The following is a 119,924-nucleotide window of genomic DNA, read 5'->3' as shown; positions in this document are numbered from 1 at the left end:
ATTTGGGGAAAAAAAAATGTCAAGTAGACTTGCATTGGAAAAATCCCAGTCCTTTGGTGACTATTATTATATTGAGCTCGAGTGCTACACAGTTCTAGCAGCCTGACTCAGTGTAATGGAGGATTAAAACCATGTACCCAGATGCTTTTTGCTTATGTGGAACTGTCGACACTGGGTCCACACGCAGTTTTGATTTTGATTTTGACTGACAAATGTTAGAAGGAGTAGGCGCATGATTAATTGTTTTTGGGGTATATAAGCCTGTGGTCCTGCTGCTGAAGTTCAGACTCTCCGAGGGGTGGGAACACCCCTTGTCAAGAAGGAAGAACAGCCAGAGTCCGAGCAACGTCCCGGTCGGGGGAGGTGGAGAAGCTGCTACCAGCGCCCTGACAACCTACTACAAGTGTGCAGTCGTTGCCTCGCTTCGGCAGTTGGGAGCAGTCCAAGCATTGATAAGTATAGTTGGGAAGGGCTTGCATATTGTAGTGTGAAATCAGCTTTTGAATTAGTAATAAACATTTGTATAAACTGAACTGCTCTCAGTGTGTGTGTCTATTTTCTTTCGGTAGCTCAAACACTGTGACCAATCTAAAATGAACAAAATGAGAGGTATAAGTTTACCCAAGACACTCAGGAGAAAATGATTTTGTGGGACAGTGGAAGACATGTTTTTATTCTAGGCTACTGCAAAAAATTACCAATGACTGCAACCATTTCACTTCATGAATATAGTTTATTAATTTCCCCCATCATTCAATATATTTTTTGTAAATGAATAGAAACAAAGCAACTGAGAAAACTTAATTTCAAAATGTACATTTTCTTTTCATCTGTACATACAAATAGATCAAAATGTCTTGAAAGGTTACAATTGAGTAATAAATCATGAAGCTTTTAATTGATTCAAATTTTTTGCTGCCACTCTTCTTTCCAGGTTTCTTCCCCTATCCAAGATATTCTCCCATCTTAATTATAAAGTGACTTGTTGCTTTATTTGGCAGGTACTACCACATTTGGATGCTGGAGAAGCAAATTTTTAAAAAAAGTAAGTGAAGTTTCTCTTTCAGTACATTTTGAAATCAAAACTACTTGCCTGGTTCTTCATGCAAATAGCTTCCAACTCAAGGGTAGAACTGAAGGGTAGGTGGTTCTAAAAGGGGATATGGGAGATTTTTTTCCTGGGCAAACATCAACAAGCTGACCAGGACATTAAAGTGTTGATCATTCAAAATATTACAAGATCTTGGAATCAGTAATACAGAACTCTTGAAATCTGCTACTTCTGTTAAAATCCAGGTGACAAAACTATTTCATACTACTTTGGAGGGCAAACAGACTATGTCCACCAAATAATTAAAATGTGGAATAGGCCAGTTGATTTGGATAATCCATATTGACACAATCTCCATGCAAGGAAATGGATTATTGCCACTTACCCATCCTATCCCCTTCATTCCCCTTAATTTTTCTGTCTAACATAATTTGACAACTGATGGGTGTCCAATGACTAAGCCTGGAAGTAAATTCCATAGGCTCTTCTAATGGTTTTGCATTTAATCTTCTGTCTGTAACTCTTGACTTCTCAACCATATTTATCTGTTCTGTTCCTTGGAAATCTTTAGACTTGCCGTAATCTGCATTGTTCTAACAAGATATAATTAATTTGAAAAGCTGTCTCTTTATTTGTGATTATTCACACAATACACTCTGTTAAATTGTTCCTTCTCTAACACTTTAATATCCCTTTGTGTTTATTCTTAATTGGACAGATTACATCAGAACATTATCATTTTCTATACAGCATATTCCAAAAGGGTTTGTTTTTTTTTTACAATTTATCATTTAATTTGTACTCCTAATCTATTTCAAGTATTAGTGTTTAACAAAAATAATGTTTTTGTGCTTCCTAACATGGCAATTAAAAATCCATTATAGCTGCCATTTGTCTTCAAATAAAGTACTTTTTTTTTGGAAATTCCATAACATTGTGACACTATTCTCCCTTGATTTGGGTCCAAAGCATTATGTTTGGGTTGAAGACCTTTCCAGCAAGGAATTTCTACAATTGGCCTTCCTAACTCAGTCTAGTTCACAAGAATGGAATGGATGATGGAAAAAGTCAGAAGAGAATGGAATCACACCAATTTCCATTAAACAGAAATGCCCGCACTTTCTACTTTTAATTATCGATGTTTTATCGTAAAGGTCAAATGCTTTGTGCACAAACAAACATCTAAAAGGAAAAATTTTGCTTTCTTACTGCAGCTTTTAGAGCTTGATGTATATCTTCAATGATATCTGTGATATCCTCCAAACCAACAGATAATCGGATTAGGGTATCACTTATCCCTAGTACCTTGCGTTCCTCCAGAGGGACAGAAGTGTGTGTCATAATTCCTCTAGGAGAAAATACAGTTAATTCATGTTGTGCTATTTTGTTAAGGATAAATTCAATCAAACAGAAGATAAAAGTAAAATTAACATTTAAAACAGCCAATTAAAATCTAATTGGAACCAGAGTACTTCTATGTACAACAATCATTGCTCTGTTTTCTTATGTGATCCAAGCTCAAGCAAGTTCTTGATCTGATTGGGATGAAACACCAAATACTGACCAAGAGTAGTTGTTAATGCTATCCATATCATAGCTGCACTGCTTGTACCTACCTAACTTGGGTCTGGTAACCAGGCTCTACCAAAAACTGATGTTCATTGTTATTATTATTCCGTCCTTTACCTACAACAGGCAATTTGATTTTGTTTTACTTTGGGAGGGAAGGAAAGCAAGACTGGGGGGGGGGGGGGGGGGGAGTGTGGAGAAGATTTTTCATAATCTATCATTTCCATAATTCTGATATTTGGAACACAAAATAAGCACTTACAACAAATTAAACATTGGGTAATGTAATTTGGTGATATCACTAGGTGGCTAGGACATGTCCTTACCAAATGAGTTATTTTCTTGAACTCCACAAGCAAGATCAGTTGTTATAAAGTAATTTGGAAAAGTGTAGTTATGCACAATTAAATGAGTCGTGGTGATTTTTAACAATATTTCTAATTGGCACAAGTGCACAGTATAAAACCACTGCCCGCTTAGCACCAAAAAGACAATTTCATGTGGCAAAAAGGGCGATTTGGGGAATATAAAAGCACTTTCAGCAGTTTTATAATGTCATGGAATGAAATGGGACAAAGAGAGGGGTGTCATGCTTGCCAAAATGGATTTATTTAGATGATTCCTCTTTCCCAGTTTGTTGGTCATAGCGATTAAGGCTGTGCACAAACTCATTTAATATCTTTCATATAATTTAACATTTTTAAAGCAGTTGATTTCTGACCTACAAGCTTTTGTTGATTATCCTCCAACTCTTCTATCAATTATTTAAAAAATTTAAATTACAACTAGTTATCAATGTCACTACCAAATAAATTCTTCCCATTCAATTTGTATAATGAAAGATCTGACTACACATCTAAATATCCTATCTCTACTAACAAAGGTCATGTAAACATAGAGGAAGGAGTACATGAGTTCAGTAACTGGCTACATCAGCAAGTGCTTTAAGGATGTCACCAAGATCAACTCCTTCACAACCAGAGCTAACCAGAAACCATGGTTGGATGCAGAGAACCGGGTACTTCTCAGAGCTCATGATGTTGCCTTCAGGACAGGAGACAAGGTGACACTAAGATCAGCCAGGGAAGAACTATCCCGTGCAATACAGAAGGGAAAGCATGGATATGTACAGAAGATCCATAGACAGCTATGTGATGCTGGCAACGCAAGGCACATGTGGGCAAGGGATCAAGATTATAACAGATCACAAAAAAATGCTTGAGTCAAAGACAATCTCCCTTCTAGACAGATTCACAGCTTCTATGCATGGATCAACAAGAACAGGCTGATGCCGAAGGAAGCTCCGTGTGCCCCAGATGAACGGGCCCACTGCAGAGCTGTGGCTGAGAGGAGATGAAACCTATCCAAGGTGAACCCACAGAAGGCAGCGGGACCAGACTCCTGATCAGGTACTGGGTGAGGTCCTTAGGGACATCTTCAACATATCACTGCAGCAATCCCCACAAATTTCAAGACGGTCACCATCAACCCGGTACCAAAGAGGGCAAAAGTAACAGGACTCGATGACTACTGCCCCTTGGTACTGACCTCCACCATTATGAAAAGTTATGATGAAAATTATTTGTCACTTGGATTCACCTCAGCAACGAATAAAGAGTCACCAGATTATCGTGTTATGCAGCAATGAAAACAAAATACAGAAACAAACTGGCATAAGGATACATCTAGCTAATATTGTAGCCAACATTAACATCTGTGAGGACAAGAAACAATTTCATTCATCTTGTAAATTAAAGGCAACAAATGATTTTAATGTGGAGAATGGTAGTTTATTTACTTTCTTGCTCTGCTTGAGTATATACCAAGTCTTTTGAACTGTAATTGACGATTGGGCTTCCTCGATTTCCAAGTGCTCCCCAAAAGAGTTCCGTGAGCTAAAAAGTTTGGGAACCTCTGCTGTAGAGCATTCGATTGGAGGTCAATCCACAGGATCATAAGAACAGCAAATCCACATGGTCTACCGGGATTGTTGCTTGAAGAGACCTCACAAAATGGTTGTGCACTCCTACCACCCTGCACATATTTCTCAGCTACTCCCATCGGGAAAGAGATACAACAGAGCCAGAACCACCAGATTGAGAAACGGCTTCTTCCCGCAGGCAGTGAGGCTACTGAACGACTGAATGAACTGCTCTTACAAACCCTCCGAGATTATCGAACAATATTTATTTAATTTTATATGCATACACTTATTGCACATGTATCTGTCCGAAGGCAGGGTTATGATGTGAAATATCACTTGCTGTTGCCTGGCCTGCTGAGTTTCTCAGTTTGTTTTTTTTCTTCCTCTAGTTTCCAGCATCTGTAGTCTCTTAAATCACCACCCCATCCTGCTTGGACTTGTTACATAGTCTTGAGAGCAGTTGTAAAATAACTTCATCTCTTTTATTCTACTACTGTCCCAGTTTTTGGCTCCCTCACTCTTAACTAAGAGCCTAGAATGTCATGCTGTCATTCTTGCCATTTTCAACCCTAATTTCAGTAATGGCCTCAAATGTTGACTCCTACAAGTTCGTTCATTGAACATTTCTTTAGCTTACTAGCAATAAAAAATTTGAAAAGTAAAATGTTTCTGATCTACCATCTCTCTCCCTCTGCAGATTTAATTTTAAATTTAGACATACAGCAACACAAGGCCCTTCGTACCACCCAAATACACCAATTGGATAACCCCATATGTTTTGAAGGGTGGGAAGAAACCAGAACACCCAAAAGAAACCCAAACAGAAATGGGTTACAGACAGCACTGGATCAAACCTGAGTTGCTGGCATTATAATAGTGTGGCGCTAACTGTGCACCCAAGCTGGTGAATATTTCTACTATTTTCTACTTCTTTTAAGATTTATAATGTTTTTAAATGATTTTTTAAACAATAATTTACTACATTCAATTCTGCCTAACCTTGCCTAAAGCTCTACCAGAATCCCAAGTTGTTGCAGACAACTTAGCATGGACAAGTGTGGCCGAAGAGCCTGGTTTTTTGATGTAAAACAACTAATCAGGGTATCAACCCAAAGCAACAACAGTCCATTTTGCTCTATGGATGCTGCTCAATCTGTTGCATTCCTTCAGCTGTTTGTTTTTGCTCTAGATTATCATCTCCCTTCCTAACCACTTTAAAAAAAAACTTCCTATCAAATATCAGGAATCTAAAAACCAATGCTGGAGCAACTCAGCGGGTGAAAGTGTCTTTTATACAGTATAGCAAAGATAAAAAATACATAATGGATTTTTTGTGCTTGATCAAGGTATGTACAAATGTTTTCAGGCATCCGAATAAAAAGACAAGGGGGGGAGGGTTCATGTTACCAAAGGCAGAATGTAATAGGTGAAGAAGGGAGAGAGGGGACAGCAGTAAGCAAGGGGAGGAGGGATGACTAGGTGAATAGAGAGGGAAAGGAGTGAAGAGCTGAAGGAAAGAAGTCAGGGGGGCGGAAGGGAGGAGAGAGGAAGGGAGAGCAGGTTTGCAGAAACCAGCAAAGTCAATGTTAATGCCATCCAGGTGGAGAGGGCCCTGACAGAAAATTAGGTGGTGTTCCTCCAATTTATGGGTGGTCTTGGTGGGATAGTATGTGAGGCCATGGATAGACATGTATGGGAGTAGGATGCAGAAGTGAAACAGTCAGCCACTGGAAGGTCCCTGTCACTGGAGAGAAGACTGCGCACAGGGCACTGGATGCAATAAATTAATCCTGTGGATACACAAGTGTTGCTTCACTTGAAAGGCCTGATTTGGGACTCGGACTGTAGTGAGGGGGGTGGCATCTTCTGCGGCCACAGGGGAAGGTACTGGGGGGCGATTTGGTAGGGAAGGATATGTGCATGAGGGAATGGCCAATGTGGAAGGCGGAGAGGGGAAGATGTGTCTGGTAATGGGATCCTAATGCAAATGCTGGAAATTGTTGGACACGGAAGATGATGGTGTGGTAGGTATGGACAAGGGGAATCTTGTGTTTGTTTCGTCTGGGGGAAGAGGGGGCCAGGGCAGATGACTGGGAAATGGAGAAGATGCAGATGAGGGCTGAGTTGATGATTTTCCATCTGGGTACTCTCCACTGAATAACATTAACATTGATTTTTTTTCCCCCAGTTTCTGCTAACTTGCTCTCTATTTCTCCCTCCCTTCCCCCTGTCTTCTTTCCCTCAGCTCTCCACACTTTCCCTCGCTATTCACCTAGCCATCTCTCCTCCTCTTGCTTACTGCTGTGCCTGCTCTCCATTCTCCACCGATTACCTCCTGCCTTTACTACCATGCTTCTCCCCCCATGCCTTCCCCTTACCTTTTCATTCAAATTCCTACTGATACTTTTCCATACCTTGATGAAGGGCTCAAGCCTGAAACGTCAGTTACAAACTTGTATCTTTGCTATATAAAAGACACTTTGACCTCCTGAGTTTCCCCTGCATTGTGTTTTTTACTTCAACCAGACTTTTGTGTTTTACTTCCAATCTATTTTATATATTTCTCCCCAATTTCCCTCTGCATATTTAAATTCCAATATTTGTTTATTGCATTAAAAGCTTTTTAAAATCATGCAAATTGAATTAAATGTACCTTTCCTAGCTCTATTGATTAAACTAAGGCTTGTTAGCTGTAGATACCTTAAGAATTGTAAGAAGAAAAACTTACGGATGCTCAGCAAGGCTTTCGTATCCTCCCAAACTCTCAGCAAGACAAAACAGCTAAAAAGAAAAATACAAGTTTTAAAAACTGAAATATGATTATTCTGCTCCAACATCTTGCACATCATATCTACTGTGAACAAAAAGCATCTAGATTTGACAAAGACTGCAGATGCTGGAACCTGAAGTTAAACACACTCTTACTAGAGGAACTCAGCAAGTCGAGCGGGGTGAAAAAGAAGTCAATGAGGAGCTGAAGCCCTTTATTGACAAGGGAGAAACCATGGGGGGAAGGGTTGAACACGGGCCGCATGAGGGATTGGTAAACTAGGCAGAGGTGAATCGAGACAGACTCAGGCAGCAGATTGACAGATTTCAGACTAAGGGAGAGACCAGCAAGGGGTTGTGGAAATGGTGATTAGAAGACACTGGGTTGTAGTGTTGGAATCTTAATGAAAGAGAAAGTTAAAATGGTGGCATAATGAGGCCTGATGGAACAGGTTTTTAGGGGGGGTTGGAACCCAAGAAAGGGACACTAGAATGGGTAGAGGAAAGGTGACCAAAAAATAAGGTGATGGGGAGAGCAGAGGGAGTACAGACCAAGCTGGAACTTACTACATGAAATTAGAAAATTCTACGTATACTGCGAAGGCAGAGTATGAAGTGCTGTTCCTCTAGTTCAGGGGTTCCCAACCTGGGGTACATGTATCCCCAATGGTACATTTGCACTTTTCAGGGGGCACATTGGGTCTGAGAGTATAACCACTATTGTACAATACATGGTGTAGTAATCTGCAGTCAGATTGCATAATGTCGTGTTTTTTTTAAATCCTTAATTAAAATGCCCAAGGAGTATAAAGGAACAGAAAGATTGGGAACCCCTGCTCTAGTTTACGTTGGGACTCTATGGCAATGGAGATGGCCTAGCACAGATAGGCATCTGCCACTCTGACTTTGTAAGTCATATTTCACCTCTATCCCAACTTCTTGTCCTCTTCATTCCCATCTCTCCAGTCTTGATAAACAGCTTTGGTATATTGACCATTCTTTTTCTCTCTAGACCATTCCTTGACGATTGGAGTTCCTCTAACGGTGTGTTTTAACTGAGCTAGATTCTCTTTTTCAATGTTTTTTTTTAAACATTAAGCTTTTTCATGAGTTCTTAAGAAATGAATCTGTTTCTGCAAATAGTCAAATGTCCAAAATAATGGTAATTTTTAAAAATATTTTTTTATTTTTCACACTGTGAACCATATCAACCAAAATATGTATAAACATTTCTCATCAAATCTACACAGTGGTCTTTTCTTCCCTTTCCCCCCCCCCAACCTTCCCTCCCCTCCATCAACCTCCCTACAATACCCATAAATATTCAACATATACAATAAAACCATAAAACAATATTTTCACACAAAGGAAAACAAACAAGAAAAATGCATCATCTATTCATTACACACTGAATCCAGTTGTTTTGTTTTCTTATCATTTTCATTCTCAGTTTAGGGGATGGAGGAGGCAGGCAAGCTCTCTCTGCTATGTTCCATGTACGGTTCCCAAACTTGCTCAAACATTGTGACTTTATTTTTAAAATTATATGTTATTTTTTTTCCAATGGAACACATCCATTCATCTCCATGCATCACTGTTGCACACTCATGCTCTCCTCCATTTTTGACACCATACATCCCTTTGCCATCACCAAGGCCATCATAATGAATTTTTTTTTTGCACTTAATTTAAGGCCCAACTCTCTAATTCTTATGTTACTTAAAAGATATACCCCTGGTTTTTTTTGGTATGTTATTTTTTGTAATTTTATTCAGTGTCTGATTTAATTCTTCCCAAAACGTTCTTGCATACATCTCTTTTTCACCTCCATCCCCCTTTTCATCTCTTAGTTTTCTCTTATTACACTTAATGTACGACAACACATTTAAGGCAAAGTACCCCCACAATTCCCACATCCACACCCCAAATGTTCCCCCCTCTCTGAGTTGCCCCATACCCCTTGCCAGGCAACCACAACTCTCCTATTCATTTGGGTTACGATCTTGTGCGCAGCATCAACTGATTTTGCAGTGACGGTTATTCCCCCTCCACCCAGCACCCCCCCAGAAAACACTTTTGTTTTAACACATATAACAAACCTTCCATCTTCTTTCTCCCCCCCCCCCTTACTCCCTTCCTTCCCTTCTCTTTTCCCTCTTTAGTTCTTTACATATACATTGTTTTTACATCTTTATATATACTTTATTGCCGTTCTTCATTCTTGTTACATCTCTTCATCTGTCCTGCAAATGTTCTGAAAATTCTTGCGCTTTTTCTGGATCCGAGAACAGTGTGTTTTGCTCCCCAGGTATAAATATTTTAAGCACAGCTAGATGTCTTAATATGAATTTGTAACTTTTTTTCCATAAAGTTGATTTTGCTGTATTAAATTCCTTCCTCCTCTTTAAGAGTTCAAAACTTGTGTCTGGGTAGAAAAATATTTTTTGACCCTTGTATTCCAATGGTTATCTTCACTAATTTTATTTCTTGCCTGTTCCAGTATATTTTCTCTTGTTGTATATCTCAAAAATTTACTAAGATGGATCTTAGTTTTTGATGTGCCTGTGGTTTCAGAGCTAATGCTCTGTGTGCCCTTTCTATTTCCACTTCTTCCTGCATTTCTGTCGATCCCAGGACTTTCGGGATCCATCCTTTTATAAATTCCTTCAGTTCTGTGCCATCTTTACCCTCCTTCAGGCCCACTATTTTTATGTTGTTTCGCCTACTATAATTTTCCAACATATCAATTTTATGAGATAACAACTCTTGTGTCTTTAATTTTTTGTCACTTTCTTCCAATTTTTCTCAAGTCGTTTACTTCCATTTCTACAGCCGTTTCCCACTCTTCCACGTTCTCTACTCTTTTCCATTCTGTCATTACTAGTTCTAACCTTCGCATTTTATCTTGTTCTTTTCATCTTTCTTTTAATTGCATTAAACTCCAATGATAACCTTTCTTTTAGTGATCTCATTTGTTCTTCACAAGACTATCTATACTCTGTTCATCAGTTTTACCTTTTATTTCTCTGTAAAAATCTTGGTCGTCGTCTTCCTCTTCTTCTGTGACTGTACCTGTGTTTGTATCTTCTCCTGATGAGCTGCTTGTATCTCTCAGCTGCTCGGTCTGTGACAGCCCACTCCTCTGCTGAGCACTCCTCCCGCCGGTGTCCTCTTTCTCCTCTGATTGCGCACTGTGCGCGCACGATTTCTCACGCATGCGCCGTTTCACACTTTTGTTTGGCTCCAAGAGCCATTTTTGTAGTGCACCGGCTGGTGGGTCGCGACTCTGCGGGGCAGGTACTGACCTCGAGGGTCGGGCGCTCCTCGTCACCACAGCGTCCTGTTCCTTCCTGCAGGTAAGGCCTTCTTTCTTCTTCTCCGGCGACTTTTTTTCCAGCTGTTCTTTCTTTCTCCTTCTTGGAGGCCATCTTCTTTCTCTTCTCTGTATCTTTATCTTCTATTTCTTGTACTTTATTTCTTTTTCCTGACTTTATTTTTCTATTTTCCTGGAGAGGGCTGGCTTTCCCAACCGGCCACTACTCCATCACGTGACTCCCAAATAATGGTAATTTTGAGATCTATTTGAGTAATACATTTCCAAGTCATGACTGAGAGAGAGTGTGAAATACTGACAGTGCTGTTTGAACTCTCTCTTTTGTATTGTTTTTCAAAAAGGTTGCTGGAATGAAAGAGGTTCACATAAGTGCTGATGTATTGGTGCATAGTTGCCATAGCCTAGTGGTAAAGAAGAGAATGTTCAAGTTGGAGGACAGCCTGCCAGAGTTGGCCATTTTATTCTGAATGGTAGAGATCCTTGGATATTTTTCCAGCTGCACTCAAGCTGGCAATGAAAGAGATGCCACGATCTCTGGATGTGTGGTCTATAAATGTGCTTACATTATGGTCACGATAGTGTTTAAGAGTCGTTTAAGACGGCTTAAAACAAAAAAAACCTATCACTTGCTTAAATCTTAAATTTAGACATGCAGAATGGTTACAAGCCCCTTCGGCCCTTAAGCCCATGCCGCACAATTACACCCAATAGACCAACAACCTGGTAGGGTTTTGAAGGGTGGGAGGAAACCAGAGCATCTGGAGGTAACGTAGGCAGACATGGGGAGAATGTACTTATTCCTTACAGATGGTGCTGGATTTGAATCTGGGTTACTGGTGCTATAACAGCATTTTTTTTAAGACATGCAGCTGGTTACAGGCCATTTTGGCCCACGAGTCCATGCTACCCAATTATCCTACACCCCGATATGCTTCAAACGGTGGGAGGAAACCAGAGTCCCTTGGAGAAACCCACACAGACACGGGGAGAACATACAAACTCCTTACAGGCAGCACAGGATTCAAACACTGGTCCCGATTGCTGGTGTAAAGGCATTGTGCTAGCCACTAGCCCAATCATTTTAAATGAAGTCAAAGTTCTTGGCTGAAGATGGCCCTAAAATGTAATTGTTCATTGCTTTTTCGCAGGGTAACAATAGCAAGCTTCTTTATAAGGTGAGCGGAGGAAAATTTACAGGAAAAGCAAGTTTTCTTTTCAGAGAATGGCGAGTGCCTGGAATGCATTGGAAGGTGAGGGAGGTAGTGGTGGAGGCTAGAAAAATGATAGTTAAAAGTCCTTTCAATAGGCATGCAAGTAAAATAGTGTTATGGGTGTGATTAGGTGGTTATGTAACAGCTTTATGTAGGTCAGCATCACATCATGGGCTGAATGGCCTGTACTGTGTTGAAATATCCTATGCTTTTCCTTAATGACCAGATAGACAATGGCAGTTTACCCTCGACCACAAGCTAAATGCAAGTTTACAAAGCAATATTTTAAAGATCAAAAAGAAACATATCAATATTTTGTCTACTTGTCCAACATAAACAACCAAAATTTAGTTTAAAATGTTTCAACAGTACTTACTTTTAGGTTTTCAAGGAATTTCTTGGCATTATCCAGATTTCCTTTAATTAAGAATGAAATCATGCCTGAAGTCCCAGTGCACTGCTGCTTTGTCAGCTGATATTGTGGATGAGAAGGAAGACCTGACAGGAACATATTTAATAAAATTGTGAAGCACCTTGAAAAATGTATAAGGAAACTCTTCCATTCACCCAAATACTTTAGAATGAACAAATTTTGTGCGGCTTTTGAATATAAGATGCTGCAGTTTTAGAAATATTACAATATACCTCTTGTTATGGATTTATTTTAGATAGTTTCTATTCAATGACACCAAACCCACATGCACCAGCAAGAATTGGTTTTTTTTTAAACCTGTTACGATAAATAATCTGGCACACTTGGATCCTTGGTTTAATTAGACTTAGATTTTCTGGATGTTATTTCTATTAATGCCCCAACAGATGTAATTCCCTTCAAGATGTTGTAACAGCACGTACAATGTTACACAGAATGACGACAAATTTTCCTGTGAACCAGGTTAGTTCAAAGTGAACATAGAAATAAAAACTGAAAGGGTGCAGAGAAAATGTGGTCTTGGTGAGTTAAAAGGAAAATGGGAACCAGGGCTCCAATAAATGGAAAGGTTGTGTGACAACCATTTTCCGATGAGCCAAATGTCAAACAATCAAAATTTCCACAGTAGATTCGCAGATTATAATTTTTGAAATGTAAAATGGATTGGTCATTCCAATACAAATGCTTTTATATGAATACTATAGAGTGAAACATACAAAAGTCACGTTCCAACAGAGCCAAAGTTTCTGCAAAAACACCTGTACGAACTAGAGCAGTGAGGAAAAAGTATTAGGAAGGAGTAATCACAACACAAGAGTTTATGAGATAAAAAATTGATCCAAAAGTTGGGTCCTCCATTTAAACAAAAGAAAATTAATAATGTACAAGGAATGATTGGCTCTGCTACATTGGGGAGCTTTAGTCAAAGACCTACTGGTAGACATGCATGGAATAAATTCAGAAAATGCTCCTTTCTGATGCAAAAACACAAAAGGAAAAGCCACTTCAAGGCATATGAAAGGACAGTACTAGATCTAGAAAGGTTCCATTCAAACTTGCTGGAAGCAGCAACATACCCATGTTTAAAAAAAAGAGGACCTGGAGCATAAACTTGTTAGGAACAAAAAGCACACATTTCAAAGCCTCTACAAAGACAATGAAAGCAATTGAAAAGAAAAGACTAACTCAAGGTCACAAAGGAGCCAAATCTAAAAACTGAACTACATTTTTAGCAAAATGATTGGGATACAAAAAGTACACAGCAGCAAAAAAAAAGCAAAATGGAAAAAAAATCACTCTGTATATGAGTAATACAAATTAAATTTTAAATTTATAAAAAGCACATTAACAGGCCATTTTGGCCTATGAGCTCGTGCCACCTAATTATACCCGAATGACCTGCACCCCGGTACGTTTTTGAACAGTGGGAGGAAACTGGAGCCCCTGGGGAAAACCCATGCAGATTTGGGGAAAATAAACTCTTTACGGACAGCGTGAGATTCAAAGCCTGATCCCAATCACTGGTACTGTAAAGGCATTGTGCTAACTGCTACACCAACTGTACCATTATGCTCCATTTACATAATTGTTTTCTGAGCATCTGCAACCTCAACTAAGCTTTCATTATTGAATGGTACACTTGCTCCAATGTGTCCACACCAATTCTCCAGTTTCACAACTCTACCTCAACCCACTTCTTTGTAGCCTTGCAAAATTTTCCTCCCCATTATTTATCCAGTTCCCTGCGAAAGGTCACAATGGAATCCATTTCCATTCCATCTGCAAGCAAATAGTTTCAAATTCCAACTATGAGCCTGTTACATTAAAAACAATTGCATCATGTTTTTCCCCAGCATTCTACATCTGTGATCCCAAGTCTTGAACACTTCTAAGAAATGAGACAAACACCCACTACCAACAAAATCCTTGTACTGAACAAATTTAATGCATCTTCCCCATTTTGCTGAGAATAGTACGAGATAATATTTATCCTACAATTATAATTCACCTTTTGAATATTTAATTTATTCAACATACATGTCAAAAATTAAGAATATTATAATGCAAGTACATAATAAAATATTAACAAATATATACTAAAACTAAAAAACTATGAACTATAAAAAAACCCTATTAGCTCACCCTCCCCCAAACTAATCTAATCCCAAAACTAAAATACAAGATATTTCTTTATAATTAAGTAATTAATTTGGATTGCTAAAAGACCTCAAAAACATCATAAAGTTGTTATAATTTTAGGGAAAACTTCACTGATCAAGAAAGAAATTAATAAAATCATAATTTTAATTTCATTATTTTAGCATATAGACCCCAAATTTGCAAAAATAAAGAATATCCTTTAAATTATACGCAATTTTTTCTAATGGAATACAGAGTTGAATCTCAGCATGCCATCTATCTAATGTTAATGAAACATCGGATTTCCATGTTATGGTGACACATTTCCTTTCTATTACTAAAGCCAACTTAAATTTTAATTAGGAATCTGACAAACAATAATTTAGGAGTAACACTTTCAAAATTTCCAAACAAAAGTAATTCAGGACTTAAAGGAAAATTCACTCCCATTATCCATTGTAAAAATTTACTAATAGAAACCCAAAAAGGGTTAACCTTTGAAGAAGACCACATAGAATGAAGAAAAGTTCCAGTTTCTGTTTGACATCTAAAACAATAATCTGACAAACCCGATCTCCATCTCTTCAATTTCTGAGGAGTAATATACAATTGATGTAAAAAATTATAATGAAGTCATCGATATCGTCCATTAATAGTATTTGTCATAACCTCTTTACACATATTTTGCCAGACTTGTTGATCTATTATAGTGTCCAAATCCCGTTCCCATTTTTCTTTTGAATTAAACAAACTTACTTTAGATGTCTGTTCTTGTAATAATATATATGCAATTGAAATAAACTTTTAAATCATTTCATCAACCAGAATTTGTTCCAAATTTGAAAGATCTTTTAAAATCATTTCCAGTCCTAATTTCTCTCTCAAATAAGCCCTCAGTTGTAAGATATACCATACTTAATCATTAATTGATCATAAGACATCAATCTATTATTATCATAACAATCCCCCAAATTAGATTTCCTTGTGAGGCCATATATTTCAGAAGAATTATTGTTTGGGGAAAAAAGCAATAAAGGATTATTTAATGGTGTTTTTAATGAAAGAATATATCCATCAATTTCTAAGTTAACTTTATTCCAGATGTTCAACACATGTTCTAGTATCGGAGCTTTCTTATCTAATTTATATATAAACTCATCTGCTTTAATTTCTCGTTTATTATTTAGTTCAATATCCACCCGTGATGGTTTAATTTTAATGAACAAATCAATTAAAAATCTTAATTGTGCTGCTTTGTAATAATTCTTAAAATTGGGAAGTTGTAGTCCTCCTTGTTCATATTTCCATGTTAATTTTTCTAATGTCTTTCTTGCCATCTTCCCTTTCCAAAGAAATTTCCTAACTTGCTTATTTAAATCTTGAAAAAAAATTGAGGTAGAGATATAGGTAAAGTTTGGAATAATTTGAAAATATTGAAATCATGAAAAAAAGATTCATTTTAATACAATTAACTATCCCAATTAACGTAATCGGTAAACTTACCCATTTCTTTAAATCTTCCTCTATCTTTAAGTATTGGAATATAATTTAATTTATATAAATTTTTCAAATTATGTATACCTAAATATTTAATTTTATCTGTCCATTTAAAACAAACTGGTTGTCTTTTTACAAGTTCCATTACTTCACTTTTATCCAAATTTATCTTGTATCCTGAAATTTTACCATAATCTAACAAATGACTATAGAGTCTTGGTAATGGTATTTTTGTGGTTGAGTTAAATAAACAGGCACCATCAGCAAATAAACTAATTTTATGTTGTACCTGATTTATCTCAAATCCCTTTAATTGTTGATCATCTCTAATTTTTTTTGTGCAAGTGGTTCTATAGCTAAAGCAAACAAAGCTGGTGATAAAGGACACCCTTGCTACTAGATCTATTGGTAATCACTTTAGCTCTGAGACTTCAAAATAAGGTGTTAATTCAATTTATAAAGTTAATACCAAAACAAAATTTACATAAAACCTTAAATAAAAAAATTCCACTCTAACCTATTAAAAGCTTTTTCTGCATCTAGAGCTCAATAAGATTTAAATCTTTTTTTCTGAGCTAAATGAATTATACTTAATAACCTTAATATATTCTATGAAGTTTGTCTGTTTTTAACAAAACCTGTCTGATCCATATTTATTAAATCAGGATGATATTCATTAATCCTATTCGCCAATACTTTTGCTACAATTTCATAATCTACATTTAACAAAGATATAGGTCTATAAGAAGAAGGCTTTAATGGGTCCCTATCCTTTTTAGGAATAACCATAATTATCGCCATAGAAAAAGTTTCTAAAAGACAATGTTGTTTAGAAGCCCGTTCTATTAATTTCTTAAATAATGGAATCAATAAATCTTTAAACTCTTTATGGTATTCAACTGGAAACCCATCTTCACCCAGAGATTTATAATTATTTAAACTAGTAAGTGCATCATAAATCTCCTGCTCAGTAAAAGGACTCTCTATTTGATCTAAACTTTCTTGAGTCAAAGATGGTAATGTTAATTGTGACAAATAATTATCCATTGCCTCTTCATCTTGTAGTGAATCAGATGTATACAACTTCCCATTAAATTCCTTAAATACATCACTAATTCTTTGTGGCTTATATGTCACTTCATCATTATCGTGTTGTGTAGCATTAATTTTTTCTGGAAGATTGTTCTGCTTTTAATTGCCAAGCCAAAACTTTCTGATCTTTCCCCTAACTCATAATATTTCTGCTTAGATCATAATATTATTTTCTCTATATGTTATTATTGTGTTATATTCTAATTTTTTATTTACTAAAATTTTATGATTTTTGAATTTCATTTTCCAATAAAGTTATCTCCTTTTCCAATTTGTCTATATCTTTTATATATTTTTTAAGTATTGAAGAATAACTTTTAATTTGATCTCGTAAATAAAGCTTTCAATGTATCCCAAATAATAAACGTTATCTACTGAATTTAAGTTAGTTTCACAAAACAATTGAATATGATGTCCTATAAATAATCAAAAATCTGGTCTCTTCAATAATAGAGTTCAATCTCCATCTATAAATTAAATGTTGTTTTTCTGCAAATTCCAACTCAATTAAGAGGAGAATGGTCAGATAACAATCTAAACATAATCCACAGAAATCACTCGATAAATCCCCGCGATCTATAGTGGTCGACGATTACGCCAGCCAATGGCCTATCTCAGGCATCGCAAGCTTTGGGGGCCGACTTGTACGTCATTCAATGGGGCACCTGAGGCAGCAATAAAATCGGGGTCAACTTATATGCCGGATATACCATAAAACCGTTAAAATTAGGCTGAGGGGGTGGGGTTTGACTTGTACACTAAAATATACAGTAGTTACAAGTAGTTACACTAATTTTAATAAATTCAGAAATGGATAAACATCTAAAACTTGTCACATCAATGATGTAACAATACAAGTTTCCAAAATCAAGTGACAATGTTTTTACATTAACTATAATTAATTTTTGAACCTCACCAAAGCCTTCGACATCGTGAGCAGGAAAGGGCTTTGGCAAATATTAGAGCGCCTCGGATGCCCCCCAAAGTTCCTCAACATGGTTATCCAACTGCACGAAAACCAACAAGGTCGGGTCAGATACAGCAATGAGCTCTCTGAACCCTTCTCCATTAACAATGGCGTGAAGCAAGGCTGCGTTCTCGCACCAACCCTCTTTTCAATCTTCTTCAGCATGATGCTGAACCAAGCCATGAAAGACCTCAACAATGAAGACGCTGTTTACATCCGGTACCGCACGGATGGCAGTCTCTTCAATCTGAGGCGCCTGCAAGCTCACACAAGAGCAACTTGTCCGTGAACTACTTTTTGCAGACGATGCCGCTTTAGTTGCCCTTTCAGAGCCAGCTCTTCAGCGCTTGACGTCCTGTTTTGCGGAAACTGCCAAAATGTTTGGCCTGGAAGTCAGCCTGAAGAAAACGGAGGTCCTCCATCAGCCAGCTCCCCACCATGACTACCAGCCCCCCACATCTCCATCGGGCACACAAAACTCAAAACGGTCAACCAGTTTACCTATCTCGGCTGCACCATTTCATCAGATGAAAGGATCGACAACGAGATAGACAACAGACTCGCCAAGGCAAATAGCGCCTTTGGAAGACTACACAAAAGAGTCTGGAAAAACAACCAACTGAAAAACCTCACAAAGATAAGCGTATACAGAGCCGTTGTCATATCCACACTCCTGTTCGGCTCCGAATCATGGGTCCTCTACCGGCATCACCTACGGCCACCGAGACAAAGGTGCACCAAAGAAGAGGTACAAGGACTGCCTAAAGAAATCTCTTGGTGCCTGCCACATTGACCACCGCCAGTGGGCTGATATTGCCTCTTGGCGCCTCACAGTTCGGCAGGCAGCAACCTCCTTTGAAGAAGACCGCAGAGCCCACCTCACTGACAAAAGACAAAGGAGGAAAAACCCAACACCCAACCCCAACCAACAAATTTTCCCCTGCAACCGCTGCAACCGTGTCTGCCTGTCCCGCATCTGACTTGTCAGCCTGTAGCTGACGTGGACATTTACCCCTCCATAAATCTTCATCCGCGAAGCCAAGCCAAAAAAGAAAAGAAAAAGAAAGAATTAATTACACTGCCACTTCTTGTGGTTTGGTGAGCTACATCATAATGTAAGACACATTTGCCTCCACCATTTCTCATAGCAAAGGCATGAGCTTTCAACTCATTCTTAAAATGTTATTCTGGCTGCAGTTCTTGAAACAAGTGTAAACCGTTATCAAAACTAATATAACAAAAAGGATATAATGAGTTATTTTACAACTGAGAGTTAAGCAAAGTTTTGATAAAAATGCAACAAAGAACTGGTATAATTTATTTGACTCTTACCTTTACAGTTTGCTTATTCTTCAACAATACCACAAGAAAGTGTCCCATCACTCACCTGGGAAATAGACCTTTTCCACCCGAGGATCGGCCTCCAAAAACTGGGCTACAGCCAGGGCATTCTTGAAGTGCTGCTTCATTCGAAGGGATAAAGTCTTTAAGCCACGGTTGCACAAAAAACAATCAAATGGGGATGGAATCGCACCAATAGCTGCAACACAATTAACAAACCCACAAAAACTTATTTTTGTAAATCTCATTTTGTATATTGTAGAAAGGTTTATCTTCATTTATACACATATTATTCAAAAATTATAATTCAGAAATGCACATCAGATGCATTGATATGTCTAATTTCCCCTCTGACTCAGGGAGCCTAGAAATGCACATAGTAATCCAAGGGAGGAGGACATTTAAATTATATAAAAATCTAACATTACCTTACTTTTTTTCTCCCTTTTATTCTATTTCTTTTATATACAAATTCATCAAAATGATTTCTGCTAATTCTTCACAGCTTTATCAAATGCAGAGGGTAGCGCAACACTATTGCAGCACCAGCAAACCAAATTTGAATCTGGTGTTGAAAGGAGCTTATATTTCTCCCTGTGTCTGCAAAGGTTTTTCTCAGGAGCTCCAGTTTTCCCCACTTTCAAATCATATGGGGGTTGTAGGTTGATTGGGGTATTTAGGTGCCATCCTAAACATCTATTTTTTTTTTAAATTTTGTTTATAAATTTAAAACCACAAAAAAAATCTGATACCTTATACTTTACTATAAATCAACTTCTAATACATGTGTTACAAGAAATAGAAAAAGATAAGTAGAGAATTAAGAATCTTCCCCCCCTCCCACCTCCCCACTAACCCCCTTCTAAAGAGAAAGTATACAAGATTCACAACAGGAGTACTCCATATTATAAAATTACTTTTAATATAAAGAGACCTTTAGGAAAAAGGGAATGTCTGAATTTCATTTAAAAATTCAAACTGGTCCTTTGTAAATATAGGCACCATATTTTCCAAAATATATAGTATTTGTCAATTATGTTATTTTTTTCAAGTGGCATGCAATTCTGTACTTCTACATGCCATCTTTGCATTCCCAAATCTGTATCTAATTTCCAGGTTATAGCAATACATTTCCTAGCTATTGCTAAACCAATTTGTACAATTTTCACTTGATACATATTCAATTTTAATTTAGGTTTAACTCCTTTAATATCCCCCAACAGAAATAACATTGGATCCTGTGAGAATTTCTATCCAAACAAATTTAACCTTTGGACATTGCCAATTAGAATGTAAAAATGTATCGTCCTCCCGTCCACATCCAAAACATAATTCCAAAAAGGTATGGTTCAATCTATTTAATTTTTGAGGTGTCCAATATAACTGATGGATAAAAATATATTTACCAACCTATATCGCACATTTATTGTACTTTTCATACTTTCTCTACACAATTCAATTACGCTCATCTATTTGCCTATTCAAATTTATCTCCTATCTTTGTCTTGATTTATGAACTCTTACTTTTCGGGCTTTCTTTTATAGATTTCTTATAGATTTCTTTACATGTGATTCTGCTAACTGTAAAATTGTATCTCATTAAATCCTCATCATCTACATTTGGTGCATAAATACTCATAAGTGTCCACATTTCAGAATAAATTTGACAGTGAATCAAGACACATCTCCCATAGAATCCACTTTAACATCTTGAATTTTCACTGGTGACTTTTTTTTATTAATATTGCTACTCCTCTTGTTTTAGAATTAAAAGATGAAACCACTACTTGACCAACCTGTTCCCTTTTTAATTTTAAATATTCTTTCTCTTGAAATATTGCATTTTTGCAAGAAATATATCTACCTTCATCTTTTTTCATATATGCTAATACTTTTCTCCTTTTAATTTTACTGTTCAGCCCATTAACATTAAAACTAAGAAAATTTAACGAATTATTCCAACTTTCTTTCAATTCCATTCTCCCAGGTCTCTTCCATCAAATCGCTAAACATCTAATTTAATTTAAAATGCAAGAGAATTTCAACTCTACTAGACAGCTCTGCTAATAATGTACACACATTCAATTCTCTGCCCTAGATGATCACTGAAAGCAATTGCATCTTCTGGACGTCTTGTCTCCAAACATCAGCCATCTTCCTTACCCGATCTCCAAAATTTGTAACACAAGTCATTTTTCATTTTGGATGAAGAATATCAACCTGAAAGTTGAACTCTTTTCTCTCTCATTTTTATCAGCCTATTTCCAATATTTCCTGTTCTAATTTCAGAATTTTAACATGTTCTTTTGCTCTGGAAATCAAATTTTAAAAATTTCTTGATCATTTGTTTAAAGAAAGGACAATAAATATTCAATGTCTGCCATTTCTTTATAAATTCTGCTTAAATTATCTCCTTTCTTCGGTTTTTGATTTGTGATGGTAATTCTTTCTTTTGGTATTTTCTGTCTCTTACTTCACTTTCTTATCTGACTTTAAAACTTACCAGAGCTCATTAGATTAGTTAGTCTCCACTCTCAAAATGTTTACATTATATTCCATTTCTTTTCATAATTGCATCTTATTTCATGAATATGCAAAATCTTTACTCAGGTATCATGATAGATGATCGACAAAACACTATTTTTAAATTAAAGCATTAGAATAAGTTAACCTGCTATTACAAAACATTTTGGATTAGTTTATAAATAGAATTTAGAGTTGTAAATCATTACCATTTTGCAAGAATTTCAATTTTTGATAAAGATCTTCACGATTCAAGGAAGCCATGCCCATGATCACATCAGTATGACCTAGAAAATTAAGGGGGAAAAAAGAAAAGGATCATACACCAGCTACATAACTTTCAAGCAAAAAACTTAATGCTTTAAATTAAACGTTAAAACAAAACTGACATATAGAGACAGAAATCAAAGGGTTGTACGTGGTGTGTCTATTTCGATGCAAGGTGTATTGTAAGAAAGGCAGGTGAATTTAGAGCGTGGATTAGCAGGTGGAATTATTTCATTGTGGCCATTAGTGAAACTTGGTTGCAGGAGGGACAAGACTGGCAACTCGATGCTTCAGGATTCCGTTGTTTCAGATGCAATGAAAGGGGGAGTAGTGGCATTGTTCCTCAGGGAAAACTTCACAGCTGTGCTCAGACAGAACAGATGAGAGGGATCATCTAATAAGGCTATATGGGTTGAGCTGAGAAATGAGAAAAGTTTGACCATATCAATGAGGTTGTATTATAGAACACCCAATAGTAGTCAAGAATTGGAGGAGCAAATCTGCAGGGAGATAGCAAACAGCTGCAGGAAACAAAATTGTGATAGTAGGTAATTTTAATTTTCCATATATTGGGATTGTTAAAGGGCTGGATAGCTCAGAATTTGTCAAATGTGTTCAGGAAACTTTTCTAAAGTGATATATTGAGGTACCAACGAGAAAGAGTGCACTTTCTGAAAAGACTGAAGCGGGCAAGGCTACCAGCCACTATGATGTCAACCTTCTATAGGAGCTCTATTGAGAGCATCCTGGCCAGCCGCATCACAGTGTGGTATGGTTGCTGCAGAGAAATGGATTGGAAGTCAATCCACAGGATCATAAGAGTGACAGAGAGGATCACTGGAGCCTCCTTCCCCCCACCCCCCCCCCCCCATCCAGGATCATTGTCTGAAGAGGGTGTGCAAAATTATTGAGGACCCCTTTCTCCCTGAACACAGCATCTTTCAGCTGTTCCTGTCCAGAAAGAGATACAGAAGTATCAAAGCCAGAACCACCAGGCTGAGGAACAACTTCTTCCCATGGGAACTGACCAAACAAAGGAACTACTCACACTAACCATCTGAGACATTCATATTCATGAAACAATATTTATTTATTTGTATGGATTAAATACTGACCTGCATATCTATTGTTTGTCAATGGGTTGTGTCTATGTTTTTGCACCGAGGACCAGAGAACACCATTTCATCGTTTTGTACTTGTACGATCAGGTGACAATCACTTGACAAAATGTTAGCAAGTTTGAAGCATGCTGGTGTTTAGAGACTTGAGTGTCTTTGCAAACAGATCACTGTTGGTTAACATGCAGGTGTAGTTAGCAATTAGGAAGATGAATGGTATGCTAGCTGTTAATGTGAGAGGATTGAGGACATCTTATTCAATTAAATGGAGTCCTGATAGAATTTCTTTAAATATTGTCTATGTCTGAAAGATAGGGAAAGGGGAACTGCATCAAAGGCTCACCATATTATTCAATTCCTGGGATTCCTCCAAAGAGGGATTAACCACACTAGGCTATACTTGAAGTAATCTCAGAAATGTACAAGATTCTTAAAGTGCTTAATAAATGAATGTGGATTTGATCTTTCCACCCTCCTGTCAACTACCAGCTTGGGAGCATAGAGCATAGTCAGGGGTAAGTTTAATAATAAGGGGTCAGCCATTTATGACAGCTGAAAAAAATTCCTTCTTGCAGAATGAAAAGAGACAGAATTTGCTACCCAAAAAGGGTGCAGAGACTCAGTTCCTGACCATATTCAATTCAGGAGATTGCTATTTCCCCCCCCCCCCCCCCCCATTTAAGGGAATAAAGGGATTATGGTGTTAATGCAAGGAAATGGCCCCCAGTAATACTGAATGGCCACACAGGGACAAGGGACTGAATGAAGAGCCTAAGTAGTTTTTTTTAAAAAAACATACTTGTAGAAGATGTGTTTTTTTCCAAAACAAAACACATATTTGAAGTCACAATATAAAACAAAGATACAACGAGCTGGATGGAGGGGAAAAGAAGTGACCAGAGTCCAGGGTAGGATCTTAAAGTGAATCAAGGAAGATTTGAAAGTCAGGGAAAGTAGAAAAGAAAAATTAAAAGAACTAGTGACAAAATTGCTAGAGTTGAAAAGAAATGTACAGAAAGAGTTCAGTTTCCATCATGGATGAAGGTTTTCAATGGTCACAAAACATCACAGGTAGACAAAGTTTAAAATGATATCACAGGGTATTAAATATACATTAAAATGAAAAAAAAAGCAAATTCATTCAGTCATTTGTTTTTAAGAGTAGATTTTTGCAGCAGTGCAGTATTTGACAACTAGAATCTAGGAAGTGAACAATACTGATATTTTCGCACTAAGGTTAATAAATCACAAATATCAAATCAATTATCACTATGTTATAGCAGGACTTTAGCTATCTTCACAGACATCAGGTGGGGGGGGCGTGGCAAGATGACATAAAGGCAAGATGTGTATTCCACCTTCTCCCAGCTGGAACATTAAACACCCAACTTTAAGTTGTTTAAAATTAGTTAAAAATATTTTAAATTTTTTAAACAATAGTAAATTACTATGGCAACTAATGTAAAAAAATCTAAAGCTCAACTCCAAAAGAAATTGCTATTTAAAAGTATGGAAGAATTGAGGTCTACTTGTACAATGGAATCCTCAGAGTCGATTTTGGCAATTCCCAAGGCCCAGAGGACCCCAGCTCGGCCGATCTTGACACCGGCGCCGACCTTGTTCCCGCAAGATAGCGCTGGCACCCTGGTGAGCTTGGCCGCTGCCGATCCGTGCACACATGAAGCCGTGCACGTGGACGACATGGTCAACAGAGGGACCCGCGGCCCCATGATCTTGCCGGGCAGCCTGGGGATGTGCGGAGTAGCATTGGAAGATGCTCCGACGCACCCCGTAGCTTTGCCCGGCCTGCTTGGAGCATCACGAGTCCGGGAGCTCCTTGACAAGGTGTGGGCTGCGGGGGAGCTCAAGTGCCGGCGCCCCAAAGAGGACGGGGTGCCGGCATCAGGTGTCCAGATCCACAGCCGGACTGTCAAGGCATCTACACTGACAGAAGAAGAGGAATTACTTACCTTCGCAGAATACGTACAGCAGGGGGAGCCAGCAACCTATGAAGGTAAATTTCAAAAAGTGGTACCGGAATCTGGTATGGATCCAGTATTTACAGTTCTGGAAGGGATTGCCTATCAGATGGGTAATATGTCAAAACAAATATCAGATCAAATGAATCAAGGATTTATGGAGGTGAAAATGAAGATGCATACTTTATGTGAAGAAATGTTAAATATGAAGCAAGATATGAATGTAGTCAAAAGTTTCATTATTAGATGTATAAAATCTGTTGATACTGTACAAGAAAATTTTAAGAAAATTGATAACAGCTTTTTCTGAGTGTAAAAGTCAAGTGGAGCGTAATAGAGAAAAAAATGGAAGGATCTTTCATAGATTGGGGAATTCAAAAAAGAGACTTACTGAAGAAGATTGATTCTTTGAAAAATCAGAGTCGGAGAAATAATGTGAAGATAGTTGGTCTTCCAGAAGATGTTGAAGGCTCTGATCCTATAAAATTCTTTAAACGCTGGATCCCAGAAGTTTTTGGTAAAGAGTTCTTTCCTAAAGGTTTGGAGTTAAATAGGGCTCATAGACCTTTGAGAAGAAAACCACTTCCAGGACAACTGCCAAGAGCAGTTTTGATTCATTGTTTAAAATACCAGGATTAAGAAATGATTTTACGTATGGCAGTACAAAAAGCATGACAAAATCTATCTCCACTAATGGTTCAAAACAAGTGTTCTTTTATGCTGATTTGAGTCAGGAAGTTATTCGTAGACGGTGAGAATTTAATACGGCTAAAGATGTACTGTGGCGAAAAGGTTATAAATTTGCTTTTCATTACCCTGCAATTTTGAAGGTTTTTTATGGAAACTTTCAATCTTGATTTTTTGAAAATAATCTTGATCCCTTAGTTATTGCGAACTCTCTGCCAGAATTGAGAAGAAATGGTTGTTCTTAGCCTTTGTCTCCTGAAAGGAGATTAAATAGAAATGGAAATAGCAGTGGAAATGGAAAGAAAGAAGAAATACAGAATCCTCTTGATATCGAAGATCCGGAGCAATCGTTGGGTGTGGAGTTACTGGGTTGAAGATATGGACTATATTTGAATGTGTTTATCTATATAATAAATAAGTATCCGGCTGGGGGGGGGGGGGGGGGGTGGTGGATGACACTGAAAACTTGTTTAGTCATCTGCCACCAGTGGCTTTCCCACATCCAGTTTTTTAGGGTAATACTACCTTTGGGTGGATTTTTCTGCATATGTTTTTTTTTAATTTTTTTTTAAAGAGGGTTTTTTTCCCTCTTTTTAAAAAATCTTTGAAGGATTATAAAGGGGAGCATTATTTTTATAGAGTTTAATTTTTTAGTGTGTGTATTTACTAATAGTTAAAATTATGTCTAGATTGAATTTTGTAACTTTTAATGTTCAGGGGTTAAATAACCCAATAAAAAGAGAGTATTGACGTATATAAAAAAGATGAAAATTGATTATGCTTTTTTACAAGAAACACATTTGGACTGAGAAAGAACATTTGAAATTGAAAAGAAATTGGGTTGGTCAAGTTTTTTTATTCTTCTTTTAATTCTAAAGCAAAAGGAGTAGCGATTTTAATTCATAAGAACTTACCATTTGAATTGGAATCTACTGAAGTGAATGATGGTAGAGTTTTAAGAGTTAATTGTAAAATTTTTGCAGAATTTTGGACACTGTTTAATTTATATGCACCCAATACAGATGATGAGCGGTTTATTTCAGAAGCTTTTTTCTTGTTAAATCAGGCTAATGAGAATATTTTAGTGGTGATTTTAATTGTGTTTTGGATCCGAAGAGTATAAGGAAGTCAAAGATGGCAATACAACTTAATGCGTAAATGAAAGATTTAAATTTGGTAGATATTTGGAGAAAAGTTAATCCTACAGAGAAAGATTTTTCTTTTTATTCTTCAAGGCATGATTCATTTTCCAGAATTGATTTATTTTTGGTATCAGCACATTTTCAGGGTAGGGTACTGCGAACTGAATATAAAAGTAGAGTTATATCAGATCATTCATTATTAATCTTCTCTTGTGAAAGTTTGGAGATAGTACGTTCGACATATAGATAGAGGTTTAATGCAATGTTATTGAAAAAAAAAGTTTGTTACTTTTGTAAAAGAGCATATTTCTTTATTTTTGACTGAAAATGTTAATTCTGTAAAGAGTCATTTGATAGTATGGATGCTTTAAAAGCTTATTTGAGGGGACAAATCATTAGCTATTCTATGAAAGTTAAGAAACAATATATGGCAGAAAGTTTACAGTTGGAAAATCAGATTGCTGAACTAGAGAAGGACTTTCAGAAGGATACAACAGAAGATTTTAAAAAAAGTCCTATCAACGAAGCTAAAATTACGCTATAATACTTTACAAACTTAACAGTTTGAGTGCTTAATTAATAGATCTAAACAACATTATTATGAGTTGGGGGAAAGGGCTCACAAGGTACTTGCCTGGCAATTGAAAGCTGAACATATTAATGCTGTTAAGAAGAATTCAATAATAACTTACAAGCCTCAGGAAATTAATGACCAATTTTATTCATTTTATCAAAAATTATATACTTCTGAGGGGAAACAGGATAATGGTTCTATTGATTTTTATTTATCTAAATTAATGTTACCGGTATTAGATGTGAAAGTTATTCAGGAGTTGGAATCTCCATTTACGGATTTTGAAATCAAGGAAACTATTCAGGAAATGCCTAATGGTAAGTCCCCGGGAGACGATGGGTTTCCTGTAGAATTTTATAAACTTTTTTATGATGAATTTTCTAATATATTTGGGGAAGTGTTAAATCAAGTTACTGAAGATCAGAAGTTACCAGAATCGTGTTCGAGTGCTTTAATAACTGTTATCCCAAAGAAAGACAGAGATCCTTTTTCTTCATATAGACCTATTTTTTTATTGAATGTAGACTATAAAATTATGGCAAAAGTATTAGCTAACAGACTTGCTAAATATTTACCTAAATTAGTACAAATTGATCAAACAGGTTTTATTAAGAATAGAAATGCCTCAGATAATATACTTTGATTGCTTACTTTGATCAGTGTTTATCGGCGGCAACCTAGTCATCCTATGGTAGTTGCATTAGATGCTGAAAAAGCTTTTGATAGGGTTGAATGGGACTTTTTATTTAATATATTAGAGAAGTTTAAACTTGGCCCTTTCTTTATTGGTTGGGTTAAGGCTTTATATATGAATCCGATTGCGAGGGTGGTAACAAATGGACAGACATCTTTACTTTTTAAATTGACTCGATCAACTCGTCAGGGCTGCCCATTGTCGCCAGCCCTATTTTCATTGGCTATAGAACCGTAAGCACAGGTTATTAGACAAAATGAGGATATTAGAGGGATGAGGATTAAGGATGAAGAATATAAAATTCATCTATTTGCAGACGATGTGCTGATATATTTGACAGAGCCTGTGAGATTGTTGAAACAGTTACAGAAGTGTTTATTGAAATTTGGAGAATTGTCGGGATATAAAGTTAATTGGGATAAAAATTAAATTTTACCAATTGGAGTAGAAGATTATTCTGAACTTAAAAATATCACAAAATTAAGATGGACAAATAAAATCAAATACTTAGGTGTGTTTGTGAACAATGATTATCAATCATTATATCAATTAAATTATGTACCTATATTGAGGCAGATTTAATTAAATGTAAAGATCTTCCATTAACTTTAATTGGACGTGTTAATTGTATTAAGATGAATATCTTTCCTCGGATTCAATATTTATTTCAGTCAATGCCTTGTTTGCCTTCAAAGAGATTTTTTCAGGATTTGAATAAAGCAGTATGAGAGTTTTTGTAGAAAGGTAAATTAGCTTGAGTAGCGTTTTACAAACTTACTTGGAAATATGCATTTCGTGGCTTACAATTGCCACATTTTCAAAATTATTATAAGGCAGCTCAGTTGAAGTTTATTAGTAGATTGATGGATTTGGATCAACCACCTAGTTGGGCTAAGGTGGAGATATCACGTCTACCTAGAACAGAGATACATGAATTTATATTCTGTAGGAATTTGATTTTATTACAGGAATATGATATGCCAATACTGAAACATTTTTAAAAGATTTGGATAAAAATAAAATTTAGGGTCAAAAGATACATTACCAATTTTAACTCCATTATACAATAATCAGCTTATTCCTTTTTCAATATTTAATAGTTATTTAAAGATTTGGAATTCTAAAGGTATAAAGACAATACAGGTCTGTTTTGTAGAAGGACAATTTCTTTCTTTTATTCACTTGAGAGAACGATTTGAAATACCTTTAAATTCTTTATTTGTGTATTATCAGCTTAGGGCTTTGGTGAAAGATAATTATGGTAGAGAGGTGTATTTACCTACTTTGTCAAAATTTGAATCTTTGACTTCTACTATACCAAAGAAGGGTTATGTTTCAGTTATGTATAATTTATTACAAGACAATATGGATAAGTCAGATTGGGAAAAATCTAAACTTAAATGGGAGACTGATCTGGTGTTTACTTTTCCTGAAGATGATTGGGCGAACATGTCAGGACAATGTAATTAAATTGACTAATGTAAGATATGGTATGGTCAATTATAATTTTTTACATCAATTGTATTTGACCCCGGAAAAGTTTTTTAAAAATGGGTTTAGTAATTCAGAATCTTGTTTTAGATGTGGTTTATGTATTGGTACTTTTTTTTTTACATGCTGTTTAGACCTGTGTGAAAGTCCAACCATTTTGGCAAGAAATTAAAATAGTTTTGGAAAAATTGTATAATTTTAAATTACCTTTGGATCCAATGATTTTTTTGTTAGGAGATTTGTATTCATTAAAGGGAAAGGGTTTGGATAAAGTTCAAATTGCTTTTGTACGTTTGGTGTTATCAGTAGCGCATAAATGTGTTGCTATTACTTGGAAAGATAATGTAGAAATTCATATAATACGCTGGCATAATGAATTGAAAGCTTGTATCATTATGGAAAAAATTACTTATAATTAACATGATAATTATTCATTTTTGTTGATAAGTGGTTTCCGTATTTGAAATATATGCAATTAGATGTATTTTGAACTGTTATTAACATTTATATATTTTTTTATATATATGATTTATATTGTTGGCTACCCTTAAGGGAGCTAGCTGAGGGGGTGGGGAAGAAGGTTTTTTTTTATTGTTCCTTTTTTTGTTTTTTAAAAAAAAATTTGTTTCTTGTGTTTTGTTTTTTTTAATATAAATCTTTGTAAAATTATTTTGTTTGAATATTTAGACTATGTTATAATTTTTACTTATCTTTTAAATAAAGTTTTTTAAAAAAGACATCAGGTCATAATGTTAAAAATATAAACAAGGCTTTAAATTCCAAATTATCTCACCATTCATGTACTTTGATGCAGAATACATACAGATGTCAGCACCGAGAGCCAAAGGACGCTAAAGGAATGGGGAAAAAGATCAAAATAAACATCTTTTTAATGAGACAATTAAATCAGATAAAATATTAAATTTAGCCTTCAAAATATTCCATTCACTGCAATTATATTCCGATTTTTAAGTGAAAAAGAGGTTAAATAGTGGTCATACTAACTAATGTGTTAAGGCTGAGTTCATTCAAAATCTCATTTTCCTTCCTTTCTCTCCCAATTCCCATCACCATAGCCCAACATTTTTAATTTCACATCCTGAAGTACCTGCTTCTTTTCTGCAACACAGGCATCCTCAATGCATAGCTCATCAAAAAAAGAACAATGGCACTACTGGAGCTGCTATAATGGCAGCGCTGCTGCCAACTGTGGAGACACAGTGCTTCCCCCAGTCCAACCACCCGGTCCGACTGTCATTGGCTCAATACAGGCTTTAAGCAGCCTGATAAAGGAGCCAACTGTGGTTTATTTTAAAAATCCTGTGACCACAGGGTCTGGACCCAAGATGGCAGCGTCTATGTACGGCAACAGCCATGAAGGGTTGGAGACTCCAGAAAAGCAGAGGATTGGTGCAGAGCACCAGAAATCTGGAAGACCATCCCCTCCCCTCCAAGTATGAGAGAAGTAGTGGAGCTGACCCATGGGATGGTGACAGCAAAGGCAGACTAATGCGGGGCTCTGAGGCTGAAGAACACACAGGCAGCAAGCTGTTGGCGACTCAAAGTGAGAAACCCACGCAAGGTGCGGGCAACTGCAGTGAAGGGAATTGCACCAGGTTGAGGACTGCTGAAGACCGACCGACTCAAGTCTTACTGAAGGGGTATCGTGTATTGGAACTGGGATGCAAGCGGGTGCCAAGAAGATTAACTATTCATTTTGTGCCTGGATTGTGGAAAAAAAATAAGTAGTTCAAAAGCAGTGAGGTAATGTTACAGTAATACAGTTAGACTCCACTTCAGAATCAGAATTTATTGTCATGAACATATCACCAAATTTGTTGTTTCCAGCAGCATTACAGGTCTAAATATTGCTATAAATTACATTAAAAAAAATAAATTAGTGCAAAAGAAGAAAAAGTGAAGTACTGAGTATGGTTCATTGTCCATTCAGATATCTGAATGCAGATGGGAAGAAGCTGTTTTTGTGCAGCTGGGCATTTGTCTTCAGGCTTCTGTACCTCCTTACCAATTGTAGCAGTGTGAAGAGGGCATAGCATGGGTGGTGAGGGTCCTTCGGGTTAGAGGCTGCTTTCTTAAGACATTGCCCCTCGTCCTGATGCCATTGGTGGCGTTGGCCGAATTCACAATTCTCTAGTTTTTTCTCATCCTGTGCATTGGCACCTCCATACCAGTGATGCAACCAGTCTGAATGCTCTCCACAGTACACCTGTGGAAATTTGCAGAAGTCTTTGACGGCATACTAAATCTCCTCAAACTCTCCACAAAGTGAACCTTGTGATTGCATCGACATGGGACAGATCTTCAGAGATGTTGCCACCAAGGAATTTGAAGTTCTTAACTCTTTCCACCATTGACCCCTTGATGAGGACTGCTTCATGTTCTCCTGATTTCCTCCTTCTGAAGTCCACAATCAATTCCTTAGTTTTGCTAGCATTAAGTGCAAGATTGTTGTTACACCACTCATCTAGCTGATCTACCTTACTCCTATATGCTTCCTTATTATCATCTGTGATTCTATCAACAACCATGGTGTCATTAACAAATTTGTAGATTGCATTTGAATTTTTCTTTTTTCTTCTTTTTTCTTTGGCTTGGCTTCGCGGATGAAGATTTATGGAGGGGGTAAAAAAAAAGTCCACGTCAGCTGCAGGCTCGTTTGTGGCTGACAAGTCCGATGCGGGACAGGCAGACACGATTGCAGCGGTTGCAGGGGAAAATTGGTTGGTTGGGGTTGGGTGTTGGGTTTTTCCTCCTTTGCCTTTTGTCAGTGAGGTGGGCTCTGCGGTCTTCTTCAAAGGAGGTTGCTGCCCGCCAAACTGTGAGGCGCCAAGATGCACGGTTTGAGGCGTTATCAGCCCACTGGCGGTGGTCAATGTGGCAGGCACCAAGAGATTTCTTTAGGCAGTCCTTGTACCTTTTCTTTGGTGCACCTCTGTCACGGTGGCCAGTGGAGAGCTCGCCATATAACACAATCTTGGGAAGGCGATGGTCCTCCATTCTGGAGACGTGACCCATCCAGCGCAGCTGGATCTTCAGCAGCGTGGACTCGATGCTGTCGACCTCTGCCATCTCGAGTACTTCGACGTTAGGGATGTAAGCGCTCCAATGGATGTTGAGGATGGAGCGGAGACAACGCTGGTGGAAGCGTTCTAGGAGCCGTAGGTGGTGCCGGTAATTATACCTAAACATACAGTCATGGATGCAGAGTGAGTAGAGCAGTGGGCAAAGCACGCATCCTTGAGGTGGGCCTGTGTTGATCGTTTGGCTCTGTGTTCGGTTCTGGTCACCTCATCACACAAAAGATTTGGACGCTACAGAGTGCAGAGGAGATTTACAAGGATGTTGCCTGGACTGGAGAGCATGCTTTATGAGGATAGGATAAGTGAATCTGGTCTTTTCTCCTTGGAGTGACAGAGATTGATAAGAGGTGTGCAAAGTGGTGAGGTATTGACCATGTGGATGGCCAAATGAAATAGCTAACACCAGGGGAAGAATTTTAAGGTGTTTAGAAGTACAGGGGAATGCAAGAAGGCAAGTTCTTTACACAGAGAGAGGGGGTGTATGGAATGCACTGCTGGCAAAAGTGGTGGAGGCAGGTAGAATAGGATCTTTTTCGAGACTATTAGATAGTTACAAGGAACCGAGAAAATTAGAGAGTTATGCAGTCGGGAAATTCTAGGCAGTTGTAGAATATATTGTATGTCAGCACAACACCCTGTGCTGTGCTGTACATTTCTATATTCTACATTCAATGGATTTGGCCATTATGAGAAATTCAACATTTTATTAGAATCGTGCAAAGAAAAACTTGTATGAATGTTACACCAGCAAGTAAATCCAATCATCACTGGTAATCAGCAAATGATGTGCTTCTGGGTGCAGCATGGGAAGCCATATGGGAAAGGAGAGCAAGGGAGATTTTATTAAAACAGAAGGGGTTCTGGTTGATGTAGGCTTGATGACATATTATAGAAAGACTGATACTTCATACTTAGTTAATGTTAAGGGTCATTCTGCAAGTATGTGCTGAGAGGACATCATTTGTTGTTACATTAAAATTGTTTGAAGAGCACTGGTTCATACTACAATAATAATCTGCAAGAAGAGTACATAGGCATTTTATATTTTTTCTTTAAATGTAATTTTTCTTTTTATTCCTGTGATAAAATCTTTAAATAAAGTTTAAAAAAAAAGTACATAGGCAGAAAATAGCGAAATGATGGAGGTTAGGATGAGGTTAGAAACGTCAAATAATATTGATACATATGAACTAATGAAATTGGAGAAGTTAAAAAAAAGTTAACCGTTGTTATCACATCAGATTCAAGAGGTTAAAGGGATTTTGTGTCTTCCTCACCAGTGAAAGGGAAAGTATTCTGAAGAGAACACACTCACTACAAGATGTGCATTGATTCCAACACCAGAACAAATCCTTATCTTAAGGTAACTTGAATGTTAATTAATTGATGAAAAATTACAGTTAAATAAATAAACAAAGTTGGAGACCTTGAAACATTGTAACTTTGGTAGTTGAACATTTCCTGGAATGTATAGAGGATAGAATCAGATACGCCATGAACAATATGCAGTCACCTAAAAATGTTATTTCAAATTAGAAAAAAATTAACCCATAGTATAAATGTAAAAGAATATTTTGAAAAGTAGTCAATTAATATCCTGTATATTTATTACCTGGAAATAGGGTGACATGAAGGTGTTATCCACCACCAAAATGATGTCTCCATGCTGGTGCACAACTTCTGCACAAGCTTTAATGTCAGCAACATTTAGCATCGGGTTAGTAGGGGACTCCAACCAGACAAGCTGTGAAAATAACCATAACAGATTAGAGGTAGAAGTTATCCCGAATGGGTCTCTTACTTGTTGCTTTCTGGAGGATGGACAAAGAAAACATTTACAAAATTGTTTTCTCAATGACAAACCTCGTGGAACAGTTATGGACTAGTGAGGGTTTTTTTTAAATGAAGACCATTTTCCACTAATACAAGAATGCATATTAAATTTATTTTAAGAGCTTTACCTCTATCTGCTCTTCTCAACATATACCATTTGTTATTTTATTGCCTTCAATAAAGGATGCTCTATGATAGCTCTGCCTAGTCAGAATGACACAAATAGGAACCTTAGCACATCACTGTGGTATTTGTGACAGCAGTGGACTCTTCTTGCATCCAGCCAAGTGGTAACAATGGTATTTTGTTGGTCACTCAACTCTTTACTTTTCCACATTTCAACTTGAAAATTCCCAATGACAATGCTTTTGTGGTTAGAGTTTCCAAAATTGCTGTTTGCCAGTTGTGGCCTCCATCCAATAAAATACCCAACCACCAATCAATCTTCTTTCTCAATCTTTTGACCTGTTACATTGTGTATCCAGAGAGTGTACCTTGAGTTTTCTGACCTGTTACACATCAACAATAGGAACTCTGAGTTTACAATTTCCACATGTTACCTTTTTGGGCTTGAATGATGATTAATGTTCCATTGGGTAATTTATAGTTTGACAAGTACACTTCCCACCCTGTGCATATACAAAATAATCAATTAGCAAGAGTTTGGAGATGGGCTGGAGTAATGGAACGACGATCAATTCTGATAATCAGTCTAACAAACATCTTAATCAAGTATTCTGAAAAGTCTTATTTTTTTTTTAAATAAGTGCTCATTAAAAAAATTCTGTGAATAATATTTTTAAAAAATCACTTATTTATGCAAACACTGCATTTTCGAAACCAAAAAGTCTGAACTTACTGTTCTCCATCTGGTCGTACTGAATGCACAAAAAGTCACAACAATGAGAGCCCTATTTTACTGCTGAATACTGAAAACTTCCAAACCCCTGTTCATTTCTTCTATTTTCTAGAAAAACGTCCAATCCATTCATGCACTTTTACCCCCTAGGATATGTCAAAACATATCTCCCTCATGATATTCTTTTAGTGACTAGGAATGAACAAATTTAATTTTCAACAAAACTCAGTTTTGCATTTCAGGAAAATAAAATACACCACTCTACATTTGTTGATAAAAAAATTAATCCACAGCCACATAGTCCTAGCCATTTCACTATTTCAAATTACACCATGCACCAATCTGAACTGTATTCCATACCTTGATAACAAAAACTTGGTAACTGGATATCTCACCTCGCTATTAACTAGGCTTTATTTCAAAGACATTGCACCTATCAATTTTATGAACAATGAATTAACTGATTTCTGTGGCCAAAATAACCCACAGTTGCTGCACCAGATGATCAAAATGGAAAGAAACAGATAAACAGTTTAGACGTATTGCACCTTTCCCTATTTCCACTTACCTTGGTGTTTGGTTTAATTGCTTCCTTCAGGCACTTCAATGATGTGCAGTCAACGAAACAAAGTTCCACACCATTCTCAGATGCAACTTTTTGGAAATATCTGTTAGTACCTGTAGTTCAAAATTAAACAGATCTGGAGGAATATATTGAATAACACTGTTTTCTAGTTATAGCAAGATCTCACTAGCCTTTCTTCACCTAAAATACTGATATACTATGTTTCTAGGATACAAGAACAACAAAAGACCACATTATTCCTTTCCCTGGATATCACAATGATTTACATCATGAATAATTTTCATGTTCCAAATATCTATTAAACTCTAAATGAAGAGATTTTGAGATAGAAAGCAGACCACAAGCAAGTCAATGGAATATGGTAGGCAGTGCCTAAAATACAGTAAAGGTTGAATCTGCCACAGTTAGTATAAACTCCTTATAGACAGAGCGGGAATCTGTCCTGATCGCGGCAGATTCAAGCTTTACAAAGCCAGTGATCAGAAACCAGTGTTTGAGTCCCACTTTGTCTGTAAGGAGTTTGTACTAATGGCAGCAAATTCAAAACATGCTGGACCATGGAGCCCCGGATAATAGAGGCTTAACCTGCAACAATACTTTGAAACATATCCACATTATAAATAAGGAGGTACTTGCAACCTGAAACCTCACAACAATGGATAAATTCCTAGGGCTAGATCAAGCCCACCACCAAGTTCAGGGACAGCAGCTACCCTTCTACCATCTGACTTCCTCAAAGACAAACTCAATCAGAGACTCATTTAAAGGCTCTGACTTGTGCATTTTATTGATTTTCTTTTTGTTCTCTCTGTATGACAGTTTGCTTACATTTTCATTATCTGCTTACAGTTCTTTGTTTATATGTTTTACACTGTGTACAGTTTATTTATTGTACTTCCACTTAGTGGTCATTCTGCCATGCCCACTGGAAAAAAAATCTCAGGGCTGCATGTGATATTATGTATGTACTCTAACAATAAATCTGAAAGTACTTCCTAGGACATTTTGGGAAGCTAAAGAAGAATTTTCAGCAACTCTGGCAGAGATATTTGTACTATTTGTATCAAAGGTGAGATACTGAAAGACTAGAGCCTTTATTTAAGAAGGGTTGCAAGGACAAACCAGATAACCAAGTCTGTGAGCTTCACGTCAGTAGTAGGAAAGTGAATGGAGGGGATCTAAAAGATGATTTACCTGCACTTGGAAAGACAAGGGCAAATTATGAATAGTTAATGACTTTGTGCATGAGAAATGACGATACATTGAATAAGCTTTTCAAAGAGGCGACCAAGAGGAGTGACAAGGGTAAATTGGTAGATGATGACTACATGGACTTGATTTTTGACAAGGTCCTGGATGGTACAGAAGGTTAAATCATATGGGATTCATTGATCAGTTGGATGATCAATTTGGAAAGTCAACAAAGAGGTTCACTGTTGTATTTTGGCTCCCTGTCCACCCTTTTCAGATAAGCAATGAAGTTTAATTTCGTGTCCTTACACAAATCTAAAACAAAAGAAATAAAGTGTACCTCCATATACGTCATTCATGCAAATAATGCCATCGCCAGGCTTTAAAAGATGAGAAATAGTCATTGTAGTTGCCAAACCAGAAGCAAATGCCAAACCTACAGACAGGGATAGAACAAGCCAAACATTAACCTACCAAATAAAATTAAATGCATAATACAAAAATAGAAAATGTTGGAACTACTCAGCAATTGTCACCACATCCACATAAAAACTAGAGTCTTACATGAACCTCAGAAATCTATAAATTGTGAAAGGCATGCATGGTACCATGGGCTACAAAGTTGGGCAGAATAGCAGGCAACAATATATCGCTTGTTGATGAGCTCAATTCATTCTACACTCGCTTTGAACAAAAGACCAGTTAGTCAATGACAGCCACGACAGCCTCAGGGGCACCATGGTTATCGACACAAACATCAAATCAGCTTGTGGAAAGAGCAAACCTGTGGAAAGCGAATGGCCCCAGATGGAACCCTGACTGCATTCTGAAAACCTTCATATTAGCTGGCAAGAATATTCAAGGTTATCTTTAACCTCTCCCTGCTATAGTCTAAAGTTCCCAACGGCTTTAATAAAACCCTATTTGTGCAACATGGTGGCACTGGCAATAAATAAAGAAATAGCTGATACATGCAAGAATGGAACAGCAATTATCATGGGGGACTTTAACCCATATATTGATTCTTTTTAAATTTAGACATACAGCTCAGTAACAGGTCTTCCTGGCCCATGAACCCTTGACACCCAGATACTTCAATTAACCTAAAAACACCATTTATATTTGAATTTGTCAGACAAGGCAACCTTGAGAAAGAGTTCAAAGAATGCATCTGGGATAGTTTTTTGGAACAACAGATTTCAAAGGGAAAGGCCATTTGGTCCTGTGTAATGATATTAATGATCTTGTATTGAGGGATCCTCTCATTTTGAAATTTTAATACAGATGAAGGGTGAGAAAGTAAGATCCAAAACACTCAAAGCTATTTCAGAAACAATGCAAACAAAATAGAGAATGCATGCTGCTGAGCTCAATACCAGTTCTTCCACAGTATGCAAAACGAACAGAAAAAACCTTGAAAAGCAGAAATGACCTCCTTTTATGCATTAATAGCCTCCCCTACAAGTAAAACAGCAAAAACAATAAATAGAGATACCAAGTACCAAGACCTACAGTATTTTGCTCCATCAAGTGCTGCAACAGCTTTCTCCAAACAGTTTCGTGAAGGATTTCCACTGCGGCTATATTCAAATCCCTGTAGAAAAATCCAGAATCAGACAATAGATAGACAAAACAAAGCCTCTGCAAATGAAGCAATATTAACGTCTAGCAATTCAAAAAGGAACAAAAAAAAAACCCTGTGTCCGTGATCATTGTTAGCGATCATCTTTGGAGGCTATTGTATGTGGAGGAAACGTGGCCTCCCTGTCTGTCTAGAATATGTGTATTGCAGGTGGTCATGTGTCCTCCTTGTCTGAAACTTATTCGGAAGTCACATCACCAGTCAATCAAGTTTGGACTCAGGCCATTCATTACTGCACACCTTGCCATTGGCTAATTTAAATTACCTAGGGTAATAATTTCCTAGAACCACAGATTAGCACTGTATACAACAATTGTGATCCAAGCCCTGGACACTGCTCCATGCCTTGTCGCTGTGGACATAGCTGGAAATGTCACAGATAACGCAGGCACCACACTGAATCGGATCCGTAGAATTGCAGAGAGCCACATCCCCGTTGGTACAGGGAACCGAGTGTGTGTAAGAGTCTGTGAGTGTGAGTGTGTCAAGTATAGGTTCACGATTGCCATGTGTTAATTAAAGTTGCGTGTGATTGTAACACTTGCATCCAGACTGGTCTCTTTCTGAACCCACAGAACCTGATACTCCTCCAAATACAATTGGCGCTGCGAGCAGGGTTCAAAGAGCAGACTGGAATCATGTGGAGTCTTAACCATGAAGATCGTACTAACAACGTGGAAGATTAAATTAATGTGTGTGTGTGTGTGTGTGTGTGTGTGTGTGTGTGTGTGTGTGTGTGTGTGTGTGTGTGTGTGTGTGTGTGTGTGTGTGTGTGTGTGTGTGTGTGTGTCTCTCCCCATCCTGTTGGGTGCATGTATGATGGTGTATCTGCTCACCAATGGGGACAGCAGGAGGTGACCCACAGATAGGGAAGGGACCCCAGGTCAGATTATAAAAATTCCTGAGTGGACCGATGACCATCAGGGGTTCAGCCATTTGGTGGTGTGGCTAGCAAGCCACTCCATGCCAGTTGATTGGGTCAGCAGGTTGGACCCCCCACTGAGTTACTGGGGCTTCCCCTGAGGACTTGGTTGGGGGGGAGGGGGGAAGGAGTTGTGGAGGAGTCCTGTGGTTATTGATATCCCTTACTTAGGCGCCAGAGTCAAGTAATCAGGGTGCACAGAAAGATAGGTATAGAATCCCAGCAGCATCAGTGTTGTGCCCTGCAAGAGGCAGTGCAGATTGCCCAAGGGCAAGTGACCAACCTAGAAATTAAAGTCATGGAGGCAGCTTCCAAGCTGATTGAAACTCAACAACTTCAAGCAGCTTGCTGGTCTGACTTGTATCTTGACCCAGGGAAAGTCCGAGCCATTGTCCAGCAGGGGGGAGGGGATGACACGTAGTTGGGGGATGGGTATGTGGAGATGGATGGTGATAACTATGAAGAAACTGAGTGCCACACACATGGGAGGCTCCAGGACAGATCTTCCCTGTGTGCCCGAGCCTTTGCAAGCCCGACCAGTAACCACATGGTCCCAGGCCTGCCATGAGGGCACCCCACCAACCCTCAGGTGGGTATGTCTATGGTCACTGTGAGATATTGGGAGTCCCAGGATTACCCTGCTAAGGGGCTAACTGGGCGAGGGGACCGATACCACCAGTGGCCAGGTGAACACTTAGCCCTGCCGCTGCTTCAGTTGGAAGATGAGGGGGCCCCCAATTTCCTTCTCCCTCCACAGGAAGTGAGTGCCCTGGGCTGTCAGTCTGACCAACAGACGGCTGGCAACACCTTGCGGATGCCGCCAGGTTCCTTGTGGGAATGGGTGGTGACTGCAGTCTAGGCCAGGTTCCCTGCCTTCCTAGAATGAGCCAATATGGCCAGCTGCAGTGGGACACCATTAGCCTGGGGACACAGGTTGTTAGGGGCTGACTATGGGCATCAACAGGGGTGCTCATGAGCATTACTTCCTGGGGAGCATGAAAGTGACAGGTGCCTTGATAGGCAATTTGGTTGCCACCACACACCCTGACCTTAGATGGGTGGTCTTGCCCCTCAGGGGAGCTGCGACTGGGGGAAAAAAGACTGGTTAACCCATTACCCACCTGGAGGGATCAGAGTACATGGAGCTGGAAGCACCCACTGAACTCTGCAGGGCTGAGGGGAAGTTCGGTGACATCACAATGCCGGTGTGCTCTGTGGACAGAGCATTGCAGGGTTTAGCCCCATGGAGGTAGATCTTCCCGAGCACTGCCCACTCTGACCTGGTCCAGCCTCCCCTCTGGTCCTCCACCTTCGGAGGTGGCTCCTGGTTTATCTATCCTTTGAGCTCTCCCAAATACCCCCCCCCCTCCAAAGGGGAAGATTTTCCCTCAAGCTCTTTCTCTTCTCAATGTGAGGGTCTACGAAATGCTCATCAAAACAGACCGCTGAAATCCCATCACTGATTCCTGTCCACACCGTCCTGTTTAACCAGCAAGAAACACCTGTAACTTGTTATACGAAGAACTCTCAGCAAGTCAGGCAAGAGCTGTTGCCATGGAAACCTAAACCTCAACATTCAATTGCATCTTTTGAAATACACATTCTGGGCGCAGAATTTGTAATGGACCTTTTGTTTTGTGGTTCTCGTTTTTAATCACCCTGAGCTGCAGTAATAAGGATTTTAAGCACTCTCAGGGAATTGGAGTTACAGTTCACTGTTATAGGTGATGAGTATCACAGATCAAACACTAGAAAGAAACATATATATTTTGTTTCCTGTGACAATCACAGCATCGTCTCAGCCCTCCCATTACCAGAAAAAAACTCATGGGGTGGGCACTTCAGGAGCTTTTATTTAAAATCACTAATTGGCCAACTTTCATTCCCGACTCCTCCTGGCTATCATTACAGGGATCCAACACAAGCACTTGTAACACCCGTTTAAAGAGAACATGAGCAGGAACAACATCCTGGTGTCAGACATCCCAGGAAAATGGGGTGCCCTGGGTACACCCTGGATATATGTCTGTCAGTCTGCCCCTTGCCTCACCATCGGATAGCCCAGTGACGGGGGTCTGTGCTTATGGAGTGCGCAAGTGCGAGGCCAAGGCGCAGGACTCACAAGCCATGAGAGGGCTCTGGCACCAGATGGATCACCTTGAACTGCCTGATAGCAGGGACCTCACGTTTGCCAGCCAAGCCGGAGAAATCAGGCCCTTGAGTCGGAGACCAGACAAATTTCTTTCTCTACCCTCCCCTCTGACACTAGGGAGCAACTCTCTCAGCACGCTTCTCCATTGGAAACACGACTGTTTGGACTGAGGGGGGGGTGGAAGCTGGTGAGGCATTGTTATTGAATTTGATTACGAGTCTTGTCCAGCATGCAGAGGGCACTTGTGTATATATTGATCTGCTTGATTGGTATTTTTTTTATATAAATACAACTTTTTGTTCTTTTTTTATTATATTTATAACACGTACATAGAATTAATTATTGATTGTCTTTGTAGTGATTGCAGACAAATGTGACTTCCGAGGAGTGGAATGTTGTATGTGGAGGAAATGTGGCCTCCCTGCCTCTCTGGAATGTGAGTATTGTGGGTGGTCATGTGTCCTCCCTGTCTGAAACTTATTTGGAAGTCACATCACATCATCTGTCAATCAAGGTTGGACTCCGGCCACCCATTAGTGCACACCTTGCCGTTGGCCAATTTAAATCACTTAGGGTCATTACTGGCTAGAAGCACAGATTAGCACCAGTACACAGCACACTCTTGCTCTCTGCCAAGCCTCATGCCAAGCTACCATGCCAGGTCGCTACAGTGGACGTCGCTGAAAGTGTCATGGGTAAGGTATTCACTACATTGAACCTGAACTGTAATATTGCAATAGATCAGTATTTGCGGAGAGCCATACCCCCGTTGGTACAGGGAACCAGGTGTATGTAAGTGTCCCTGTTTGTAGTGTGTATTCTCAAGTGTGTAAGCTTATAGAGTATAGGTTCACTATCGTTGGAATCTAACCCAAGTCAGAGGTGAACGTCTATATCGTTGCTTAAGTGAAATAGCAATCGAGTACCATTTAGCATTTTTCCCATTTGTTTCCCATGTATTAATTAGTTATGTGTGATTGTAACACTTACGTCCAGACACATCTCTCTGTGAACCTGATACTCTTCCCAACAGAACAGAGGCTTCCTTTAAGATAAATAAATGATTCTCCAGCAAATGCTTCTAATCCTCTCTTCAGCAGCAAACAACTCTCATTGTGACAGGGTATTTTATAAGTAGCTCTAAGATTTTTTTTGCAAGATTAACAAAACCCACCACGTTTCTGCTTGTAGCAGAGTATGACAAACTCACCAATCACGTGTCCTCCCTGTCTGAAATTTATTTGGAAGTCACATCACATCATCTGTCAATCAAGGTTGGATTCCAGCCACCCATTAGTGCACATCTTGCCGTTGGCCAATTTAAATCATTTAGGGTCACTACTGGCTAGAAGCACAGATTAGCACCAATGCACAGCACACTCTTGTTCACAAGACTGTGATGGAAGCAAGTTATCTTACACTTTTAGAAGAAATTCAGCATTGTCCCTATTGTGAACTCTTCTCAATCTCAGCCACCAAATCTCTCCATGTGTCAGTACATATTTCAGTCGCCTTCCAAAGCAACCTTTCTCTACTGTATTTCAAATGTTGCCCTTGAAGTCAATAAGAATTTATTTATCCTCATTTTATTTCATCAAAACTTCCATTTTATAACTTTAAACAAGTTTTTCCACCTAACGACGTACATGTCACCAAGAAAATAAAAATGAGTTTCCTTTGGGTAGTAAAATTAGATGAATCCACTGGACATGATGCACTCAGATTTTCAAAAAAAAGTATTCAATAAAATCCCTGCATAGGACATTGATCTGTGAGGTTAAAGCACATAGTATTGGAGGTAACTTACTGATATAAGTCACTTCCCATGTCTTAAGAGCAACCTGTAAAGCACTCATCAATAGGCCTTTTTATGGAGCAATCCAGCATTAAAGCCGGCTCAAGGAAAAAAAAAGGTGAATTTACCTTTTATGGTGACGGCTTATAATGCAGATCCAATGTTACCTTAATGGAGAGCAGAGTCAGGAACCATTTTCCGGAGCTGAGGGAGGTGAGGCATGTGGTGCAGTGGTGCTGCCCATCACAGTGACGTCAAACATACGTGCTGGCAAGTGAAAAATTAATATAGACATTCCCTCCCACCCAAAAGAAATAAAAACTTTAGCCATCACTCATATGAGTAGAGTAATAACTCGTATTAATAGAGAAATGATCCTTCAGAGACAAATCCAGGTTGCTATTCCCCTGTATCTGAACACAATGATATAAAATTTGTGCTTGGGTCGCAGGCTGACAATGTCATCACGTCATCAGCCTGCCCTTTGCAGCCGCTTTCAGCAGCTTTTATTGGAGGAGGTGGAGTGACCTCTGAGTGTACCCTCTAGACAGATCAGAGGGTACCTGCTGAATCTGCCCTTGGAGCTTTTATGAAGGTATGTGAAGAGATGTAAAGGCTACTGCACAAACATCAAGCTAAAATTAAAGTGCAATTAAATTTCAAATTCTATGATCATTAATATTAGATGGGTGTGATTAGTTTATCTTGAATTGAATTATGTAATGTTTCCAAGATGCCAAACTAATTTGAATGTTCTTGTGCTAATGTGTACAATATTACAAGTGGTGAAATAATTGGGTTAACTGCAATGTCAAATCTAAATGTTAATGTGTTTGTTTACCATGGAAGAAAATAACTGTTCCAAATGTTTGTTAATATTTAGAAATATTTTGCAACACAATTTTTAGATAACAAGTTCCAGTAGGAATTACAAAAACTTATTTCTGTTAATTATCAAACATGGAAGAATACAGACTACTTTATGATAAGATAAAGTAATCAATTTCAGACTTTTTATGACTGCCATGGTTTCCTAATCTTGGAAAGTCTTATCACAACTTTATCACAACTTATCAGAGCTTAATACCCAAATAAAAAGAAAAATATCCTGAACAAAACATTTTCTGGAATCAACTTGAAAACCAAATTCTTTAATCCGAAACACTGAAATTGATTGAACTAAAATGACACTCAAATATAAACATATTTTGTTTTCTTTTTAAATTCCTGCAAATATTTGAGTGCCCACCAAAAATATTTACTCTGTGATAGAAAACATCATTTGTCATACTAATTTTCTCTCTGATCAAAGTGAAAAATCAAAAAAGAGAAAAAAAAATTTCTGGTTTGACAGATTGGACACACATTTGGTCTATTCATGGGAGAGGAAAGTTGTGTTGGAGTAGGGGAGATGAAATGAAAGAGCAAAGGCATAGTCTTACAGCATAAAATAGAATTTTCAGACCAATAGGACCATGCCAACTTGGGTTGGCATTCTGGACATCCCAGTTGCCTTTATTTGTCCATATCCTTGCATGGGTTTAATATTCAAAAGCTATTTAGATCTAATAATTGTACCTGTTTCTATAGCTTCCTCTGGCAATGAGTTTCAGATAAGGACCTCTCTCTGAATAAAAAGGTTGACCCTTAAGTCCCTCTTAAATCTTTCTCCTCTCACCTTAAATTTGTGCCCTCCAGTTTTAGAATCATCTACTCTAGGAAAAAGACTGTAAGCATTCACTTTTTCCAAGGTCACCTTCTACACACCAACTCCTACCCTGACCAAAGTGCAACACCTCACACTTTCAGATACCATTTGCCACTCATTGGCCCACCTTTCCAACTGATCTGGATCCTGTTGTAAGCTTAGATAATCTTTCCTCACAGATCAAAGTTCAAATTTATTGTCAGAGTACATACATTACATTCAATCCTGAGATTCTTTTTCATACGGGGCAGACAGAATTTCCACTAAGCAGTAACTGTAAACTGTACTCAAGAAGAAAGTTATCTGCAGATAACATTGCAAAACTCATTAGTTTGATTCCTATTTCTGTGGAGGAATCCAACTTGCCAATAGTCTTATAATTAGATGCTGAAAAAGCACTTGATAGGTTAGGTTAGAGCGGAGCTTTTTTCATTTGAAGTATTGGAAAAATTTAGGTTTGGACCAATATTTATTAGTTGGATTGAATCTTTATATAAAAAATCCTTCTGCTAGAGTGATGACGAATGGCAAAATATCATTTTTTTTATTAGAAAAATCTATTAGACAAGGTTGCCCTTTGTCTCTGGCATCGTTTTTTTTTTGCATTAGCAATTGAACCTTTGGCTAAATTGATAAGATAAGATACTAATATTAAAGGTATTAAAGTGAAATCTAAGGAATTTAAGATTAATTTATTTTCTGACGATGTCTTTATTTATTTAACAGAACCTCAAAATTCTTTAAAATTGTAAAATGAAAGGTTGGAATATATGGAGAAATATCTGGTTATAAAATTAATTGGGAGAAAGGTGAGATTATGCCATTGATTGATGTTGATTATACTTATTGTAAGGTATTGTTCAATTTAAATGGTCATATCAAATTAAATATTTAGGTATTAGGATGGATAACAATTTAGATCATTTGTAAGAGTTAAATTATTTACCTTTACTTCATAAAATTAAAATACTTAAGTAGATGGAAAGATTTACCTATAACATTAATAGGTAGAGTTAATTGTATCAAGGTGAATATTTTCACTAGAATACAATATATTTTTCAATCTATTCCTTGTAAAGTTCCTCAAAAGATTTTGTTCAAAGATTTGAATTTTATAGTTTGGAAATTTTTATGAAAAGATAAAATGTTTTGGGTATCTTTTCAAAATTTAACTTGGAGATATGAACTGGGAGGTCTACAGCTTCTGAATTTTCAAAATTATTATAAAGCAGCACAATTAAAGTTTATTAAAAGAATGTTTGATTTTAAGAATCTATTGATGTGGGCTAATAGATTTAACTAAAATTGGTGAGAAAAAAATGGAGCAATTTATTTATAAATGGAATGCCAAGTTATTACATATTTACATATTTATAATTTACCTATTTTGACACATTTAATTGAATTATGGAATGAAGAAATAGGAAACCTTTGTATCAGTATAAATATTTTCCTTTTACATTTAATAACCAGTTTTTGAAAATATAGGACCAGAAAGGAATTAAAACTGTACAAGATTGTTATGAAGCTGGTTGTATTTTATTTCTTTTCAAAGAATGAAAGAAAAATGAAATTACACAAAATACTCTTTTTTTGTTATTATCAAGTTCGAGCTTTATTATTGGAAAATTTTGTAAATACTTTTAAGGTTGCCAAAACAGTCTAAATTTGAAAAATATTTATATCTGAAATGTATTCATTACTACAGAATAAAATGTTTAAGTTAGATTACAGAAGTCTAGATTAAAATGGGAAAAAGATTTGGGGATAGTAATTAATCAGGAAATTTATGTAAAGATAGAATGACTAAGATTGTTACTTTGAAACATAGGTTAGTTCATTATAACTTTATTCATCAGTTATATTTAACTCCTGAAAAATTAAAGAGATATACTTAATTTCTTCATATTTATGTTTTAGATGTCATAAAGAAGTAGGTTCTTCTTTACATTCTGTTTGGTTATGTGATATTGTCAAACCTTTTTGGATACAACTTGAATTCATAGAGAAAGTTTTTAAGATTAAATTGCCAATGGATCAAACAATATTTTTATTAGGTAATTTTAAAATGTTGAGTTTGAAACCCAATAGGTACCCAATTACATTTTTAAGATTAGCACTGGCTGTAGCGAGAAAATATATAGCAATTACTTGGAAAAATAAGTTTGATTTGAGTTTACAAAGATGCCATTTGGAAATGAGATATATATTCCATTGGAAAAAAATAATGTATAATCTGCATGATAACTATTTTTTTAAAATCAGAAAGTCTGGAGCCTTTATTTGGACTATATGGATTTAAAATTTTGAACTTTCTGGGCGCGTTGTGGTGGTGTTACTCTAATTCGTGGCATTTAGTTATGTTACTGATGGTTTGAATCTTCATTCTTTGGAGTTTGGGTTAGTAAGGAGGGAGAGGGGTAGTAGGGAGGGAATGGGTGGTTTTATTGATATTTATATTATACACACACACATATACATATGTTACAAGATCAAATCAGCAACCACAAAGAAGGCATATCACACAGGGGTAAAGATGAACAATTACTTTATGAACAAAAATTCACCTTCAAACTTTAATTCAAAATCCCACCTTTTATAACAATGCCCACTAGTTACTATGCAAATTTCTTGAACAGTGTAAAACTAATAAATTCCCCAGCCTAAATATAACATATGTAATTAAAGTCTAAGAAATATTTCCAACCAGCCCACAAAAAAACTTAGACACAAAACAAACAACTCACAAAACTTCAATCTCAACTGAAGCAAAGATCATAAACAAAATTCAGTTTGTTTGGTAAACTGAAGCCAAAAGATCTTTGAGAGAGAGAGAGCACAAAATTCAAAATTGTCTGTGTTGCTTGCAGAGAGAGGAACAACGGGCTTGGTCTGGATCCTTCTGGCTGCCTTCGGAATGCTCATCCTTTTTGAAATCCCAACATTCTAAATTGTCCTCCAGACCATGACTCATGCTCTGGGCCTCCTTCCACTCCACAGCACCACCCAGTAGTGGTTTATCCTCCAAGTCCAGAAATTTTTAGATAATTTTCTGCACATGTTCAGTCTGTCTCCCACTCTCTCAGAAGTCCACCTTCACCTTGGCTCACTAAGGCAAACTGACACTTTTTAACATAAAACCACACAACACATAACTCTGTAACACATACCACATCTCTTTTATATGATTTATCTTATTTGAATGTATTGTAGTTTAAAATGTTAAGTATTCAAAAAAAGAAAGATATGAATACAAAAGGGAGAAATGTAAGCAAAGAGAGAAATGTAAACAAACTGACTGCAAATGCAGAAAAAATAAATAACGTACAAAGTAAAGAGTCCTTAATTGAGTTTGTTGTTTAAGAGTCTGATGGCTGAGGCATAGCAACCTGATGTGATGCAGTCATTCAGCACACTTTCCATTACACATCTGTGGAAGTTTGCCCAGGTTTCGAATCACACGCCAAAGCTCTGCAAACTCCTGAAGAAGTAGAGGCACTGATGTGCTTTCTTCACCATGACCATTAATATGATGGCCATTTTGCATTACAATACAGAGTCAAAGAGTTTTACAGGTTAGAAGCAGGTTCTTTGACACAACTTGTCCATGTCAACCAAGTTGTCCATCTTAAGGCACTTTCAGGTGGCCAATTGCCCCGCATGTAAAGCCACATGTTTAGGCAATATGCGGCTGTTTTGAGACCACCTGTATGTGCAGGAGGCTCTCTTGAGGTGAGCTATGTAACCCTCCTCCGAGAAGGATAATCAGCTCAGCTCAGTGGCTCCCCCAGAAACCTGAATGCAGGCTACTGATCACAGCTGACACTGGGCAGGTGCCGGAGTGTGCTCAGAGGCGCATCCTGTGCAGCTGTGTCCTTCAAGTGGCCAGCGTTGCGCTTTAAACGCTGCCACCTGAACGGCAATTTAAAGGGCCGCTTCTGCTTCTTCAGGCGTAGAATGCACCTGAAAAAGCCTTAAGATAATTCGTTAAAATTAGAGAAGACAAAAAACCATTGGAATACAAGGGTCAAAAAATATTTTTTGACCCAGACATAAGTTTTGAACTCTTAAAGAAGAGGAAGGAGTTTAATACAGCAAAATCGATCCTATAGAAAAAAGGTTATAAATTTATGTTAAAATATCCAGCTGTGCTTAAAATATTTATCCCTGGGGAGCAAACCAGACTGTTTTCGGACCCGTTGGAAGCACAAGAATTTGCAGAATGCCTGCAGGACAGAAGGAGAGATGAAGGGATGTAACAAGAATGAAGAATGGCAATAAAATACATATAAAGATGTAAAAATAATGTATATGTAAGAACTAAAGAAGGGAAAGAAAAGGGAAGAAAGAAAGTAAGGGGGGGAAAAAGAGGGTGAGCTTTGTTAAATGTGAAGAAAAATGTATTTTCTGGAGGGGGTGGGTGAGAGAGAATAATTGTCACTGCGAAATCAGTTGACGCTTGCGAGCGGGTTTGCAATCCAAATGGAGAGGGGAGTTGTGGTTGCCCGGCAAGGGATAAGGGCAACTCAGTGGGGGGGGGGGGGAAAACGGGGACATTTGGAGTTAATGGAATATTAGATGTGGGAGTTGTTGAAGTATTTTATGTTTTAAATGTGTCGTCATACATTGAGTTCAAAAAAGGAAAACTGAGAGATGAAAATGGGGAAAAGGGGAAAGGTGGTGATGAGGAAGCAGAAATGAGGTATAAACAGGATATGAGGTGGCTATGTTGAACTATATAACTATAAATATTAATGGAATACATAATCAAATTAAACAAAAAAGGCTATTAAATTTCCTGAAAAAAGAAAATATAGACATAGAATTTGTGCAGGAAACTCATCTAACTGAAGTGGAACATAATAAATTTAAGAGAGACTGGGTAGGACATGTAGTGGCAGCATCATATAATTCAAAAGCTAGAGGTCCAGCTATATTAATTAATAAAAATGTACCAATCAAAATAGAGGAAGGAATAATAGATCCAGCAGGGAGGTATGTAATAATAAAGTGTAAGATATATTCAGAATTTTGTAATTTGATCAATATATATGCACCTAATGAAGAGGATTAAAAGTTTATGTAAGATATCTTTTGAAGATTGTAGATATGCAGGGGGGATATATTGATAGGAGGGGATTTTAACCTTAATTTGGATCCAATGTTGGATAAAACTGGACAAAAGACTAGCAAAAAGAATAAAGTGGCCAAATTTATGGTTAAATCAATGCAGGAAATGAAACATGGAGGAGGCCGCCCCTAAGAGAGAAGGAATACTCATACTATTCAAGTAGGCATAAAACATACTCAAGGATTGATATGTTTTGGTTGTCGGCCCATATTCAAGGGAGAGTTAGGAAAACTGACTATAAAGCTAGATTGCTATCTGATCATTCACCCTTGTTATTAGAAATGGAACTGGAGGACATCCCACCAAGAACATATAGATGGAAGTTAAACTCCATGCTACTTAAAAGGCAGGAATTTAGAGAATTTATTGAACACCAAATTAAAATGTATTTTGAAATAAATATGGAATCAGTGAAAGACAAATTTATATTATGGAATGCAATGAAAGCTTTCATGAGAGGGCAGATAATAAGTTATGTAACTAAGATGAAAAAGGACTACAATCGGGAAATAGATCAGTTGGAAAGGGAGATAGTAAGTACAGAAAAAGAACTAGCAACAAGGGATCATATAACAAAAAGAAGAGAATTGGCAGACAAAAAAAATACGAAACATTACAAACGTATAAGGTGGAGAAGAACATAATGAAAATAAAGCAAAAGTATTACGAACTGGGAGAAAAAACACAAAATATTAGCATGGCAACTTAAAACACAACAAGCTAAATGAACTGGATTGGCATCAAGGAAAAAGGACAAACAAATTACATACAATCCAAGGAGATTAATGAGAACTTTAAGGAATTTTATGAACAATTATACCAAACTGAGAACGAGGGGAAAGATGATAAAATAGAAGAGTTTTTAGCTAAAATTGAACTCCCAAAATTGCAAGAAGAGGTGCAAAACAAACTGATAAAACCATGGAAGTAATGAACCAGATAGAAGAAACACAAAACTTGCCAAGCAATAATTACAGAAATACCAAAGACGGGGAAGGAACCACTAACACCAGCATCATATAGACCAATATATCTACTTAATTCAGATTATAAGATAATAGCAAAATTATTAGCAAACAGATTGGCCGACTGTGTACCAAAAATAATAAAACAAGATCAAACTGGATTTATTAAGAAAAGACGAACAATGGATAATGTTTGTAAATTTATTTATCTAATTCATGCAGTTCAAGGAAATAGGAAGCCAACAGTGGCTGTAGCTTTAGACGCAGAAAAAGCCTTTGACAGGGTAGAATGGAATTATTTATTCAAAGTATTACAGAGGTTCAATCTACCAGAAAAATATATTAATTGGATTAAAGAATTATATAATGGACCATTGGCGAAGGTAACAGTAAATAGATATGTATCGAACCAATTTAAATTAAGTAGGTCAACTAGGCAGGGATGTCCACTATCTCCCTCACTGTTTGTTTTAGCAATATTGTAGTATACTTAACAGAACCAGAAATATCAAAAAAAAATACATAAAGAAATTGAAGGAATATGGAGAAATATCAGGGTACAAGATCAACACAAATAAAAGTGAAGTGATGCCAATGAGTAATGCAGATTATACAGAATTTAAAAAAGAATGGCAAACACAAGCAATCCGATACTAGGTCTTAGATTAGATAATAATTTAAGCCACTTGCACAATTAAATTATAAGCCACTAATAAAGAAATTGCAGGAAGACTTAGAACATTGGAAAGAATTACTGCTAACGTTGATAGGAAGGGTAAATTGCATTAAAATGAATGTCTTCCCAAGAATACAATACTTATTTCAATCATTACCAATTCCCTTAACAGAGAAATTCTTTAATGAACTAAAGAGAATAATAAGGAAATTTTTATGGAAAGGGGGGGAAACAGGATAGCGTCAGATAAATTAATAGAGAGGCACAACCAAGGTGGTTTGCAGTTACCAAACTTTAAAAATTATTATAGAGCAGCAATTTATCAGATTTTTATCAGACAAGGGAAAAACTAGATTGGACTAAGACAGAGCTAGATAAAATAGGGGAGAAGGTACCGGAACATATACTTTCTAAGTGGGATGAAAAGCTGTATGATATAAAAGCTCGCCAGTATTGCATCATTTACTCAATATATGGAAGAAGATACACTTAAAAAGGAAAAAACAAATTTCCAAATACCAAAATTATTACTGACGCAAAATCAGCTAATCCCTTTTACAATAGATAACCTTTCCTTTAGAGAATGGGAGAGAAAAGGAATTAAAAGAATAGAAAATTGTTTTTTGGGAAATAATTTATTAACATTTGAACAAATGAAGTACAAAAATGGAATAACTCATGGTACAATGTTTGCATAGCATCAACTGAAAGCTTATTTAAAGGATAAATTGGGAAACAGACTGAGATTACCAGAAGGAAGCAGCTTTGAATACGTGATTACAGAAACAATGATAATTAAAAGATTTATAACGAACATGTACATCAAGCTGCAAGAGAAGGAAAATGATGAAATAAGCTATAAACCCAAACAAAAGTGGGAAAAAATTTTAAACATAAAGATAAAAAATGAAACATGGGTAACGTTATGCTCTGGAACTATGAAGAATATAATAAACATGTTTATGCATGATACAGTGTAATTGGTTACACAGGTTATATATCATGCACCAAAAGTTAAAAAAATGGGATCCAACATTATCAGATAGATGTTTTCGCTGTAAGAAGGAAATGGGAACAACAGTACATGAAATTTGGGCATGTGAGAAAGTGGAAAAGTTTTGAGAAGATCTAAATCAGGTACTAAAATCACAAAAAACAACATACCAAAAAACCTAGATATCTTCCTGCTAAGTAATATAAGAAGTAAAGAATTAGGCCTCAAACTGGATGAAGCGCAAAAAAGATTTATTATGATAGCCTTAGCTGTAGCAAAAAAATGTATAATGTCAATCTGGAAATCAGAAGAGAGCCTGAGAATACAGCAATGGTACATGGAAATGAATAAATGTATTCCATTGGAAAAAATAACATAATTTTAAAAATAAAGTCACATTATTTGAGCAAATTTGGGAGCCGTACATGGAACATAACAGAGAGGGCTTGCCTCAGACCTCCACCCCCTAAAATGATAAGAAGACAAAACAAGTTGATCCGGTGTGTAAAAGTAGATGACACATTTTTCTGGTTTATTTTTCATTGTGTGATGACATTGTTTAATGGTTTTATTGTATTGTATATGTTGAATGTTTAATGGGTTTGGAGGGGGGGTGGGAAGGGGGGAGGGAAGGCAGGGGGGAAAAAGGGGAGAAAATGTCACTGTGTATATTTATGAGTGAAATGTTTGTATGTATTTTGATTGATATGGTTCACAAGGTGAAAAATAAAAAAGATTATTCCTTGTGCCTACATTTGGCTGGTATCCCTTTAAACCTTCCCTACCATACACCTGTCTAAATATTTACTAAACAAAGCACTGTCCATTACTTGACCAAGTCATCTACAATTTACTAATCTTGTTAATCTAGATAACAGTGTACCCAGAACCATTGCTGTGGCACACCACTGGCCACAAGTAACCTTCCAGACTAATGTGCCTGCAGGACTTTGTCAAGGGCCATGCTAAAGTCCATATATTCAAAATCCAATGCCCTGCTCTTATCTTTCCTCTTGGTAACCTCTTCAAGAAACTATCAGATACACGAGACACAAGATACTAATAGATATGAAGATGGTAGCTATGTGGAACAAACTGCCAGGGAAGTGGAAAAGCAGGGCATAATTGCAACATTAAGCAATCATTTAGACAGGTACATGAATAGGGAAGGTTTGGAGGGAAGCAGATCAAATGGAGCCAAATGGGACTAGCTTAGATGGACAGCTTTGTTGACAAGGACAAATTGTTTCAAAGAACCTGTTTCTTTCTTGTAAAACTCTGAAATTCTCTATTGTAGTGTAAAATCCCAGTGGCATAACAACATACTGGGGGGGGTCTCTGTTAAATCCGCACTTCCTGTCAAGTCACAAATGTACAGCAGAAGCACTAAATACAAAACACAGATTTTATTGAGTCATGGCAGCAGTATGAGAGGCAAGTGAACAAGGTCACCTCACTAATACTGTTGAACTTCATTCAAAGAATCCAATCGGAGGTACAATATTTAAGGACCATTCTCGCATAAAAATTAGAGTTATCTCTTTGTAAGTATATTTACAACTTAAGATGTTACAGTCAGTATTTGCACATTTTGAAAGAGAAGAAAATATTTTTATAATATTTTATTTAAAATTTTCATCCATGTAATTATAATTGTATAGAATCAATACTTAAGTTTTAAAATTTCAGTGATTACATGGTGTTAACCCTTCCTTTCCCCCCTTACCCACCCTCACATTCCCAACCAGTATAAAGATAGTTAGGGAGTTATATAAAAAAACTTTTAAAAAAAAGAAAAGTAATATCAATCTGGATTGCTCAAAGGGTTGGCTCACACCCTGCAATCTTACAATATTTATTTTAAACAACTTTAGGGAAAATTATACAGGTCTTAAGAAGCTGGAAGTACATTCTTACATATTTAGCCTTAAATTTTGCATATATGGGCTCCATATTTGAACAAAGGTTGAAATATTTATTTCTCAAATTATATGTAATCTTCTCCAAGGGCATACAACTTTGAATTTCTGAACCCATCCATGCCCAAATGCACATCTGAATTCCAAGTCACTGAAATACACTTCCTTGTCACCACTAAGGCTAATTTAATAAATTTAACTTGATAAAATTATAGTTTTAATTCAGGTCTTGTTCTTTATATTTCCCAACAAAAATAGATCTAGATTTTGTGGAATAACAATCCCAGTAATCCATTCCAAAAACTTTGTCTTAAATCTGTCCAAAAAGTTCTAATTTTAGAACATGATTGCTTAAAGTGGTATGTGGATGGAACAAAAAAGTTTGAAAACCACTGTTTTAATTGTAGTTAATTAACTCATTACATGATGAAATTGTACAAAGCATTGGTGAGGCCAAATTTGGAATACTGTGTGCAGTTTTTGTCACCAAATTATAGGAAGGATATAAACAAAATAGAGAGAGTGCAGAGAAGGTTCACGAGAATGTTGACAGGATGTCAGGGTTTGAGTTACAGAGAAAGGTTGAGCAGCCTGGGGCTTTTTTCTGGAGCGTAGAAGATTGAGGGGGGATTTGATGGAGGTGTTCAAGATTTTAAAAGGGACAGATAGAGTCAACGTGGATAGACTTTTTCAATTAAGAGTGGGGATATTCAAACCAGAGGCCATGGTTTGAGATTGAAGGAGGAAAATTATAAGGGGAACATGAGGGGAAATTTCTTCACGCAAAGGGTGGTTGGGATGTGGAATAAGCTTCCGGCAGAGATGGTTGAAGCGGACCTTATTTACATTTAAGGAAAGACTGGATAATTACATGGAGGGGAGAGGACTGGAGGGGTATGGACCAGGTGCTGGTCAGTGGGACTAGGAGGGTGGGGATTTGTTCCGGCATGGACTAGTAGGGCCAAACTTACCTGTTCTGTATATGGTTATATATACTGTTTCATAACTCCAAAGGAAATAAGCCAATGACAATTTTTCTCAAGCAAAATATTTCAGTAACAATTGGATCACAGAGCACTGATTGTGTAGAATTTACTTAAAGTGGTATGTGAGTGGAAAGATAAAGGTTGAGAATCACTGATGTACATGCTATAATTAAAAGATATGAATTTGTAGCATATGCAATGGAACCAGTCTAGGAAACTGCTTGCAATATACAGTGATTTCAGTGCTCTGTGTGCCTTAAGCCCCTTTCACACTTGCATCCCAGTAAATCAGCTGTTCAGTGTTCAGATAGGAAAGGGGATTTGGCCTATCGCATTAGACCACTCCTAACTGGGACACTGAACGCTTTCACACAAGCAAGGGTTATCCCCAGTGTTTGGTCTGTTCTACCTTTAATAGGAAGTGTCTGCAATGCAGGGGATTGTACTAGAGGTCGAGTGTGAGATGATCTCATCTGACACTGGGAGTGATATTTTGCTTTCACACTTGCCACTTTAAAGGCCGAATGGTGTTCAAATTCTGGGAACACTGGCAAGTGTGAAAGGAACTTTAATCTCAGTCATTTATTAACACTTGCAAATGCAAAATCCACCCTAAACAGAAAGCCATCTATACTAACAATACCAAGAGGAGTTGCTAGTTTGAAGGTCTGTGAAGCCCAGGTCTCGTTGGCTCCTTCAGCGTGGCTGTGCACATCCTGCAGCTTTTGACATCTAGAACTTGTCCGACAAGTAGTCAAATCAGCCCTGTTTGGCCAGGAAGCCAATTTATTAATAAGGGTCTATTTTGACAAGGAGTGCAGCCAGTTGGCAAGGTATTTAGCATTCATTATGTTAAAGACATTATGTAAAGCCTGGTGGTTCTGTGATTACTTTGAGGGGGGGTTAACCCAAGAAGCATTTTAAATGTTGAAGGGCTTGGAGAGAGCAGGGGGAATGCAGGACAAGAGGGCTCAACTTCAGGTTTTGAAGGGTGCCCATTGAAAACAGATGCAGAGAGATTTCTTTTATCAAAGCATGGAGAATCTCTGGAATTTATTACTACAGGTTGCTGAAGAGGCTGTCATTGGGTATATTTAAGGCAGAAATTGATAGGTATCTCAATAGACAGGGTACCAAAGGTTATAGGGAGAGAGCTGGGGAATGGAGCCAAGTCAGAGAATAGATCAGCTCATGATGGAATGCCAGAGTGGACTCGAACGGCTTACTTCTGCTCCTATATCTTTTGTTCATTATGGTGAAATTTAAATTTCATCCTTCACCTCTCCCTGGTTCACAAATTTCCCACCAGCCTATCCAAACTCACTCTCTCTCTTCCCCCCCCCCCCATCATCATCATTATACCACCCATCTCTTCTCTACAGTCTTGATGGAAGGATTCCAAGCCAAAATGAGTTCCTTCAGCAAATTGTGCAAAGTCCACCAAGAAGTTAATTATCAAAAGAAGATTTTAATACAAAACTTAGAAGTACAAAAATGTCCATTAGTAGATAAGCTATTTATTATATGAAAGCACATCTAGATTAGGTAATTAAAGGCGAGGCAGAGAAAGACCCAAAATTCTGAAGAATCTAGATCATTCTTAGGTCTAGTTTAACATTAAGTTAGATCTACATTAAAATAGCACTGTAGTTATTTTCCATGCTATTTCTCAACTTCAAACTGATCTTGCACCTTGCTTCATTTTTCCTTACTAAACAGTACCGCTACCTTTGTGTCTATACTTCCAAGGTGTCAATCATAGCCAACACCTCCAGCTCATCAACTGTATAACGTAGATTCCACGCTAATATAAAACATTTTGTGCATATTTCTCCTTCTCCAGCTGGCAAACTATTGATTGGGGTAGGGGTCGGGGTTAGCGCGCCTTTACAGCTCCAGCGATCGGGATCTGTCCCGCGCTGTTCTCCCCGTGTCAGTGTGGGTTCTCCCCAGTGTGGGGGGGAGGGGGGGGGTCCGGTTTCCTCCCACCCTGCAAACACGTACCGGGGGGGGGGGGGGGGGGGGGGAGGTGAATCGTGGAGCGAAATGGCCTGTAATCAAAGGTAACACGAACGTGACATTCCCGTTCTCTCGGTGTGAGCGAGCAGCCACACTGAACACTCACCGCGTGCTTCCCCAGGCCAACCTGTTTGAATGTGGAGGACATGCATATGGGAGGGACGATAGCCATTGAATTCCATTGTTCAGGCTCCTGTCCCTCGTGAAGAGCCTGGGTGGAAAAATGTTCAAAAGGAGGTTGAAAGCCGCTCAACAGCTCGTTTTCCTCGCCCCCAGCAGACATGACTCTTCTTCCTCCGTCTTCCACGCTCAGCCGGGTCAGAGCAGAGCGGGATCCACTGATGACGTCGCGGGGTCAGCTGACCTTACCCCCGTGGAAGGCTCCATCCCCAAGGAAGGGAGAGAGCGCCTTTCATCCGAATGTGGTGCCGGAAGGCAGGCAACGCGGGCCTGCTCCAGCCTCTCGGTCAACTCCTCCTATTCGAATTGTTGACCATTTCTTCCAATGCAATGTTTTAGTGAATGCTTAAACAACGCTCCAGCACTGAATTAACTTTTACGGGAGTAGAATCTCGTTCCTTTAAATAATAAATCTTTTTTGTTTGAAGTGCAATATTTGGGCTTCACAAGGCTCGCTCTCCCCCCCCCCCCCCCCCCCCATGCACTTGGAAACAAAAGCAGTTTATGATCACATCAATTGTTTTACTGTTCCTGAATATAGAGTGAAGTTTGACCAGGACTCCTGCAGAACTACTTGATTTTCTTTTTTAAATATCTTAGATTAATCTGAGAGAACAATCAAGGTCCCAGCTTAATGCATCATCATGGGTAGAGTTGGAAGAGACAAGAGGAAGAGTTGGAGGTTTAGCTTTGGAACAGGAGAAGGATGGAGGAGTTCATCAAATTACTTCAAAGTTAGCGACAAACAAACAGGTCCATGAGATTTTCACATTTTGTGTTGAATAGGAGGGTGAAGGTCTCTGGCCAGAACAATACTATGCCTTGGATTTTCATGTCTCTATCCCTTGAAACAACGACTGGGGAGATAGCAATTGTGGAAAATACCAATTATTTTCCTGAGCCAAAGTTGTCAAAGGAAAAGGAGAGGGAACTGTTGAGCAAATGAACAGATGCAGAAATAATGTGGAAAGGGTTAATTATTCTGGTTAATTCCTGTTTGTTGCCAAACCTTGAAACAGTGATTGAGAATTAATGATTGATACATGACCTTGTTTTACAAACTGCTTTCTGTTTGTTTTCAAAAATACATTATTTTGATCATAAATCAGAGAGATTATGATTTATGAAAAAAAAACAATGGAATTTATGTAACAGAAAGAGGTTATTTGGTCTATTTTAGGTACTCTTCAAATGTGGTGAAGCATTTTGTGTCCACTGCACTTCCAGGCAGTGATTAGAAGAATATCAACAATTCTTGGATGGCAAATATTTCCTCAACTCCTTTAATTTGATCAATTACTTTAAATCTATACCCCTTAGTTTTCAATCCCTCTGCTAAAGAAAATAGTTTTTCTAATTTAAATTTCTTAGACTTCAATTTATATCATACAACCCCTTTGAATCTCCTTCAGTTTTTTAATTCCAAAATAAACCCCAGCCTCACTGTTTTTGCTTCATAATTTATGCATCACCTCTACCTTCTATTACAATCTTCCATTAAAGGCTTCTTCAGTGCATTGTCCACCAAGAATGCGCCTGCAGAAGCGGATTCAGACCTGTGGAATGGTCGCTCAGATGGCAGCGCTGAAAGCGTAGCGCTGGCCATCTGAAAGGGACAGCTTCACGGGAGACGCCTCAGAGCGCACTCTGGCTCCTGTCCCTTTGGGCTGTCAGAGTTAGAATGGCTGGCTGTCAGTTCGGGGACATCCCACGTGGGATGTCCCCACATTGATCCCGCTGCCCCGCTCTCTCTTCACAGCCCTATATCAGTCCCCACACTGTGGGGAGAGAGCGGGGCAGCGGGATCAGTGTGGGGTCGTCCTGTGTGGGACGTCCCCGCGCTGACAGCCCTCGCCAGCTGCCCCACAGTGTGGGGACTGATACAGGGCTATGGGGAGAGCGCAAGGAAGTGGGATCAGTATGGGGACAGCCCGCACCGGCTGCCCCTGCCCTTGCGTCCTGTGCCAGGGGGCAGAGGCAGCTGGGAGGGGGGGGCTGTCAGATGCTCACCAGCTGATTGTCATCCCCTTAGCAGCCACTTTCAGGTGGCTGGATTTATGTGCTGGGAAAGGGGGGGGGGGGGGGGAGGGAGAATGGGACCTCAATGCTGCGGCGATTATCCTTCCCGGAGGAGGGTTACAAAGTTCACCTCACATGTGCTTCCTGCACTTTCAAGTTGCCTCCCAACAGCCACATATGGCTGTACATGCGGCTTTACATCGGGGGATTTTGGCCACCTGAAATTGCCTATAGTCTAGTAGCCAGAGCTGTATATAGCATTCTAGCTGTGGCCAAATGTTTTAAACACTTCCAGCCAAGTCTTTCCTGTTCTTACATTCTAAGGCTCAGCCAATAAAGGTCTGTATACCACATGCTTCTCAATGGCCTATAGGATTTCTGTGCATGCATTTCCTTAATTCTTTTGTTCAGTAACCTACAATTTATTGTCCAGTTAGTTCTGATTTTTTGCTATCTCACCAGTACATTAATATCTCATCGCTCCTATGGCTTTTCTCAGTATTAACTGTTATATTTGAGGCCCCACCCCACTGTTGTAAATCAAAGACAGCCACAATGTCAATGGAGGCTAACCCGATGCTTTACTAATCACATACCACAAGCATTACTACAAAGTGTTCAGTATAAATCAGTTCCCCACATCATCACATTCACGTAGTGGTGTTATATCCAGCACTCTTCCCCCTCCCCTACCCAGCATACATAGTCTTTGAAACATTCAGGTGGGTATGTGGTTCGTTTGGATCTACGGAGAGAGTGGTATCGGTCATGGAACTTTGTTGTTGTAAAGGAACTCTAGGCATGATCTGTTCCGGTGGAGAAGATGTTTTTGGTGGTCTTTTCAGTGGGCTGTTTGCCTGGTCACTGGTTTCAGGTGCCTTTCTTGATGGTATCTCCTCAATCGGTGGTCTCGGCCCTTCTCTGTGCCCATCAACGTGCTGTGGAGACGCTTCTACTGGTAGCTGGGTTGTTGAACACATCATCCTTTCTGGCTTCGGGTGTCATTGAGTCGTCCACTGGTCTTAGTTGATCGATGCATCTTTTCCATATCATGTCCCCCACTAGGTTTTGATACGAGTATGGGCTGAGTTTTTTCAGGACTACTCCCCACACCCATGGAGCTTTGTGGATGCGGTAGACTTGCACCAACATTGGTTCCCCCACTTCAATCGATCTTGGGTCTCTTAGCGGAAGCTGTCGGTTGCAGTCTGAGGCGGATATTTGGACATATTGCCGACAGTCTTGTTCTTAAATTTCTCCTGAACATTAGTTCTGCCGGTGTTCTTTTGGTGTGTTCTGGTAACTCAGCAGGAAATTGGTGATTTTGAGGGTCAGTGACGATTTTGAATTTTGTCTCAGTTTCATGGCTTTCTTGAAAGTTTATATGAAATGTTCTGCTTCTTAGTTTTTACTGGGATGGTATGATGCTGACAATATGTGGCAAATGTTATTGTTGCGCATGAAAGCTTTAAATTCTGCTGATACCATTACGGGCCGTTGTTGGAGACTAGTTCAATGGGTAAACATATGATGCGAAAACACCTCTGAGTTTTTCAATGCTCTGACCTGCAGTCATTTTTTCGATGAGGATGACCATCAGCCATTTCAAGTACACGTCGACTACTATCAGGAAATTCTTTCCCATGAATGGCCCTGCAAAGTATAAGTGGATCCAATGCCATGGTTGTGATGGCCATTTCCATCGGTTTGCTTCAGCCTGAGGTGCTTTGGATTGTGCCTCCTGGCCTGTACTGCACCTTTTGACTGTGTGCTCGATATCTTCTGCTATGGAAGGCCACCAGACGTACACCCTGGCTAGTGCTTTCAAACGCACTATCTTTGGGTGGTAATTGTGTAGTTTGGCCAGGACATCTTGCTGCCACTTCTTGGGAATGACGGTCCCAGTTCCCCATAATAGGCATCCTTCTTCGATGGATAGTTCGCCACATCTGGTGTAATAGGGTTTCATTTCCTGATCTTCTGGCCAGGCATTATTTGCGAAATAGAATACTCTGGACAGTATTATATCTTTCTTGGTTTCCTTACTGATCCCCTTTGCCGTTAACAGAAGTTGATTCAGTTGGCTTTGATTTATTTCTGTTGCTTCTGATGTCCATTTTACAATAGTTTCATTCTGCTCTGTATCTGGGAATGGTAAACAGGAGAGGGGATCTGTGTGGTTATTCTGTAATGCTGTGTAGCGCGCGTCAAAAGAACCAAAGACTTGTAGATCCAAACCAGGCTTTTATTAACTAAAAGACTGGAGCATATCACATGTAGGTCGACCAGTCCAGAATGACCTGGTCTGGCTAGGAGCAATCCTTTAAGACCAGCCAGTAGGTGTGGCTATGCTCTCCTCAGCCAATCACAGTCATCCTACACTACAATCTGTACATATACACATTGGTGATAGAATCTGTACTATCACACGCTGGTTTTGTGTTTTAAATCAAAATCGTATGCTGCCAATAGCATCATCCACCTTTGAATTCAGGCTGCCGCCACCATCGGTATTCCTTTTTTTGATCCCAATATTAGACACTGGTTTGTTGTCTGTCACATGTAACTTGCGTCTGTACAGGTGTTGTTGAAATCTTTTTACCCCGAAGATGATGGCTAGTCCTTCTCTTTCCATTTAGTAGTTAGTGATCGGGAGGTGTTTGCCACGGGTTGTCCTCCCTCTTCAGTTTTCTGTGACAGTACAGGCAACACATCTACTGCCAGTGTTAGTTCTTGGTCTGGATTGTAATGAATTAAGATATGGTTATTGCTTGTTAAAATTATTTTTAGTTCATCAACACTTTCTGTGTTCCAGTATCATTTCTTATTCTTTTTAAGTAGTTCATGCAGGGGATGACATAACATAGACATGTTTGGCGCTAATGGTTTATTAGACCCAAAAATTATTGTAGTTCTGTTTTGTTGGTCGGGTAGGGAGCATTCCGTACAGCTTCTGTACCTTTGTTGTCCATTTGTACCCCTTCCTTATTGAAAGTGAAACCTAAATACATCACTGATGGTGCCATGAACACACATTTGTCTTTTCGTAGTGGGACGTTTGCCTGTTGTAATCAATTCAGAACAATGTCTAGGGTAGTTAGATATTCGGTGTCATCCCTGCCATAATGATGATGTCATCTAAGTAGCAGTCTTCGTTGAGTCCTTGCAGTAACTTGTCCATAATTGCTTGGAATATGGCTGGTGCTGCTGATATTCCATATGGCATACGGGTACATGTATATAATCCCAAATATGCATTTATGGTTACCTATTTCCGGGAGCTGTAGTCTAGCTCCACCTGTTGGTTGGCCTGTGACAGGTCCAGTTTAGTGAACTTTTGTTTGGAGTAGTTCTTTGGCCTTTGGAATAGGGTGTTCCGGAATTTGTAGTGCTTGATTAATGATCACTTTGTAATCACCACAGATTCATATTTCTCCATTTGCCTTGTGTACTGGTGTGACGAAGCGTTCAGTATAAATTGGTTCCCCACGTCATCACGTTCACATAATGGTGTCATATCCAACATTAACCACTCCAAAAATTTGTGTACTACCTTCAAACTTTTTAAATCTGATCTATTGACAAATACCACACAAATCAAGAAATATAGCCCAAAACCCTGAGGAAATTTTCTGCATACAGCCTTCTTTTCCTTAAAATTCTAGTCAATCAATACCCTTCATTTTACACTACTGACCCAGTTTTGGAATTAACCTTGGACCCTGTAGGTTCTTAGTTTAGTACTATTATATTCCATATCTACTTTATATTCCATTATAAATTAGGCTCAAATTGAGTTACAAGTTCATTCACAGAATTTCAAATGTAAATACGACTATAATTCCCTCCTAATTTAGCTTCCACTGTCCAGCATGATATTATTCTAATTGCTTCCCACACAACCATGACATTGTCTTCATTTTAAAGTATTCCACCTTTCTAACAAAAGTAACTTCAATAAACAATTCAAGAAACAGTGGTCATGATTCACAACACTTCTGTAGCATTCAAAGACAAAAAAGGCTCAAAGTAACCCTGGAAATTATCGGAAAGTGAGCCTGACGTCAGTAGTAGGTAGATTAACCATATAACCATATACAGCACAGAACAGGCCAGTTTGGCCCTACTAGTCCATGCTGGAACAAATCCCCACCCTCCTAGTCCCACTGACCAGCACCTGGTCCATACCCCTCCAATCCTCTCCCCTTCAAGTAATTATTCAGTCTTTCCTTAAATGTAAATAACGTCCCTGCTTCAACCACCTCCGCCGGAAGCTTATTCCACATCCCAACCACCCTTTGTGTGAAGAAATTTCCCCACATGTTCCCCTTATAATTTTTCCCCCTTCAATCTCAAACCATGGCCTCTGGTTTGAATATCCCCCACTCTTAATTGAAAAAGCCTATCCACATTGACTCTCTCTGTCTCTTTTAAAATCTTGAACATCTCAATTGTGCCACATTGTAATAATTCTTAAAATTAGTAAGTTGTAATCCACCTTGTTCATACTTCCATGTTAATGTTTCCACCTATACTCTCACTATTTTATCTTTCCAAAGAAATTTCCTAATTTGTTGATTTAATTCCTGAAAGAATTTTTGGGGAACAAAAATTGGTAAATTTTGAAACAGATATTGGATTCTTGGGAAAATATTCATTTCAATACAATTAATTCTTCCTATTAAAGTTATAGGTAAATTTACAAACCTCTTCAAATCTTCAATAATTTTCAACGTAGCTTAATTTATATAAATTTTTCAAATCATTGTCTATACATATCCATAAATACTTAATCCCATCTTTAGGCCATCTAAATTGAATATCTTTTTGACATTTTAAATAATCACCTTATACTAATGCCATAACTTCACTTTTATCCCAATTAATTTTAAAACCAGAAATTCTTCCATACTCTATCAATGAATCAGAAAGTCTAGGTAACAACGACTGTGGTTGAGTCAAATATACTAAAACATCATCCACAAATAAATTAATCTTATGTTCCATTTGGTTTATCCTAAACCTTTTTTTTAACTGGTAATTTGCGCAAGAGGCTCTATGGCTAATACCACCAGAGCTGGAGATAAAGGACCTCTTTTCCCACTCGATATATGTTGAGCTCATCGAAAGAACCAAAGACTTGTTGATCCAAACCAAGGCTTTTATTAGCAAAAGACAGGAGCTCTTCACAGGTAGCCAACCAGTCTGGAATGATCCAACCTGGCTAGGGACACAACCCTTTAAGGCCCAGACAATAGGCGTGGCTAAGCTCTCAGCCAATCGCTGTAAGCACAGTCATTACACTCTAGATACTGTAACTATATACATTAGTAATAGGTCTGTACTATCACAATATAGTTAAAATAAATGATTGCGATATCTGTCCATTAGTTAGGTTTAGGGCTCTTATAAAGTGCTTTAATTCAATTTATAAAATTTAATCCAAAACCAAATTTACTTTAAACAAAAAAAAACATTCCAATCTGTCATAGGCCTTTTCTGCATCTAATGCTACTGTTACACTTAAGTCACCCCTTTTTTCTTCTAAATGAATTATACTTAATAATCTTGCTACATTTTTGAGAAGATTTTTAACAAACCCAGTTTGATTAGTATTTATTAATTCATGTAAAAAAAATATTAATTCTATTTGCTAATATCTTCACTATAATTTTATAATCAACATTCAACAATGAAATTGGTATATATGAAGCTGGTTTTAATTAATCTCTATTCTCTTTTAGGAATATCTGTGATTATAGCTGTTGAAAAAGTCTCTGGCGGAGCATGCACATTAGAAGCTTGTTCTATTACTTGCATAAACAAAGGAATTATCAAATCTTTAAATTATTTATAAAATTTCACAGGAAAACCATCTTCTCCTGGAATTGTAAACAATTAGGTGCTTCTATAAGTTCTCATTCAGTAAATGGTCTATCTAGCTCATCTTTATCTAATTCAGTTAAACTAGGTAACACTATTCATGATAAATAATTGTCTACATTAACATAATCTTGTAATGATTGAGAAGTATATAATTTTTCTTAAAATTTCCTAAAAGTTTCATTTATTCCTTGAGGTTTAAATGTCACCTTTTTATTATCCTGTTGTATTGCATTAATTATTCTAAAAGTTTGTTCTTCCTTCAATTGCCAGACTAAGACTTTATGTGATCACTCACCTAATTCATAATATTTTTGTTTAGAACTAAGAATCAACTTTTCCATTCTATAGGTGGATATTGTATTATATTATAACTTTTTATTAATTAAATGCCTATGTTTATCTTCCAATGGTGTTTTTTGTTTATCTTTTTCCAATATATTATTTCTTTTTCTAATTTATCTATATCCCTCATATATTCTTTCTTAATTTTTAGAAGTAAACATTATTGTACCTCTTAAATATGCTTTTAATGCATCCCAAATAATAAACTTATCATCCATTGATTGTAAATTAATATCAAAAAATAGTTTAGTTTAATATATCTTACAAAATCTCAAATATCTTTTTTTAATAAGATAGGATTGAATCTCCATCTATATACTTACTGTTTCAGCAAATTCAATTACCATCAATAATGGAGAATGATCAGACATTATTCTTGCTCTATAGTCAACATAAAATACTCTTAATTAATTTTGAGCTGAAAGTAAAAATAAATAAATTCTAGAATAAGAATCAAACCGATTAGAATAAAAAGAATAATCTCTATCTCTAAGATGAATTTTTCCTCCATATATCAACTAAATTTAAGATCTTTATCAATAGAAGCATAACTTTAGCTGCTTTAGAGCAAGCTACTGTTCTTGAAGACCTATCTAATAAAGGATACAAACAAAAATTAAAATCACTGCCCATTGAAACATGCTTATATGCATCCACCAAATTTTAAAAGTATCTTGTATACATTTTTCATCATCAAAATTAGGTACATAAATATTCAAAAGAGTCCACATTTCAGAAAATATTTGACAATTCACCATTGTATATCTGCAGGCAGAGTCCGTAACAACATTGTGAATTTTAATTGGTAAGTTTTTCTCAATTAAAATTGCCCTAGCCTTAGAATTAAATGAAAAAAACTTGACTTGATCTACCCAATCTCTTTTCAATTTCAGGTGTTCTTTTTAAGTTAAATTAGTTTCTTGAAAAAAAGCAATATCTGCCCCTAAGTTCTTTATATGATTGTGGCAGCCCCTTGCAGTCCCCTCGGGGTGCCTTACAAAATTAAGGACGAATGCGACGATCCAGCAGGCTGCACAAAGCCCTCAGCACTGCCCTCCAATTGGCCACAACTAAAGGAACCTAACTGGCCTATCAAGGAAAGCGGATCGCAAATGCACCAATCAGTGCTGAGGGGGCTTTGACCATGCCCCTCAGCTTAGGAATAAAAGCAGGGCTGTGAGCGCAATAAAGCTTAATGTTAACTACACTAAACTGGGGTTTGTGTCATTCTTTCTGGGAATAGTGTGTTCTTTCTGAGCTAACCTGCATACAGCTATAACTTTTCCTACACTATAGGTTCTGCAGAGTCATAGCTTGTAGCAGCTAGCTACAAAATAATAATTTATTTTTATGTACCAGTTAATTCCGTTAATATTAAAACTAACAATCTTAATGGCTTTATTCATATTTCCTTATTTTTAAATCCCATTTCATCTCTCCCATCTGTGAAGAATTCCCATACATTAACATACGATCTCGAGCGTTACCACCTGCACTCCAAAAAAAAACCCAAAAAGATTAAACACAGTACAAATTAAAAAATGAAAAAACAGAAAACCCTACCCCAAAAGTGCCATAACACATCTCACGATCCCATGGGAAAAACATTAGTCAGTCAAAGCATCAGTTTTCATCTAATAAAAAAAATCCAAATAAAAATAAATAATGTTATTCAGTTTTCTCATTTATAAGAAAAATCAAAAGATAAACTGAAAAATACAGAAAATAATATATTATTCATTGCAGCAAATCAGTACCGCCAGATGGTTGAATTTTAGGCAAATTCTGCACATACTCCTCAGCTTGTGCAAAATTTGTAAAGAAGGCATTCTGTTGATCTGGTACAAAACTTTTCAAAGTAGCAGGATAACGCAACACAAATTTATAACCTTTATCATACAATTTTTTTTTAACAGGATTGAATTCCTTCCTTCTCTTTTACAAAGCTTGACTCAAATCTGGATATAAGAAAATTTTATCTCCTTCATAAACCATGTTCCTTTGCCCTTCTCACAGCAAAGCCCAAGAGCCTCTATCCTGATAATTCAAACATCCAATCAGGATAGATCGAGGCCTCTGACTTAGGAAGGGTTTGGGTCTTGGAGCACTGTGAGTTCTTTCAATTAAAATCTATTCTTCAAAATGTTCTTCTCCAAATACCTTCAGGATCCACTCTTGAAAAAACTGATCGCATTTTTTACCTTTGGATAATCCCACTACTTTGACATTATTCCTTCTATTAAAGTTTTCCAGGATATCAATTCATTGATATCAATATTCATTGAGATTAAACCAGTCATCGAACCTTCACACATATTAGATCTTTCTTCATTACGCTGCACATCATCTTGAAAAATTTCAACTTTATTTTCCAATTTATCCACTCTGTAATGTTATTCATCATACTCAGAGCTTTATCTACTTTAGCTGTCAAATCCTCTGTTTCAAATCCTCTGAAACTTTACTTATAGTTTCATTCAATAACTTTAAATTATCTTCCAAAGTTGTATTAAATTTAATTTGTAATTTATGAATTTCTGATTCAATCTTGTTTACTTCTTTCTTAAAAAAATATTTTTCTTGCCTCATTTGTTCCATTTCTTAACATGATGCATCTTGATCACTTTCAGACTTTTCTGAAGCTTCTTCCACTTGGCTAGTATAACGTTTACGTTCTGAAGTTAACATGCTGGACTGCCCCTTTAAATTTTTTTGATATTTTTTTCAAGGTTTGATGTTCATCTGTATTGCACATGTGCAAAACAGTTTTTGAGTTTTCTACTGGCACTGTCATCGTGGGTCAACGTGATGACGACTCCGGAGGATGTTCCCTCACCTGGGCCTTCAATGGTGGATCCAGAAGGTAATACAGTGGCTTGCTTTTCACTGGTGGATCCAGAAGGTAATACAGTGGCTTGCTTCGGCATCAAGGTAGGCCCAGTTTCTTTCTTTTTCTTATCTTAGGTCTTGTCATAGTTAATTTAGAAAATTTTCTTTTTTTGGCAACATAGTTAAAGGATAGTTAACTATTTAACAATTACTTTAAAATATTTTGACTTTTTTTTAGACACTTTTTTTTAATTAAATCCCAAGGGAGTCGTGAAGTTGCGTGCCGTCTCTCACGGCATCATGCCAGGTCTTCCTTGAGGCAATATCGCAGGATTTCTGTCTAAAAAAAACCTAAGACTTAATGCCATCCAATTAGAGGGTGCCAAGATATAAGATGAGGTCTTTTCTTCTAATTTGCTGGTGGTCTCAGTCTGGAAGTGTATGAGACCATGGACAAACAAGTCAGCAAGTGAATAGGGTGGGGAATTGAAAAGGATGGACATTTATATCTTAGTCTGGCAGTACAGGAGATCATGGACAGACATGGAAAGGACATTTACTGCATCTGGTGTTCTCCTTATGGTCTCCTCTACATCGGAGAGACTGGATGTTGACTGGTAGATCATTTGTTGAGCTCGTCTCTTTCTGCCGCAATAGAGTTGATCTCCCAGTGGCCAGTACATCACAGACAAAACTCTCTCAATCATTGAGAAAATCTTCTTGGAATGCTTCTCTCAGAGAGCAGCAACATCATCAAAGATGCACACCATGTACATGCTCGATTCTCACTGCTGTCATCAGGAAAGAGGTATAGGTGCCAGAAGATTCGTGTCACCAGGTTCAGGAACAGCTGCTACCCCTCCACCATCAGACTCCTCAACAACAAACTCAATCAGAGAGTCATTACGAATCCTTACTTTGGCTTCTACTGCAGCATCGTCACTAAATCAACGCATCAGTCACGGTAGTTAGTTAGCAAAATCTATTTATTCAAACTTGCCCTGCTTTTTAAATCACTTCTGGCCTGGACACCCAGGACTGAAAGTGATGTCATCATGCCCCTGCGATGCACATGGAGAGCGCGGAGCTTAAAGTCGAGATGACGGGATCCCCGTACAATCTTATAGGTGATTACCTAACTCCCTAGTGCGCTGTTAATTGGTCCACAGCATCGTGTGGCCATTCAGCCGGCTGAACCAGCGGCAATCAGGCCCATGGCTCTGCGCAGTCATTTGGCCAGCTGTGCAAGAGGCAATTAGGCCCACGATGCTGTGCGGCTGTTTGGCCAGCTGCACGGGTGGCAGTTTGGCTCACTATGTTACGTGGCCACTCTGCCCGCTACACCAACCCCCCCCCCCCCCCCCAAATTGACTCCGAGGGCAGCTCCCGATTCTGCTCTCCATAAAAGCAATGCTGGAGCAGCCTTAAAGCCTTCTTCATGGAAGGTAAGTCCACCTTCTTTTTTCCTAGTTGAGCTGGCTTCAATGCATCGTCGCTCCATAAAAAGGGCTAGTGACTGATGGGACTTTCTTTTGATTCTCTTTCTCCAACTTTTAGGGGTTCCAGGCCATGCTAATCGCGAATCTTTGCCTGCCTAATGCCAGACTATAGACAATTTTGCATAATATTACATTTCTGTTTTCTTACTTGACAACAAATAGTACCTGATCTTATCTGGTATTGGCTGCTTTCTGGTAAGGATGTGCTTCAGATTGTAAGTTTTAAAATCTTGACTGGAAGAGAAACTAGCTTTATTCCTTGTTATCAGCTAGAGTTGATAATGACCTTCTTATATGGTAAAGTAGTTAAAAACTATTCTTTGGCTTGGCTTCGCGGACGAAGATTTATGGAGGGGGTAAAAGTCCACGTCAGCTGCAGACTCGTTTGTGGCTGACAAGTCCGATGCGGGACAGGCAGACACGGTTGCAGCGGCTGCAGGGGAAAATTGGTTGGTTGGGGTTGGGTGTTGGGTTTTTCCTCCTTTGCCTTTTGTCAGTGAGGTGGGCTCTGCGGTCTTCTTCAAAGGAGGTTGCTGCCCGCCAAACTGTGAGGCGCCAAGATGCACGGTTTGAGGCGATATCAGCCCACTGGCGGTGGTCAATGTGGCAGGCACCAAGAGCTTTCTTTAGGCAGTCCTTGTACCTTTTCTTTGGTGCACCTCTGTTACGGTGGCCATTGGAGAGCTCGCCATGTAACACGATCTTGGGAAGGCGATGGTCCTCCATTCTGGAGACGTGACCCATCCAGCGCAGCTGGATCTTCAGCAGCGTGGACTCGATGCTGTCGACCTCTGCCATCTCGAGTACTTCGACGTTAGGGGTGTAAGCGCTCCAATGGATGTTGAGGATGCAGCGGAGACAACGCTGGTGGAAGCGTTCTAGGAGCCGTAGGTGATGCCGGTAGAGGACCCATGATTCGGAGCCGAACAGGAGTGTGGGTATGACAACGGCTCTGTATACGCTTATCTTTGTGAGGTTTTTCAGTTGGTTGTTTTTCCAGACTCTTTTGTGTAGTCTTCCAAAGGCGCTATTTGCCTTGGCGAGTCTGTTGTCTATCTCATTGTCGATCCTTGCATCTGATGAAATGGTGCAGCCGAGACAGGTAAACTGGTTGACCGTTTTGAGTTTTGTGTGCCCGATAGAGATGTGGGGGGGCTGGTAGTCATGGTGTAAAGGGCACAAACCTGATTAATGAATCCCAAGAGAATTCCAAGAAATATGTACTTATATGGAGCAGTCTGTTTGAATGTTTTGGAGAACCAGGGGTCAGAATGTATAAATATGATTTGTAAGCCATGAGGTAGACTCTCGGGGCGAAACCAGCAGCTTGTGGCAATGCTTCTTGCTGTAAAGGAGTTTTCATACTTTGTAAAATTATTTTTAAAATCTGTTGTGCAGCTGTATTCATGTTTGTTTTCAAACAACCAAAGGTCCACTTTAACATTTGGTGTAATTGGCAGGATCCCAAGACAGGAATCACAGATCAAATTTTGGCTGAATAAGTGGCCAGGCTGGCATCAGAGAAAGAGGGAGATAGAGCCCTCAAATTATCTAGATCTCCCTCTGTCGATCTCCAGGTGGCATGGTCCCTCGTCTGAAGTTGACCAGATTGCCTGATGGGATCCACAAAAGGACCTGCAGGAAGGAATGTAGATTGCATGAGGTTAGTGTATTTTAATTGGGCAGCGTTCAGAATACTCAGTCAATTGAACAGAACTCAGTCTATTTGTGAATTGGGCAATGAGCTGTGTGACTCAGTGTTGTGTTTAAAAGAGTATCAGATTCGGTGGGTTCGCATAGAGACAAGCCGGAACACAAATGTTACAATCACAAGTAACATCAATGAACACACAGGAGACAAACAGGGGAAAACATAAAATGATACTCATTACTATACAGTATTACTAAACAACTATATAGACATTCACATCAGACCCAGGTTGGACTCTGATACCAGTAGCTGCCTAGACTTCATATGTTCACACATGTGTACACACTCTACAGACAGGGATTTTCTCACACACACTCCTAGTTCCCTTTACCAATGGGGGTGCAGCTCTCTGCCAACACTGATCTATTGCAGAAATACAGTGTGGTGCACACAATAATCACATCGACATGATGTTTAATTACCAAAAACCTGAGCATTACTGATACACTACTTGACCAGGTTCCAGGTACAGGAGCAAAAGAGGGGGAAAGTCCGGGCACACCAGCCTTTATTGGGAAATCCAGGGAGGAGCCAAGGGAGGGGTTAGGGAAAGTCAGGAAAGGTGAGGTAAGTTCGGACTGGCCAATCCATACATCTATACAAATGCCTTTCACCACATTCACCCCTTATTTGAGATAAAACCTAGCGGGGTTATGTGGTGACACGGAGAACATACTGTACTTTACTACATTTTTACATAGTTCATAGTGTCCATCACAGGTTCAGCCTGTTTGGTAGTCTCGTGATCCCCTGTGATTTCCGAGGTGCTGAGCGAGGCCCCTGTTGTTCCTGTGCCGAGCTTGCAGCCCTATGCATCTGTGTGGGTGGAATTTCGGTTACAGAGCCCTTCGCTGCCCGTTGGGGTGGGCTCCTTGCTGGCGAGATCTTTGTGGGATTGACTGTCACAGGTGCTTGGCTTATGATTGGTGCTGGTGGAGGAGGTTCTATGGGTAACCAGATTATCTGGGGGGGGGGGGGGGTGGGTAGGTGTACGTCAAAAACCCTGGGATGTGAATGGGCTCTATGTCAATTAACCAATTGGTTCTTCTGGGGTCACCTGATCAGTATTAGTGAAATCTGCCCGGGCCAGGTCTTGGATTGACACCATATCTTCCCTCCCGTCCTGGTATTGCACAAATGCATATTGTGAGTTCGCATGTACCAGGTGCACTTTTTCCAACAGGGCATCTGTGTTGTGGGGTTTAATGTGTCTGCAAATAAATACTGGCCCCAGTGTCGTCAACAAGACTGGCATAGTGATTCCGGGTGCCGACCTCCTGGAAAAGAAAAGTTTCTCATGTGGGGTAGCATTAGTAGCCGTGCACAGCAAGGACCTGGTGTCTCGTAGTACCTCTTGCCAGTGGGAGAGAGGCATCCCTTTTGACGTGAGGGCCAACAGAATTGCGCTCCAGATTGTACCATTCTCCCTCTCCATTTACCTGTTCCCTTGGGGTTGTAGCTAATACTGCTCGTGGCTATCCCCACCGTCTATAGATACAGTTGCAGCTCCTGACTCATGAAGGAGAAACCCCTGTCACTGTGTCTGTAGCTGGGGCATCCAAACATAGTGAATATGATCTGGAGTGCTTTCAGGACCGTGACTGCGGTCATATCCGGACAAGAGATAACAGGAACCGAGAGTACTCATCCACTACATTCAGTAAGTACATATTCCTGTTATTGGATGGGAGGGGGCCCTTGAAGTCCATACTAAGATGTTCGAAGGGACGGGTTTCCTTAATCAGTTGGGCTCTATCTGGTCTGTAAAAATGAAGCTTGCATTATGGGACAGTTCCTGAATCTCTCTTAACTGTGTAGGGTAAATTTCTAGCCCTCACAAAGTGATACAGCCTTGTGACCCTGGGGTGGCAGAGCTTGTCATGCAGGAACTTCAGACGATCCGCTTGTGCGTTGGCACACAATCCCTGGGACAGAGCATCGGGTGGCTCATTAAGCTTCCCGGGCCGGTATAAGATCTCATAATTATTCTTGGAGTGTTCGATTCTCCACCGTATGATCTTATCATTTTTAAAATTTCACCCTGCTGTTTGTTGTTAAACATAAACTCAACAGCCCTCTGGTGTGTCAGCATGGTAAATGGTCTACCAGCCAAATAATGCCTCCAGTAGTGCACATCTTCCACTATGGCCTGGGCCTCTTTCTCAATTGCCAAGTGCCCGAGTTCTGGGCCCTGGAGTGTTCTAGAGAAAAATGCCACTGCCTTGCCTGCCTGATTCAACGTGGCTGCTAGGGCAACATCTGAGGCATCACTTTCCACATGGAATGGGATGGATTCATCAATGGCATGCATCACCGCCTTGGCAATCTCATCCTTGATGCCCTCGAAAAGGTTTATGAGCCTCTGCAGTTGGGGGGAATATATTTTGTCTTCACTAATGGCCGGGCCTTGGGGACGTGGCAAGATGGCGTAGAGTCTAGACGTGTAATCTCGACCTCTCTGGCCAGACTTTTAAGAACCCGTTTTTAACTCTTTGTTTTCAGGTTTAAATTTTTTAAAACTTAGTTTAAAGTATCAAGGAATTGTTATGGCTATTAATGGTAAAAAGATTAAACCTCAAGTACAGAAGAAACTACATTTTCGGAGTGCTGAAGATTTAGGGCATAAACAGTCTGCTACAACTTCAGGTTTGCTTTCTTTCAAGCCTAAACCACAGAGATTGGCTGTGGGAGCTGAAAAAATGACTACTACTCACCAGGAGAAGGACATCTCTGGAATTACCCATTCTCAGAAGGAAGGTTCATGTGTCTCCGATGTGAATCCTGATCCTGGCAGCCTGCCAACTTTAACGGAGGGGGCACACAAGAAGACGACTCCATTGTTTGAAATACCCCAGGATATACTCCAATCTGAATATTTTGGTCTTTTTTGTGAGTTTTTGAAGCAACAACGGGTTGCGGGGGAGAACAGCGTCGGCCCCTTGAGGAAGTCGGGGTGCCGTCGCTGGGAGTCCAGACCCACAATAAAACTGTTAAACTGCCTGTTGTTGAGATGTAGCAGGAGCTGCAGTTACCTGGTCCTGTCACTACGCAAGAGAAAGCAGGGCTGAGCTTTTCAGAATTACAATGTAAACAGTTAAGCCTTATCATTCAGCCTATGCTGAATGAAATGTCTCAGAGGCTCAGTTTGGAACTGGATAGTTAAAATACGTGTGGAAGCATCTTGTGAGGATTTTAAACAATTTCAGGCTGCTTTTTTGAAACATCAACAAGTGGCTTCTAATACAGAAAAAGTGTTGGAGGTGGAAAAATCCATTAAAGAATTGCGAGAACGTGAGAGGGAGTTAGAGAGAAAAGTAGATTATTTGGAGAATCAAAGTAGAAGGAATAATGTGAAGGTTGTTGGTTTGCTAGAAAGTATGGAAGAACAAGATCCTCTTCGTTTTTTTACCGAATGCATTCCACAAATACTGGGGCAGGAATTTTTCTCTGGAGGTCTGGTATTGGAAAGAGCTCATAGAGCCTTAAGAAGAAGACCTCTGCCTGGTCAACCACCGAGACCCGTGATAATTCGATGTTTGAATTATTTGGACAGTGAAACGATACTTCGTTTAGCAGTGCAAAACACGAGACAACGACAAGCTCCGTTAATGATTCAGAATAGTAGAGTTTTTTTCTATCCTGATTTGAGTCAAGAGGTTATTCAGCGTCGGCGTCGATTTAATCCAGTTAAAGAAGTTTTGTGGCGTAAAGGTTATAAGTCTACTTTTCGCTATCTGGCAGTGTTTAAGGTGTTTTGTGGAGACTTTCAATTTCGTTTTTTTGAGAATGAGCGTGAAGCAATGAGTTTTGCTGACTCGTTGCCAGATGTAAGAGGACAAAGACGTAGCCCACCATTGTCTCTTAAAGAAAAATCTGGTTGTTCTGAAAAAGGAAGAAACGGCAGAAATGGGAGAAATGGGAATGGAAAGAGTCCGTTTCCTTGAAATGGGGTCGCCGAGTCTGGAATCTCTTGGATGAATAGAAGAACTTTTTTATTTTTACTTTATTTTTATGTCATTATGATATCTTGTTGTTATTCTTTGTTTGGCTGGGGAGGGAGAAATTTGCTCTATGTTCTACTAGTCATCAGCCACTGGTGGGTGATCCACACCCAATTTTTGTTTCGGGATTACTACCTTTTGGTAGTTTTTTTTGGGGGGGATTTTCTTTTTATCTTTTTTTTATTTTCATTTTATTTAGACTTTAATTTGTGGTTTCCTTTTCTCCTATTGGAGGGCCTATTTATATTGATCTGAGTCTTTATATATTGATATTATTAGTTTTTAGTAATATTAGTGGATATGTTAAAGTTGAAGTTTACTACTTTTAATGTTCAGGGTTTAAACAGTCCGATAAAGCGTAAGCGTATTTTTATCAAGTTCAATCTTTGGTAAAACGTGTTCGGTAGAGATATGATTTTACCTGAAATGATTAAATTTGAGACTTTTTAATGAGGGTACCAGAGAAGGGTTATATTTCAGTTATGTATCAAATATTACAGGATGGTATGGATAAAAAGGGTTGGGATAAATTTAAAGGTAAATGGGAAGTCAATATTGGTTTTATTTTTTCCGAGGATGATTGGTCAGATATTTGTTATGATAGTGCAACTAGACTGATAAATGCACGTTATGCGATGATTAATTATAATTTTTTACATCAATTATATTTAACACCTGAAAAATTGAAAAAATATGGTCTTTAGGAATCAGATTTGTGTTTTAGATGTGGTAACACTGTTGGAATTTTTTTCATGTGGTTTGGAACTAGATAAACTTCAATTTGTTTTTGTGTATTTAGCGCTATCTGTAGCGAAAAAATGTATTGCTAGTACATGGAAAGATACGAATATGATTGATATTAATAGATGGCATAATGAGATGAAATATTGTTTAATAATGAAAAAAATTACATATGTTTCACGGATAACTATAGTTTTTTTATTAATAGGTGGTTGTTATATTCAGAATATTTACATTTTGATTTATATTGACTAGATTTTAATATGTATGCTTTACTTTTCTTTATTTTTTTTCTCTTTTCTTTATGGCTCTCCTTAGGAGAGTTGGCTGAAAGAGGGGTGGGGGGTTTCTTTCCTTTTTTTTTTAATATATATAAAATATAACATTCATGCTTTGTTTATTGTTATATATGTTACTTATTATCTGTATTTTGAACGAACAAATAAAGTTTAAAAAAAAAGACTAATGGCCAGGCCTTGTCCATGTAATTGGGGACCCATTGGGCATAATATGAAACTTTTCAGGGCTTTCAGGTTCTGGGACAACAGGAGTTCCCTAAGGGGACGCATTTTCTTGGGCTCTGGTGACATGATTTCCCCCTCCCCCACGTACCCTAGTATCACTAGCCGTGAATTGCGGAACATGCACTTCTTTTGATTATACATCAGGTTTAGGATTATTGCATTGGCGAGGAATTCATATCATGCTCCTCCATGTCATGGCCATATATGGTGACCTATTCCAAATACGGGAACATTGCCTTTAGTTGTGATCGTCCACAATGTGGTCCATCACCCTTTGGAACACTGATACCCCATTCGTCAGATTGAATTGCACCCTGAGGAACTGATACAGTTGGCCGTTGGCTTCAAAAGTTATATAGGGCCTGTCCTCTGGGCGGGTTGGGATCTGATGATATGCCGGCTTAAGATCTATGGTGGAAAAGACCCTATTTCATTCACTATGTCGGTGATTCAGGGTAGGGAGTAGGGGGTAGGCATCCAGTAACATAAATCTATTCAGTTTGGCTGTAGTCTATTTCCATCTGGTTCTGCTTCTCTCCCCCCCCCCCCACCCCCACCCCCATCCTTTACCACCGGCACCTGCACTCGCCTGGGGCTGTTGCTGGGCTCAATGATACCTTCGACCAACAGCCTCTGGACTTTGGTTTTAATGAAACGTATGTCCTCCAGGCTATATCTCCTGCTTTTGGCGACTATCAGTCTGCAATTCTCTGATAAGTGCTCAAATCGTGGAGGCGGAGGAACCAGAAAGGTGGACAGCCCACACATACTGCCCAGCTTACTCTCATTCCCTGTGCCAAATTCCTCGTCCTGCACCGTGATCGGGGGTGTGGACCATCAGCTGACACTGGAAGTCTAACCGCAGGATAATCGGCGTACAGAATTTGGGCATTACCGTGATTTTAAAATTCTTGTACTCCCTGCCCCGCACCTTTAGTCTACCTGACAGTAGCCATATGTCTCTGCAGACTGGGCTTTAGATGCCAGGGATATTCGGAACTTTTCCGGAGACACCTTCAGTGCTTTATTATGTCTGGGTGGATAAAACTTTTGGTGCTCCCTATGTCAAACAAACAATCTGTGACGTTATCGTTTACCTCAGTGTTCATCCTTGATTGCACCAGCTGGTGAGGCCTGTTCTGATTTAGCATCACGGAGACCAGGGTTATGTCCAATTCAGAGTCACCATTCTATCGTTCCTGTCAGTAATATATCGGACTTGGCACCTCAGAAGATGGCTGCCCCCAGTACTTGTACATGGCTGGGATTGGAATTGAAGTTAATGAATGCTGATCCGAAGCTGAAAGTGACATTAGCGATCGTTGTCTTGATGACAGCTCCCCCCAAGATGATGACCCGTCCCTTGGATCGCATGCAGCTCTGCTGGTAGTGGGCTGTCCTGTGGTGAAACTGTGTCGTGCTGTCAGTCTTTCACTGTGCTTAGTCTGCTTTACTGACATTGGACGTGTATTATCCCTACCACTAAAGACACTCCCCTTGTGCATAACTGTGTATGCACCCATTATCATTTATTATTGTACCACTAGTTTCTGCTAATAAAAGCCATGATTCCTGGTTAACTACACAGCCTTCGTTTTCTTCATTAACTGACACAATCTGATAATTGTCCAGTCTGCCCCGAGGGCCAGAGAAATCTTCAACCACTGGATTGCTTGTTTCGATTACTACATGGCTCGGAACAACGTGGTCGATGAGGCGATACAGTGGGGCCACCTGAATTCCTTACTGGGTGTGATCCCTTTTGCTGTAACGTGAAGAGCTATGACTCTGGCTACAGCCCAGGAATGACTGACCGCTTACTATGCGGTGCCATGGAATGTGGTACTTGCTCGACACCAGTTGCTGACTAGATGCCAGAAACCTGGGGAAAGTGATGCTGCCTATGCACTGGCTCTCGACTCGGTGGCAAACGAATGCGATGTCAGGGTACTCAATGTGGAACAACACCGCAATGCTTTGAAGCTGGGTGCTTTTTTCAACTGAATTGATTCCTGTTACATCTGTCAGAGGCTACTAGAGACTACTGCAGTCAAAATACTGAGAAGTGCTATACAGTTCAGAAAAATGCTGGAAACTGAAAAAGAAACATCCAGGAGTGCTGGAACCCCAAAGGAGAGGAAGGGACGAACCCCAGGCAAATGTTACTTCTGTAATAAGAGCTGACACCCCAGACACAAGTGTCCGGCTCGATTCGCTACTTGCTGCTACTGTGGGAAATATGACCACTTCGCTAAAGCATGTAAGGCGAAGAATACTCCCACCGATAAGAAGAAGAAGAAAAGCGCCAAGAAAATTCATCCTGGAGCCACTGAAATGGAAGATGACTGTGAAAGAGGGGAATCTTCAGACAAGCCCGCTGAATCAACTTCAAGTGGCGGCGAGGTGAGATCAATACAAAGTACCCCTATGATAGCTCAATTGACTGTAAAGGTTGCGGACTGAAATGGTCGACTATGAAGGGGGAGGTGAATGGTGAGATTGTTGATTGCTTATTAGACTCCGGCAGCACTGACAGCTACATTCATGAAAAGGTTGCCAAAGCCTTAAATTTGCGGAGATATCCAGCGAACCGACGGATATCAATGGCTTGTAGCGAACTTAAAAAGACTATACGGGACAAGTGTAAGGTTACTTTGAACTTGCAGGGACATTGTCTTGCTGATGTTTGGCTCTTTGTAATGCCTGATCTCTGCGCTCCCATATTACTGGGGTTGGATATTCAATCTCAGATGAAAAGTGTAATGTTAAATTTCGATGGGCCCTACCCACACTTACCATACCCCACACTGGTTACTGCGGTCTGTCCACACTAAAGATCAAAGCTCCCTCCCTGTTCAGTAATCTATTTCCCAAGTGTAGACCGATTGCCTCTAAGAGCCGTTCTTACAGCAGAGGACCGTGAGTTTATTAAGGCTGAGACTTGGAGACTACTTAAAGAGGGGGTGATTGAACCCAGCAGGAGTCTGTGTCGAGCCCAGGTGGAAGTGGTGAAAAATCACACTATTGACTACAGCCAGACAATTAACTGTTATACTAACTTGAACGCCTACCCTCTGCCACGCATTAATGAAATGGTTAATCAGATAGCTCAATATAAGGTGTACTTGACTATTGACCTTAAGGCAGCTTACCACCAAATCCCCATTAAAAAAAGTGAATTACCCTATACAGCATTCGAGGCTGATGGGGGACTATACCAGTTTGAGAGGGTACCTTTTGGAGTCACTAATGGTGTGTCAGTGTTTCAGAGGGAGATGGATAAAATCGTTAGAACGTATGAGTTACAGGGCACATTCCCCTATCTGGATAATATCACTATATGTGGTAAGACACAGACTGAACATGATAACAATCTAAAAAAATTTCTAGCAACAGCTAAAGAACTCAACCTTACATTTAATTAGGGTAAATGTGTGTTCAATGCAACAGAACTACCATTTCTGGGCTACATTGTTCGTGAGGGCGAAATCTGCCCCGATCCTGAAAGAATGGCTCCCCTTAAGAAGATGCCGCCCCAAGACTCAGCAAAAGCCCTTAAGAGGTGTATGGGATTCTTTTCCTACTACTGCAAATGGGTACGTGGCTATGCTACGAAGGCACGCCCCTTGTTTGACACAAAATCTTTCCCTCTCTCTCCAGCAGCTCTGAAAGCTTTTGAGAGAATTAAAACTGATATTGCCAAAGCTGCACTCTCGTCCATCAATGAGGATGTTCCGTTTCAAGAAACCAATGCCTCAGATTGTGCTTTAGCAGGAACCTTAAATCAAAAGGTCAGACCAGTGGCATTTTTCTCATGCACGCTATGTGGACCTGAACTTAAACATCTGGCCATTGAAAAAGAAGCCCAGACTATCATTGAAGCTGTTCGCTACTGGAGACACTTTCTAGCTGGCAGAAAATTCACCTTGATCACTGATCAGAAATCTGTAGCCTACATGTTTAGTACTAAATACAAAAGTAAAATTAAAAATGATAAGATGGCACACTGGCGAATAGAAGTCTCAACTTACAATTATGAGATCATGTATTGACATGGCAAGTTAAATTATCCCTCTGACACATTGTCACGTGCTGTTGCTGATGCTTAGCTTGAAGGACTAAAGGAGATCCATAGCAGACTGTGCCACCCAGGGGTCACAAGGTTCTTGTACTATATAAGGGCCAATAACCTTCCTTACTCCCTCAAAGAAGTCAGAAAACTGACTAAAAGTTGCCCTGTTTGTGCAGAATGCAAACTGCAGTATTTTAAAGCTCTGGGGCAACTCTCATCAAAGCGACCCAACCTTTTGAGAGGATCAGTTTAGATTTAAAAGGGCCATTACCTTCTAACAACAAAAATGTATTTTTCCTTACTGTAATCGACAAATATTCAAGGTTTCCCTTCGCAATACCCTGCCCTAACGTCTCAATGACATGTCATTAAGGCACTTGACAGAATCTTCAGTATTTTTGGTTTTCCCAGTTACATTTATTCAGACAGAGGCTCAGCATTCATGAACGCAGAGCTGCGCCAAGCTCTGTTTTTTTTTAAACTTTATTTAAAATTTTATGACATGAATAAAATAAAAATTACATTTAAAGAAATAATAAAAAATAAGATAATAAAAATTAGAATACTACATCATTAAACTACACAAATTAACCCCCCCCCCAATAATTATAACACAACATTAATCGTCTAATTTAAAATTAGTCCAACCCTCCCCCCCAAAATAAAGAGTGAAGAATTAATTAACAATGTTGTAAATAAAATAGAAAAAACCCCACTTACAAAAAAAGGATAAAACTTAACAACAAAAAAAATTACTAACAACAAAAAAAATCAATACTAAAATAATACCCTTAAACATATATTTAAATCAAACATAATACATGTATTTAACAAATGAAATCCACTTTAAAACTAAGTTCAAATATTAAAATCATATATCAACCACATATCTGTTATACAAAAAAATCATAATTAATTTCCATTAATACCGTTTCCTTTATAATTCATTGAGAGAACAAAAACATCCCTTAGAAAAACAATCAGATAAACTTTTTATTCCCTTCCCCTCCCCTTATATAAAAAAAAGAAAAAAAAAAGAAAAGAAAAGTTCAAACTCATAAAATTCTCCATATTCTTCATTTATAACATCTTCAAAATTCTCTATCGAAATTAACTTAATTTTATTAAACTCTTCTCCCTCAATGTATTTATACTTGGTTTTCTTCTTTTCCTTCTTATCACCTTTCCCCTCATCTTCCTCTTCATCTAATTCAACATCCTCAATTTTTGACTTATTATCTTCTGTGACATCATCCTCTTAAAAAAGAGAGAAAAAAGAGAAACCCCCCCCCCAAAAAAAGAGAGAAAAAAAGGAGAAAAAAACCCTCCTAATTCCCTCTCAATTACAATCAGAAAACAAAAAGAGTTAAAAAAATTATTTATTTTTAAAAAATAATTAAAAAAACCTTCACTTCTTAACCCAAAAATTAAAAAGAAACAAAAAACAGGTCGGAGGTCACGACTACCTCCTCCTGTTTAAACTGCCCAAAGCGGTAACTCCCACAAAATATTGGGTGTGAGATAACTCACAGGTAGCTGATGACTTCTGGAAACTAGTGCCCACCCAGTTCCCTCTCCCAACTCCCATTTCATTAAACTATCATCATTATTTAAACTATTTAAACTCTTCTCAAAAAAAAATAAAAGATTTATTTTTTAAATCAACGTTACCACTTCGGTCACCATTGCTTCCATTTTTTGTTTAAAATCTGGATCCCACCTTACATCTCTACTCTCTTTGGAGACCTTGAAGGACTACATCGTTCCTGAAACTGCATGATTGGTAGAGACTGAGCAAAGTCCATAACCTCTTTAGGATTGTCAAAGAACTTTGGCTGATTTCCATCCTGAAAAATCTTCAGTACCGCAGGATACCTGAATGTTGCCTTATGTCTTTTTTTCCACAACCGTTCTTTCACAGAATTAAATTCGCGTTGTTGAAACATAATTTCTTGACTCAAATCTTGATAGAAGAAAACAGGATTATTCTGAACCATCAAAGGAGATCTATTTTGCTGGGCATTTCTAATAGCCGTACGTAAAATTGTCTCTCTGTCACAATAGTTTAAACAACGGATCAGAACAGGTCTTGGATTCTGTCCTGAAAAATATTTTCTTCTTAAAACTCTATGAGCACATTCCAGTATTAAACCTTCAGGGAATTTATCCTGTCCTAACACTCGTGGAATCCATTCAGTAAAAAATTTTCGCGCCAAGCTCTGTTATGCAAGGAGATTGCCACCAGCCGCTGCACGAGCTACAACCCCCAGGGCAATGGACAGGTCGAAAGGGCTAATGCCACAGTCTGGAAGACTGTTAACCTCGCGTTAAAGACACATGATTACCCTGTTACTCGGTGGCAGGAGGTACTTCCTGAGGTGTTACATTTTATTTGGTCCCTATTATGTACAGCAACAAATCAAACACCTCATGAATGTATGTTTACTTTTCCTAGGAAATCAGGAACTGTGATGGACTGGCCAGCCTGTCTTTCTGAGCATGGAACCGTACTGCTGAAGAGACACGCTCGGACGCGTAAAACGGACTCTCTAGTCCAGCCAGTTCAACTACTGCATACTAATCCCAATTATCCAATTATGCCCATGTTAAATTTCCAGACGGGAGCATGGACACTGTACCCCTAAGACATCTGGCCCCGCCTCGTTCACCCCTTCTGCACACCCGTACTTGGAGTGATCCTGAGAGGTTGGATGCACCACCACAGCCTGTGACCCCTAGTAAGCATTCAGATGGCTATGCTGAGGCCCCACTGCCGCACACTGGTGATTCTGGAGCGGGTCCAGAAGTCCTGGCATCTCATACTACAGACCAGGGAACTGTATCAACACTGCCAGTTCCCAAGGTTGTCACTCCTGCAAAACCACCACCTGCTCCGATAAGAAGGTCTTCTCACGATCGCAAACAACCCAAGAGGCTCCACTATTCATAAACATCTCATCATATTCTGATTGCTCTGATAGTTATTAGCCTTGTTTTGGCTATGTCAGTAAATTCTCAATGCATTTATTTTACTGTTGTATTATGCTTACAGTAAATGTGCTTACCTGCTTGAAGCTGTTCTTTTAATTTTAACCCTACTTCTGCTGGGGGGAGACTGTGGTGAATTTGTGTCGTGCTGTCAGTCTTTCGCTATACTTGGTCTGCTTTACTGACATTGGACATGTATTATCTCTATCACTAAAGACACTCCCCTTGGGAGTGTACGCACCCATTATCATTCATTATTGTACCACTAGTTTCTGCTAATAAAAGCCATGATTCCTGGTTAACTACACAGCCTTCGTCTTCTTCATTAACTGGCACTTCATGTCCCCGGTACATCTTCGCATGGAGCCCTTTATTTTTGCAATTTGAGCATACTGCATTCCTGGCCAGGCAGGACTTCTGGGGGTGCCTGGCCAGCTCATAGAACCTGCACTTCCCAGCCCCGGCCGTTGGTGCTTTATTCCAACATGGCGGCGCCCTCGTTCCTCAAGAGGACACCGGACTGCCGGAGCTTTGCACCACAGTCCCCATCACCTCCCCAAAATCTAGTACTTCTTGCAATATCCAGTTATTTTTTTCCAGAAGTCTTTGACGGACCTGGGTTGATAGCATGTTTGTCAGCAGTCTGTCCCACATCAGCTCATCGGCATACTCAGAGGTACTCACCGCAGTACAGGCTCAAACCAGCTCTCTTATCATCCATGCAAACTGTGTGAAGGGCTCCCCAGGGGCTTGATGCCAGGACATTAATCGGTACTTCGCGTACACTGGGCTTGTTGGGGCCCCATACTGCTTCTGCAGCAAGCCCATTGCCTCGTTGTACGTTTGGCAGTCTCTAATTATTGGAAAAGCCTGATCGCCCACAGATGCAAACAGGAGATCATACTTATCTTCAGCATCCCTTGGATTGTGGTGGAGTATGAACGTCTGCATCCCGTGCAGCCACCTCTCGAAGGTAACGTCTGTGTTGGGCTCCCTGGGTTCAATCGTGAGTGTGGTCGGCCGGCAAACTTCTCCCATTACCCGCAGCAGAGTTGATGCAGACCCCAGGGATGCGACTGCTACTGCACCACATGGTTGGTTTGACTCCACCTCCAGCTGGGTGACCAGGCATCTTCCAGATCACTGCTGCTTTGTCCTGTATGCCGAGCTTCCATGGCTTTTGTTTTGGTAATTAAATTGTGGTGGACACAATAATCACGTTGACATGATGGGGTGATTAAACGGCTTTAATTACCAAAAACCTGAGCATTACACTACTTGGCCAGGTTTCAGGTACAGGAGCGTGCCAGCATTTATTGGGAAATCCAGGGAGGGGTTAGGGAAGGTCAGCTAAGTTCAGGCTGGCCAGACCATATATCTATACAAATGCCTTTCACCACATATAGCTCAGCTTTAAATGTAGTGCACACCTTACCCACAATTTTTCCAGTGATGTCCACAGTAGTGACTTGGTGTGGTCTAGGCTTGGACCACAAGGCAGAGAGAGAGAATATGCTATGCACTGATGTTATATACAGTTCAGATCTGGGCACCTAGCCAATAATGACCCTAGGAAATTTAAACAAGCCAACGGCAAGGTGGCTGGAGTCCAACCTTGAGTGACAGGTGGTGTTATAGTATTAAAGTGAATATTAAAATAATTTAGAAGTATTAAAGTGAATTAAAACACAAAATGGAAGCCTGATGCTTGAAATATTAAAGGGGAGGGGGGCACCATGAATGTGTTACAGACTGATATGACCTTCACAAGGCACCAGCAGATGGCTTTGGAATGCTGGAAGTGCAGATAAGGGATGTGTGTTTTTGCTCAGTGTTCTGAAACAATATATTATTCAACCTTGATAGGGATATAGGGGAGGGGGTAACGAGGGTGTTACCTTGTATGTAAAATAATGATGTAATCTTTTAGTTTGACTTGTTTACTCGAGAATATAAAAGTTGATGCATCCCTTTGTTTAGCAGGAGACCCAAGTAGACTGCTTTCAAGGCTGAAAGCAGGACCGGGTTTTCCAAGGTTAACTTGTTGTCTAGTAAAGAGTTAATGGAACTAGTTCAAAAATACAGCAGTTTCAATACAACATTTGGCGAACCAGCCAGGAATCCAAGATTGAGGAATGCTTACTGGATGGTCTGGATGGTGTCAGTGACCAGCTGAACTAGCATCTAAAGATTAAAGAACGGGCCAATGGAACACTTTCCCAGTTCATCTCTTAAGGTGTTAGATCAACTGATCCCTCCCTCCCTATAGCATAACTCTGATGGACACCAGACAAACCAAGAGTGTCACATCCCGAGCACATAGAAGGTAGGGTTTGAGGATTCGCCCAGAGAAGGTAGGGCTTGAGGATTCGCCTGGAGGAGGTCGGTTCGATGACTCGCTGATGGAAGACAAGGTAGGGTTTGAAGATTCACCCAGGGAAAAATAAATTTTTGAGGATTCACCTAGGGGAAGAGATAAAATTGCTGTCCAACATAACGTGTTGTCGTAGTTCCGACGCCCTGCCTCAGTAGACTGGTTGTTAAGGGAAATTCCCCATGTGAAAGTAGTAAGTCTGTAACACATTCACAGTTTTCCACCCTCCCCCTTAACATGTTATGGACTAAACCAAGCCAGAAATCTGTTTCAAAAATAAACACTAAGAAAGAAAGGGAACCGAAAAGAAAGGAGTAACAGGGACAGACAAGTGTTGGAAAAGGATGCAGAAAAGAAAAAAAAACCGGAGAGGTCCTGCAGGCTAAATATGACAGGAAAGAAATCAGGCACCAAATGTTAACAAACAAGGTGAAAGAAGAAAACCCTGGGGACCTAAAGTCAGGCAGGGCAAGCCTATTCTTGCAGAATGTGGGCAAAACCACCCCATATGTACCCTAGCAGTGACCAGTCCTGTGTCTCACTAAAGAAGAAGGTTTCAGAGTTGCCTTTGATGTAAAATTGTTGCTCATTTTGGAAAAAACAAACTTGAAAAAGTTTGCCTCCCACCTTCATTGGCAGTAGGAAGACTGTGCATGAGTGAGGAAGAAGGGGTTAAAAGCTCGACCTGAAAGTTATCTGCAATAATTTGAAACCTGCCTTCAAGAGTGCTTCATTCATGCTGCAGTTTCACAAGTTGTTGGATTTTAAAAGTAACAATTAAGAAATGGTGTTCCACTCCTGCAATGTTTCTTGGTTACTAACTTATACAGAAGTATTATAAACCAGGGGAAATATATACTCTGTGAAAACTACAAGAAATGTTGTTAATAGCCCACCATGTTCCCAACAGAAGTGAATTTTGAATCCAATTGTATGAAGTGCTGCGCGAGCACTGAGTTGCCTGGAATGTAAGCCCCTCCCAGAAGACATTGCATAGGAATTTTGGAGATTATGAAAATGCACCAGATTTATACTACAGATCAGATATTTCACAATGACCAGCTGTTATATACAGTGGAAATTTGGGACTATTTTATGCTGGATCATGAACACTACAAGACTGTAAGAGCTGCATCACACTTGAGTGGTGAGCATGCTCAATGAGACACATTGTAAGAGCCACATCACACTGAGTGGTGAGCATGCTCAGTGCAAGTGTATTTATACATGACTAGCAGCCTGACCAGTACTGATGCAAGTAAAGATTTGTGCTGTAAACTTACAAGCTTCTCTAAGTGTTTAAGACCTCTGATGGTACAACCAAGGACATAACACCAGCCTCATCTTAATTTAATGCTGTGGCGGTACACCATTAGGCAGGCGAACCGGCCCCGCTTGCCACGCACACGGCAAGGCAGCCGGCCAAAATGGCGCCATCTGGAGTTTCCTCCCGACCTTGGCACCGGGCTCAGAAGCCTGTGCTTGGTGACCCACGTGATGCCCCGGTGACATCGGGGCCCCCCCCAGCGCGGTTCTCAGCCAGTTCCGGGCTGGGAGTATAAGATCAGCCAGGCAACCTGCAATAAATGAGTTTTGCACACTGAACTCAACTTATGTGGTTGTTCAATCCTTCAGTTAGCAGTGTAGTCGCCGCTACAATTGGTGACCCCGACAGGTTCAAACGTCTTTGAACCCGACGTGAACGACCCTTCAATCAACGTTATAGCCATCAAGCTTCCTGACTTCTGGATTCAGGAGCTGGAGACCTGGTTCAGCCATGCAGAGGCTGTTTCACCTGCGCCAGATTTCATCAGATTTGACTAAGTTTTACCATGTGGTCACTGCCCTGGACCAGGCCACCGCCAAACAAGTGCTGCACCTCGTTCAGCACCCACCCAAGTTAAGTATGGGACCATCAAGCGGGTGCTTACCGACTCCCTCAGCCTCTCCAGGTACCAGTGTGCCGCTCGGATGCTGCGCCTCGACGCCTTGGGAGACAGAACTCCAATTGAGTTGATGGACGAGATGCTCGCGCTCATGGGCAATCACACCAACTGCCCACTCTTCGAGCGCATCTTCCCCGACCATCTGCCTGAAGACATCCAGCCATTACTGTCCCAGGAGAACTTTGTCGACCCTAGGAAGGTCACTCAAAAGGCTCAGGAGCTATGGCTCGAATGATTCCCAGAGGGCTCAGCAGTCCAGCAGGTTACGGGTCATGGGCATGGCCATGCCATGCCTTCCTCTAGCATTGCGATGGAATACTCGGCCCCTGCAGGGGCCTCAAAGAGCATAGCTAGAAGCAAGCCATCCACTTCAGGCCTCTGCTTCTTCCACCAGCGCTGGGGAGCCAAAGCTTGGAAGTGTCATCAGCCCTGCTCGTTCCAGGGAAAAGAGCAGGCCGGCCGCTGTTGATGGCTGCGGCAGCTGGCCAAGAACAGCCTTCTCTACCTGCAGGATTCAGTCAGTGGCCAGCACTTCCTCGTCGACACCGGGGCCCAGATCAGAGTTATCCCGGCCCCAGCCATTGAGTCCCAGAACCGGCCTAGAGGACCTCCCCTCCGTGTAGCCAATTCGACAGAGATCTGAACGTATGGAGACAAGACCATCCATTTCCAGATCGGCCAGCGGAAGTTCTCGTGGAGGTTTACCTTTTCGTCCCTCCCAACCGCCATCCTGCGTGTCATTTTCCTCCTCGCTCACGGACTCCTGGTCGACATTCGAGGTAGGCGACTGGTAGATGCCTGTACCTTCCAATTCGTTTGCCTCAACGCCTCTCGCACAGAGCAGCTGCAGATGGCCATGGTCAGCACGCTCAAGGACGAGTTTCAGTGTATCCTGGAGAGTTCCCATCCCTCCTCAAGCTGCAGTTCTCAGCCACCTCACCACGCCATGGGGTGTTTCATTACATCCCCACCCAAGGCCCGCCGGACCATGCCAAAGCACACCAGCACCCGCTGGATAAGCTCCAGATAGTGAAGGAAGAGTTTTCGCATCTGCAGAAGCTGGGGATCATTCGACACTCCGACGGTCCTTGGGCTTCACCACTCCACCTAGTCCCAAAAGCCTCCGGCGGCTGGCGCCCCTGCAGAGATTATCGATGGCTTAATGGCGCGACAGTACCTGACCGTTACCCGATCCCTCACATCCAGGACTTTACGGCCAAGCTGCATGGCGTGAGGGTATTCTCCAAGGTCGACCTGGTGCGCAGGTATCATCAAATCCCAGTGCACCCTGAGGACATACCCAAAACGGCTATCATCACCCCCTTCGGCTTGTTAGAGTGCCTACTCATGCCTTTCAGGCTCAAAAATGCCGCCCAGACCTTCCAGTGCCTTATGGGCACAGTGGGCAGGGATTTGAATTTCATATTCATTTACCTGGGCGACATCCTTGACACCACACAAATTTCACCTGGGTACCCTCTTCTCCCGACTGGCCGACCGGCCTAATGATCAATCCTGCCAAATGCCAGTTTGGGAAAGAGTCCATGCAGTTCCTGGGCCATACATCACGGCTGAAGGAGCTATACCTGCCGCTACAAAGGTTGCTGCAGTCAGGGAGTTCTAATGCCCGGACAACCTCAAAGGGCTACAGGAGTTCGTGGGTATGGTCAATTTCTATAACCACTTAATTCCAGGCGCTGTGCGCATCATGCAGCCACTCTTCGCCCTCATCGCAGCCAAAGACAAGACACTCGCCTGGATTAGAGGCCAGCAGGGCATTCAAAGCCACGAAAGATGCCTCGTACACCCATGCACCGACCTGCATATGGCACTCTCCATCGACACCTCTGCCACAGCCGTCGGTGCTGTCCTAGAACAGCAGGTGAGCGGACAGTGGAAACCACTGGCATTCTTTAGCCGACTTCATCACCTGCCAGAGTGCAAGTATAGTGCTTTCGATCGTAAGTTGCTGGCATGTACCTGGCAGTGTGTCATTTCCACTATTTCTTGGAGGGGAGGGCTTTCACCATTTTTACTGACCACAAACCCCTCACTCAGGTACCATTTTTACTGACCACAAACCCCTCACTCAGGTACCATTTTTACTGACCACAAACCCCTCACTCAGGTGCTTGCTATGGCAAGAGATCCCTGGTCGGCCCGCCAACAGCGTCACCTCTCCTTTGTGTTGGAGTTCACCACCGATATTCAGCACAAGGCGGGGAAAGACAATGTGGTTGCCAATGCATTCTCACAACCGGTCATTTGTGCACTGACACCTGGCCTCGACTTCGACCAGCTCGCCCGGGACCAGAAGTCCAACGAGGAGACGCAGGCCTTCAGGACTGCGTTTCTAGGACCTCCCGACTCCTCATGGTGAGAGCACCGTCCTGTGCGATGTCTCCATGGGCACCCAGCAACCAGTGGTTCCCCAGAAGTGGTGCAGGCAAGTCTTTCACCATATCCATGACCTTTCCCACCCTTCCATCAGGTCCACGGTCCGTATGGTGGCAAAATGTTTCGTCTGGCATGGGCTTCAAAAGCAGATTGCGAACTGGGCCTGAACCTGCACCCATTGCCAGCTTTCCAAGGTACACAGGCATACCAGAGCGCCCGTACAAGATCTCGAACACGTCTGGGAAAGGTTCAGCCACATACATGTGGACATCGTTGGACCCTTACCCATTTCCCGAGGTAACCGTTACCTTTTCACAGTGATAGACCGCACCACTCATTGGCCTGAGGCGATCCCAATGCCAGATGCCTCCATGGACTCCTGCTCTCGAGCGCTTTTGAACGGTTGGGTTGCCCGGTTCGGCGACTCGAACCACCTCACCAGTGATCGGGGCGCCCAGTTCACCTCTGGTCACAGCTCGCCAACAGGCTGGGGATTGAGCTTCATCACACCATGGCCTATCACCCACAGGCCAATGGGCTATTCAAGTGATTGCACCGCCACCTTAAGTCGGCACTTATGGCCCACCTCACCGGCCGTGATTGGGTGGACAAGCTGCCTTGGGTGCTCCTGGGCATCCGCTCGACACCCAAAGAAGACCTACAGGTGTCATTAGCCAAGTTGGTCTATGGTGCACCACTAGCCCTACCCGGTGAGTTCGTCAATGCAACTCACAACCCCCAGCAGTCACCGCATGGTCTACTTCCCCACCTCCAGGCCCAGTTGGGCTCATTTACACCCCCACCGCCGCCCAGATCTGGCACACAGGCATCTCACATCCCCAGCGAGCTGTACTCTGCAGAGTACATTTTTATCAGGCGGGTCCCATTCACAGCACCTCTACAAAGACCGTACGAAGGGCCGTACAAAGTCGACAAGCGTTCAGGATCCACTTTCACACTGGACATCAGTGGTAAGAGGGAACTGTTTATGATGGACAGGTTAAAGCCAGTCCACCTCGAGCCAGTAGTGGTGGCTCAACCCAAGAAGCGAGGCTGTCCAGCAAAAAAGGACATTGGCACCAGCTCTGGGTGGGGCTGTGTTAGGCAAGCAAACCAGTCCCGCTTGTCATGCACGCGGCGGGGCAACCAGCCAAAATGGCGCCATCAGGGGTTTCCTCCTGACCTCGGCACCAGGCTCAGAAGCCCGCGCTTGGCGACCCATGTTATGCCCTGGTGACGTTGGGGCCCCCCAGCATGGTTCTCAGCCAGGTCCGGGCTGGGAGTACAAGTCCAGCCAAGCAGCCTGCAATAATTCAGTTTTGCTCACTGAACTCAACCTGTCTGATCCTTCAGTTAGCAGTGTAGTCACCGCTACAATGCAATGTTTATGCAATGCTTACCAAAAAAAAGCAACATTGTTTATCACTAATTGAAACTAGTCTAATACCAAAGAACAACCTAAAAGAGTGGTGATGATCTTTGGACTGAGTATTAGAGAGCTGAGGTACCTTGGAAACCCAGAGTGAAATACATCCAGCATTCAGTGGCAGCTCTCATGATATCAAACAGGTGACTCAAGTACTTTTGAGCCACTATGAACTTTTCCCTTAGTGAATTCATCTGACCTTCCATGACTGTATTACTGTTAACTCGATTGCCTTTTTAATACCACCTCCGGATGAACCTGAAGAACCAGATTATGATTGTTTGCAGCGAAATTATCTTTTGACTTTTGGCACGACAAGATTTAATAGATTGAGTTCTACACTGTGCAGGTTATGCCACTTTGAAAAATACAGAAATGAAGTAATGAAGACTGCTGCCTTCTATCATCCAGTTTTCCCAGCAATTTGAATTGTTTGCCCTTATTAGAGCCTACATGATAGGGAAAAGAATATTTATGCCCGTACCAGAACCCTGTACCTCTTGGGAATGTTTACACAGATGCTACTGCAAAAGCTGGTGTTATAAACGATCCCTTCACCATTTATTCAGAAATCAATGAACTGCTTGAAAATAGAACAGTCTTGCCGGATATGGGAATCAAACATAACTATAGGGAAACACCCCTAACCTGATAATTTCATTTTAATTTAATTAAGCTCTGAAAACAGTAGAGGGTGTGCCAGAAATCCAGAAACTGAACCATGAACCACCCCTGCTGGACAATTTCTGTACCTAATACAATTTTTTTACCTGTACTATTTAATTATATACATGCAATAATATATTTGAGTAAGGAGGTGTGGCATATCACCAATTTGTGAAAATAGGACCTACCAAAGGAAGGAAAGTATCTGTCCAGAAAATAATCTTGGTAGAGAGGAGTCATGTGGCTGGTTAGGAAAAACCAGCTCTCTGCAGAGCAAGTTTAAAAAAAAAAGTGACAGAGAAACAAAGCTGTGAAATAAAACAAAAGTTGCAAAATAAACAGTGCAAGAAGAGCCTGAAGATGGCTCTAAAGAAAGAAAAGCCTACAACGATAAGTAAAGAAAAAGGGAAGAAATCACCGGGGGAAAAAAGAAGTCTGCGAGCAGGGAGCTCTCCCGAAGAAGATAACTCGAGCTGCAAAGCCAGTAAGCGGGCAGCTCGGGGACGATGTCCCATGGGGCAGTCTTGGATGCTGGTTCACAGAGCTGGAGAAAGAATTGCCAGTGCACTTGCACGGTTAGCATACCAAGTAAGACACCAAAGGGAATGGACACCAGCAGCGGGATGCTGATATTACAATGGGAGAAACCATGGGGAAGGCAATGATAGAAGGAGGCTCAATACAGAGCGAAGATATGGGGCAAGAAAAAGAAGACCAAGAAGATGATAATGGAATACAAGAAAAAGCACAAGGTGAAAAACAAACACAGATGGTAAATAAGGAATATTTTGATAGACAAATAAAAACTTTAATGGAAACAATAATGGTTGAGTTTAAAACTATTTAAAAAAAACTATGCAAGAGACATGTAAAAATACAAAAAATGGAGAATGTTATGACAGAAATGAGAAAGTGAAGTTAAGAACTGGAAGACAGAGTGATAGGTGTGGAAATGGAGGTGAACGGATTAAGATAAAAACTGGAAGAATAGAGATAAGGAGATTAAGATGCCATATGACTTATAGGCCCAGAAAATTGTCATTTTAGAGAACTTTAGCAGACGTAATAATATAAAAATAGTGGGCCTCAAAAAAGGTGAAGAAGGGGCAGATATAAAAGGATTTATAAAAAGATGGATCTCACAGATTTTGAGAGTAGAAGAACTCCAAGAAGAAATAGAAATTGAAAGAGTCCATAGAGGATTGGTGCCAGTGCAACCACAGCAGAAACTGCATTCCATACTAATAAAACTACTGTGATATTCCGACAAGGGAGAAAATATTCTTCTACTCAGATACAAGTTTCAAACTTTTAAAGAAGGATAAGGAGTTTAACTCAACAAAAACTTTACAATGGAGGAAAAGTTACAATTTTGTGTTGTGGCATCCTGCAGTTTTGAAGATGTTTGCCCCTGGTGGGCAAAGTAGACTTTTCAGATCCAGAAGAAGCCCGTCATTTTGCAGAAAAATTGCCAAATAAACAAGAAGAGTAAGAAAAATAACAAAAAGACTGTTAAAATAATATATATAGTGATTTCTCTTGGGGAGAGGGACGATCTGTCCACTGTAAAATCTGTTGACATTTGCGGTATGTACCACAATCCACAAAGTAAAGGGAGTTGTGGTTGTCTTGTAAGGTAGCAAGGGCAACTAATTAAGGGAGCATTTAATGTTGCTTTCTTTACTATTATTCTTTAATTTTTTATAGTTTTTGTTATTTTCTTACTAATTGTGTCAGTGCATATAGTAAATAATAAGAACAATCTAAAGAGTGATTTTAGAAGAGAGATGGGGGTTGAAGAGGTGGAATAGATGTGAAAATGGATTGATAGGATGAATACATTGAAATATATGACAATTAATATTAATGGAATTCACAATCAAATCAAAAGGAAAAAAATAGTGACACTACTTAAAAAGGGAAAAATAGACATAGCATTCATACAAGAAACACACTTAAGAGAGTCAGAACATCTCAAACTGAAAAAGACTGGGTAAGTCATGTAGTAGCATCATCGTACAATTGAAAAAACAGGAGAGTAGCTATTCTAGTTAATAAGAATTTGCCAATTAACAGACCCAGTGGGTAGGTACGTAATGATGATGTGGCAGATTTATTCAGAATCTTGGAACTTGTTGAATATTTATGCACCTAATGAAGATGACCAGGAATTTATGCTGGACATTTTTTTAAAGATAGCAGACACAGAATGACATATCTTACTAGGGGGAGACTTTAATTTTAACCTTGACCCATCAATAGATAAAACTGGGAGGACCACTACATAAAATAAAGCAGCCAAATTTACATTAAATTCAGTGCATGATATGAAAATAATTGATATATGGAGAAAACAACATCAGAAAGAAAGAGATTATTCATATTATTCAAACAGGCATAAAACCTATTCTAGAATTGATATGTTCTTATTGTTGGCATAGATTCAAAGGAGAGTGCAAAAGACTGAATATAAGGCAAGACTTTTATCAGACCATTCACCCTTGTTGTTGACAATTGCTCTAGAGGATATTCCACCAAAAACATACAGATGGAGGCTGAATGCCATGTTGTTAAAAAGGCAAGACTTTGGGAATGCATAGAATGACAAATTATAATATACTTCGAGACAAATGCAAATTCTATAACAAATTTATATTATGGGACACAATGAAAGCCTTCATTAGGGGACAAATAAATTGGTTACATGACCAAGATTTTAAAAGAATACTGTCGGGAAATAGAGCAGTTGGAAAAAGAGAAAGTAACTATAGAGAAAGATTTAATGAAAAGGGAAGATATGGAGAAAAAAGAGAGAATTGACAGAGAAAAAAATAAAATATGATATGTTGCAAACATACCAAATAGAGAAATATATTATGAAAACAAAACGATATTATGAATTAGGAGAGAAAACCCACAAAATTTTGACTTGGCAACTAAAAACAGAACAAGCAACAAGGACTATCATAGCAACAAGGAAGGAGGATAAACAGATCTCTTATAACCCATTAGAGATCAATGGAAATTTTAAGAAATTTTATAAGCAATTATATCAAACTGAAAACCTAGGAAATAGCGACAAAAAAATGAATTTTTGTCAAATATTGAATTACCCCAATTACAATTGGAAAATCAAAATAAACTACTAAAGCCCCTGACAATTACAGAAATACACAATACACTAATGACACTGCCAAATAAAAAAGCACCAGACAAAGATGGATTTCCCACAGAATTTTATAAGGTATTCAACAATCTACTAATTCTGCCCCTCTTAGAGGTAATGAAACAAGTGGAAGAGGCTCAGAATTTGCCTGACTCATGTAAAATAGCAATAATCTCAGTAATTCCAAAAACAGGAAAGGACCCATTGTCACTGGCTTCATATAAACCAATATCTCTACTAAATACAGACTATAAACTAATTGCAAAACTACTAGCAAATGGATTAACAGATTGTGTACCGAAATTAGTGAAGTTAGATCAGACAGTATTTGTTAAAAATAGAAGAATGGCAGATAATGTGTGTAAATTTATTAATTTGATTCACACGGAACAAATAAACAAAACATCAATGTGGCAGTAGCTCTTGATGCAGAAAAAGCCTTTGATAGGGTTGAATGGAGTTATCTTTTTAAAGTACTACAGAAATTCAAATTACCGGAAAAATTATTAATTGGATCAGAGCACTGTATGGATAGAGTTCAAAGCTTCCAGCACCACCTCTTGCTAGCAGTTGGTAGGAAGACCTTTTGATTTTAGTGCTAGAGTGATAGCTTTCCAGATTGTACCATTACTGCGCTCCACTTGACCATTACCCCGTGGGTTATAGCTTGTAGTATGACTTGTAGCTATATCCCTATCAAGAAGCTATTGCCCAAGTTCAAAACTCATGAAAGCTGACCCTCTGTCACTATGAATGATGTTAGGATAACCGAAAATAATGAAAATCATATCAAGACATTTAATAACAGAACTAACAGAAGCATCAGCACATGGTATAGCGAAGGGGAAATGAGAGAATTCATCAATGATGTTAAGGAAATAGGTATTCTTATTATTTGAGGGTAGTGGTCCTTTTAAATCTACACTGAGGGGTTCAAATGGTCTAGATGCTTTAATCAACATGGAAGTAAAAGGTTTATAATAGTTTGGTTTCTTCTTTCTTTGGCTTGGCTTCGCGGACGAAGATTTATGGAGGGGGTAAAAAGTCCACGTCAGCTGCAGGCTCGTTTGTGGCTGACAAGTCCGATGCGGGACAGGCAGACACGATTGCAGCGGTTGCAAGGGAAAATTGGTTGGTTGGGGTTGGGTGTTGGGTTTTTCCTCCTTTGCCTTTTGTTCGTGAGGTGGGCTCTGCGGTCTTCTTCAAAGGAGGTTGCTGCCCGCCAAACTGTGAGGCGCCAAGATGCACGGTTTGAGGCGTTATCAGCCCACTGGCAGTGGTCAATGTGGCAGGCACCAAGAGATTTCTTTAGGCAGTCCTTGTACCTTTTCTTTGGTGCACCTCTGTCACGGTGGCCAGTGGAGAGCTCGCCATATAACACGATCTTGGGAAGGCGATGGTCCTCCATTCTGGAGACGTGACCCATCCAGCGCAGCTGGATCTTCAGCAGCGTGGACTCGATGCTGTCGACCTCTGCCATCTCGAGTACTTCGACGTTAGGGGTGTAAGCGCTCCAATGGATGTTGAGGATGGAGCGGAGACAACGCTGGTGGAAGCGTTCTAGGAGCCGTAGGTGGTGCCGGTAGATGACCCATGATTCGGAGCCGAACAGGAGTGTGGGTATGACAACGGCTCTGTATACGCTTATCTTTGTGAGGTTTTTCAGTTGGTTGTTTTTCCAGACTCTTTTGTGTAGTCTTCCAAAGGCGCTATTTGCCTTGGCGAGTCTGTTGTCTATCTCATTGTCGATCCTTGCATCTGATGAAATGGTGCAGCCGAGATAGGTAAACTGGTTGACCGTTTTGAGTTTTGTGTGCCCGATGGAGATGTGGGGGGGCTGGTAGTCATGGTGGGGAGCTGGCTGATGGAGGACCTCAGTTTTCTTCAGGCTGACTTCCAGGCCAAACATTTTGGCAGTTTCCGCAAAGCAGGACGTCAAGCGCTGAAGAGCTGGCTCTGAATGGGCAACTAAAGCGGCATCATCTGCAAAGAGTAGTTCACGGACAAGTTTCTCTTGTGTCTTGGTGTGAGCTTGCAGGCGCCTCAGATTGAAGAGACTGCCATCCGTGCGGTACCGGATGTAAACAGCGTCTTCATTGTTGGGGTCTTTCATGGCTTGGTTCAGCATCATGCTGAAGAAGATTGAAAAGAGGGTTGGTGCGAGAACACAGCCTTGCTTCACGCCATTGTTAATGGAGAAGGGTTCAGAGAGCTCATTGCTGTATCTGACCCGACCTTGTTGGTTTTCGTGCAGTTGGATAATCATGTTGAGGAACTTTGGGGGACATCCGATGCGCTCTAGTTTGGTTTACACTCCGCACAAACAGGACACTCGTTAGTTAGTTTCTTGACATCTTCTAGTGTGTACGGCAAATTGAGGGACTTCACATAATGATAAAATCTAGTGACCCTCAGGTGACATAATTCATCGTGAAGATATTTTAAATGGTCTAGTTTCGACTTGCACAGGTCATGCGAGAAAGGGCGCCTGGAAGGTCATTGAATTTTCCTGGGCAATAAAGTATGTCGTAATCATAAGTAGAAAGTTCAATTCGCCAACGCATAATCTTATTGTTTTTGATCTTGCTCCTCAATTTAGTGTTGAACATCTAGGTGACAGATTTTTGATCAGTCAACAATGTGAACTTCCTTCCAGCTAAAAAGTGTCTCCAACAGCAAATGGATTCTACAATTGCTCGTGCTTCCTTTTTGATAGAGGATTGCCTGATTTCCAGCCCATGTAATGTCTGAGAGAAAAAGACCACAGGTCTACCAGCTTGATTTAGCGTAGCTGCTAAGGCCCAGTATGACACATTAGATTCCACTTGGAATGGTAAATCCTCATCAATAGCTGACAGTGTTGCTTTGGCTATATCCTGTTTGATGTTTTCAAAAGCACGGAGGGCTTCTTCAGACAGGGGAAAACTAGTAGTTTTAAACAGTGGCCACGCTTTATCTGCGTAGTTGGGCACCCAGTGAGCGTAATAGGAGAAAACCCCAGGCAACACTTGAGGGACTTTTGTGTCCCAGGTGGGGGTAGATCCATGAGTGGTCTCATTCTCTCTGGGTCAGGGCTGATCTCTCCTTTTCTCACTACATAGCCTAGTATGGCTAGGCATTTAGTATGGTGTAGACACGTCATTGTTAAGGGTTAAGTGCAGATGCTTGGCTACCTGGAGAAATTTTCGTAAATTCTGATCATGATCATTTAAGTCTTTGCCACATATAGTGACATTGTCCAGATAAGGGGAGGTGGCTCGCAAGTTATGAGCATCTACTAGTTTGTCCATCTCCCTTTGGAAAACGAATACACCATTGGTAACTCCAAAAGGGATTCTTTTAAACTGGAAAAGTTTGTCATCTGCCTCAAAAGCAATAAACTGCCTTTCATCCTTGTGAATAGGCACCTGATGATAAGCTGATTTCAGGTCAATTGTGGAATATATTTTGAACTGTGCAATCTGGTTTAACATGTCTGAGATACAAGGCAGGGGATAAGCATCTAGTTGCGTAAACCTGTTTATAGTTTGGCTGTAGTCCACGACCATTCTAGGTTTCGCGCCATTTTTGACAACTACAACTTGTGCACACCAAGGATTTGTACTGGGTTCGATGATTTTTTTTCTTTCAATAAACACCTAACCTTGTTCTTAATAAAGAGTCTGTCCTCTTTGCTATAGCGCCTACTCTTTGTAGCTATAGGATTACAATCCAGGGTTAAATTTGTAAAAAGACGTGGTCTTTTAGAGTCAATAACCCGCAAGCAGCTTCTTGGGGTATCGTAATCGATGAAAATGGGCCATTAAATGCCAATATGATACTTTTCATTTGGCATTGGAAATCTAATCCTAAAAGCATCGGAGTGCACAGACTGGGGAGCACGTGCAATTTGAAGTGTGTGTATATCAATTTCCCTGTATCTTTAGGGTTATTTTACAACAACTTGTAGCATCTTGTTTTAGTCCAGAACAAGCCATAGAAATTCTGCGCTTAGACGGATATAAGATAAGATTCAATGCACCAGAGGTCGTAGGATGAATATAGCTGTCAATACTGCCTGAATCAAACAAACACTCAATAGGCTCCCCATTTACCTCCACCTTTAACATGGAATGCTTCAGGTTGTGTGGTCCATCTTGATTAATCGTCATGGATGCTAGAATAGGGTCTCTCCATGGCGATGATCTGTCGGAATTTGCCTCATTGCTGGCTGTTCCACTTACGATTTCAGAAGAAGTAGAAGAAGAGGGAGAAGAGCTAGATGAATCATTGGCTCTCCAGGTCAACAGAGCAGTGTTGTGGAGGCACCCCTGCTTAGTAGTAGTACTTGAGTGCTTCTTCTACTTCTTACTCTTCAGCTCACGGCATGAGTTAGGCGAGGACTTTTGCGCATGGCAGGCTCTGGCCCAGTGCCCTCGCTTCCCGTAGTTGGCACAATTGGCTTGCCGCACAGGGCACTGAGAGCGAACATGTAGCGCCAAACCTCAGAAGTAGCATCTTCTGTGGTGGTTTTTATGCTGCAGTTTAGTGGCGCTCAGCAGTGTATCGTCTCCGCGGGTGGGTCTTGGGGATGTCGCTTCAGTACCTCTCTCTTTCTCAAGGGCTTTAGCACTTTGAAGTGCAGACTTAAGCATCTTCACTTGTTGTAGAGCTGCATTAAAGGTTAGGCCCAGGGTTTCCAGTAAATGTTGCCTGATGTACCCCGACTCCAATCCACTTATGAATGCGTCCAGCATCAAGGATTCTCTGTGGGATTCAGCCGTGACATTAGTGCAAGCACAGGCTCTGGATAGCCCTTTTATTGTGAGCGCGAAAGCATCTTCACTCTCTCCATTTTGTTGTTTTCGAGTGCGAACAAAGTATTTTGTGGCATATCATAATAGGATCGGAAGAGATTCACTGCATTCTGACAGACAGCTGAATCTCTAACCACGGAGTAGGGTAATTCTCCGAGGAGGGCCATGAAATGGTCCATTTTTGCTGCGTCTTCCACAACATTGTTCACTTGCATATATACTTCAAAACACTGGAGCAAGTGGTGAAAAATTTCTCCAGCTCGGATGGCATCTTGATCTATCTTGAGTCTTCCAGGTTTCAGGGAAGTATCCATGATTGAGTCTGTTAATAAAATTGATATGCCATAGACATGGACCAGTCAAGTATTATACCAATAATGGGCTTTTATTAACAGACTAGAACCACCTCTTCTATCTTCTTCAGCATGATGCTGAAACAAGCCATGAAAGACCTCAACAATGAAGACACTGTTTACTTCCGGTACCGCACGGATGGCAATCTCTTCAATCTGAGGCACCTGCAAGCTCACACCAAGACACAAGAGCAACTTGTCCGTGAACTACTCTTTGCAGATGATGCCACTTTAGTTACCCATTCAGAGCCAGCTCTCCAGCGCATGATTCCTGTTTTGTGGAAACTGCCAAAATGTTTGGCCTGGAAGTCACCCTGAAGAAAACTGAGGTCCTCCATCAGCCAGCTCCCATGACTACCAGGCCCCCCACATCTCCATCGGGCACACAAAACTCAAAACGGTCAACCAGTTTACCTATCTCGGCTGCACCATGTCATCTGATGCAAGGATCGACAACGAGATAGACAATAGACTCGCCAAGGCAAATAGCGGCATTGGAAGACTACACAAAAGAGTCTGGAAAAACAACCACCTGAAGAAACACACAAAGATCAGCATGTACAGAGCCATTGTCATACCCACGCTCCTGTTCGGCTCCGAATCATGGGTCCTCTACCGGTATCACCTACGGCTCCTAGAACGCTTCCATCAGCACTGTCTCCGCTCCATCCTCAACATTCATTGGAGTGACTTCATCGCCAACATCGAAGTACTCGAGCTGGCAGAGTCTGCAAGCATCGAATCCACGCTGCTAAAGACCCAACTGCGCTGGGTGGGTCACGTCTCCAGAATGGAGGACCATCGCCTTCCCAAGATCGTGTTCTATGGCGAGCTCTCCACTGGCCACCGAGACAGAGGTGCACCAAAGAAGAGGTACAAGGACTGCTTAAAGAAATCTCTTGGTGCCTGCCACATTGACCACCGCCAGTGGGCTGATATCACCTCCAACCGTGCATCTTGGTGCCTCACAGTTCAGCAGGCAACAACCTCCTTTGAAGAAGACTGCAGAGCCCACCTCACTAACAAAATACAAAGGAGGAAAAACCCAACACCCAACCCCAACCAACCAATTTTCCCTTGCAACCGCTGCAACCGTGCCTGCCTGTCCCGCATCAGACTTGTCAGTCACCAACGAGCCTGCAGCAGACGTGGACAAACCCCTCCATAAATCTTCGTCCGCAAAGCCAAGCCAAAGAAAAAGAAGAAGAACCACCTCTAAACTGGCCAGTGGGAAAGAATTTCCATTTGTTATACCAGTACGGTGGAGTATCTCTACATTCATAACCAATAGCAAGCGGTCAGTATAATAGCCCCCCCCCCCATTACATCATCACAGATGTCATAAAGAAATAAGTTATTTTTTACAGTTTAAATGGTCATGTGACACTATTAAATCTTTTTGGATACAACTTAAAGAGGTTTTAGAGAAAATTTTTAAGATTAAATTGTTGATGGAACCAACATTATTTTTATTAGGTAATGTTAAAGTGTTGGGTTTGAAATTGAGACGTGTTTTTGAGCCTTGGCTGTAGCGAGAAAATGTATAGTGATTACATGAAAAAATTAGATTGATTTAAGTTTGCAACAATGGCATATGGAATTGAGATCGTGTATTCCATTGGAAATGAGATAACATATAATTTACGTGAAAATTATCTTTTTTATCAGAAAACGTGCAGCCCTTATTTGGATGATAAGGGTTTAAAATTTTGAACTTTCTTTGGCACGTTGTGGTGGTGTTACCCTAATCTGTGGCATTTAATTAAGTTATTGATGGGTGTATCACCTTTCTTTCTTTTTTCTATCTTTGGTGTTGGGGTAGTAGGGAGAGGGTGGATTGGAGGGAGAGGTATTGGGGTGGATGGGAGGGAGTGGGGATTTACTATATACCACATTGTTTTTGTATATGAAGTTAAATATTATTGATATAAAAAAATTATATTGAACCATTCTATACCTAACATTAATATTTTTTGTCATATTTTCTTTACATAATTGCTTCCAGTCATTTTCATCCATTGTCTATTTAAATCAACCTCCCATTTTAATCTTGATTTATGAAATCCTAATTTGGGAGCAAATTTTTGAAGTAATCTATACAATTCTGAAATAAACTTATTAGTACTCCCTTTACTTATCAATATTTCTAATTCATCCTACCAAGGTAATATAAAATTATGACCTAACTTATCAATCAAAAAATTCTTTAATCAGAAAATAACAGAGAAAAGTATTATTTGGGACATTAAACATTTCTTTTATTCATTGAAAAGTAATACATTTATTAACTTCAAAACAATCTTAATTCTCAATTGATTCCAAATTTTCAAAAATTGACTATTCATAAAGGAAGAAGTCTATTTTGACATAAAGGCATTTGTAGAGAAATCAACATATCTCATAATTTATCTTATTCCATAATTTAATCAAATGTTTCAGAATAGGCATATCTCTAATACCCATTAACAATTTTGAAATTAATTTATAAATGAAGTCCTGCATAGAATCTTCTCCTATTTTACTCAATTCTATTTTAACCAAAGCTGAGAGCTAACCTAAATCAAACATATCATTAATAAATTTGAGTTGAGCTGCTCTACAATAATTCTTAAAATAGGGAAGTTGCAAACCTCCTAATTCATGTTTCCAAGTCAGTTTTTCCAAACAAACTCTTGCCATTTTTCCTTTCCACAAAAACTTCCTAATACTTGAATTCTTAATCTTTAAAAATGTTGATGAATCCAACAAGGAATTGACTGAAATAGATATTGAACTCTTGTAAAAATATTTATTTCATTTTAATACAATTAGCTCTACCTACTAAAGTTATACGTAAATTATTCCATTGTAGCGACCCACGGTCTACTCTGCAGTCCAACACAAGTAGCGACATCAGAACACGACGATTGAGCAGACAGTATGGGCCTAGACAGCCTTCTTCCCTCGGCCACAATGGCAATGGAGGAAATGGACCAATCAGCAATTGACAGATCATTAAGCTACCAATCTGTGATTAGCAGAGTGTAGGCCACGCCCACTGATAATGTAGCAGCAAGGCTCAGCTGGCCTATTAAAGGCAGAACCAATGACCCAATAAATCAGTACTGTTTGTACTCTCGAGTGTACATGTCTTCTCTAGACCTCTAAACCAGAGCTATAACTACAGCCACATGCTACACCATCTATTTAAGTCATTTTTAATTTTATTAAGTAAAAATAAATAATTAAATTTATATAAATTATTTAAATCATTATGAACTTTAACCTCTAAATATTTAATTCCATCACCTGACCACTTAAATGTAGCAAATTCCCTACACTGGGTTTAGTCCCCTTTAACCAAGGGCATAATTTCACTTTTGTCCCAATTCACCTTATATCCTGATATTTCACCATGTTCTTCTAATCTTATATATAATTGATGCAAAGAATTTATAGGATCCATATAAACCAAAATATCATCTGCAAATAAATTAATCTTGTATTCCTCTTGACTAACTTTTATACCCCTAATATTAGAATCTTTCCTTATTAACTCTGCTAAGGGTTCAATTACTAAAACAAACAATAGACAATAGGTGCTGGAGTAGGCCAATTGGCCCTTCAAGCCAGTACTGCCATTTATCGGATCAAGGCTGATCTTTCCCTTTCAATAACCAATCACAGCCTTATCCCCATAATCCTTAACTCCCTGCCCACAAGAGCCTTATCCAACTCCTCTCTTAAATCTAACCAATGAATCTGCCCCCACTACCCTCTGTGGCAATGCGTTTCACAAACCTACAACTCTCTGGGTAAAAAAAGTTTCTCCTCATTTCTGTGTTAAATGGTCTTCACTGTATTCTTAAAATATGCCCTTAAAATATAGTCCTAGTCTCTCCCATCATTGGGAACATGTACTCTGATTTCACCCTGTCAAACCCTTTGATAATCCTAAATACCTCAATCATGTCTCCCCTCATCCTTCTAAACTCCATCGCATATAATCCCAGTCTTTCTAATCTATCCGCATATGACAATCCTGCAAATCCGGGAACTAACCTTGTAAATCTGCGCTGCACTCCCTCTATAGCAAGTATGTCCTTTCTTAAATATGGGGACCAGAACTGGACCCAATACTCCAGGTGAGGTCTCACCAGGGCCATGAACAACTGCAGGAGGGCTTCTCTACTCCTATACTCCAATTCCCTCTTTATGAAAGCCAACATACTGTTTGCCTTCTTCACCACTTGCTGAACCTGCATACTAGCTTTTAATGACTGGTGAACAAGTACACCCTGATCCCTTTGCATTACCCCATTCCCTAGCTTAACTCCATTTAAATAATACTCTGCTCTTTTGTTTCTGCCTCCAAAATGGACAACCTCCCATTTACTCACATTAAACTTCATCTGCCATTTTTCCACCCACTCCCCTAATCTGTCCAAGTCCCCTTGCAATTTCCTGACATTCCTCCTCGCACTTTACACTACCACCCAGTTTAGTGTCATCTGTGAATTTGCATATGCAGTTATTAATCCCCTCATCCAAATCATTTACATAAATGATAAACAACTGAGGGCCCAACACCAACCCCTGCGGGACCCCACTCATCACATTCTGCCATCCAGAAAATGACCCGTTTATCCCAACTCTTTGTTTCCTATTTCTCAACCAACTATTTATCCATGACAGCACCCTACTCCCAATACCATGCTCCTTGATTTTGCTAACAAGCCTCCTGTGTGGGACTTTATCGAAGGCTTTCTGGAAGTCCAAGTACACCACATCCACTGGCTCTCCTGAGTCCACCCTCCTTGTTTCATCCTCGAAAAATTCCAGGAGATTAGTCAAGCAAGATTTTCCTTTAACGAACCCATGCTGACCAGCACCGATACTATTATTCCTTCCTAAGTGTTCTGCTATTTCTCCTTTAATGATGGATTCCAATATCTTCCCCACCACCGACGTCAGACTGACCGGTCTATAATTTCCCGTATTCTCTCTCCTTCTATACCTTTAATTTCAGCTTCAGAATACTTAAGTTGCATTGCTTCAATCCCTTGAATCAGTTTGGGCTTCTTCCTTTTCATTTTCTGCTCCCTCCAATTCTTCCTTCTCTATATCTTGATCATCTTTTTGTTCCTCTGAATCACTTGAAGACCATCCTGATTCAATGCCTAATTGAATCAATGGATGAATGTGGATCTGACTAGCAATGCTAGTGACCAGAGACTTAGTTGGTTCTACTGTTCCCAATAGGGAAACAGGCTGCTCTGTTATGCTCATGTGCAAAGCTTCGCGCATGCACAGTTGTTTCTGCAATATCTGCAGTTCGATTGTCTTCTTCTGGACTTCAGCGCTAACTTCACAAACTCCCCAGAGAAATGGCACTGGAGTCGCATTAATCTTTGCCGTTGCAGCGCAGGTCACTCTGGAAGGAAGAGGAACTTGAGCCCAAGGATCCATCATTAAAGTAGGCCCAGCTTCTTCTGATCTCTCTTCTTAGTTGTTTGTGTTTTACCTTTTCTTATAGCCATTATATATCGATTGATGAACAAATCACAAAGGTCTTAAGTTTAAGAAAAAGGTAAAAATTCTATTTTTAATTGGGTTTTAATTAATTTGGCCAGGAGAGGTGTATTTCCACGATTCCAACCTATGCCATCATGCCACACACCTCCCCCCTCCCCAGTATCCATGGTTCAGAGTATATTGGACAGTGGATCATCACAAATCTCCCAGCCGGGTCAGTGACCAAACTCCAGACCACCACTGGAACATTTTTCCCTATGAGGATAGCTTCTCCCCAGATTTGTAATTGAAGGAGGGCATCACCACCTGGTCCACCTACCCCCTTTTTAACTTTCCATGTTCTTAATTTGTGAGATGGGTCTCCTGTTGAAAACCTAGACCTACCAGCATTTTTTTCCTTATCATTCCATTTATCCCATCTATGTTAAATCTTATGAATTTAATTGTCTTATCCATTACCCCAGGACCTCTCCATTAATTTCCAATTCTTACTTCTTTTCTCCTGATACTTATCTTCCATCTATCTTATCATCCTTGGGCCTCTGACGCAGATGATCACACTCCAAATAAACCTTAAACCAACTAAAAAAAACTAGAACCAACCAATCAGGCAAAGAGAAAAACCAGAAACACCCCCGGTATTTATCCCCCCCCCCCCCCCCCGCTCCTCTTCCTTCTTGCACTCCTTTTCCCTTCCTGGCACCCAATCCCACACAACTGCCGCCAACTCCCCAATTAATATGGAGTGTACCTAATGGACCCATCTATCTGTTACTCTGTTTCTTCCCCCTTCTCAGAGCTCCCCTTATTCTTTCTTTATTTAACTTTGACATTTATGTTTTAAACAATACAAGAATAAAACATTCCCATCTATGTTCTTAACATTTGCAACATATACAACCCATCATCCTAATTTCTTTCCTATTAATATTTACATTTAATTCTGAGAGGGCGGCAAGTTTTTAAACATAATTCATTGCCCCTCTAGCATCCCTCCTGGTCTTGTTTTTTTTAAAGTTGCATGGTAAAGGAGGGTTAACTCAATCCCTTTTTGCTTTAGATTTTTTTTGAACTGGATCAAATTCCTTCCTTTTTCCCCCATGTTCAGCTGGTTCCTTCCTCTCCTTTGATCCCCTTGCCACTGCCTGCAAAATTTGTTCCCTATCCTGGAGGTGAATGAGCTTGACCAGGATGGAGCGGAGTCTTTGATCTGGGATCGGGCAGGGGGTAGGAGACCGGTGGGGTTTTTCTGTTTCCAAATTATCCCCAATTTGGTCCCTCTCCAGTACTTCTGGGATCCATCTTTTAAAGAATCCCACCGGGTCTCTCTCCTCTGCATCCTCCTTCACCCCCACTATCTTGATATTATTTTTCCTACATAATTTTCTAAATAATCAATTTTTCCCATATTTTTTCACTCCCTCTTTCTAATCTCTCTTCCATATTATCTAGTCTCTCTTCCATCACCGTTACCCTTTCAGTTACATTATCTAACCTTTCTTTAATTTTATTCTGTCCCACCACCAGTGTTTTTAATGTTATTTTGCATTTTTTGAATAGCTTCCATAATGTCCCTGGTCGTGGGTTCCATTCTCTCTGTCTTCTCACCCCTCCCACTTTCCTTGTCTCTCAGTCCTTCTTCTCTGATTCTTCTTCTCTTTCTCTTCCTATCTCTTCCTCATCACTCTCAAAAGTTGTCAGGCTGGAGCTGCCTGCACCTCGTGACCTTTTCTCTCTCCATTGTGTCCCCATGTCTCCCCAATTGCATTGTTCCTATCACCCTGATGCCTCACCCCTCTGATACTGCCTCAACTGTGGACTCCTCCTGGCCCTTGCTCAGATCTTTTTTGTCCTGTAAGAACTTATCTTCTCTGTTGGTCCACCATTTCCCCTCTGTTGCCACTACTACCACCATCGCTTCCATGGGCACTGGTTAGTCCTGCTGTCCGTGGGCCTCCACCACCTCACAACCCATGCTCGTTGATGCTCCCGCTGCCTCAGTCGTAGCCTTCCTCCCCCAGCCACCTTGCAATCAAATCTTTTTGGGGCCCTCTTCCCCTACTCTCCTGGGTGAATCCTCTTCTTTCGGGAAGTTTCAGGGCTCTGCTATCGTCACCATTGTCATCCTAGTATGCCCAGGGTTGCCCTCTTCACCTCCACCACATGGTGAGTCTTTTCCTCTTTCTTTTGCTGTCTTTTTTATTTTTCCTATCTTCTTTCTTTTTCTTCTCACTTTTTCTTCTATTCATTTTCCTGGTTGCCTTCTTTTTGGATTATTTTTATTTTCAGGTACCTTCTTTTATCTGTCTTTTATTCTCTTTTCCAAACCTTACAAGCCACTCACCATTATTTTTTTCTCCACCTTAGCCTTCTCTTTCCCAAAAAAACAGTCCCAGTATATTTAATTACCTCTTGTTACTGTAGTTTCTTGACTTAGGAACCATTCTTGTAAACCTTTTCTAATCACCTTTTAATGCCTTCACATCCTTCCAATAATGAAACAACCAACAATGATGCCTACCCACTCCCCTGCATCACTGACATGGTAAATGAGATCGCCCAATTTCAACCATTGATCTCAATTCAGCCTACCACCAACTCCAAATCCGTCCAGAGTAAAACTCATACACTTCCTTTGAGGCAGATGGCTGTCTCTACCACTTCCTCGGTCTCCCCTTCAGGATAACTGACTTCCAGAGGGAGATGGACCAAATAATGGATGACTATGGGCTAAAAGCCACATTTCCTTACCTGGACAATGTGACCATCTGCGGCCATGACCAGCAGGATCATGACACTAACCTGCAGAAATTTCTCCAGATGACCAAAAGCCTCAATCTAATATATAAACAAAAGAAATGCATATTCAGTACTTCACCTGCCATCGTTGGGGAGAATGGCATCATTGGGCCCGACCCTGACTGCATGCACCCCCTAATGGAGCTCCCATTGCCCCATACTCTCAAGGCCCTGAAAAGGTGGGTTTCTTTTTGTATATTGCCCAGAAGGCCCCAAATTATGCAGACAAAAGCCACCCCCAGTGAAAGCTACCCTGGCAGTGGAAGCCCAAACGGCATTCACATGCATCAAGGATGACATTGACAAGGCGGCGATGCATGCTGTGGATGAATCCATCCCCTTCCAGCTGAAGAGTGATGCATCTGACTTCACCCTGGCTGCCATGCTCAACCAGGCGTCAGGCCAGTGGCTTTCTTTTCCTGAACCCTCCTGGGCCCCGAACTTGAGCACTCAGCTATTGTGGAAACTGTGTCCCAATGGAGGCACTATCTGGCCGGAAAACCATTCAGCCTGCTGACTGACCAACGAGCAGTGCCTTTATGTTCAATATCAAACAGCAGGGGACATGGCATAATGGTGTAGGGAGAAGATGAGGAAAGACACCTCCCCCAGCAGAACTACTAAAAAGCCGACTTTTAAAGTTTTTATAACTTTTTTTAAAATATTGGATACAGTTGATATACTTTAGAAAGCAACTGTGAAGAAAACAAAAGCACAAGCAGCAAATAAAAAGACTTCTAAACAGCTATCACGTACAGAAGAACTTGGGCCCACCTTTGAAATGGAGTCCGCAGAGTCGATTCCTGCTCATCCAAAACCACAATGGCAGTCCCTGGGTAAGACCCATTCGACTCTGGTGCCGACTCCACGCAGCGTGAAGATACTATATAGAGCTCGGCCTAAACTTCAGGGGAACCCAACTTCTCTCAGCCCAGTGATGCTGGACTGACAGGGGGGTGGGGGGCATAACTGAACCCACAGTCAGGCTGAAATACCATCAGTATTGATGGAGGAGGAAGAAGAAAATGTCAGAGGGGGACTGGAGGAAGAAGATATTTACCCAGATATGGAGGAGGAAGAAACAGTAATATATAAGGGTAGGCCCATATCTAAACAGGTATTAATGAAGTTCAAATCTGACCCTCATTATCCAGACCCTGTAAGTCAAATTGATATATCCAAACAAATAGAGGATTTGGCAAGTCAGATCGGTCAAGGTTTTTCATCTATAAAGGAACAACTTACTGACACGAAGGTAGAGATATAATCTGTTAAGATAGATGTGGCAAGGTGTCTGAAATAGATGGACAAGGAATAAGATAAATTTAAGAAGGTTTTCATGACTGTGAAGATGATGTGGAACAATGTAAAGAAAAGATGGGTCAGATGGAGGATTCATTTACTGGTTGAGAAGAAAATTGATTCAATCAAAGTTGAAGGAATAATATTAAAATTGTTTGTCTTCCAGAAGATTTTGAGGGTCTGGACCTGGTTCAATTTTTCCAGAAGTGGATCACTGAAGTTTTGAGAAAAGAATATTTCCCGAATGGTTTGGAATTGGATAGAGCTCATAGAGCAATAAAAAGGAAACCACTTCCAGGTTGAGCTCCATGCTCTATCCTGATTAGATGTTTACACTATCAAGATAGAGAATTGATCTTAAAAGTTGCAGTTCAAAATGCGAGAAGTAATCAAGGCCCCCTGGTAGTTAAGAATAATAGTTTTCTTTTATGCTGATTTGAGTCAAGTTGTTATTAAATGACAAAGAATTTAATTCTGCCAAAGCTGTTATGTGGAAGGGTATAAATTTGCCTTTTGGTATCCTGCTGTCCTTAAAGTTTTCTTATGGAGACTTTCAATCTCAGTTCTTTAGTGATGACATTGAAGCTCTTACATTTGCTAATTTACTGGATAATAAACAGATGAAAAGTCAGGAAAGTTTTTTTCAACAGCCTGCATACGTCCAGAAAAAGAAGAAGAATGGAGTGCAAGAGAAGAAATCTCAGTAATTGGTTGAAATTGATATTGATGATGATCAAGTTAATAGACATCTGGAGGAAGCATATCATACTTGAAATGATTTGTGATTATTAACTTTTTTTGTTCTGTTGGGTGGGGGTGGTTTGGCTACTGACCCTAAGGGTGGTAATACTGTAGTACAGTATTTTTTCTTTTTTTTTTGTAAATGGGTTTTCTTTTCCTTTTTCTTTTGAGAAGATTTTTCTAGTTTTCTTTGTGTGGTTTCCATGGAGAAGAGTTCCATCATGTGTGGTAAGGTGGTCTTTGAAATGAATTGGAATTATGGCTAATTTAAATTTTGCTACTTTTAATGTTAATGGGCTTAATAATACAATTAAGAGAAAAAGAGTATTGGCATATCTTAAAAAGTTGAAGGTTGATGTTGCTTTTTTGCAAGAAACACATTTGGCTGAGAAGGATCATCAGAAATTGAAAAGAGATTGTGTTGGACAAGTTATAACTTTATTTAATTCAAAAGCAAGAAGTGTAGCTATTTTGATTAATAATAAGTTTTCTTTTGTAATCAGTTATTGAGTTAGTTGGTAGACTTTTAGTTGTTAATTGTAAATTTTTTTCTGAATCTTGGACCTTAATGAATATTTATGCTCCTAATATAGAGGATGAGAAATTTATGTTGGATTCTTTTCTTAATTTAAATCAAGCATATGAAAAATTATGGTAGGAGGTGATTTTAATTGTTGTTTGGACACATTTCGAGATAAATCTCCAAAACCAGTAGTTAGGACTAAAATGGCTAAACAGTTGATAATGTTAATGAAAGATATGAATTTAGTAGGTACATGGAGGAGATTAAATCCTAAAGAGAAAGATTTTTCATTTTATTCATTTCGTCATGATTCCTATTCTAGAATAGATTTATTTTTGGTATCAGAACAATTGCAAGGTCATGTTTTGAAGGCTGAATATAAGAGCAGAATATTGCTTATCATTCTTTTTTAATAATAACATGTACAGGTTCAGAGAGAATTGATGGAGATTTAATTCTTTGTTGTTGAAAAATGTAGAATTTTGTAATTTTATGAGATCAAATACATTTATTTTTGAAAATAAATACAGATTCAGTTAACAGTAAATTTGTTTTATAGGATGCTTTAAAAGCACATTTGAGAGGACAAATTATTAGTTTACTGCTAAAAGTAAGAAACAAGATGTAGTTGATGTAACTAAATTAGAGGAGATAAAGATATTTGAAAAAGATTTACAGCAGAATTCAACGGAGGTTAAGAAAATACGTTTATCTAATATGAAATTATGATATAATTATGATATAAGTCGCAAGAACAATAAATACTATTAGGGATGATTCAATAATTACATATAAACCTCATGAAATTAATGATGTGTTTAGAGAATTTTATGAAAAATTATATACATCTAAAGTAGTAGAGGATGAAGTTAAAATTGATTTTTTTAAAAATCTGATCTGGAATTACCCTTTTTAAGTGGTATGGATGTTAAAGATTTGGATGCTCCTTTTACTGATAAAGAAATAATAGATGCACTCTGATCCATGCCAAATGGAAGTCTCCAGGGGACGATGGTTTTACTTCTTAATTTTATAAAAAATTTCAAGACTTACTAATTCTATTATTGATGAAAGTACTGAAACAGGTGACAGAGGCTCATTCTTTTCCGGACTCTTTTTCTCAAGCAATTATTATAGTTATTCTTAAGAAAAATAGGGACCCATTGAAAGCTGAGTCTTATAGACCAATTTTGTTATTGAATGTTATTATTAGATTGGCTAAATATTTACCAGATTTAATTAATTTAGATTAGCTGGGTTTTATTAAAAATTGTTATTCAGCAGATAATATTGTGAAGTTGATTTCTTTGATTAACACTTCTCGGGAGGGTTCCAGCCTACCAACGGTTATTTCATTGGATGCAGAAAAGGCCTTTGATACAGTAGAGGGAGATTTTTATTTAAAGTTTTAGAGAAATTTAAATTTGGCCCAATTTTCATTCATTGGATTAAGGCTTTATATAGAAGTCCTACTGCTAGAGTTGTGACAAATGGACAGTTATCCTTACCTTTTACATTGACTAGATTGATTAGACAAGGATGTCCTTTGTCACCAGCTCTATTTGCATGAATGATTGAACCTATGGCTCCAATGATTAGGCAAAATAGTAATATTAGAGGTATTAAGGTGAAATCTGATGAATTTTAAATTAATTTATTTGTGGATGATGTTTTGATATATTAAAAGAACCTCAGAATTCTTTGAAGTGTCTACATGACAGATTGGTGAGATATCAGGTTATAAAATCAATTGGGAAGAGTGAGATTATGTCATTAGCTGAAATGGATTATTCTTCTTGTAAGCATATTGTGAAATTCAAATAGTCGGATCAGATTAAGTACTTCGGTGTTGAGGTATATAGTAATTATAGTTACTTATATGAATTAAATTATTTACTGTTAATGTCTAAAACGAACATGATTTGAATCAATGGAAAGATGTACTGATTACATTAATAGGAAAAGTTAATTGTATTAAAAATTTCCTCGAATTCACTATTATATTTCAATCTATTCTTTGTAAGATTCCTCAAAGTTTTTTAAGGATTTAAATGCTTTGGTGGGGAAATTTTTATGGAAGGATAAACTGGTAAGGGTATCTTTACAAAAATTAACTTGGAAATATGAATTAGGAGGTTTGCAACTCCCCAATTTTCAAAATTATTATGATGCAGCATGATTGAAATTTATTAATAAGATGTTTGAAATGGACAGATCTTTGATATGAATTATCTCAAATTGGTGAGAAGAGGATGGATCAGTTTACTTATAGATGGAACTCTAAGTTATTGAGTCGTTATAATTTACCTGTTTTGAAACACAATCGATTTATGGTTTAAAAAATGAAGTTATAGGTACTCAAAGTAATATTTCAGGCCACTCTCCTTTATATCAAAATAAGTTTTACACTTAATAATTAGCTTTTGAAGTTATGGGATCAAAAGGGTATTAAATATGTGCAAGATTGTTATGAAGCAGGATATTTTATTTCTTTTCAAAGAATGAAAGAGAAATGTTACATCTTCAAATACTCTTTTTTCTTATTATCAAATTAAAGCTTTATTGTTGGATAATTTTGGACATACTTTACAGTTACCTAGATGGTCTAAGTTTGAAATTTTACTTACTGAGGGTAGTAAGAAGGGATTTATAACTGAAATGTATGCTTTATTACAGAATAAAATACCTAAATTAGATTTACATAAATCATAGAAATGGGAGAAAGATTTAGGTATACTTATTCCTCAGGATAGTTGGATGAATTTATGTAGGGATAGTATAACTAAAATTATAAATATAAGGTATCAATTAGTTCATTATAATTTTATTCATCAATTATATTTAACTCCAGAAAAATTAAGGAGATACAATTTCATTTCTTCAGATTTATGTTTTAGGTGTCATAGGGAAGTAGGTTCTTTTTTACATTCTACTTGGCTATGTGAAACAGTAAAACCTTTTTGGAATTGACTTAAGGAACTTTTAGAAGTTATTTTGTAAGCAAAATTTTCATTAGATTCTTTATTAGATTTATTGGGTAATATTAAGAGGTTGAGTTTAAAACTAAGATAAATAGATTCCAAATTGCATTTTTGAGATTGGCATTACCTGTTAATGTTTGGCAATTACTTGGAAATATGAGACTGATTTGAGTATTCAGAGATGGTATATGGAATTAAGGTCTTGTATTCTGTTGGAGAAGATAACATATAATTTGCATGATAATTATTTTTTTAATCATAAAACTTGAAGCCCTTATTTGGATTATAGGGGGTTTGAGTTTTTGAACCCCCCTGGTCGCACAGGAGTGGTGTTACTTCAATCCATGGTAATTAATTGATGAATTCTGTTGTAATGGTTGATCTCCTCTTTTCTTTCTTTGTTTCTTCTTTCTCTTTGGGGTAGGTTGGTGGGGGTTGGGGGTTGTAGTGGGTTAGTTTATTGAAAATATCCATGTATGTATTTTTAAAATTGTTTTTCAGTTTTATTCATTAATTGTATGTTTCAATATATTCATAATGATTCAATAAATAAAGTAGTCAAAAAAAATCAGACGGCAGGGAAAAATTAAGAACGACAAGATCCTCAGGTGGAGAATTGCCCTGTCTCGGGGGACATACTCCAATGTGCAGTTGGACCGCCTCCAAGTCCTCCACAACAACTTCTGCCCTCGCAGGGACACCAGGCTCTACCACTTTGATAGAGCCCATAACCTCTCTTACTTGGTTGAGGATATCAGGGAGCTGACTCGGAGCTGCCTGGTCTGTGCCAAGTGTAACCCCTAATTCTATCGGCCAGACAAAACCATCAAAGCCACCTACCCCTTCAAGTGGCTGAGTATGGACCTCAAGGGCCCCCTCCCGACCACCAACAGGAACGTATACTTCCAGAATATCATTAACGAATACTTGCGCTTCCCTTTTGCCAATCCCTGCCTAGACATGACCATGGCCACAGTCATAAAGGCACTGTGTAGCATATTCGCCCTGTTTGGATACCCCTGCTATATCCATAGCAATCAGGGATCCTCATTTATGAGTGAGGAGCTGTGCCAGTACCTGCTGGTCCAAGGCATAGCCACGAGCAGGACCACAGGTTATAATCCCTGGGGAAACAGCCAGATAGAAAGGGAGAACCGCCACTATCTGGAAGGCAGACCTCCTACCTCAGGTTGAAAGGCCTACTCATCTCCCGGTGGCAAGATGTCTTCTCTGAGGCACTCCGTACCACCAGGTCCCTTCTTTGTACCGCTACTAATGCCACACTGAACGAAAGGCTCTTTTTGTTCCCAGGAAGTCAGCATTTGGAAGCACACTGCTGTCCTGGTTGATGACCCCTAGGCTTGTACTGCTCTCGAGCTAATATCAAATGCCACAAGACTGACCCTCTAGTTGAGGAGGTCCACCTCCTCCATGCAAACCCCAATATGTGGAGTACCACAATGGGCAGCAGGACACAGTTTCCATCCGAGACCTGGCGCATGCAGGGGACTCATTGACCAACCAACCAATCAACATCCCCTCACGGTTACCCTGGCCAAGAGGCCCCACTAATTGCCCCTGACACAGTGCCTCAACCTCAGATCGAGCAACCCCACAGTCCTACTAACCCCCTCCTCAGCCACCGGAGGCACAGCCTGTTGCACAATACACTGCCTGGGAACCAGCAGCTGAACCACAGCAAACCTTACAACAATTGCAGTGACACACAAGACCACTAGGCAGGCTGAACCTATAACAAACATTGAATCACTTCACCCCACCAGACTTTCCTTCAAAAGAAGGGGTGAATGTGGTGCAACAAATGTTTGTATGTGCTGTATCAGCTGGCCCACACCTGAACCTGTGACTCCTTCCTCCCAGAAATCCCTATAAAGGCTGTTACATCCAAACTCCTCCCTCAGCACCTGCCTTGGAACATGTCTTAAGGTGATTAAAGCCTATTAATCCCAACTCTCTGTTTAATGTGGTTGATCTATAGCAGTTCACTGTTACAGCACCAACTATCGAGACCAGGATTGAAATCCCGCGCTGTCTATAAGGAGTTTGCATTTTCTCTCCATGTGTTTTCCCCAACGGCTCCAGTTTCCTCCCACCATTCAAAATGTATTGGGGTTTGTAGGTCAATTGGGTGTAATTGGGCAGCATGGGCTTGTGGGCTAAAAGGGTCTTTTACTGTGCTGCATGTCTAAATTTAAGTTTTTAAATTAAATTTAAAATACTGGACTTTCTTTGGCATTCTCCATAGCATATGAAAGAAAATATAATAACTATTTAGCAAGTCTTGAGCAATACTGAATTTTTTTTGTGGTTACCCCAAACCAAAATAGTTTTACTGCACAATAACCAGCTTGCATAACTTTTATGAAGCATGACAATTTCTGGTCTAAAATACACTGAAGGGAAATTTTAGGTTGTTAAGAGACAAATAAAATTTTGTGGAAGCAGTTGATGGCTGAGGTAATTTGCAAGTGCTTTGAATCAGACTTCATTAGTAAAGAGAAGATTCCAAAGTAATAGTCGACAGAAGGCATTAGCAGTAATAGTGTATTGGGAGAATAATAATAAAGTGAATAGATTTAGAAATGTTATCCTGAAAATATCTTGTCCGAGGAAGCATCCTAGGATATCAAAGGAAGTAAACCCATAAATTGTGGTGACTTGCACTACCATTTCAAATGTCTTTAGAAAGGTAGCCAACCAACTGAAAAATGCAATGCCCCAGATGCACTCTTTTCTCTCCTTCATTGGGGAGAAGGCTTAAGAATGCAAAAACAAGAACCAACAGGCTTAAAGACAGTTTCTTCCCTGAAGCTATCAGGTTCCTGAATGAACTTCCAACTCGGCAGATTGTGAGTCTGGGTTACACCCTTTATTGTTCAGTGGAAGATTTGGCCTCACACCAGAAGAATAATTTTCATCTCACCATAATTACGAATGTTCTGGAAACCTTAATGAAAAACAAGGACAGAGGATGTTTACTATAGAAGGTCTTGGAGAGGTTACGATCAGATGCAAAACAGACCTGCAAAGAACTGAGCTGTTTTTAGAAGTAGACCAGATTGAGATATCCTGAAAAAAAAACATTCTGAATCCGGGACTGGTTGAAGAAGGTCCATAATGTGGAATATATGCCAAAAGGTAAAACTTTGATAGGCACTTGGCAATTTCAGAGCAATGGGATTATTCACAAAGGTCAATGACAAAAGTTAGTAGGATGTATAACCTGTTTGTACAATACGAGAGTGAGTTCATAATAGTTTAAGGACATCAACTCTGGTTCTACAAGGGTCTACAGCAGAGCTGAGAAACAAATGGCTTGTAGCGTTCACGCTACACGATTGTGGAGAAGAATGACACGCACACCAACGTCTTGGAAATTGAAACTGGTTTATTGCTCTGGCCATTGCGCTTATATGGGCCCCAGGCACTGATGTCAGGGCTTCGCATCATTGGAGTGCCGACCTAGGATTGGTCAGCATTCCTGCACCAGTTTCCCATCTTCCCGCCATGTGGGAGGTCACCTGGGATGACGACCGGTATCACCTTTATTTGTCGGCCATTTTGTGGGCCGGTCCGAATCCCTGTGTGAGGGCTGCTACAGGCTCAGCACAAGGTGCAGTAGGTTATGTTGATTCAAATGATATAGCTGGAGAGGATGTGATTGCTGGAATTCTACAGAAGAGCGGTGTCTACAAGAATGCAAAAGTATGGGATATGGAGAGTACAGGAATATTCTAGAACATACTAGCATTAAGAAAGAGGAGGCTTGGAACAATTAATGAGTAAATCTCCAGGACTTGATGATTCCCAGCAGGAATGAAATTGCTGGAGCCCACAGAGATTTTT

General features: G+C 39.5%; 1 protein-coding gene and 2 long non-coding RNA genes across 6 annotated transcripts; 2 read left to right on the top strand and 1 right to left on the bottom strand.

Annotated features, from left to right (window-relative positions):
* Positions 1 to 713: 713 nt before the first annotated feature.
* Positions 714 to 110,494, bottom strand: LOC138763749 (cystathionine gamma-lyase-like). Of its 3 annotated transcripts, none has more exons than XM_069938450.1 (13): positions 110,463 to 110,494; positions 67,032 to 67,089; positions 38,885 to 38,966; positions 37,713 to 37,808; positions 36,164 to 36,273; positions 34,516 to 34,647; positions 30,596 to 30,653; positions 22,060 to 22,137; positions 19,374 to 19,526; positions 12,235 to 12,356; positions 7,273 to 7,325; positions 2,261 to 2,399; positions 714 to 1,020 (listed from the first exon to the last, which is right to left on the bottom strand). In XM_069938450.1, exons 1-13 carry the CDS (start codon positions 110,477 to 110,479, stop codon positions 991 to 993), a joined length of 1,128 nt encoding a protein of 375 aa, XP_069794551.1. In that variant the 5' UTR covers positions 110,480 to 110,494; the 3' UTR covers positions 714 to 990. The 3 variants fall into 3 exon arrangements, with proteins under 3 accessions (XP_069794551.1, XP_069794552.1, XP_069794550.1); XM_069938451.1 differs by lacking the exon at positions 110,463 to 110,494 and adding an exon at positions 68,272 to 68,300; XM_069938449.1 differs by lacking the exons at positions 67,032 to 67,089; positions 110,463 to 110,494 and adding an exon at positions 58,388 to 58,665.
* LOC138763751 (uncharacterized) lies at positions 40,296 to 44,558 on the top strand. Its single transcript, XR_011357766.1, has 3 exons — positions 40,296 to 40,525; positions 42,447 to 42,524; positions 44,335 to 44,558. It is a non-coding gene; the product is annotated as an uncharacterized lncRNA (long non-coding RNA).
* Positions 54,532 to 85,380, top strand: LOC138763750 (uncharacterized). 2 transcript variants are annotated; one of them, XR_011357765.1, is made up of 4 exons: positions 54,532 to 54,901; positions 69,438 to 69,639; positions 72,497 to 72,699; positions 84,541 to 85,380. It is a non-coding gene; the product is annotated as an uncharacterized lncRNA (long non-coding RNA). The 2 variants fall into 2 exon arrangements; XR_011357764.1 differs by lacking the exon at positions 72,497 to 72,699 and having other exon boundaries at positions 54,556 to 54,901.
* Positions 110,495 to 119,924: the final 9,430 nt, after the last annotated feature.

This window comes from Narcine bancroftii, chromosome 5 (genome assembly GCF_036971445.1).
Source record: "Narcine bancroftii isolate sNarBan1 chromosome 5, sNarBan1.hap1, whole genome shotgun sequence".
Taxonomy (NCBI): domain Eukaryota; kingdom Metazoa; phylum Chordata; class Chondrichthyes; order Torpediniformes; family Narcinidae; genus Narcine; species Narcine bancroftii.
The sequence above is the reverse complement of the archived record's forward strand: the minus strand, read 5'-3'. Positions and strand labels throughout refer to the sequence as shown.

Coding starts and splice junctions, on each gene's coding strand:
- LOC138763749 (XM_069938449.1), bottom strand. CDS start 58,564: ATGTCTGCTGGGGGCGAGGAAAACGAGCTGTTGAGCGGCTTTCAACCT. Junction 36,274..37,712: donor CATGAATGACGTATATGGAG/GTACACTTTATT, acceptor TTTGAACTACAG/GTACTAACAGATATTTCCAA. Junction 19,527..22,059: donor ATTGAAATTCTTGCAAAATG/GTAATGATTTAC, acceptor ATTGTGTTGCAG/CTATTGGTGCGATTCCATCC.